Genomic DNA, 129508 nt, shown 5'->3' on the forward strand with positions numbered 1-129508 from the left:
CACTCAATCACGTCCTATCGCATCCAGACAGTGCTTACCGCATAGACGCACTCACAACTTGCAACACAACAAGCCGCTAAAATGGATTCTTTATATTTTTTCGTGCTTTAATCATTTTGTGTTCCACATGTTGAAAGTCGCCGACCATATAAAGACTCAGACGACTACGTTGCAACAAAAAAGACAGATAGTAAATGTTTACATACATATCTAGAGAATATATAAGATATCAAAGTGTATATGTCAGCACAGTATGGTATTTACCCCACTCATTGTCCTTCACTGCATTTTTTTACTCCCCGATTTGTTATTTGCTTTATTCCAGTTTTGTTTTCTCCTTATTATCTCTTATGGTAAGTAAGCCATTAGCGGTGTAATTGACTTAGTTGTGTGCCTTCTTTTTTTCAACTAGTTCATATAACATTTGTACAACCTAATGGCATCATTTGAAAGGATTATACTCTTTTGTTGATAAGAAGGCTAACAACTCGCGCTAAGAAGTTTAGTAGTCGGCTTATGTGGATATTTACTACACTTGAAAATTCGCAATTACATCCACTTACCAGCGGTATGTGCTTGCATAGAATGGCGGTTATACTGCATAATAAATGCATAAACCCTACTTAAGTAGACTCTATCAACTTTGTTTCCGCCGTTTTCCAATAGGTGTCTCTAGGGTCAAGCACTGGTCGATTAAATCGTTTTATATCGAACTTGGACATTTGTATCAGCATTAACCCAACAGAATATTTGTAGAGATCTGTTTGCATCCCAAACTTATTCTCAACTGAAAATGTCACTTTTTGAGCCGAATTCTCTACATTTGCGGGAAATTTTGTTTTTCTTTTTTAATTCCAAGAAAAGTGTGCCTGAGGCTCATCGAATGCTTTCGGATACGTACGTTGATGCTGTCCGAAGTGAAAGAACATGTCGCGAATGGTTTCAACGTTTTAAGAATGGTGATTATGAAGTCGAAGACCGGCATGGTAGTGGAAGGGAGAAGATTTTCGAAGATGCTGAATTGGAAGCATTACTCGACCAAGATACGTTTCAAACACAAGAGGAATTGGCCGAATCGTTACAAGTAACACAGCAAGCCGTATCAAAACGCCTCAAAGACATGGGGATGATTCAGATACAAGGAAACTGGGTTCCTTACGACTTGAAACCAAGAGATGTCGTACGGCGCTGTTTTGCATGCTCAGCTGCTTCAAAGGCACAACCGAAAGGGATCTTTACATCGCATTGTAACTGGCGACAAAAAATGGATCCACTACGATAATCCTAAGTGAAGAAAGCCATGGGAAAAGCTTTGACATGTCTCCACATCGACGGCAAAAACGAACTTTCACGGCGCCAAGGTCATGCTCTGCATTTGGTTGGACCAGCTGGGGGTGATATATTATGAGCTGCTAAAGCCAAGTGAAACCATCACAGGATTTCGATATCGAACGCAATTGATGCGTTTGAGCCGAGCACTAAAAGAAAAACGGCCACAGTACGAGGAAAGACACGATAAAGTCATTATCCAACATGACAATGCTCGGTGGTCAAAAAATATTTGGAGACGCTGAAATGGGAGATCTTACCCCACCCGCCGTGTTCTCCAGACGTTACTCCATCTGACTATCACTAGTTCCGATCGATGGCACACGGTCTAGCTAATGAGCACTTCTGTTCTTATGAAGATGAAAAAAATTGGATTGATACTTGGATCGACTCGAAATATGAGGAGTTCTTTCGTCACGGAATACGCATGCTGCCAGAAAGATGGTCAAAAGTAGTAGCTAGCGACGACCAATATTTTTAAAAACATTTTTGTAACCGTTTTTATACAATAAAGCCTTAAATTTACAAAAAAAAAAAACGGCGAAAGCAAAGTTGTAGACCAATATTTTTTATATTTTCTTCCTTCTTTTGAAACATGGATACGTAGGATTTGCATTGAATACAAGGTGTTCGCTTGAAAACGTAGATATCGATAATGTGCCTTTAAAAACTCCAACCAATAATCACCAAATCACCTTGCACTCATCGTTTCATATCGTTTTTTGAATGAATATGCCACACTCATAGTATGGTTTCGATTGGCTCAGTTGTTCTCACGTCAATCGAATCTACGTAAGCGGAACGGTTTCGAATTTTCATCTGCTTTATAACTCTGCAGTATTCTGCTCTTCATTTAAGGTATGTTTTCTGCAGCCATAACCATATACAGGTGCCACAAGCGCTCCATGTCTAAGTGACCTTCTTCACAATATTATTTTCAATGAAGTAAGAGCCAAAGCAGCTGTTGACTTCAACTTAAAATTTCTTTCTATATTCATGGGAACAAACATTGATTATATCAATGTTTAATCAAAGTAGGGGTGTTCAGTCAATTGCTCTTACAGCTTTATTTTACTGAAACTAATATCACTATCTTCCAAGTTATCTCCGTTAAAAACAAAAATCTACCTGCAGTCAAGTGATTTCCATGGTTCCATGAATAAGCAACCGAAAAACCTTACTTAGTTTACCTTTTGCCAACCCAAAGAAAACAAAAAAGGACTTTGAAAAATAACGATTGAAATTAAACTTATGAATGGATTTGCATAACAAATTCTTATAAGTCTTCCCCTCAACACATAGTACATACGTTGCTCACTTGTGTGTGTTTCAGAAAAGGTTAAAAATAAATAAATAGATTGACATGACAACAGACAAATTTCAACGAAACGACAAATGATAGTGAAACCACTTTAAATGATGAGTCCAATTGATGGGAAAGGTGTAAAGAAGCCGAAGGTTTGTATGTTTGTGTGTGCCGGTGGGGAGAAGCGTCCCTTTAAGGTAACGTGGAGTGCCTATAAATTATGCAACAGAAAAGGTATTCTGAGAAAACTAACAAAGGCATAATGGAATATATTTGTAGGCACTTTTGTAGGCAGAGAAGCATACTTGAGGGCGCACACCGGTGAATATAAATTAAATTATGCAACTAATTTGCTAAACTATTCATTACCTTACTGATTTGCGGAGAGGAAATTTAATCTGGAGCTTAATGTGTCTGAACACACAAACATATGTATGGATATATAACTGTTCTTAGAGAAATGGCGTTACTTGACATTCTGTTTTATAAAGGGTTTTTCATTAAAAGCGCTACAACATATGATGCTAAAATTTAATAGTACAATATGGAATTCGAAGATACCGTTGTATATATATTTTTAAACGAGTTGCCATCTGTTATAATATAATAATTTAAAAATGTGAGCATATGTAAATTTTGTATGTCCAAAAGTATTAAATACTAGAAAAGTTTTGAATGAATTCCAATTTTACAGAGTTGCCAACGCTTTTTCCTTTAGTTTCTAAACAATTATTATTTCATATTAAAAACAGTAAAAAATGACAATTTATGTTGAACAATTAAATTAATATTTTAAACGATTTTTGAAACATTTGAGACCAGAAAAACTGTTCGTCTGAAAGATTTCCATATTTGTATATATATTTATACAAATAAAATTATTAAATATTTGAAGCGTGGACGATGTCGACATCACTAGACGGCACTAGAAGTCTTCAAGTGAAATGTTAGAAAGACCAGGTAGAAAGCGATCTTATTTCTCTTTGCATTTCCAATTGGCGTCAAACAGCAAGAAGAAGAAATTAATGGAGCTCTGTTATTATTTCAGCTATAATTGCATAAATGTTCCTATATTTGTATGTTAAATATTTAATTAATAATCCAACATAGATTGTTTGATATTTTAGTTCTTTGGTTGCTTAAGTAATTAGCCAAATTATATTTAACTTGATTATACGTTTTATTATATTATTTATATAGTATTAGATGCAAGCTATAATTGAGCTGCCACATTTAATGAGTATTGGAGGTATGAATATAATGTACGAAATATATTATTTCGAATTACTGATCAATTTTTATTAGATATATATTAGTAATATCTAAAATTTGAATACAATCGTCCAAATTCTTATTAGTTATAGACTTTGAAGAAGCTACAGGCCTGCCAAAACATCCCCGAAGGCCACCATTCATATTAATAATTCATAGCAATTCAAGCAATGTCTCTAATGCTGCTTTCGTCAACTACAGTCTCCGAAGAAAAATACCTTTTTCCATGAATTTTTTTAGAAAAAATTATTGCTGTAGGTTTATTTTACTTATTATTATATGTAAGTACAACATTTGAAGGATACTTAAAAAAAATGTATCGAAAAATAGCGAGGAATAACGGATTTATCCTCGATCTCTGCAGGCACCTCGAAAAAAAGTTTTTGGGCGGTGACCAGCCTACAGCATCACTGGATCATCCGAAACCAAAAAATCAAAATGCTTTCTTTTGTTTATTAGTTTATCTTTCAATTGACGTCGAGTTTTTTAATTTTTCAATTTTCAAGCCAAAATGACGATTTTAGACGAAAAAATCGACCTATTTGTTATTGTAAAATTGTTAGTAATTAAAATTTTTGGAAAACGACGTCATTCGAGAGCTATATATATGTAGAATATTTGTTCAAAATTTCAAAACGATCGATGCAGTAGTTTTTTCTGTAGGCTGGTCACCGACTTTAAAAATGACATATTTGGGAAAATCGATTCAAATTTTCACTCAGCGCAGGTAGCTGGAGGTACCGTTATTCAACCTGCTGTAACTGCGTTAGTTTTTCTCCGAATGACCTAAAACTTTAACACAATATTCTTGAGATGTTGATGGTAGAGAAAAAAAATAAAAACAAAAATAAAAAAGTTGTCACACCTTACCCCCCCTTAAAATTGTAATAAAACTGCGCTACGCACATCAAAGGTGAATGACTTCGTCACAAGTGATTACATATTGGCCGCTACAAAAACAAAAACCTGAATAAACTCCCAACCCGTGGAGGTATTCCCATACAAGAGAGGAGAGAGAGAGCGATGGGAAGCTGTCTCTAACAGTCGATGCAGCGCATAAATACTGCATCAGGCCCTCTAAGTCCTGTTAATTACAACCAATCAATAATAACTGTCGCGGAGCAAAAACTTCTGAAAGCATTATTAACCGGTAATTCCAAACTTGGAATTTCTGCCGGCGCTGCTGGTGATAGTCACGTATTCATTTAGTTCATTTAAGGGTTTATTAGCTTCAAAATACAAAGACAGTCGGGCCTTGATTATCCGTGATCCGGTTAACCCGTAACCCCGATTCTGGTCCCAACCATCACGGATAATCGAGGACCGACTGTAGTATAAATCTGGGAAACTAAGATCCCGCTAATTAGAGGATCAGTAAAGCCTGCAGGTGATAAAATTATTAATATTGATACCTATCGAATGTTAACAAGAAGACATATTTTTCCTCTATAATTCCTCTCTAATTGGAGCGCAAGCTAACCAAATTATTTGTCAATAATTACTTTTCTGCACTCACTAATAACTCCTAATGTCTTTACTACATGTGTGGGTATCTGCTTTAATACATTTCATTCCTCTTTCCATTTCTTCTTTCAAGTTCTTTGCATTTTTTAATGATGTATAGAAGCATTTACCTTGTAAACGCTTCTAAATTAGCTGGAAACGTGCGTCATTGTAATGCCTCCGGAACACGCTCTTTGCTTCAGCTTCATTAACGCAGCAATTTACAAGCACATTGGCACGAGTATTTATGTACCTAAAACCCTAAACACATATATCCATATCCAGTAGGAAATGCAAGATGGAGATTTGGCTCTAAGTTGAAACCTTGCCACATTTTCCTAGTGGGAGGTAATGGTATGAACATACTCAATACACTCTAATTGGTACCAAAGCGTGCTGTGGGCATGGCAAGCGCGACATTGCGGAGAATTGTTGAAATTCTGTAGGTAATCAGCGAACAGACGCAACTGACCGACGGACAAACAAGCAAATAAGCAGTAGTTACAACAGCAACTTACTAAACAAGCAGCGAACATACAACAACATACAGCAAATATCACCAACCAGCAATAAGAACAACTAGTAGTCAACAACTGAGCTGCTGAGCAATGCAATGCACAATCAAATCGCATAAATCGTTTCGCGCTGCAAATATTCGCTGATTCTCGAACTTGGAAGCGGAACGACAGGGCATTGGCAGATTGGCTGGCGGAAAGCGCCGATCGTTGGTCCTTGGCATGCACCCATGCTCATGTTGTTATGCGTTAGATACACTCCGAGCGCATGCATTCACGCTCGCAACATGTGCGATTACATGCAATCTTGTCTCGCATTTGCGTTATTTATGCGAAGCAAACGCATTCCATGGGGCAAATAGCGCAGGGCAACGACAAAAAACGCACGAAGCGCTGCGGCAGACGTGAGTTATATAAAACACGAATGCGCTCACATATACGCATAATACTGCTCGTGCCAACATAATTGCGTGTCGATTGTCGCAGGGAACGAGGACGCACTGCTTGGATTGCGGCGACTCGCATACCTCACAAGCACTTCAAGTAACCTGCTCCACATAGTTAGCGGATTCAAATTACCTTCGCATTGTTCCAGAAAATGTTGCCAGCCGCCTCCGTTTGTTGCTCGCAACGCCAACGCAACTTAATAGTCGCCGCGCGACCGCCTACCGCTCGCGTACCTCGCTGGAATGTGGAGCCTACCACCGGTGTTAAGCAGAGAGCACAATGTGCGCCTGGTGTACAACAATTACGAAATGAAGCAACATAAATGTAGCAATAAGACAAGAGCTTGTGCTTAAAACGGCATGTCATCTAGTGAATACTAAACAACTGCTCCTTTGTGCCGTTTTAACTTAATTGTATGTATTTAAAATATTTCTAGAATTGCCTCGAGGGCAGTTGAGAATGGCGTCCACGAAGTATGCTCTACGCTTGTTAAGGTCTATTTTTATTTGGAGTTAAAATGCATAGCATTAAACCCCATGCTGGGTCCAACTGTGGCAAAATATATCAAAGGTTTTCACAGCAGTCGCATTCCTGGCATGCAACTTCAAAAACTCTTTGTGTGGAGAAATATGGAAATAGTGTAAAACCTGCAATACGGGGATATGATTACTGCACTATAGTGGGATCCACGTAATCAAAACGGATCCTGACTTTAATAATAATAAAAGTTTTCATTCCAATAGCTGGACACATTCAATGTTTGAGCTGAATGATAGTGATATCAGAACTATTTAACGAGAGCATAGTCTCCTTATCAATTGACTTATCAAGACGCTCTTGATCAGGGATAAGTAAAAAAAAAAGTCCAAGATGTTCCTAGTCCTAAAGACTACCTTTTTCTAAAAATTACCTTTTTCTAGTTATTGGAGGTAAGGTTTTTCAATAAGAGCCCTACAAAAGTTTTTTAAACGAAATAAAAACGTTTTGGGATATCAATGAAATTCTTTATTCCTGTGTAAGTACATTCGATGCCATTATGTATGGAACTGGATTTCTTTTGGATGGCCACCACGGGCACGCTTGCAGACGCTGTACCCAATTTTCGTAAGATAACACGTTCCCCAAACTTGGTTTTCAATAAATCGATTGTGGCATTCTCTGTGTGGCTTGTGACGATGTCCTGTTGGAACCAGATATTGTCTAATTCGTGCCAAAAATATTCAGTTATCATTGAGCGATCAGACAGGACGATTATGACGACCAAAAATTGGACGTAGCGGTCTTAAAGTTGAGGCCACTGACTCCGAATTTCGGTAGTAAATTTTAATAATTTCGACTCTGTGTTTGTTCGTATATCTTTCAATGATAAAATAGCAAACCTTACTAAAGAGAAATGGCAAAAGAGCGGGAAAAAAATATGGCGTCGTGGTGCAGTCCCTATCGGTCTTCTTTTGTAGTGTCCCTTTGGAAAACCCCTTTATAACCAGTCATTGCTCACTGGTTTATGCATGATATCATAAATAAGGCTTAAAATATTGTGGAAATTATTTGGAAGAAGACGATGCAGAATCAGCTCTGCACTTCATTTATAACTGTACCGCATTTATGAGAAAGCCAACATTAATTTCCAGGAGGTTTTGGCATCTCGAACCCTACCTAACATAACCCTAATAATACTAGAAGCACTACTGAACTAGTGTCCTTAGATCTATTCTACTCCAATCTACAATTTTAAGTTGCTCAAGTAATTATGTAATTGTAAATTATAACACATTAAGATTGCTACTGATGAATATTCTTGTAGATGAGTATTTTTTTCCTTAAAGTGAAAGAGACAGTGAAAGTTGGGTCCTCTCCTATAAATGAGAAAAGGAAACTGCGATATTTAGTTAGGCACATTTAGTATCCAAAATTATAAAAGGTACATATACAATGCTCCTACCGCTATAGGGAATCCGACCCAAATTATATTAATAATTATAATTTTGATACGCAGATATAATCTCAGGCGGTTTTTTGTTTATTTATTTTATTAGAACATACAATTTATTCCATAAACAAAATTTCACAAAATAAATATTTTCGTCTATCTTACGATTTTCGGTTATTCCTCGCACTTACTTTCCATTTTTATCACTTCTATGCCATCAAAAATAAATTCATCTTATAATGTGAAATTTTTATAAATACACGCGGCGGTAATTTCGCTCATGAATCGTCCATCGACAGGTCCTAACATCAGTAAGCGTGACAAGCTCTCCTGTGTTATGAATTTATGCGGTTACGAAAATTTCACAGGAAGCACAACTTTGAACTGTGAGGCGAAAACATACTGTGCATAGGAAACATAAACGTCATTTTATGACTTCAAATTTCAGTCATTATTAACAGTTTCCTCAATTTTATTTTTACTTAAAGTTGTATGAAAAGCAAAACATTAAAATATGAGGAAAATAAAAATGAAAAATTGCACATCAGATAAAAAGGTATGAAATGACGGTGAAATACACGAATGTGAACGCAGATATATATACATATACATACAGTGGAACTTCTCTAACTCGAATCACCATAATCCACAAAAAAACTTCGAGTTATAGAATTTTCATTAAAACTGTAAATTCTCAAAAAGCTGTAAAATTTAGATTTATACACAGTTTTAGTTATTTACATCGCATAGAGTTTTATGTTCATACGATAGAACATGTATTTTGTAATTTTGTTTGTTGTATTTGGCTATTGTTTGGCTCTTGACGTCTATATACCATGCCTTTGTTAGATGATTTATGCAATCCATATCCAACCCATTATATTTTTTGTTCGCCTCCGTACGATATAGAGGGACTCTTTTAAAATTCTACCTCGATAGTAAAATTTTAAATTTTGTATTATGGCCTGACCAAAAAGTTCGATTTATGGAAGGAAATTTGTATGAAATTTGACTTCTATTGCCAATTGAAGGGTTCGAATTATAGAAATTCGAGTTAGGAAAGGAAATTTGTATGAAATTTTGCTTCTAAACGCTATTGCACATTCAAGTGTTCGAGTTATGGAGATCTTCGAGTTATAGAAGTTCGAGTTATGGAAGTTCCACTGTGTATGTAAATATATTGGTGGATGAAGAGTAGAGTAGTTTTATAGTCTTGTTTATGCATACGAAATCGCATCCAAAATTTATGTGCGAAATGATTTTATGGCGGTCTCCTAGCGCCGCATATGACCTAAGCCCTGCTTTGGAATGCGAGACGGCACTTGTCAGAGTATAGCAGAGCAGTTGTATGTATGCATGTAATTTATACGCTTAAGTCCCTTTTGATACAGCGCTGCCCCAATTTCCATACACCAACTGCCCTTGATCACCTGCCAAATTGCCAAGGGGATGGCGGTGGTTTGTTGCGGCACCTAAAACATAACGTTGAGGCTTTTATTATAAATAAAACTGTCATACATTTTAAATTGCAGCTCACACGTGTGTTGTTGTTTATGAAGTGGCGCGTGTTGTGTAATAATAAATAAGCTCTGGTGAAACTGGACATTTGGAGCTTTTCGAAAAAATTTAATAAAAATATGAAATAAATTACGAAGGACAAAAGCACACTGAAATTAAAAAAAAAAACGTAGCAGAGAATATAACTGAAATTTATGGCTTACTTACTTAAAACCCTCCACATTTGCAGATTTAAACAAATTAAATTAGGCTAGGTTACGCAACTAATTCCAGAGTGAAAGGTTGCCGGAAACCCACTTGGACAAGGATTTCTTAGTACTTTGTGGTAATAACAACTGTAAAACATGAAAAAATTACGAAAATAATGTATAATTCTGTTACTATAGTCTATCGTAGAAAGTCTTACAAGTCTTTTGAATACACACAAAAAGTAATACATCAGCTATCAGACAAATAAAAATCTAATTTTAAAAATCTACACAGAAGTCATCCAGATCGAAACTGTGAGATGACAAATGGCGAACGACTCCCGGCCGAGAACGCCGTCCTAAAACAACCCAAGAAAATTCAACTGCTTTAAAGAACACTTTAAGCAATAGTTGCTGGATCTTAGAACATCTTCATACATAGCTGTGACTCATATTTTTATAATGAATAAGGAATCTACGATAAAACCACAGGAAAAAATGAGATGTGAGGTAGCAGGCTTCTCTTAAACAAATGATGCCCAAGTTGAAGAATATCTAAGCAATATCTGTCAAGAAAAAGTTTCGCATTTAACAAACCGATCGGATTGCGTTCAGATTATACTTGCCAAGTACAAGTATAATGGTCACTGGTCTGGTCACTTCAAATTTGTAATACTTAGAGATGTAATAACATACTTTACAGTTTTAAGTTCCATATAACTAAGCGTATTTTCCTTCAGTGTACAGTGCAAATAAATACTGTAATATGTTACTTACGCCAGGAAAAAATACAAACAAACTCGCACGACTCCAACACCTTCAATAGCGACTAACTTCGCACCATATATATATATGTATTTACTAATGTAACTACATCCTTCCCACTATTACATATACATCCACACAAATAAGAGTATATACTGAGTTATAAATAGAGGCACATTTAAGTGTATCTTCTAAGCCGTTCTCTGTCAGTTTTGGTCTCCTGGAGGGATAATAAATTTTTGTTGCAAAAAGCACACTGACACTTTACTACCTCTCTCTGTTATGGCACTGTGGGTGGTAAGCTGTGGCTTTCTGTGACCACTCTGTGAGCTATTATGATTAAAATACTCCGCAAGAGAGTGGATAGAGAAGCTCTCAAGAATTTAATATTTAACTTACGCAGTTAAATGAAAATTCGGAGAATTTTGCTAATTTGAATGCGAATGCAAAACCGTAAAGCCACCTGTGGTTTGTGTTGAGATTAAATGAAGATTCCTGAATGCCTCAATCTCATGCATACACTTAGTTGCTTTGTGAATTATATAAACGCGTATTTATAATGAATGACATGATGGAGTTTTAAAACGAAATAAAGTCAAGGAATGAAAATAATTTACAGTGGTCAGCAGAAATAGTATGTATTTCAGTTTAATTTGTGGATCAATGAATGGATCCAACTCGATATTATGCCCTTGTGTCAGCGTTTCTTCCAATCGACGAAAGAGTTCTCAAACTCGATTTTTTGGGATAGGTTTTGACTCACCTATGAAGCGGTGGCTTAGGTATCAAGGATCTCCCTGGCAACAGTAGAGAAACAGTTGACCAAATTGCAGCGGTTTGACTGTGTATGCATCTCTGGTGCTATGCGAACTTGTCCGACCGTAGCAATAGAGGCAACTATGAACCTGACCTGACCCCACTTCACATTCTGGTAGGCACTACGGCCAACAGGACTTTACTGACCCTGACGAGACCAGGGCTAGAAAACAGCAGGATGGTAAACGCCCGACTATTGAGGATACACAGGGGAACTTCCAATGGCTCTCCATCCAAGGGAAGGTATTACCAAAAAGGTGCACATTGAAAGACGATTCAAAAGAACTCTGAGCAATAAAAAGGAATGGGAGGATTGATCCTTTAAGGAAGTTATAAGAAGAAGTACCCAGCAATGGTACACAGACGGGTCTAAGACAGCAGATGGAATAGGTTCCGAGCTAACGGGACCACACCTTAAGCTGTCTGTGACGCATTGAACAGGAACTATCACGATACACGGATAGCTAACAACAGTGATGGCCAGGCGACTCTCCAGGCATTATCTTCCTCTAAAATAGATTCGGGGTTGGTTCTAGACTGCATCGGTTTGCAGCAACAACAGTATAGCCTTGTTTTGGATACCAGAACACAAAGGGGTACAGGGCAACGAACTTGCGACCAACTAGCAAAAAAGGCCGCGGTAGCTAGGCCGGTAGAGCCGGAGCCCTCCATTACTATTGGTCGGCATGTTCTCAGAAATCAACGACTAGAAGATGAATTAGCAAGTATGAACCGCTACTGGCTGCACTTGCAGGGACTTCGCCACTCCAAATTGTTTCTGGTGGGGTACAGCCGGAATAAACCCAAGAAACAAAATTAGACAACTAGTGGCACTTTACACTGGCCTCAGGACACTAAGGCGTAATCTAAACAAACTCAGACTCTGCTCGTTGGATCAGTGCAGGTTCTGTGATCTAGTAGCGGGACACCTGAGAATCTACTCTTTGACTTCCCGGCGATTGCGAGGAAAAGGTGTCAAGTAATGGGGTCTCTTTATCCCCAAAATGAAAGTATCGCGTCCATCAGCCCTGAGGTTTAAGTCACGTGATAACAGGAGAGGGCATTATAGACCTTAGGTCACAGTGCGTTCCTCAACTTTTAATCTAGGGAAAGGGAAACATTTGGATGTTTATTTCACCAAACCGTACATTTGCTTACTTTTATATTTTCCGTATTGTAAGATCTAGCTTACGTCATTATCCTTGAACTTTTCATTGAAATAGATGAGCATTTGAGATTAATTTTATGCAACATTTCACGAACTTTCTGTATGCCAACTCATTGAAGAATTTTCAACTAGCACTTCACCTTGAAACAAAAACCATTTACTCTAAGCTTGACAGCAAACAGTTAGCATGATATACAAATTTTATGCTCGACGCCTTGTGACGCTTAAAAATGATAAACAACAAAGTGCCACGAAGATATTTTTGCATAATCCGCAAAAGTATTTCTCCAAATTACACTTTTCAAATTATTCGCACCGCTCTCCCTCCGCGCGCGTTCGTAAAATGAAATGGCAAAACTGCAAAGTAGAACTTAATTTCAGCCGCTAGGAATATCTCCGAAAAATAAAATGTTATAATCCAAAGGGACAAAAAGTGCGAAAAGGAGAGTGACGGGGGGAGGTGGAAGTGCAAACCCAAAATAGCGCACGATGCCTGTCATAGCTCTTGTCATTCATTAATGGATTGAACGCGTCAATGCGGTCGGGCTGGAAAAGGTAAACAAAAAGTGGTCGAGGCATGGCCACAAGCAACATGCTTTTATCGTCATTTCCTTACTGTAACCGGTTAAGTAGTTGTTGTTCTTGTAGCTTTTTGCATTCACTTGATGCACCACTGCGTTATCCTTATTATCCTTGCGACAGCTGACAATGAGCGGCAACGCTGAGGACAAAGATGGCCCAAATGAGCTTCAAGTCAAGGCGGTAGATCGACTACTGTTTGAAAGGAGTACGAAATATTATTCTTCTAATCACAGTTTAAAATATTACCCTGATTTTTATTCTTATATTATTTTTATATATAAAGTTCATTCACGGATATAGAATTGAAACTATTTCGCTTGTTTTTGTAGCTGAAGAACGCATTTCCGAAATAATTTTGACCTGTCGTGGGAACGCTTCGTTCCTTTCTAATTTGATTTTAGTCAAGCGTAGTATTATGTTTATAGCAAATTTCACAATTCTTTTATAATAATTACTATTACAAATTACGCTAAATTTATTCTTATTATATTATTCAAAACGTAATCAATAAATAAAAATATACCGCATACTACCGAAAAAAATTAATAAACTAATTATTTAAATATAAACGAAAATAAATGATGGCTCCTCTTTAAATAAAGTATAAACAAATCCAATCGTAGCAAATAAACTTACAACATTACGTTACGTCTACTGTGGAAAAATATTTTATTTCTTCTAGTCACCCCATTTTGTTCCATTCCATATCGTACCGCAAATATCAACAAATTGCAAAACAGATGACATCAGTGTTTTGACATTTGTTACAGCAGAAAATTGTTGTTGTTTGACACATAAGTTTTTGTATTTTGTGCAAATTGAAAAATTTTGCGCTGCGTTTTTAAAGTGTTTTACACGCTACGAAATATAAAAATCACGGATTTGTTAGCTAAACAACACAGCAGTGCCTACAATAATGGCGGATCCAAAGTTCGAGAACTTGCCGGGAATTGTAAGTGTACACACACAGCGCGACCATAATTGGAAATTCAATAAACCTGACTCACTTTAGAGTACCGCACCTTGTACAAATGTATATTAATTTTCTTCTTTTTTAAGGCTTATGACCAACCCGATGTGTACGAAACCCCCGACAATGGCGAGCCTGACACATCAGATTACTATGAAGAAGAGCCGGACAATGACTCTATCGAGCGTATGCACATCTCAACGCGCGATGCATACAATCGCTTCCGTGGCGCTTCGCTTGATGGTAGCGTAGACTTTTCCGATCGCATTGGTCGGCGTCTGTGCAAAGGCTACGATGCGCGCTCTGGTGAATATGAGCTAGTTGGTTTGGGCGAAAAGGAGACCCCGGTGCAGAAATGTCGACGTTTACAATGCGAAATGAACGAGTTGATGGATGAGGTGGCAGCGTTGCAAGTAGATCGCAAAATCGCCGACGAAGAAAAACAATCGTACGATGCCGTAGCCACTGTTATTGCAACGGCGAAGAAAGTATTGGACTCTTTACGTTTGGAGCAAGTTTTGGGCAAAGAGCAAGCACCGTCGTCAGCTGACAAGGAAGTTAAGCAATTGATTGGTGGGTATAAATACAATTAAATAACTTTTTAAGATTCCATTATTATTAATTTAAATTATGTTATATAGGTCAAGTGGAGGAATTCAAAAAATCGGGACTGCTAACAGCCATACCAACACCTGGCACTGACTTGGCTGCTTCAGCACGCATCGCTAAGCTGGAGCATCGTTTGCATCAACTAGAGCAAGCTATTGGTGCACAACCAGAGAAACTCAGCCGTCTTACCGCCGTTACGAACACCGCAAATGTATTAGAGGCAGTACATCAACTCAGCACAAAGGCAGCACTGTTACAACCCGATAAATTGGATCACATCGAAACGCGTCTCACTACACTCACAGGTAAAATGGATGCAATTGCCGAAAAATCGAGTGGTTCCGCGGATGATGCGAAACGTGATCAAAAGGTTACGGAACTCTATGAGCTTGCGAAACGTACGGAACCGGTGGCTGAAATATTGCCTGACATAATTGAACGTATGCAAGCGCTGGAATCTCTACACAAATATGGTGAGTTTGTGTTTATGATTTTGAAGTGTTATTTGTAATTAATACATTTATTTTTATTTTTTTATAATAGCAATGAATTTTGCTAAAATCATTGCCGAAATTGAGGAGAAACAAACTACTATTGCAACTAGCTTGGTAAGCAACAAAGAACTGCTGCATTCGGTGCAAGAAACATTTGCACAAAATCTGGAAACCATGAACAAGGAGGTCGCCAAAGTGGAGGAGCGCGTGCAGGCGATTGCGGGCAAAAAATAAAAAATATATAAGAGTTGCACACTCATTGTACTCACAGAAGCAGCTGCTTATGTCTAAATTAAATAAATAATTTAATTCGTTTACTCATTCTCAAGAACGCAAGTATTGTAATCGTCTTTTTAAGTTAAACATTAACTGTGAACACTTTGGTTGATATTAAATCAGCAAAAAACATTTTTATGTCCAATAAAAGTTAATGTGCTTTGAAAAAAATTGAAAAATAAACTTTTTGTATTGCAGTTTTAAAAAGTTTGGTTAGGAGTGTATGAACTGGATGTTTTATTCAAGAAATATTAATTAGTTTTTCAGTATTGCAAAATTCACTAAATTTTAGTCTCACATATTAAAGGACTCAAAGAAAAATATGTCCATCAAATATATTTTGAATTTGATTTACAATCAACACAAGGATTTATGTATAATGTCACGCAATACTTGAATAACATTATGCATATTTTACATTATTTCGGTTGAGATTTAGCGTTCTTCCAGCCTGTTTTCTTGCTCGGTGCAGCTCTCGTCGGCCCCGTACATATGGTACAGATATTTATGTCGAATATAATGATATAAGTCCTTTAGGAGTATAGAGAGACTTACCATATGTATTTAAACAAAAACTGTCGTAGATTTCCTGTTAGACGGATATTGTATGTTGGAATAATAATGCGCGTCAGCCGGAGCTTCTCTATTTGAGACGTTCAAATAAGCACAACACAATAAGCAATTGAAGATGGTTTCTAACGCACTTTACTTGCGTTAGTGTAAAACGAAGATTTTATATATTGTACACAGGTAATTAACATTGAATTTAAATAAATTATGCACTTATTAAAACAATTAAAAGCACTAAAACTGAACACAAGAAATTTTCGTACATTTCGAATGGGGAACAAACTGAAATAGAACTAATCTGACATTTCATGCTGTTTCCGTTATTTTGCACATCCGTTTGCGAATAATATTACAAACAGCAACAGTGAAAAAGCAACATTTAAAAGAAAAATATTAATTTGCTGAAATGGTAGTAGCCGGATGAAAATAATTGTCATTTAATAACTAATTATATGTAAAATATGTGTTTGTGGTTGAAATGCAATACAAGACAGTGTAAACTAGAATAAAATTAAAACATTTCGTCAATAAAAGATTTATTTAATAAATGATTTGATAGTGTCAGTTGCTAGTGTTAAAGCTGGAAGTGCTGGTAGAGCTAGTAGTTGTGCCTGAAAGTGTGAAAGAGCCACTATTCAATAAATGCAGCAATAATACAATCTAGGGTAAGTTATACAAATTATTAAACCGCATTCCTTACCATTTTCATTTCTAATTTGCATTATTGACAATTAAAAGATCCCTTTGGTTATTTTACAATTTTTATTTAAAGCCTTTTTATTTATATTATTCATAATCATAATCATAATAGTAATAATAATCATAATATAATAATAATAATAAGTAATAATAGTGATACGCTCACGTCGTATAATATCTTGAGATAGTACACATTTAGCTTTGAATAAATTTCCATACATTTTTTCGCCTTTAATTTCAATTTATTATATATACTCTTACTTTCATTTCACTTTTCCAGCTTTATGTATACATATTTGCATTTCGGTTTGCTGCGCTGCTTGCCACAGTGTGTCTCTATATATTAATTATTGATCTCAACTTTTTCAAATTTTATTTTTTAAATCCTTTAAATATAATGCTTCATCATTTTCCTCATTTTACTATACTTATATGTAGATATTTTTTGTGTTTATATGTATGTCTTTTATGTTTTTATGTATATCATGAGTGGTGTTTATATGTTGGTATTGTATGTCTGTATTTTATGTATGGTGTGCTGTTGTATGTATGTTTTATGTGAGTTTTTTGCTATGCTGGTCATGTTTTTATTGGTTATATTTGTATGTATGTATATATATTTATTTAATATTATTAAATATACTTTTTCTGTTTTTGTTGTTGTTCTTTTTTCTGCTACAAAGCACCTAAATGCCTGTTAAATTGCCCACAATGCATTTTTCACTTTTTGTATAATTTTATTTCATTTAATTTTTTTTTTCAGAGTATAAGACATTTATTTAAATAACTTATTGTTGCCTCTTACTATTTGTTACATAAGTAAGTGTGTATATATTTTTCTCAGTGTATATATCGGTTCGAAAGTGTTGTACAATTTATTTTATATTTTGTTTTATTTTTATAATATCAATAACTGCTTAATTTGTAGTTTTGTTTTGATTTTTTATTAATTATTTAATTATTACTTTTTTTTTAATTCTCACATGCAACTTTGAAGTTCCGTACTTTTAATACTTTCATTAAATAATAATTACTCTTTTTATATTTAAACAACAAATAAATAATAAATAAATAAATGTTAATTTAACAAATTTAAACTTAGCGCTTTCACCATGCACACATTGCCAGAACAAAGCACAAGCTACGCTTAAAAATTTTGAAATTTTACTAAAGAAAATTATTCATAAAAATGTTAAACAATAATTTTATTATTTCAGACTGTAAACTCACTTACTTCACCTTGCGCTTAACATTTATTCACCGTTAGTGAACAACGAAAGCGCGCCATTAAAAGCTTTCACTGTGCTTAATCACAACTCAATTGTTAACTCCACCAACTACACTAAGCTCGTTCATATGGAGCTTTTTCGGCGTGCTACACTCTTTGCTCTACTAAAAGTGTGCGCTTTAAAGCTTTCGAAATTAAAAGTTGTTAAAAACTGCGATTTTAATTAACTAAATTAATTTTTTACATTAATATTGTATATAAAATATATACAGTTACGTATATGAGGAAAATCACACGATTTATAAAAATTATGAATCTCAAAAATATTAATACTTATTTTAAGAACATGAAAGCTTATTAATTGGCTTGAAATTCAATTATTTCTGTAACTGATCTGTAAATTTAAGAATATTTAAAAAACTTTACGCTCAAATCGCTAATAACTGTTTTTTTAACTAAAACTAAGCAAAATTGAGCTTTTAAGAAAATTAAAGATATTTAGCTTTTTTGCAATTTTATAAGCGATAATGCATGAATTTGATGTGTGAATTAAAGTTTTTTGAAAATTGTATAGAAAGCTTTGAAAGCTCAAAAACATATTATCAATCTAAACCATTCTTTAAAGCACAAAATTCAACAAAACCCAGCTATTGAGCTTAAAAAGTAAGCCGTTAAGCTTTAATAAAACTTTGAAAGCTCAAAGAAATATTTGCAATCTAAGTCAAACATTGAAATTTAAAATACAACAAATACAAGCTTTTCACATTAAAAAGCTTTGGTTAAGCACAAATGTTTTCAAAAGCTTTTTCGAAGTGAAACATATTGAATTTATGTTTAAGTGCTTGATTCATCTCTAGATCATACAATGTAACGATTTTACGCCGTTTCCGCTTTTGCCCAAATTACGCAGAGTTTTCGTAGTCATATCTGTGTTGTTGTATTTTCAACTTATCAAAACGTATTATTTACTAAAATAATTTTTATTTAATTTTATGAGCATTTAGTAACAATTTTCAAGTTTGTCTTTGAAATGGAGGGATGTGGTTAATGACATACGATATTTTGAAGACATCTTACAACTAACTTCACTGCACTTTTGAAGAGTTTGTGTTGATTTAGTTTTTGAAATTTGAGAAGGTAAGAAAGCTTTAGAAAATAACATTTTTATTGAGAATCCCCAATCTCTTGTATGAGAAAAGCTTTAATAAATGTGTATTCAGAAAACCTCTACTCGCAGCTATATTCGAAACATGAAATGTTTTAAAATTTTAATTTTTTCTTTTTAAATTTTAATTTTATTTAACGCTTCTTAGTTGGGCTTTGAGTACATTGTGTAAATTAATTTTTGTGTTCAGTGAATAAATTTTCCAAATATTTCTCGCATTTGATAACACTATTCAGCATTTACTTCATGAAACATGTTTTATATTTGTTGGTTTAATAACTAATTTTTGGTTTTTTAATTTTTTTGCTGTATACATACATACATATTCATATTTCATTAAAAATTATTGTTTTTTTTGTTTTTAAATAATATTTTTCATATATTTTTAATACTTTTGTTTTAAATAATATGCTATTTTTTGTTAAGTATAAGTGTTTTTTTAAATAATAAATATTTTAATTAATATTTTTTTTAATAACTTATGTAATTTAGCATAAATATTTTGGTTTTAAATATTTTTTTATTAATATTATTTTTATATATTTCCGCACTTTTTGTTACAATTGTAATTATATATTAATTTTAAATAATTTATTTTTTTTTCAGTTTTAAGTTTTGTTTTCTTATTTTCTTGCCTTACTGTATTCACGTGGAATCCATATTAGTGCATTTATAGCGCCTAGTAGGTCAATTGTTTTACATATTACATAGAATTTATTGTGTTTTTTTTTGCTAAATACATCAATTACATTTGCTTTTTATACATTTAATTTTTTGTTTTCAAAAGTACAGTGAAATATTTCAAATAAAAATTAAAAATAAATAAAAAATAAAAATTAATAAATAAAAAAAATATACAAAAATATTAAAACAGTAAAAATACTGATCACACTGTTGCAGCTAACCTCAATACGGTGTTTGAACCGAAAAAATAAATTCGGAAAAATTGTTAAAAAATATTTTTTTTGAGGTTAGTTCGAGTTTTTAGCTAAAAAATGTTAAAAATTTTGTTTTTATGAAAGCATGCTAGCTTTACCATTATGTTCAGCAACAGTATAACCAAAAATTAAATTGTTTTAAATATTGTAAATAACAAAAACAAAAATTAAATTGCCTACATCTGTATACATTCTCATACAACTGTGTGCATATACCTGCTCACGTCAATCCTTTTGCTTTGCTAATTAAACTAGCGTTATTTCAACTACGTCGTACATACATATGCTTTATAAATATGACTGTTGTCTTTATTTTGCTCTTTACAATACTTTTTTTCTTTTTCCATTATGAACTACATTTACACATTAAAAGCTGTATATTAGTGGAGCGAAAATGAATTGCTATTTTAAAATATTTTAAAATTAATTAATTTTTAATGCATAATTTCTAAAAACTTTTGAACATACAATTTAATGTACATGCATTATAAAATGCTAGATTTTGTTGTTTATTTTTTATTGCATTAATTTGCTGATTTTGCAAAAATTAAACTATTTACAGGAAAAATAAATATAAAACTTAAAAATAAAAATACAAAACTTACACTTACACTTGTCTACAATTAAAATAATTAAATTAAATATTTAAATAAATAAATAACAGTTATAATAAATTACAATTTGTTCATGTTGCTTAGTATGCTTTTATATAATTTTTGTTACATTTTTTTCTGATAACAGTGAAGCGTATTTTTTGTTTTTTAGTTCGCAATTTTTGCTTTTTTCTTACACTAATTAATTAATTTTTTTTGCACACAATTAGAGTGAATGAGTAAATATTTTATTTAATATATATATATTTTTGTTTTTAAATATACTTTTATTTAATACAATATATATTTTTATGCATTTTTATATTTTGAGAAAATGAGAAAATTCACTACAAAAAAATATCGAATTTTACAAATACAATAAATACAACAACTAAAACGCACGCTACTAGCATACAAACAGCGCTACAACTCCCACGTTTACTACAACACAACTGCTTTGCCAGTCCGCTCGAAAAGTAGTAGAGAAACGAAAGTTCAAAAAAATTACTGCCTAACGGTTTTCGCACGACGGAATCCTCTGCGGCTTGGACCAAATGTTTCTGTCAATATTTTGCATAAATACTCAACGCTTTGCTTCGCTCTCAGCTTACTTGCATTTTTTCACTAATTCATTGTATGTGTGTGTTTGCGCTCAGTGTTTTTCATAACGGCTTAAGTTCCTTTTCACTATTTTTGTTTTTTAGCTAACTTTCCTGTATTCATTATTATCATTTACTGCTCGCCTGCATTCATTAATACCATATATGAACCTGTCATATATGCATTTTATGTGTGTATGAGTGTGTGTGTGTACATATGCATACATATAACTGCTTATATGCATGTATGTATGTGTAGATATATAATTTTCTTAATATTTATAACTAAATAATACATAATTATTTCTTATTTTTGTTGTAATCTCAATTAGTTTTGTTTTTGTTGTTTGCATATACTGTTCAGAAACACTCTGCCCTTAAAACACTAATACGGATTCCATCGTAATTGTATCTCATTTGTTGTTTGTCTGTGCATTTGACGCCGTTGTGGCTTGAATTTGTGATGCGGTTTGCGATGCCGACTCCAATGTGCGACGTGCCAGTCTTGACCTGAAGAGGAGTAAAAAACAATTAATTCAATATTTGATTATAAAACATAAAATAAAATGAATAAGAACGAACAAAATATATAAAAAAAGACACGTATATAGCATACTTTCAGGTGTTTCGACCTTCCTGTGACCATAATTCGTTGATTTTAAATAATTTTTCTCAACTTCTTGAGAAAGCAAACTAAGGAATGGCAAAAATGTTTCAAAACTCAGTTTAAGAAAATGTATAAAAATATTTAGCGTATCCACAGGCGCTTGGATTTCTAGCTGCACTAGATTTTCAATTTCTTTGCATGTTTACGATAGAACTAAACATTACTCCTAAAAAAAATTCTAGAAATTATAAAAAAATATGTAATTTAATTGGAAAAATTGAAAAAAATTTAGTTTGAAATAATTTTAAAAAGGTTAGCATAACGGTAGGTGCTTGGTGTATAACGAACTATGTATGCCTCTGAATAAGTTATTTATATTTTGTGCACCATTTTTTTTGCATTTATTAAGATTAAAATTTAATCTTTCACCGACCATCATCATCAACATAACCTCCTACACTGATGATTGCATGACAATAAAATCGGGCACTGGAATTGATGACATGTTAGCTTCATCATCATCGCTTCTTCTTTTCTATGAGTCTGGCACTCTCTCCTGCTAAATCCACTTTCCCAGTTGGATGAAGCAGTACAGGCTAAACCTTAACATTCACGGTGATATTCTAATACCGATCGTGAGTAACCCCAAAATTTTGGGCGATTAGGGAAAGTACAACTGGAGAAAGGACCTCTTGATATCTCCTAAAGCAAATCTACACAACGATAGCTTTAGCTACCTGTAAAGGAGCCTAACGAAGGGCTCACGAAGCAGTTTCATTTGCTGGAAGCGCAACCGCTGCCTAGTTGCATCAAGAGGTCACTCTTACAATACGCCGATGACATAACGCAATACGCCGACCAGACTGCGGACGCAAACAGCTTCAGACAGGTTAAACTCCTATTTATCCTGACTGAACCTGGACATACAAAATATATGTCTTGTATTCAATGCGTCCCTTCATGATACTAGTCACCTATTTGCATGACCAACGAACCCGACTCATCACTCAACACCCCTCTTTCTTTGGTCCAACCCTGTCGTAACAGCACATTTCAGGGGTCTACCGTTAGATAACCAACCTGGGCCTACCGTTAGATAGAAAGTTGACAACTAGACTTATTCTTTCCGTTTCAGCAGGGCTGGATAATCGTTAAAACAACCACAACCAACATTACTCAGTTTTGTCTAGACTAATGTAGCAGATAAGCCTAGACTTCGAATGATCTAAGTAAATATATAGTAACTGTAATAGTAATACTATTTCTCGAGAGAGGGAGAGACAAAGAATAGAAGAGAGTAAAATAGTTCGAGATATTTGATTCATAACCGTACACTGATTTTCGGGTGTGCTTACAGAGTGGCCTTAAAACCTTCCATCAGGAGGTAAGAAACTACAATTACATAAATTTTAACCAATTTGCGAGAAATATTGTACGAGAAAATAGGGGTAAAGTTAACAAGCGGTATTCAACAGTGCAGATTTTGAAGATGTCATGAATAGGTTCTTGTTCAATGCATAACCGAACAAAAAACTTTAAGGAAGCTGTCCCAGCCTTTTCAAGTTTAACATTGCTTCCAAAGGGTAACCGTCATTAAAAAAATATGAGGGACTGAAAATAAAAATAATAATTTCTTCAAAGTATACTCACTTTATCTGTCCAGCCAATAGCGGATTTATGGCGTATAGCCAATCGTGTACCTCCTTATCACCCAAGGTTTGAAGCAGATAACCACGATGTTTAGTGACAACACTGCAAAACAAGAAACAGTTCAGTTAGAACATGAATATTAGAAGAACGGCATAACAGAAAAAAGAAAAATCCAAAAAAATATATATATTTATATATTTATTTTTCTTTACCTAAATGTGTTAGGTATCTTAACCATCGCAGCCTGATCTTCACTGCACTCAACCTGTGCGGTCGCTAAGTTCAATACTGCACGCTCCACTGGGTCCTTCTCGGACTTGTAGATGAAAACATAAGGGCGACGCACAATCTAGTGGAGACAATAATAATTTATTAAAAGTGAAATCAGCGCTTTGTCTTTTCAACTTACCACCCAGCGCTTCTTCCAGCCGGAACCGCCATGTTCCAATACATTCAGCACACCCTTGCGCGCCACCACAGCGCTAACCCTAATCTCCTCCAACTCGGGAACGTACAAGCGAAGTGGTAATGCCGGTTGTGTAGCGGGTGCTGGCGCCTCCCAACCATTGGGCGCATCAGCGCGATCGGGCGAACATAACCTGTAAAAGTTGAAACAAATTAGAAATTATGGAGAGTTTAGACATAGCTCTGGTGTGAAGTACGAAAAACGGTGAAGTGAGAAGCGTACATTGAGAATTTGAAAAGGGTGAATGAAAAATGCGTTTAAATTTACAAAAGTACAAATGGAACATTGATATACTTATACAAAGGCAATAACGTAGGTGAGAGAGAAGGACAATGTGTGGAGTGTATGAGAGGTGAGTTTATGAAAATTGTAGTCAAATTGTGTGATAGTAAAAGTACTAAATGTTTATGTGTGAGTAACTGATCACAATGATCCGCTAATTGACTAATGTGTTAGTAAAGCAAATGTGTTAAGCTCTAAGTTCGAGATTCGGTGGCGTATTTTCAAACAATTGCATATTTTTTGATCGCAAAATTGTTATATGAATGGAAATATTTCAAAAATTTATAATTTCAACGTTACTATGCAAAACTTCTTAATTCAGCGATATTCAGCTAATTCAGCATATCTCTTTTAGCTATAAAGAAGAGCCTTTGTGTAAAATCTGCACAGATTTCTATCTTTTAAGTCAATTCAGCGTCTGTTTTGACTGTTCGATGTCTTAAATTATTCTCAGATGCTTTAACGTATTTTCAGTTTAATTCAGCGCATTGAAAACTTATTGAGTTATACTTGGCAAATGTTAACTTGATCTACAGCCATTTTTGTTCAATTCAATACACTGAGCAGCACATTCAGCTACTCGAAACTGTATGGTTTATGCCTTTTTCAGTAATGAATAGACAATAAGAACCTTTTTTCAAATCTAGCGGCTATACTTATTCGCTAAAGCTGGTATTCAGCTAATTCAGCGCTATAAAATTTGAGAATGTAGTAAAATTTTGTTACACAAAGTAATTAAGTTTTGTTAATTCAGCTCCATTTATTTTTGCTGAATAGACATTCCGTACCTTAATTTTGCAAACTTGCATAGTTTATGCAATTTGTTTGAAAAAAACGTCCCCTTTTGTGAGTAAAAGCTTTAACCGTAATTGTTAGAATAAAAAAAATACGAAATTTTAAAAGCAAAGCAACGAAAAATTTCGTACAAAATTCAAATTTGAAATCAATAAGAAAATTACCTTCTTCTAATTTTTGGTGTTGTTCTAATATGTTGAAATTTGTTTTGAGTTTTACCAAATCAAGAGATTTATACACAAATATAAAAAAGAAAAAGAACACAAAAGCAGAGTAAAAATTTAGGTATCAGATACATATTTTTGTTTAAATATTTTCGGTAAAAGTTTTGTTTGTAAAACAGAGGAGTAAAATCGTTTTCTTTTCTCAAGTAGAAAACTAAACATTTCCAACTAAAGAAGTGGGCAATCGAAAATTTATGCCGGGTGTTAGCAAACCCTAACTCAAAATCAGATTACTTACTCGATAGAGTTGCTGGAGATGCAGCTAACGGTCATGTCAGCGCAGCCCTCATCACTCGGCGATACATCCGACTGTGTGGTTGACTCTGCTGTGGGATCTGTTGCTTTGTTGTAGGTGCCTGTGGTGAGGGAAAACACACATTAATACATATTTATATAGACACCCTCACTGTACCGCTTACCCTGCACCAACTTCAAGCACTTCTGCATCAACTCTTGCTCTCTCTGATTGTACTCCCGCTCGGGCACAATCTGTTGTGGATCCTTGACGGGCGTCTGTGGAGATGGTGGTATGACCATATGTACGGGTGATGTGGCCGCACGCGCTGCCAAATTGCAGACGTCCTTCTCGGTCTTTGTTGTTGGATTTGGATTTGTGTCCATGCCGAGACGTTCGCGCAACAACAACAAATGGCGTACACGTCCCACCTCCTCGAGGCGCGTCAACTTCTCCAGCTCCCATTGATGATCGAAAATGAGCGAATCGCCACGTGGCCGCCAGCCGGAAAGATTCTCCTCGCCACGCACATAAGTCGAACTGGTGTCAAGTACGCGTCGCTGTCGGCGTTGCACACCTTTGTTTCCGCAGAACGTGAGAAGGAGAAAGAGGGAAAAGCGTATTAGTTGTGAGCTTTTTATGAGCTCGTAGCGAAAGCGGAACTTTTGAAGCTTCTCAACAATTTTTGTAATATATAATTTGAAATAATGATCGATTTCGTATTTGCATAATTAGCTGCTTCAAGCATTAAATGGTAAAAACAACGCTTTCGAACGGCAAATAACAAACAACCAACACTACGTTAAGAATTTCTACCTGGACTACCTGCTTCAGAGGCTCTACGCAATGACAATTCATAAACGCCAGACAAACGATTAGCTTCGGGATTGCGATACTGTCCGGAGAAGAGATGTTTCAACGAACGTGGTCCGGTGCGTGCATCACGTCCGTAAATGACCATACTGAGGTCTTTGGTGATTATAGCAGGGCGTGCACAGTTCTCGAGCTGTAAAATGTATTGCATAAATATTTGAATTACTTTTTTCATATTCAGCGCTTATTCAGCACATTAAGGTTAAACTTTTTAAAGCATACATTTATAAGCGAAAGTTGAAACTACATATTAAGCGAACTGGTATTATATATAGACACATTAGAAGCAATTCCGCGCATTAATTTATTATTCAGCGCTTACTAAGTGGTTGAAACATTAATTTGTCTTCCTGTTTCAAATATACATTGTTTTAATTTAACTAACGTTAATACTGTTTTAATTCATTCAGCGGAAATTCAGTATTCAGAATAACAAAATACTATTCAGCGAAATTTGTAATTTCTCTGAAACACTTTCAAAACACTTTAAGCAATTGAATATATTACTATATAATTATTTAGTTCATTCAGCGCACATTCAGCAAAGAAATATATAATATCTCTTTAATATAGGCTGCATAAACTCATTCAGCATTAATTCAGCAAAACAATATCTTCATCCCCACAACTTACCTCCAAATAAGCACTCAAAGTAATGTAAATTGTCTCGCCAGCCTGTGTAACGCGATTCAGCAATGTAGAATTGTGTAAGCTCGAATCCCAAGCGGCTTCGAAACGATAGAACGAACGGTCATCACCGGGTACATCGACTGTTTCGCCGGGGAATAAGCCCAATGACAAAACACACGAGTCTTCATCCAAATCATCTGAAGATTCGGGTGTATTGCGTATACGTCCCACAACAAGTTCACGTATATCGCGCCATTTCACTTCGGCTGTCGGTTCGTGTACGATAGTCATACGTATGCGACGTTGTATGCCCTGATGGAGCATGAATAGACCACGGCATGGAAGATCGTCGCTGTGCTCAACCACCTGTGGCGAAGAAAAACAAATTGAAGGTGTGTAAATATATGTATGAGAGTCTCTGAAAGTGATTTCACCCACCGATGGCACATATTCGCCGTTCGGAGCCAATTCGCATATCTCAAACCAAACCAAGACATCATGTTTTGCCAAAACTGTCGACGTCGATGGGCATGGTAGTGGGCCGAATTTGGGGCTGCGCACCGGTTGGCTAATGGGAATGCTTGGTGGAAGCATACGGCGTGGTGGTGGTCGTGAAACAAATTCCTGCTTGGCATCCTTATGCAAAGGATGTGTTTGGTAATGTCCGAAGATCTTAAACATGATCGGTTGGGTTTTCAAATACTCAATGAAAGATTTGGTAACGGGTACAGTTATCTGGTAGTAAAATGAGAGAATATTAATTGAACTGTTCAACAGAAAAAGCACTCAAAGCGCTAACATTTTGCACGTGGTAGAAGCCAAGTGGTGCGCCCGAAGCTGAGTTCTTGACTGGTTCGGTGGAGAAGGCCTCCTCATGACGATGCAAGAAGCTGAGGGTTGCAATAAAAATATAATATAGCTCACTTGCAATAATTTCAATGCGACTTACTTGAACTGACAGAAAATGTCAGCGTATTCAGCGCCAATTCCTGTAGCCTGTAGCACGGTAACACGGAATGTGAATTCTTTGCCAATCTGCAAGTGTTCACCAGGCTCTTCATTAGCCTCTTGACACTCAGAGGCAGAGTTTGAATCAATGCCACGTCCAGAATCAGCATCCTCAAGTTCTAGTGAATAGAGAAAAGCAAATATTAGATTTCCATTTAGCAAAGTCAAGCACCAAAACGATATATTTTTCAGCGCATACACATACCTTCAAGCTTGCTATCTAAACCGCCGTTATCGATATAACGCTGCACATCATCCTTCTCATTCAAAGCGCGATACTTCGGCTTGGCATCATCTTCGTTGAAAACTAAGCGTGCCGATTGCTTGACGCCATTATTGAAGTCAATGGACTCCTCATCCTGCAAATGAGCGGTTGAGAGAGAATAAGAGTTGAAGAGCATTAATGAATAATTTTCTGTTTACGCACCAAAACTGGTTGCACTGCCACGCGCAAGTAGCCACGCACATCGCCACGTTCATTGACAATAGCCACCTTATGTACCAAGGGTACCGGATATAGCAGATTACTCAGATAGATGAACGAACGTCCGACCATGCGGAACCAAGGGAAACGATCGTAGAAGGGATCACCGCCAGTCAGGCTCTCCACATTGTAATCGGGTGAAGTGGGGCTAAGTTCAGCCTCGTTGTGATACATTTCGCGCATTAACTCCAAGCGTTGTCTATGAACGAAAGCGGGAAGTGGCAATATAACGTGTGATTAGTGTTGAATATGGTATAATTTAGAGATATAAAGTTGTTAAGCTGGTGCAATTCAGGCGCAAAAGAGTAAAATTTAAACTAAAGTTCAAAATGTATGCAAATTAAATGAAACAACATTTAAGACCATATTGTTAATGAGTTGCTGAGTATGAAGTCATGCAATTCTAATTTAAACTCATTTTGGTAAATAAAATTTAATTGCATCTGTTATTAAAAATTTTTGATTGAATTTGTTTGAAAACTTCTTTGACTGAGTTTTCATGAAAAATTCGCTTCATTTTAACTGTTCTACTATTATTTACACTGAGTTGAACTTGTGGAACACCTCAAATTGTATGGAAAACTAGTTAATTGATATTCAGCAGCTCATATTATGACATTCCTCAAAGGCACATTTATCTTTTATACACAACAGAAAGGCATAACTACGAAAATTAAAAAAAAAATCAATAAAATATGTATTTTTGAGAAATAAGCTGTTTATTCAAAGAAAAAATAAAATATACTTAAAATAAGCATAAAACCATGCAATAAGTTAGTACAGACATTACATTTACCTAGAAATATGTTATTTTTTCAGGCAAACAGATTTCTTAATTGAGCTCGTGATTACATTTTTTTGAAGAAATTTTTCTCGCAATATTATAAGTAGTCAAGAGAAGTTTACCGAGTTCGTAAAAAATCTACTTGTTATTTTGAGAGCTTTATATGGTAATTAAGAAGTAGCAATCTATTAGTTTCTTTCGTGATGTATCGAGAATTTCTAAGTCAACAGTTCCAACTACTAAAGACTCTTATTGTTTTAAGTGATATAGTATTTGAATGGAATAATTCAACGGTATAAATATATCGTAAATGGAATATTTTCCTTTTCAAAGTTTAAACAGCAGATCTTAAAGAACCAGTATTATGTGGAACTAGTATAATAAAGGGTTTTTTCAAAAGGGACGCTAGAAATGTAGACCGAATGGGACAGTAAACAACATCAATTTTTTGCCGCTCTTTTGACATTTATCTTCAGTAAAGAAAGATATACGATCCAACAACGAGTCAAATTTATAAAAATTTACTACCAAAATTTGGAGTCAGTGGCCTCAACTTTAAAAACGCTACGTCCAATTTATTGTCGTCATAAACGACCTGTCAGATCAACAATTGAGCATCTATTGGAAAAATTTGGAGCCACAGGCCAGTACAAAATGTTCAATATGTCAGTGAGACAAAGAAGTGCCCGTAGTGTCGAGAATATTGCAGCCACTAGCGCATCAATTGATGACTAGGATGACCAAAACCAGTATCTCGTCGTTCTCAAGCGTTGAGCATCACTGTGACGTCGCTGTGGCGAGTTTTGCAACAAGATCTACGGCTACATCCTTACATTATCAAATTGATAAAAACTAAAGCCGCTTGACCACCAGGATCGTCGTATGTTCGTGAACTGGGTTGGACAACAACTTGAAAATGATCCGGATCTTTATCGAAAAATCATCTTAAGCGATGAGGCTCATTTCTGGCTGATTGGATTCGTCAATAAGCAAAAAAGATGCGGTTTGGTGCGGTTCATGAGCCAGCCGTACTTCTTCCATGATGATCAATACCGGCACGTTACTGTGAATGGGAATCGCGACGGCTCAATGAGAACAATATGTGGTTCAAAAGAGCGGCGTCACAATCCAGACAGCGAATGATTAATTGAAAACCAAGTTTGGTGTAACGTGTCATCTCACAAAATGGTCCAGTCAATTGGCCACCTCGGTCGTGCGATTTGACGCTGTTAGACTACTTCGTACGAATATCGAACGTGAAATTGCAGCAGTATCGGCCAATTTATGCTTGAAAACCGTCGAAAATTGGATACAGCATCTGGACTACTGCCAGCGCGCCCGTGGTGGCCATGCAAAAGAAATCGAGTTCCATATTATGTATGGCATCGAATGTACTTTCACAGGAATAAAAAAATGCATTGATATCCCAAACTTTTGTAGCGCTCTTATTGAAAAATCCTTAAAAACATTCTTAGTTTGGAGATTATAGAGAAATGCTACTATTTCAATTAATATGCCAAAGAATAACGTTAATCTACAATTACAGAACTTTATGACGATAATTTCCTCTTTATATGACAGTCGAACTGTATTTAATACAGTGTTGAACTTGTGGAACACTTTTACTAATAATAAAAAAGGGAGCTTAAATGTGACAACACGAGACTGTTCAACATATTTAATAACTGTTAATTACGATCTGGGACTCGTATAACTTAAAAACTGGCACAAACCGAACTACGAAGAGTTTCGAACTTCGTAAAAACAAAAAGAGAGCACAACATTTAAAATGTTTAACTTAAAATCTCTTAATTTTTAGATACACATTAGCATAAACAAAAATGGACAAAAAAAAATACAAATAGCAAAAGACAAGCTTGCGCTTTTCAAATATACAAAATTTAAAAAATAAAGACCTCGTTGTAGCGAAAATGAAAGCAGACCTAGATGGCATTAAGTTAGCCAATGAGAGACGAGACGGTGAACCGCCAGCACCGATTTTCTTCGGACTCGTACGAATCGCTGACGCGAGGCTATCGCTTAAAGGCGCCAACAATGACGAAGACGACATCGACGACGACGACGATGATGTAGTGTTAGCGTGATTTTGTATTTGTAATTGGGACTGTGGGTATGTATGAGTGTTATCGGAATTATTTGGTGGGGGATATGCGCCGTTATAGGAAGTAACTGTTGTTGCTGTATACGGTATCAAGCCATCATAATGCAGCGCGTCGCTTGTTAGCATGGCGCTATCGCCACACAATGAGGTTGTGTCGTAAAGCATGGATGATGGTGGACTCTCCACATTGTAGATTTGACGCATCAGCTCCAAGCGATAACTGATGGGTTGGTGTTTGAATTTTTGTTTTAGTATTTTTTTGGTTAAATTTTTGGACAGTTGGGTATGTGTTCGTTTTGGTAGGCGTACATGTGAGGTTAGGGCGAGCAGTTTGGAATATTAAAAACAAAAATGAAAAAAATACATAAAAATTTGTTAGTAAAGCCTAGGCTATGTATGTATGTTACTAAAAATACTGGTTTAATGTAGGTTATGAATGAATATGAATGAAAAATGTTATGTTAGTAAGTGACATGAGTGTGTTCGTATGCTGTGCGCAGCGCTTATGATGGTACGGTCGTAAATATTTCAGTAAAAACTACGAAATTTCGTTTACTTTTTAGTTTTAAAGCTTTTAAATATTCAGTAGCAATAATTTTTTTACGTTACTTGCAACAGAACAACCACCATGCACGTTCCAGAAATTATAATTGAATTAAAAATTTATTTTTTACTTTGCATTTAACAGAAAATGTTTGTATCAAAAGAAATGTACTGCATTTACCGCTGCAGTAACTCATTTCAAATGCCTTTGAGGAGCTAAATTTACTAAAATAAATTTTCCTAATAGAAACAGTGTTGTATTTTTATTCCCAAAAAATTAATAAACAATTTTAAGACCCAAAACAATGTTTGCGATTTTGAGAACATAAATTTTATGTGTGAAGAACATAGAACTACTCTCAAACTCCTTTCAAAAAAAAAAATTAAATCGAAAATAAATACTCTGCTGAAAACTTACCGCAATTTCTCCAAGGACCAATAGTGTGTGGCACCGTTTTTGGTGTCGGTCACCTCTACAGCCACAATGGTTTTCGAAACTGGTGGCGCACCAAATTCATCCTCGCTTTGCAAGGGCGTAGCGGCTGAGGCCAGCTCAGGTGGTAGTGGTGAGTAGAGTGTGTCGGTGAGTAGTGTGAATTGAAATTGCACCTATTAAAGAAGAATTTAAAAAATTACAATTTATTTGTTAAAAAATTAGCAAGCTCAAACACACCTTCTTCTTCAACTCTACAGAGATGGCATTTGCCTCTTTCAAGAATATGGCATTGCCCCAGAGATCATCACGCAGTGAAGTGAATTGATGGTAACGCCATTTACGGAATGCCCAGGCAGCTAAGCCGGCTTCTCGTGCATTCCAGCATGATTCGTAGAGTGGATTGGCTGTAAAGATTAGAAGAAAATAGTTTTGTAGTCACTATGCAGAGGTATCAAGAGACTATTGTTCAATTTGCAAATATACAACTCATAAAATCAGAAAATTTAACAGATGTTAAATAGACGAGATTTCAAATATGTTTCTAAAACAAAAAAAAACTTATTTTATTAATTTAAAACTATTTTTATTGCTTTTATACTTTTCGAAACACATCCACAAACAAAAATTAAAATCTAACGAAAAATGTTAAAAGTGTTGGCATCACTTGCATAGTATTGATATGAGTGATACTCAAACTGCTATTAAACAACAAAAGCACTATTACAACAGTGTCAGTTAAACTGTAAAAACTTTAAATGTGTGTGAAAGAGAAAGAGTTAGCCACGCTGACACACACTGAACACGCGCATATGGTTGGAGATTTTGTATCGGCCCTGTGGCGCAATGGATAACGCGTCTGACTACGGATCAGAAGATTCCAGGTTCGACTCCTGGCAGGGTCGCGAACAAATTTTTTTTCTTTAAAATTATAATAACACATATTTTATTTATGCCTACTTACTGTATAAATCCTCTTCCTGATGGAAATCTTCTGGTGAATAGCTGCTGTACATCGACATAGTCATCGATTGTTCTTCGACTTGTTTTTGCAGCGCATCAATGCGCGCTTCATAATTCTACAATAAAACAAAATATAATAAAGTTTATGAAGTATCCACCAATGCTTTCCACTCACCTTCCGCTGTTCCTCGAACTGCTGATCGGCCTGCATCTTCTCGCGCTTATACTGCTCCTCCAAGTTATCCAAACGCTTCTGCATTTCGGCCTTCAAATCTATGCCCTGCTTCTCCAACAGCTCACATTGTGCGAAATTCCAGTCCACCTGCTGTGTGTCGCACTTCTCCGTCTCATTCTCATTCTCGTTTTCTGTATTCTCTGTGATCTTATCGCGCAACTCACGCGCCTGCTCGGGATTGGTGAAGCGAAATACATGATTTTTACCCAGTATAACACGCGAACCGGTCTTCAACACCTCGGGTTCGACTAATTTGCGGCCATTCAAATAGACCAAAGCATCTTTGTGCGGTATAAGTGTAACGGTACTGCTACGATTTTCGAAAGTACAGTGCTCTTTCAAAATATGCGAACCCGACAATTGTATATCTTGTGGCACGTTGGCCTCGTGTGTGCCCAAACGTGTAATGCCGTCTTTAATGTAGTAGAGTAGACATTCCGATAAGTTGGGATCTTCATTTAGATTGACCAAATGTGGTGTCTTCTTTGGTGAAAATACACCAACAGTGTCGCCATCCTCCTTTACGGCTACACCCATTTCAGCAAACACCGCCTCGCGTTGTAAGCGTATCTCTTCGGTGCGTTTAAGTTTTTCCTCCCAAGTCTCGTTGAGTTCTAGTGGAAAGGAAAGTGATTAGACATACTACATACTTTTGAGTGGAGTATTGTAAAGAATATCTGAACGATACTTCAAAAGTGGTATAGATTTGAGGACATTATTTGATTAGAAAAAAGGGTAGTTGAAGTGTTGGACTCAAGCTGAGCCAAGATGGATAAAGTTCTATTAGCGAGCACTAAGATGGACCAAGGTGTCTCCGTTAAGGCTATGGTATAAATAAATGAATTTGTCAGGCCAGCTTATCTTAGATTAAAGATTTTATAGATGTATCAACGAATTTGTGGTAAACTCTTCCGAACATCCATAATGAGTGAAGAACTCTTTTGATGAGAGTTATTATTTAAAAATTCTTTAAAAATAAGGCTCAACTAGCGCCCACTAACAATTTCTGGAAAGTATGTGACCTCGTTATGACGGTAGTCGGATCTACTCTAAATATTATGGATCGAAGCGAAGTCAGACGAACAGTATCTTCGAAGAATGATCTGAATTAAATACTGATTAAACTAAAATGAGAAGCTCCGAAAGATACTCTTAATTAACAATTGATGAAACTAATTTGAGAATTTCTTGTTTTTATATATTAGATTGGGTATTTAATGGAATATTGGTTGATGGAAATCCACAAAGGGTCATAAGTAAGAGCTCAAGAGAATTCTGAATTAATTTATAGATTGTTCGTTGTTAAAGCTTTCGGAAAGCAAGATGAAATTTGACAACAGTGTGTGCAGAATTAATGCTTTGACCTGAAAAATTCTCCGAAAAAGCTTACAAGGATTTTCTGATGCTTTATGCTCTAAATGAGCTCTCACGCTTTCAAACAAAAGAGTTTATTTCGCTTATTTTCGCTCTCTATCTCTTATTCTTTACTTCACTTACCTGCAATCAATTTTTCGCTGGCCTGCAGCTGATCAACTGCCATTTCAGTAGTCGAACCATTGCGATTGCGTGTCTTTGTTGGCGACTTTATTGGTCCACTGCCCGATTTGGTCATTTCATCTTCTGTACAATGAGAAAAGATATTAGATACGTGCGTTTAGTTTTATTTGTTTTTTGGACATTGATAAGCGCATATACATATATATTTACATAAAGAGTAGTTATGTATTGAGAAGCGTGCAAAGCGAGAGGATAGTTCAAGTTTATATGACAAGATTTGTTTATTTATGTGTTTTTTGGAGCTATGTACAAATGTTGACGTGTATTTCTGTATGCGATGCTACTAAAAACATATTTGTTCTTTGATTAAAAAAAGTAATGGAAATGTGTTTTTTTTTTATTTATTTCCGGTTTAGTTATTAAAGTGGCGGAAGCGCAAAATAATTTCGATAAAAATGCGTTGAAAACAGTTATTTATATATTTATATATATGTTATTTTAAATAAACACATACTTATTTATGTCAGACGAGTACTGTATATATAATATATTGCACGCACAATTTGTATATAATTGTATTAGAATATAACCATACACTGGCGGTCATAAAAGTGAGCACCAGGTTTTCAAAGAGAGGGAGGAGAGAAACTATAATGCCTAAAATTTTATTTTATTTTTGAAATTTTTAAATTTAACGTAAAGTTAAAATGTTGCCAACCTATTCCAAAACAAATGTTTAAAAAATCCATAACAATATGGACGTCGAAATATAGTGGTTAAAAAAGGTAGTCTAAAATACTACCTGTTTCTAAATTTTATTAAAAATCAAAATGATAAAATAAATAGAATATTACAGATTTGCTAGCAAACAAACTAAAACGCTTAAGGTCTTTTGCCGGGGATTATTTTCGAAACGAATTGCAACTTTTTTGAAATATATAAGTAAACAAGTTAAATAATAATGGGTGATCTAAGTAGAGGTATTTTTTCAATAGCCTCTTTTTGACAGATCACGTTGTATTGTTATTTTTGTTCAGTTTGTTTAGCATTTCAGCATGGAATGACTTACGCTTGAAAAACGTTTACAAATTATTCAACTTTTTTATGAAAATTCACGTTTTGTGATTCGAGCGCTACACTCAACTTATGGTCAATATAATCGGCCCACTGAGTGTACTATTCGCAATACCATCACCGGTGGATAATATTCGACAGAATAAACCACGTCAAACACGTAGTGAAGAAAATATAGCAGACGTAGCTGAGAGTGTACACGAAGACCGTTGAGAGTCAATTCGGTCCTGTTCGCAGCAACTAGTACTGACGTATGGAGCGACTTATCACATTTTACGACGAGATCTTAAATTGAAAGTACACAGTTTGTACAAGAACTGAAGTCGTTCGCTCTATGTGCTCTTGAAAAATTCCAAGGGTATGTAAACAAGCATGATTGACGCATTTGGGACGAAGAGCAACATGAAGAGATTCAAGAGATTCACACCGTTAGACTTTTTCCTGCGGGGATATGTAAAGTCTAAAGTCAATGCGGACAATCCAGTTTCGATTTAGGCCTTGAAGCAAAACCTGATGCGCTTCATTCGCCAGTTACCAGTCGTAACTGAGAAAAAATAAATGCCAAAGAATGTTATTTCGAATGATAATCAATATTCCTCATTAAATTAGAATTTACTGTGTTTTTTTCTTTAAAAAAATAGGGAATCTCGAAATGGAGCACCTTTTATAAAGAAAAAGTGCGGTATCAAACAAATTATTCAATCATTTGGGTGTTTACTGTCGAATATAATAGAACGAAGAGTTGCCACTTTCGTGAAAATCTTGATTAAACCAATTTGGCCTTTATATTCGGCATAAAGTCCACAAGAATATCGAAAATCATTATAAATAGTATATGGAAGTTGGTTAATTCCTCGATCGATTTCAACTATTTTGCAACACTATCTCCAAAATTTTGCTAAGATATCTCTAATTTTAAAGGTACGATATAAAGTCCACCAACATTTTGAAATCCCTAATATTAGGTATATGGAAGCTGGGGGAAGTTATTACCCGACTTCACAAATTTTTGACACAGCGGCCGTATTATTAGAAAAAGATTATGTATGATTTCTATAAAATATCAGACAGATTTACCAAAGTAAAAATTATCGAAAATGGTAAAAAATTATCCATAGCCACTGAGATCCTAATGTTAGGTAACTGAGTCCTTGAATATATTCTAAAGTAAACGAATCAGATTAAATTTAAAATTGTGAAATGAGATATAATTTCGGACCCTTATTGCCATATTTTCGCATAAAAGTATGGTATCAACATTTTTCTGACCACCAGTGTATTTAAGTATAAATTCATATATCTGTGTAAGTAATCGAAATTATTACAAAACTGAGCATTGATATGCAAAAGAAGCATGGCAAAAGTACGAGTGTAGTTGAGAGTACAAGTACAGGTACACACACACACACAGACAATTATATTGCTATATATTAATATCAAAAAAAATATATATCAGATATTTTTAATTATATAAATCGGCGTAGTTTACGTATTAGTAAGCGTGAAAATTGCACAACAAATCCATAAAAATTTTAAATCTTATTATTAACATTCGCTTCAAAAACGCACACACACATACACACTTGTATTGGTAAACGCAAAAGCGGTGGCATTTATTGGGTATTAATTAGCATTTAAGCAGTTTTGAGGTTAGTTTTTTAACTGAGCAAGTATAAAATGGCTTGTTTATGTTGTTGTACATTAAATAACGCACTTTTGTACTAAAAGCGTGCGTTGCGCAATATTTATATATTTACTTCTGTTGGTGTATGTGCGTGCGTGTGTAAGCTTTTTTTACATTTTCACTTAGACGAGTATTTATTTTTGGACACATATACATATGCACAATTAATGCTGTGGTTGCGGTTGCATAATAATTGCACTTAATTTGCGAATATTATTATTTTCAATTTATTTATTTTTTTATTTTTGTTGGTATAAAATTGCAAAGCCGTGGCGTAATTTGTTTAAGTATATTGCGAATTTTTGTTGTTGGCATACTTTTTTGTTTGTTTTTAGCATTTCTACTTACTATTCGAGTCGCGCTTCTCACAAACCACTTTACCATCGGGCCCTAAATGAGAATATGTATAGACTATATAGGCACGTGTTGATTGAATTTAATTTTGTTAATGTTTGAAATTAATTATAAATCAGCGTAAAGTTGATTATGTACATAAAATTTCAATTGAAATATGAAAATGAATTATGTGCTCTATTTCTGGTGAATTTTTATTTTTGGAAAACTTTTGCTCGTATCAATTTTAATGACAGTCGATTTATTAATTTATTTACTTTTTTTTGTGAAAGTAAAATATTTGATTACAATTTTAATTAATTTCTTTTAATAATTAATTTTTTGGTATTATTTTTCAATTAGTATTGCCTACTTTTTGGCGTGGGTTAGTATTCGAATTACGGAAAGTTAGTGCGCTGCTAATTTAACTCAATTTTTACATTATTATTTTTCGTAAATAAATATTAGAAAAATATTAAAACTGCAGCTGAACTGCACGTCACACCTACCTTCTTGCACTTCGATGCCCTCGGCCTTCAAGAGATCGCGCAGCTTCTGTATCTCCTCCTTGAGCTCACGTATAAGTTTGGCATTGGCATCCTCGTTGACGATGGCCTTGCATACGATCTGTTTGGCGCGATCGGCGTAACTAAAGAAAAATTAAAAAATATGAAATTTTGAGAAAATAATTTTTTTATTAAAACAATTTTTTTTTTTTTAATTTTGTTTTTTTTTTTTTGTTTATGAAAAATATTTGATTTTTAGTGAAATATTTGTCGTAACTATTTATTATTTTTCAGATACTCACCGCAATGTACTCAATGTTTCATCATAGTTAATGTCTGCTGGTGAGATAGCAGCAATCATAGCGGTTTTAGAGTTGCCTCCCAAGTTCTCGCGCAGCAACCAGGTTAATACAGAGTCGCGATAAGGTATAAAATCGGCTTTCTTTGATTTCTTGTTCTTAGAAGCCTAGAATGCGATTGTAATACAGAAGGTTAAAATGAAATCACAAAAACTAAGAAAGGCTAGACATTTCATGAGTTAAATGATTAAACGAATTTTTATGATTTTAAAATGATGATTGAAAAATAAAATTTTAAAATTATTGTTATTTGAAAATTTTAATAATTTAATTTTTTTAATATTATTAAAATAATTTATATGCTTTTTTATACATAATATGTTTCATATTTTTTTTATTTTTCTAATTTTTTATAATATATTATTTAATATTAAATACAAAAACTAAAATTTTCTCCAAACTAACTTCTCAAAACACACGTCCAATTTTTTCAGTGCAATATTCATTACTTTGTCTTAATAAAAATTAATACTTACAGACTGTTTTTTATTTAATGTGAAATTGTTACAAAATTTTGAAAATTCACAATTGTTTTCAGTGTACGAATTTCCAATATTAATTATTCAAGTTTTTTTTTTTCGTTTTGTGCGAAATTGTTCAGCATTGGATGAATGAGAGATAAACAAGAGCAAAAAGGCATGTGAATAGTAAAAGCTTCAAAGTTCGCTGCTTTTAAAATACATAAACCAATAATTATCTTCTTTCATTTCAATTATGACTTACAATTTCAGCCAAGGCCGAGATGACTTTGCCGAGCGTGGTCAATGATTTATTGATGTTAGCACCCTCCTTCAAACGTGTGCCTTTGGCGCCAGTCGAGTCAGCGCGTTCCGAACCAGCCAAATCAACCAAGCTAATTTTCGAAACCTTCTCGGTGGTCAGATCGGTCATATTGTCGTGACGACGTTGGGTAAAGAATATGGTGAAAACGGCATGTGAGCGAGAACTGGTCTCATTCATGTTGGTAGCGGCCACAGTACTAATGAGAGAGGAGAGAGAATATAAAAAAAGTTGTTACACAATGTTTAATGGCATTAATTTCGGAACTTGATTAATATCAAATAAGTTGTTAGATCTCAATATCATATAGTAATAGCAACCTAGATAGCATAATAAGTAAAGCTTCTTAGTATATTCTGTTATTTCTTTTAAACATTTCTTTCTTTAATTACTTAATTTAGTCGCTCTCAATTCGCTTAATGAAATTTGAATTTATATAAATTCTGATATTTTTGAATATTAAGTTAATCGAGTATCAATTAATTTCATTTTGAGGCATTAAATAATAATATTAAATTATAATATATAAATCACATAAAATTTTAATAATTTAAGCAGAAAACAAAGCAACCTAATTGAATTAATTTAATAATTATATAGAAATATGGAAATGGAAAGGAACTCAATTAATTTTCTTAGTCTAATTATTATAAGAATATTATTTCAATGTTTCTTTCAATTTTCTTAAACAAATTTAATTATTTTTACTTCAACTATATTGTTATATTTACACTTTAAATAAATTGGAATTAAATTAAACACTTCTTTATTTGTAGCTAGATCAACTCTAACTTAACTTAAATTGCACTAATTTAACTGTAATTAAGTGAAATTATGTAATAAATTCAATGAAATTATATTTATTCACTTATTTAACTAATTTGAACTCAATTTAGACATTTGAACTCAATTTAATTAAAAACAAGTAAGGAAAGGCTAAGTTCGCGTGCAACCGAACATTTTATACTCTCGCAATTTATTGAAGAAATTTTAATAAGATAACACCCAAATTTACCTATATTCGGCACAAAGTTTAATAGAATAACGAAAATCGTCCTAAATAGGGCTGAGGTAATTCCTGAACCGATTTCATTCATTTTCACCAGCTAGGTACACTATATCCAAAACTATCCACGCACTTAATTTCGCAAAGATATAGTATCTCACATATTAACCAATACATATATGTAGATTAAAGCCCACCGTATTTTTGAAAAAACTATAATTAGGTACGTGGGAGCTAGGAGATGTTATTATCCGATTTTAATAATTTTTGGAACAGAGACACACTATTAGAAGAAAACAATTTACTCTGAATTACATTAAATTATCTAAGAAATTTACTAATATTTTCGGTTAAAATTTACCCTTAGACGCTGAGTTCAACACCCGATATCTGGGGTCTTAAAAAGTTATAGTCCGTTTTCGACAATTTTTTCTCAAGTGAAGCCAGAGATGATATGTACTATTTGTGTAAAGTTTTATTCCGCTATCTTCATTGGTTCCTTATGTATGCATTATAAAGTGAAGGAATCAGATGGAATTCAAAATTGAGTTATATGGGAAGTTGTCGTGCTTATGAACCGATTTCATCCATTTTTCACATGTGTCATCAGGGTGTCAAGAAAATATTGTATACCGAATTTCATTGAAATCGGTCGAGTAGTTCCTGAGATATGGTTTTTGACCCATAAGTGGGAGATGCCACGCCCATTTTTCATTTTGTAAAAAAATCTGAGTGCAGCTTCCTTCTGCTATTTCTTATGTAAAATTTAATGTTTCTGACGTTTCTCTTTAGTGAGTTAACCCACTTTTAGTCATTTTCAACCTAACCTTTGTATGGGAGGTGGGCGTGGTTATTATCCGATTTCTTTAATTTTTGGACTGTATAAGGAAACGGCTGAAAAACACGACTGCAGAAAGTTTGGTTTATATGGCTTTATTGGTTTGCGAGTTATATACAAAAAATTTGAGGGCGGGGTCACGCCCACTTTTCCAAAAGAATTACATCCAAATATGCCCCTGCCTAATACGATCCTATGCTCCAAATTTTATTTTCATAACTTTATTTATGGCTTAGTTATGACACTTTATAAGTTTTTGGTTTTCGCCATTTTGTGGGCGTGGCAATGGTCCGATCTTGCCCATTTTCGAAAGCAACCTCCTCAGGGTGCCAAGGAATACGTGTTCCAAGTTTCGTTAAGATATCTCAATTTTTACTCAAGTTATCCGTTGCACGGACTGACGGACGGACGGACGGACAGACAGACAGACATTCGGATTTTGACTCGTCTCGTCACCCTGATCATTTTGATATATATAACCCTATATCTAACTCGATTAGTTTTATGACTTACAAACAACCGTTAGGTGAACAAAACTATAATACTCTCTTTAGCAACTTTTGTTGCGAGAGTATAAAAAACTAGCTCAAATTGTATTAAATTAGCTCTAATTAAATGAAATTAAGTTATTCATTGAATGAATTTATATTTAGGTATTTAATTATTGATTAGCTTTGAATTTGTTTAACCTCATGACTACCCAATAAGTTTTCTGTAAAGCATTTTATTGAATTAAAATCAAACAGCTTAATTTACACAACTAGTCAATTTTTCAATGTCTGCTAAGAATAATTTTTATTATATTTATTAATTTAGTAATTTATGTATCACTTATCTATCTTATTTCATTAAATCTTCCTTAAATATGTGCATTTTTTAATGATATTAAATTATTGTATTAAAGAGAGTATTAAACAAATTAAGCGAAATTAAAGTGAATTAGTCGCAATGGTAACACGTAAATCTAAATAAGTTTTCTAATAGCCTTTGCGCACAGCCAACTTAATTATATACATTAAGAATATAATTGAGAAACCAGTCTATGCCTTTCGCACAGCCGGCTACTCAATTAACGATCAGCTGTTATACATTTCTGATTATGCTGTTCATAAGAAGTTGATAATTTTCATCAGCTGATTGTTTTTATCAATAAACACAACCAATTTTAAAGCGTATACAACTACGCGCAGCACAACATTCAAGTTTCACCTCGATTTGTATTCGATTATAAATTAATGTAGTAAAATAATATTTTGCTTTAGTATAGTAAATAGATTTAAAACAGCGTTTCAATTAAGGAAAGGTCGGATGATTAAGCAATTAACTCATGTGCGTAGAGACTATAAGGTATTAGTACTCGATTCAAATTAAAGTAATCTATATTTCGTTAAATTAACTTAAACTAATTTAAACTAAGTAATTTTTGTATACTAAATTAAGTTTAGTTGCATTATTATTTAAACTAATATAGTGTAACATCAATTAAAGAAAATGGATTAAATTGTCTCTTAATTTATTCAATTAAGAAATCTTCTCAATTACTAATTAAATCAGCAACTCAACTATCAATACCTCAACATGATTAATCTATTTAATTATTTTGATTATTCACATAAATAAGTTACTGTTGCACAATAAAATTCTAATTGAATTTATAAAAATAGAAAATTTAATCTAATTTCTTTAACAACATTTGCTTACCGCGCTTTATTGCCCTCATCGATGAGATCGTGTATGTCCTGATAGTCGGTAACGGCCAACTTGGATAAATCCTCCACGTATGGACCGAGCAATGGATGCTCACGTACGCGCAAGTTGCCTTTGTTCTTCGGATTTAATAAATCGCGTACACGTTCGCAATAGATTTCCATATATGAAACCTCAACCTGAATGCGCCACGCAAAGTAATCAAAGAAATGAAGATAAATATAAGAGAGGCGCAACAACAGCGGGGGATGTAATAGAAAATTGTAATAAATGAGGGCGTATTCATCAGTATGCCAAGCGCACAATATCAGATATGTTAACATGAGTGTTGCAAGTATTCGCAATATTGCAGAGACGCTTTGTAGTGTCGCCTTACTTTGCATGCATAAACTATTCGCATAAATCCCTTTCACATACGCTGGCATACACTCACAGTGGCATACAGTGATGTGTAGATACATGCACTTAACTCCACTGAGACAACTGTCAGCACTTGCATTCTAAAGAGACAACACATCACATTCAATTGCACAGCCTCCGCTTCCTTCTTCACACTCTCGTCCACACTATTTATTTGTAATTTGTCTTCTTTCATTTCACTTCACTTCACATCACAACACAACACATTTCACCTCACTGTACTTTATTACTTTTCGCTTCACAACATTGCTTTGCTCCTCAAGGCTTTGCAGCGTCGCCCTCAACTTACCGAATACTTGAGTTCACTTGTTTCCGTGTCGTGTATACGATTGAAGAGATCCTTACAAATCATCGGTATGATGCCCTCTTGATGCTCCTCCTGTTTGCCCATCATTGTGTATGATTTGCCTGCACCGGTTTGACCGTAGGCGAATATGCACACATTGTAGCCGTCGAAGGAGTGCTGCAACATCTCCTCGCCGATGTCCTTGTAGACCATCTCTTGGGTGGAGAATTCGGCATCGCGTGGCTGTTGCAAAATGGTTTTGGAAAAGAAAAGAAAAAAATAATGCAATTAAAAAGTGTTTTTATTTAATTAATTATGTATTAATTATGTAATAGTATGCAAGTGTCAATTGCATTTGTTTTGGATCGTTCATTTGTTTTGTTTGTAATGTCTTTCAGTGGTACTTACATCGTGTGACCAATAGGAATAATCGAAATTGAAGCTTTTGATGGCTTCGCTGCTGTTTATTGGTACTTTGGGATTTGTGATGGCTGAAAAGAAATTAGAAAACAAAAAAATAATATAATAATGTATGGAAGTATAATAATTATAATGCAGTTATATAGAAAAAATTAAATATATAAAAACTTTATATGCGAAACTATGTCTCAAGATTTTCTAAAATATTATTGAAGTTTAACTGGGCTCAAAAATATATTTTTTCATCGGGAAATATATGTTTGTTTTTAGGGATATATGATTTACGATGTACAGTCTTCCCTCCCTTTATTAAAACTAATGAGATCTTCTTATTAACTGAAATCATCATATTCGTTCTTTGGGGACTAAAAAGGAAGGACCGATTACACAGTCGCCTCATGCCAGAGACAGTATTTGAGCAAAAGATAAAGTAAAATTACGTTCCATGAGAGCTAGAGGTGGTTGGGGTCGGATTGTTGCCATTTTTTGATTTGTGGATTCATAATTTATTATTAAATTGATTTATAACAAGGAATAATATAAAAGTTCTAGACTTCAATAAATATATTTTCATAAGGAAAAGTTGCTCGAAGTCGTATTACAACTGAACAAAAATTAGCAGCTTATAATCAATAATCACACAAGACTAATTATGTATAGGCTCTGAGGAGATAGCCAGTTTTGCCAATAGAAATAATGGACCTTGAAAGACATGTTTCTTAAAAGTCCTTTTTTAACCATACAGCTATAAGAGAACTCTGATAGGTTACTACAGCACGTACAAAAAATATACCTATTAAGAAGTATGAAGAACATCTTTATATTCTTCATCAGAAAGTAATGATATAGAAAACAAAATAATGTCGATAAAATGAGACTCGAGAGCTTTGCTTCGCCTTTAACAAAGACAGAATTGCTAAGTACTATACTTTATCACTTTCCGGTATTAAATCTCACATCTATTGAATAATTTTTGGAATCATAATACTTTAGACTAACGTGAAACCAGATTCCTACTTCTTTCAGTGCTTAATAGTTTTTTTATTTGCATTATATTAGAAGAAGAAGAGAATACTAATGTATTTCACTATCTCAAACTAAATTATTATATATTGATTATACTCACCGGTGGTTGCACCGCTCATTTGTATTATACATTTTGATTCTCGACCAATTTCACGCGAATTGAAGGGTCGCACTCGAACCGCCACCTTAACGGACGACATGTTGGCGGTGAGAGAGGCCCAAAGGCCTTAATAACACACTAGAAGCTGAAAGTAAATAAAGAGATAAAAAATTGTAAGTAATTACAATTAATTACATTATTCTTTTATTTTATAGAGGAATTTTATATTATTTTTTATACATTTTATTGTAAAAGTAGAGGAATGAAAATGAATAACATTGATCATTGTACGTATATAATATAAGAGTGTTGACGAACTTATCTTTCATTGACGCATCTGGAAAAGGAACAGCATAATATATTGGATTTGAGCACTATTCGAAACAATATATTTTATTTTATTTTAGCAAAGCTCTAGCAAAATCTAAAAAAAAAATAATATTCATATGGCGTAACGAGTACGTTAATTAACAAAATTTTCTGCATTTGAAGTGCAACAAATATATCCCTTGAATCCAGAAAATGGTTAGATGATTTGATTCACACCATTTCAATACTGAAGATATCATTAAAGTCCCGATTTCCTTGGTTTTGGAAATTGTAGACCTCAATAAAGATAATTGGCCTAATTATTGATTCTCAAATTCGATTTCGATACTAGGATTTCCGATCCAAAAATTTCATGCAATCATTGGTTCCGTCGATAAACTGTTACCACAAAGTGAAAGTAAAACTGATTTGCCGACAAATTTGACAAGTTTGATAATATTTAAAATGGAAACAATTGCTTTACATATAAGTGATATTTAAGCGCTGAAAATTTTATATTAATTCTTTTAAAGTGCAGTACTCATCAGTATTTACATATTAGTATTAGTTTCCATTACCTGGTCTGGTCCATTATTATTTGTCCTTGATTGGAGACCCTACAGCGTTAAACTTTTGTGAAATGTCTTCCCAAAAATTATTATACTCCATTTATTTAAAAAATTCCACAAGCCACTCACCAACAGATAGATTTCGAAAAAAATTTCGATTTTGGAGATTCCATGATTTCGAAATTGGCGACATCCATGAGCCACGGAAAGTATTTTCAAGTCCATAAGTGAGTTTACTTCGATTGAAAATTTTATTTTCGATATGGTTTCAGTGATTTCAGCGCAATATTTTTCGATCTAAGCGAATTTTTTTTCGATCGAATTAATTAAGCTCAATATATTTTGAAAAGAAGAAATTGGTCTAAGACGGATTAAAACTTGAATGAACTCTACTAGATCTACATCAAGAATCACACATGACAAAAACCAAAGTTGAACCATTAGAAGTATATGTATGTATGTACAATATCTACTTAGTGTTCTACTCAAGGAAATATAGAAGTATACATACATAGTACAACAAACTAAAATATTGTAATAAGCAGCACCATTGGGTACATAAAGTAGCCAATTAATTCCGCTGCGACAAAATTCATTGCTGGAATGAGAAAACGATTAGCATTAATAAAATTCGCTATTTTAGTGACGTTAAAGTGAGCACACGCGACGCATCTTTTTCGCTACCACTGTTTTCATTTATGCCACAAGCATGCGACACATACAAAAGCAGAGCAAAGAGAGTTAGAGTAGTATGGGTAGGCAAAGCGTTGCAAAGTTGCGGAAAAGAAATTCGTAACAATTCGCGCGTAATTACCACATTAATTTGTTTATTACGCTGAGTACCTGCGCATTAGAACACGCACACAAGCGCAGCGAAAAGTTAATATGTGTGAGAGCTTAAGTGGAAATTTCTATGTATGTGTCTCTTTATTTGTATGCGTAAAAGGAAAAAAGTCAGAAAAGTCGTCACAAAGTTGCCGAGTTTTACTTTAATGAATGCCAACCAACACAAAGCACAGCTATATATACACACAAATGCACATCTGTGGCAACACTGGCGCATTAACGCTTACGTAAATCCGCTCACAAATTATCAAAGCAACCTTTATGCTTACACATTTGTTTCACGCGGACAGAAAAGCTTGAGCTTTACCCCAGCTGCGCGCTCTTCAAGTGTGTGTTGGGTCGCCATGGCGTATGAGTAACAATGAAAGCGTAGGAGCGTAATGGCAACAACTTGTATATACATACGTACCTGTATGTGTGTTTAGAGTGCGCGTTGCCGCAACCACTTATTATTTACATTTAAATTTCATTTTTTGTAATTTTCAACAACAAAGCGCAACACAACAACAACAGCAACATGCGGAAAGAAAGCCACGCAAAAGTTGTTGACTCGCTTTTAACAGAATTTTCGTTTTTGTTCTCGCTGTTGTTGCAAGTCGTCTTTTGTGTGTTGACGACATTTTGTTGGGGTTGTTTTCTTCGCTTCAAAATTGTAATTCCAGCAAATTTTTAATTAAATTGTTGGTGCGGTGCGCGGTCGTCAACTCCTGTGGAGTTTCGCAGAACGCTTTATATGCGCGTTGTTCGTAATTTAAAATGCTTTGAGTGAGGTCATAACTTTGAAGTTAGCAGCTGGCTCACTCAATGTTGTGTTAGTGTTAATAATATGTATGTATGTGCAATATTGAAATGAAACATTTAAATGCATAAAGGATCAAATTTCCCACCGTGTCGTTGTCATTTACAGCATTTAAATTCATAGTTTCACAGTAATTTATATGGTATTACTGAAAGGGGTTTGTTGAAGTCACAGAAAATGTTTTGGAAGCAAAACTAATAATTTTCCAACTTTCAAAAATTACCGGGATAAATATAATATTTATGGTATAAAATGTTTAACTGAAGGTATAGAAGTCTAGAAAATCTGAATTCTGGTTTTCGTAGAATATACGCCAATTTCTGGTAAGTTAAATATTCGTATAATGAGTTAAATGCTGTTTAAGGTTAATTGAATAGCATGGAAGGTAGTGGTGCTCAGAAAAGCAGCTCTTACATTTATTTGTAAAACATATCGCTATTAAATATATCTAATAACATAACAGACTTCCTTTTTCCAGAGCTTAGCAAGTATCGAATCGAACAAACAACTGGTATAAATGAAATAGACTGGTATAATCTTTGAGAAGGTCGTAAAATACCATATAGCATTGAGCACCCTAAAAAACTATTTAGGAAATATAAAACGAAACAAATAGACACATTATTTACTCTTTTGATCCTTAATAATATATTTCGTCTCATAGTATAAATAAATTTTACAGCACAACATTCGGCTGGGTTATTGAACCAAACCCCTTTTTCCAAGAGCTTTTGTAATAAATAAGTAGCCTCCATAATCGTAATATTTTCGTTCGGAATTAGTAATTGAGCTTATTGCAAACGTAATTAATTATAATACATTATGTAAGTCTTTAGGTCTCTAATTTCAGAGATATCTACCTGTGTTCAGTCAATCTTCTGTGATAAATGCAGATAGGAGTCAAAGATGGATATTCAAAAAAAACAAAGTAAATAAAAATATGCGAGGTCTGTTCAAAAAATTAGGTTAATTTTATTTATTAATAAATTTGTACATTGTCCCCTTCAATATACTTGTGTACTGGAAGCAGTTCTGATATACATTTTTGGTATGCCCTTGAGCTCTCTCAGCGATTTCGAAGTCCATTGGGACGATTGGACTTTGATTTCGATATCTTAACCATATACCCACGATTCGTTACCAGTTATGACCCTAGATCTATCTCCCGATGACGTCTTTCCACAATTCCTCAGCGATGCTCATGCGAGGGTTTTTTTAAATCAAAATTCAGCAATTTTGAACGAACTTTACTGCCACACTGCAACTTCTCTAATAGTGATTCGACTATTCTCTATAACAATTTTCTTCGCTTTCTCAATATTTTGTTGATGTGCTGAGGCCTCCAGCACACGTAGCCCGCGAAATTTGAAAATACACACTATTTTTGTAACAGATCTCGTATGATTTGTGTCATGATTATTGCAATCTAAGATATGTTGAGGTGTAAATATCGGGCACTTCGATAAATTTATATAAATATAGAGATTTTCAGGAAGTATAAGCCAGTTTTTCATCGAAATAAGATGAAAAACATCTCGTTCATTAAAAAGCGTCATAAGCGACTAAGAAATTGGCATTTTCGTGATTTTCAAAGTTAAACCTCGTCGATGTTGAAGCAAAAGACAGGTGGTTCAAGACTTAATATCACTGAAGAAAACAAGAATGATGGATACATGCAAAATTATGACGAGAAAGCAACGCCCAAAGATTGCGAGCAGAGAAATGACGAATCGAAGAGAGTTAATATGACTATACTAGTTAGAAACAAAAACAGCTAATGGAAAAAAAAAAATTTTATGTATATTCAAAAAACCGTAGAAGGAAGAAGAAGAAATATAATTAATAAAACTGAGACAATTTAGCTTTCTAACAACAATAGCAAATCTTCACAATTCATAACAGAGCCTTTTCCAACTTCAATAGTAGAAGTCGCAAATAAACAAACTTACCAACCCCAAAACCGGGAATGACTCACTTTGTGGCAACCAAAAACAATGAAAAGAAAACAGCAAAAATTACGCGATTTTCTTTCCTATTTCCACTAGTTCATCGGTAGGAGTTTTACGGTTAAAACAGCAACTATTTCATTCTGCCGTTTTACAACTTAATGCCAACATTGGTTAGCTCATACCAGTGGCTTTCGTGTTATTCATGCGCTTTTCTCAGTTAACTCGGTAGCCAAGTTTTACTGTTATTATGCCAATTTTTTTTTGCTTTTTCTACCATTTTTATGAACGCATGAGGCGGGACAGTATTTTATGGCCAAGAGACTCGACAGCGCCACATGCGACTGCCGCCAACGGTAAACACACACACACACATTTAAAGGGCACGCTCATTTTTAACTTCCTCATTTCCCGTTATATACATAGCGGCAACCACAGCGACTGTCATAAATTTAAAACAAACACATAACATAACAAATATTATTTAATGTTTGCTCTTGTTGTTGGTAGTTGACTGCCGTCATATGGCGTCCGCCATTTTCTTTGGGCTCCAATTGCCGCCCGTTGGCTTAACGTCTGCTCTTGACTGTTGGATGCCCTTTCTTGCTGACTGATGACTCATGTAAATTGGCAATAAATGCGACAATTTTCTTTGGAGTTTTCTCTTGTTCTTCTTCTTCATCATCTTCGGCTGCTTTATGAGCGCTTTTTGCTCTTGAATGGCAAACAACAATATTTGTAATTAAATTTCCGTTTTATATTTTGTAGTAAATGTGGTTAACGGAAAACTTTATAGTGGGTAGGCGAATGTGTATAAAAATAAATCTCAGAGAATGGGGAAGTCAGGAAGTTAACTGAATTTTAAGTAAATGGAATGGTAATCAACTTTTAGGGGACATCGTGACTTTGTGTGTGTTGTAGAATTGGTAGAGTGTCTAAAATTAAATAAAATTTAGTGGTACGGGTTCAATGACCCTGAAAAAAATGGATTTTAAAAGCTACTTAAGCAAATGTAAATGTGTTTAATAATCGAAATTTTCAATTGAATTGCGCCTATAAGCAAACAATGATATTTTTAGCTTAAATACGCCTTATTTTTTGCTTGAAATTTGTTCCTTTTATAATCGTTTAGCCTATGCATTTTCAATTCTTAAAAGTTTTATGGAAATAAATTTTTTGTCACGATTATTCGAAGAAACAGTGCTTGGAACCAAAGAATAAACGCCACAGAGTCCGTAATTTTTTACCAGATTCTATTTAGATTTAATCTCTCAAGGCACTTTTACTGTTCCAAGTTATTCTAAACTGAACTTGAGAGTCTCATTTTCGCTCTTCTTTCGACTTGGTGGCTTTATACACCATTAATACCATGGAGCATTATCAAAAGCTCAATCCTGAGAGCCTGAGAGCAACTTTTTGAGTTCTTCGATATTGAAAACTCGACTTTTTTGCTGCTTAACTCAATATTGGTTAATGAAGTAGGAAAATCGGAATAAATCCAAAAACAACATAATCGATATAATTCCCTAATCCTCTGTAAAGATTATAGATCTTAGTAGAAAATGAAAGGATTTGCTGTATTGCCATTTTTGTTCTGCAGTAAAGTAAATATCCGTTAGATGGCGCTAAGATCTAGTTATTTCGAAGACACAAGAAAGACCTCACATCGACTTAGAAAGTTTGGCAGTTAATTTGAAGAATATTTAGTTCGAAAGGTCGTGCGACCTTGGTCGGTTCCAAATTAGGTTCAAAAAATAACTCAATCAAATATGCACCGATAAATTAAGTAGAAGAATAGATTCTGTGTACTATGTGCGGGAATATAAAAATAGCAGAAGAATTTTAGAAAAATAATAATCTCCATTTAGAGATTTATTTGGTATTAATCAGCATATGAAGTCTCACTCATACCCATAATCGATTCATACTCATTAATCATAAAGTAAATGGAAGAGGGATATCCTTTTAAATCTACAATTCAAGCTGTTCTTAGAATTATTAGGTTCTTTTGGAAGAGACTATCCTATTTTGATAATATATAATGAATTTATGCTGCAGCAAATTATGTACGGTAAAAAATCGTTGACGAAAGAATAAGGAGAATTAAAAGCGTCTGTTAGAGGCTAAGTATCGCTAATGAATAACTAACTTAGTATAACGAATAAGAATTAGCTAAATTAAAATATTTCCACTTTATTTTAATTTTCGATTCACTTGTAGACAAGTTGGTGACCATAGATCCGGCGGAGGTCTTTATAAGCTACTAATTTCATCTCATGTTAGAAACGAGATAGATTATTGTTAGAGAAGATAAATTATTTGTAATAGAACTAACCTCAAAAACTTATTTTTTCCCTAACAGTACTGAAAGCTGAGGTAAATTTTTCATCAGTTGAATTATCTATGCTCCTCACACTCTCACCGTTATCTGTAACATCGAATGATAGTGAACTTTTGATAATAATATTTTTGTAAGAAAGATGCTGAAGCAGAGATCTTGAGGTCATTTTATAAAGGCTTAAAACTGCTATTTCTAATTATAATACAAAAAATAATTTTTGAATCAATAACAAAACAAAACACTTTCTTCACTTTAATAAATACACTTCGATTATTACTATCACTTTCGAACAAATCGCAATGAAATTCTTTCACTTAGTTAAATGTGCCAACTAAACTAAAAAAAAGTGAATTTATCTTTTATCTGACATTTCTATTGTACGCGCATTCCGTTATTCAATATTTGAGAAGGCAACTTCAGCACAATCGAAGAAAGAACAATAGAGCATTCTTTCACTGATTAGAAAGCGGTTTTCAGCACAAAAGTTACAACAACACAACAAGTACACAAAGCGAAATTGTTCAGTAGACTGCAAGTGTGAGTGTATTTTGACATTTGTGTGTGCGAGGAAAGAAAGAGCCACACTCTTGTATGTCTTCATATAACACTCGGAGCATGCTAACAATATAGAATATAGAGTTGAGTATAGCGATAAAAGTGGTCGAAAGGCAAAAAGGAGGTGGTAAGACAACATAAGACATGCTCATATATATGTAAATACATACAAATATATATAGTTGTATCCATGTATGCTTGAGTATTGGTGTGAATAGTCAAATACAACTATATTATCATTCCAGTGCAGTAGCGCCAACGCGCCACTCTCATATTGTATAATGTCAATGGGAACACAGCAAAAACAATAGTTTTCAGCGCTAACAACCACCGGCAGTCGATGAAGAGCGATAAAACTACTGCCAAAGTGAGTGGCAAGTATTGTATATAAACACTAACGGTATTCGTAATGATATATGTATGTAGGTATATGTGTATGTGTCAAGATTTCGTATGACTCATGGTAGCGTAATGAAGGGAATCCCTTCAAGGCGCACACCCTCATCCATGAATACATTGCTTCGTAGTACAATATAAAATAGTAAATGACGGAATGCGATTTTCTTATGTGAAAAGAAAATTTTTAAAATAATTTATTGAAACGAAATTTTAGTAAAACACAGTTAAAGAAATATATATAATGACTTCAATGTAGCTCTTCTCTGCTCGTTATATTTAATCTATGTTTTCCTGTCAAAAATAGTTATGTGTTCGAATCGCTACCCGCAAGGTTTAGTGAGTTGTTTATATAGATATCTACATAATACACTTATGAGAATAAAAATGAAGAATAAACTCTTGGTATACAAAATTGCCTATTGAATATCTAAATTGTAAGCTCCAAATTTGCATATTGTGCTGATTTGTGTATATTAGCTGAAGATAGCGACTTACTAAACCTCAGAGAATACATGGATATTACAGAATTCAGAACAGAAATTGAATTGCTATGCATACCTCAATCAACTATATTTTCAGCTGAGCACTGAGTTTTTTCCCTCAGCGCTACCTCGTTATTGGACAGTTATTTAGAAATAAATCTTGCCATGCTATAAATGTGAGTTAGATTTATGATTGCCAATGTCAAACCATTTTATTCTGGAATGGGGCTTCAAAGGCTTTAATGAAATAAAACTTGTGTAAAAAATTTATATATTCTCAAAAAAATTTCTTCAAGAGGGATGAAAACCATTTTGATAAAAATGTTACAGTTAAAACTTCGTTACTAAAGCTTTGAAATGTTAAAGTTCGAATTTCACGCTTAAAACAGATAAGTCGAAATAATCGGAACGGACACGGAATGATTTGGACAAAACAGTTCTCATTTCATTTCAGGAAAAGTTTTATGCTGCTGCACAAAATAAATATAACAGTGTTACACCCCTATTGAGAGTGTCGATTGGCAGTAGATAATCGACTACTGAGCCATTATCAATACCTAAAACGCATATATATATATATATATATATATATATAAATCTAAATGGATCCACATTCTTACCTCATACAAGTTTAAACGCTATTCCTCTATGCTCGAAGACTACTTTGTCTCTAAAGTGTTCCCAAAATCTCAGAACAAATCCGCTTTTATGGAGCGGGTGTATAGTTTATACTTTGATAACAAAGGAATCTTCCTCAAATCTCATTTACAAAACCGACGTGACATAAAAACGACTATCAAAGAATTGACACATATCATGAAAAACAAGTTCAGTTTATAGAGGAACCTTGAAAGTAAAATTGGCCAGTGACTTTGGGTCGCAAAACAGTACACATATCATATTATATCCGCCAATTCTAACAAAATCTATGAGCTGTTCGAGAGATGGTTTAAAACTCTAAGATTCCTCTCGTAAAATGTTAATATGCTCTCCATAAATAAGAGCAGAGTCTTGACCAAACATCTAAAAGAGCCACAACAGCAAAGACAACTCAAATTTATATCTGAAATCTGGAAAGGTTTCTGGTTTCTATAATGAAGATAAACGATATGCAAAGTGCAGTGTTTATTATTGTAAATATTATATATATCTCAAAGCCAGTAATTTGTTATTTTTTAAGCGACATAGTTTCTCCATCATTATCACGTTTTCCTTGAAATAATATCACAAAATATAACTTAGAATTTTGTTATTCTTGATAATAAAACTTTACCTTTAAAACTTTTTATTCCTCTCCGTTATGCTGCTTCAAAACAGCATGCAAAATTAATCCAAGTGAGTAGCTGTTACAAATTTCATATTTTTTTGCACTTTTCCTTTAAAAACTTATTTCGTTTTTCAATTGAAATAATTTATGCTCGAAGTTTTCGTTTTTATGTTCGTAGTAGTTTAAACAGTTGCTTAATGCAGTCGTGCGTTTCACGAGCTAACCAAATTCACAGAGCTAAAAAATGTTAAAGAAAACAAATTAATATTTCTTGTACGAAAAAGAAATATTAGAAAACTATTGAAGTTTTTAAAAAATATTTTGCACATTTCACATATGAAAGTTCGAGTTTCGAAAATAACTTTCTATATTTTTGGAACTAATTCTTCTCGCGTTATGTAAAATATATAATATTTTCACATTTAGATGATGTTGTTGATGTCTATATTATATTAGACAAACTTTTATTACTTTTTATTGGCAATTTTTCAATTAAAAAATCACATTTTTCAAATTCAAATTCTTGTGTATTATATACAAACTTTTATTCATAATTTTTTTCACATATATGTAATCGCTTTTCACTTTGCGTCAACCGCAAGCACTGACCGTAAGCATGAAACCGTTACAAAGATTTGTCACTAAAACGCTCGTCAAATAACAAACTAACCGAAGCATAAGTACTCCTTTCGGTTTTGTTCGTAAGCGCTGATTGGAATATGACTTCGGCACAAAATCGGATTCAGTAAGCATTGGAAAGTGTATTAAAAAATCATGAGAGAAAATTATATGAGATAAACTAAACACGGAGAAAAATAGAGAGTGTTGAATGAGAGACAATTTCAATGTGAGAGAAAAAGTGAGAGAGTTGCAATCAAGCAGGAAAGCAAATTAGGGTAGTAAGTTTATAAAACGAGAGAGAGTACATTTGAGAGCGCGCACATAATACTCAAAACAAAAGAGTGTCAAGCTGCCAAAGCGAGTACACACTATAATCACAACACTTAAAACACTTTTGTATCACACCAAAAACACTGTTAAAAATGCGTGAAATGCGCAAAATATTTTTTCTTTTAGTTTATTTGGAACTTTTTATTTTAAATATTAAAATATTTTTTTTTAGGTTATAAATATATTTATTGTTATTAATGTTAGGTTGATTTAAAGTATGTATTTTTTGACATTAGTTGACGTGTAACAAGGTGAGCGCATGCATATTTCGATGTACCAGATGAGCGACGGAAAAATCAAACGAATAAATTATAATGTAAAAACGAAAGTAAATTTGAAAGAAAAAATTTTAATTATCCAATGAATGTCTTCATCTATGACGACAGCCTATGAGCCTAGGAACATTAACAGCTTAAAAAAGATAAATAAATTCTTGATCTTGAGAGGATTCTTAGAGTACACTATTGGATTACAAGAGGAAGAGTTCTTCAATTAAGGCTTGAAAGCCAAATAGTAGCGGTACAATGACATTGCTTTATTCTGATTTCAATTATAATACATTCACAAGTCCGTTTAAATAAATTAAAATTGTGACCTCGTGTCTCAGCCTCCCTCAATGGTCTTTAACACGCTAAGCTGTCAAGGACCAACAAATAAAATCTGTCACGTATTTTATAAGGTTTGTTATAACAAGTAATATAACTGTGCTCCTACGAGCCTAATATATTGACATTTACGGTATTTTGCACACTGAAAACTATATAAAAGTCATTAAATTTAAAATAATGTAGCATACCTTTAGGCGCATAGTCTAAATAAACCATAATTTTATTATGACACACAATGGCATAGTATTTTGAACATTTCTACATTTACTACAAAGCGATTACTGAAAAATGATTTTTTATTTTTCATACCTCCTATGTATGTGTGTCTACGTAGACACGTGTGTATATGTAGCTCAACTTTGTTTGCATTGTCATGACCTTTACTAATAAATTTTCATTCTGGTAGTTTATATGTGCAGTTGCTTGGAGTGTAAGTTAATGGCGTACCAAATAAGAGAGGATAGTGAGTGTGGGCGCCTAAAAGTAGGCAATGAATTTTGACTCAATTGTATTTGAGCCGTAAGTTAATGTATTGAGGTGAGGAAAATATTGTGTTCCAAAGTGAGTAACTAATTTTTGTTTAAATTGAGCATGCGAACGCCTAAAATTATGCAGAGTATTTGGAATGTGTGTGGAGCAGCTGAAAATTACACAAAGTATGTGTACTAGAGTATATAACAAATATATATATTTTCAGACTATTTGAGTTTTTCTTTTTTTCTAAGTCGTGTAAAATTGTGGAAAATTACTATATGCGCGCCTAGAGGTATGCAAAGTATTTTTTTTATAATATGTATAAAAACTTGAAGGCTTTTAATTTCGTTGAAAGAAAGTATTAGAACGTATTATGTGAATAAGTAGACACTCAGCTGCTGAGAAAATTTATTTTAGTTGTTAAGCGCCTGTATGTATGCAAGGAAATTTTCATTTCTAGCTACAAATACATACAAATGTAGTTATTTCAAACTGAAAAGTGACTATTTGTATTCAAAATAAATTTTTTTCAAGCAATTGAGAATAAATAAAACATTTTTCAATAAAAATCAAAAATTAAAATGAAAACATCAAAATAATATGAAAAACTAATATGTATATGAAAAGTTTCGATTTGCAAAATGATGACTAATTTTCATAAGTACAAATTTGGACTATTTCATTTTCGCTTTTACCAATTGCCAAACTGAAGACAACAAGTATTATACGTAAAAACTTAATAGAAACAATTTTGCGCAGGTCACTTTTAGGCGTTTTTGTGTAATTTTTTCAGTATATTTTGCATTTATTGTTTTATCCAGCTATTCTTGTTGTTGTTGTTGCACATTATCGAAATGTAAAATTTCCAAAAGCGATTCCTTGGTCGCTGTCGCAGTCAATATTAGAAATACCAGTATCGATGTTAGAAATAGCGAGAATAGCAGTAAATAGCCAAAGGCGCACATTGAAGTGTTGCGGGAGGGGCGAAGCAGTTATTTTGTGTGCAGGGCATGGCCAACGCACGCACCAGTCACACGCACACGCACAAACGCTACGGCAACTATAGAAAAGCAGCACAGTCAGCCCGTCAACCAGCCAGTAAAGGCCAACATACACAGTATAGATGGATGAAAATTTTTCAGCTGTTGGTATAACAGTTATTCAGAATACACATTTTTTTCAAGCACACACAGTCACCAGCGTTTAATTACGTTTTTAACACTTTTAAATACTTCAAATAAATATTTCTTCTCACTTTTTCTTGTATTTCGCTTGTATTTTTTTGTATTCAGCGCTTTCTTTTCTTGCTTTTCTGGTGTGAATTTAAAAATTTCTGTACAAAATCGATAGTAGCGAGCACTTTTGTTCAGTCTGCGCGTGAACGTAACAAACCAACCTGACACGAGCTGCGAGTAACCGAGTACTACGACGCTTAAGGGTAAGCCAGACGTTAGTAACCTGAAACTCGTTGCTCGCATGAGTCAAACAGCAACGACGATGATGGCAACAACAACGTTGATTACGATGACGACGTTATCGACTGTTGTTGGGGGTGATGGGAGTTCACGAAGGCAATAGTGGTATACAGTGGAGCAAATTGTAATGGAGAAACAAAGTATTAAATTTTAGTAAAAGTTCAACCAAAATTTTAAATTTTCAAAGTTCGAATTTCGAAAATTGAAAATTTTTAAATTTCAAAATGTTGGAAAATAGCATAAAAGTGATGTCTTAAACTTATATCCCTTCGATCTCGACATTTTTAAAGTTCGAATTTCGAAAATTGAAAATTTCTAAATTTCAAAGTGTTGGAAAATAGCACAAGCGAAGTCTTAAAACAAGCCTATATATCCTTTCGATCTCGAAATTATTAAAGTTCGAATTTCGAAATTTCTCTTATACCCCTTAGATCTCGAAATATACATTTTGAAACTAATTCGTTCAAAACTCTTAAAAATTTCGAATTTTTTTGCTTATAATCCATTATATCAACCGCAGTTAGTGAGCCTATGACCCCAGATCGCCAGTTGGTTGCCAAGCTGTTTATTAGATTATACTCAATATTACATAATGTTGGTTTCAAGATCTGCTTTGATCACAATTTTCAAATTTTTTTTAGGCTAAAATGTGTGAGATTGTTACGAGTCTTTTGACTTTGTGGTATAGTACCCAAAATCTGTAATGAGTTGAGAGTCTATTTGTAAATATTTTATACTAGTTATACTAGAATATTTTGTAATCTTCTTCTTTTTTAAACATGTTTTAGGGTTTCTAAAGTTCTGGAACACTGTGCAAACGTGCTATCATACCGTCATAAATCAAAATAAAAAACTTAAAAAAAAGAAACGAAAAGAGCTCTTCGTCTGACGCATGCGCCTTTTGGGAATTGAACTTACGCTCTTCAAATAAGTATTACATTACCAACTAATGAGAGTGTGGGAAAAGTGAGTATGCCAACTTAAATTATTCATAAGCACTTACAAAAACTCTACTCAAAGGAGACGAGGCATTCGAAAAAAGGGAAAAGAAGGAGTAAATTATTGTATATTAAAAACTATATATTAGTTAAATGAATAGCAAATCATGATAAATTATGTAAAATCTAAACTTGAAATTTCAAAAAATTTTTGGTTTGTAAAAGTTCTAACAACATTCTTCAAGTAAAGAGTTTTAAAATTGTAATATTTTGTAAACAAATTCGAAATATGTTGTTTTCCAAAACTTAAATAAAAAACATAAATTATTAAATATAACACTTTTTTCGAAATTTATATTTTGGATTTCGAAAATTTTAGATTTCAAAATTTTTAGAACGAAAAGAAAATAAATTGCTATAAGTTTTCAAAATTTTCAGAATATTAATATTTAAATTTAAATACTAATATTTGGATAAAAATCTTCCTAAAATGTATGTAAAATTATATTTGAGTGATAATAATTTTCGAAAATTTAATATTTCGAATTTCAATTTTTTTTTTTAAATTAATTACTTAAAATAATACATATCAAAAATTTGCATACAAATGTTTTTTTTAACAAAACGAATTATAGAAATATTCGAATAAATATTTTTTGAAATTTTTTTCGAATTTCGAGGCCAAATTTTTTTCAACTAATTACTTTAAAAATGTCTAGTTCTTAATTATAACTACACTACAATTTCAAAAATTTTATATTTCGAATTTCGAAAATTTTCGAAATTTTTGTTTTTAAAAAATTTACTAACAAATGCAATTTTTAAACACAACGAGGTTTAGAAATTTTCGAATAAAAATTTAGAACATATTTTTAAGAAATTATTTCGAAATATGAAAATTTTTTAAAGGAGTAAATATATGAATTTAGTGTTGAATAAAAATAACTTCACAACATTTTTGAAAATTTAATATTTCGAATTTCGAAACATTTTTTTTTTTTGGTTTTTAATTTACTAACAAATGTGTTTTTTTATACAAAACGAATTATAAGTTCGAATAAATATTTTTGACTATTTTTCTACAAATTGTTTCGAAAATACTTTTAGGTAGTAAAGGAATATTTTAATATTTGATTAAAACAAAAAAATCTTTTAATTTTTTACAAAAAAAATTAAAAAATAAATCCCACCCTTTCACTTTTAAAACATTTATCATGTCACATAAACGCTTTTAATGCTTAATGTTGCTTGTCAACTTAGCACTAAAACACAAACAACAACAACCATTGCATTAAATTATATCAATAAAATTCAATATATTTTGGCAGCTGTTGTGGTTGCCAGCAACAACTACTGTTTGAATGCTTGAAAATGTCCTTTAATATTGCTGCCAAAAGCAATCATTTTCACTCACACACACATACAAGCACACGTGTGGGCGCCTATAAATATGCGAGATGTTTTAGTTTATCAACAGCACTCGGCTGTCAGCGCCTATGGCCATCATTTGTCGCACTACACTACGCGTCATCTGACTCGTCATCAACATCACTGTCAGCAACAACAGGAACAACAGCAACAATAGCAATAATCATTTTTGTGTTTCTATCAAATGTGTGTGTGTGTGTTTGAACAACACTTAGCGCTGTGCGCTATCAAACTGGCTGACGTAAAATGAAATTTTTATTGATTTCGATATTTGTATGCGTGTGTGTCTCTGTGTCTGTGTGGGTTGGTAATTGGCGCTGCTGCTTATGTGAATGTGTGTGTATGAGTGGCGCTTCAATGAGTTTTCTCTTGATTTCATCGGCTATGACAAGCCATTTTGCCATTTTTCGCCTCAAGAAATAGACACTGAGTCGGCGTAACTTTTCATTCCCCCGACTTTGTCGATTCCTGCTCATTCTTTAAATTTCCGCAACACTTCTCAACTTTGTTATTTTCATATTTCGCTAGTTTTTATGCGCAAATATTTGTGAGTATATAATTTGCTGTTTGTATTTCGTCACCTGAAATGCAAAATAACGTAACATCACTTTTCGTAAGTTTACAGGAGAAGCAAAAAACCGTATAAAAAGAAAACCACTTGCGATATTGAAACAAAATTTTCAAATCTGAATTAACATAACACTATAAGTATATTTTAGGAAAAAAATAAAAAAAAAATTCTGCTAATTTTATAGTAGGTGTCTTACGTTATTTTGAATTTTCATTTCTGAATCAAAATAACGTATGATCAATCTAAATTTGTATAAAAATTTAAAATTGGAATATTAATACTTTTTTTTTATTTTAAATAAAAACAGGTGCAAGTTTTCCATATTTCATGTTATTTTTATTATTAATATGTACATAAGTACTAAAAAAAATTAAAATATTTCAAGGCAAAATGAGAACAATGTTTAATAATTGTTTATTAAACAATTAATTATTCAAAAGGTATATTATCATAAAAGTAATGACAGTCTGCTGGAATCAAAGCCTTTAGGTCCTGCAGATGTTGCCATTTCTTCTTGGATATCGTTAACCTTTGCGGGTGCAAAAGATTAGGCTGCTGAATTTCAAAATTTCTGGTAGTCCTTTTTGGAAGAAGCTGATACTCGTCCTTAAAACAGGTTTTGTAATATATGGATCCCGTTGTATCATATGCCAAAGCACGAATCATATTTACTGTAGGATCTCCAACTTTATTACCTGAGAGAACAAATATATAATAAAATAAAATAATTTACTTATTTTAAAAATCCATAAATATTTTAAATAAGTAAATAAAAATAGAATAGAAAGCTGAGCATAAAACTTGTCAAAGTTTTGTGCATGTACGTATGTAAATAGATGTAAAATTGTTTACCTGGTCGAATAGATGAATACCGCTTTGGAAGATTTTCATAATCCAGGAAATAACTGTGTTGTAGGTGATGAACCACTAGTGGATATGGATTTTTTCGTGCGTCTTTCATTAGTTGAACTAGTTGGGAGGGCAAATTAATTTGTTTATTATTCATTTTGCGTTGTATTAATGAGTGAGTAGAGTCACATTCCATTTGTGTATGCCCTACGACTAAATACTTATGCTCAATGGTAATGTGGTTTACTACACAAAACGATATTAAGGCATTGGATAATACTGCATTCCGATTTTGATAAAAGCAACCATCAGAATATATAATAAAGTGATGGATGTTTGGGGTATTAAGTATTTCTTTCTTTATGTGCTTTATTACAATTGTTGCGAAAGTCGAAGCAACAAGACTGCCTTCAGTTTCATCCCAGACATAGTTGTCAGATTTATGAGTAATAACGATATATATAGTAAAATTATGAACTTGAAGTTTCATTTTGTAATAAGATGCATTTGCCTTTGACTGCGGAATAAGCTTTACCGCTTGCATGTCCATACATAATAAAGAGCATAAGCCCGCTTTAGCACTTTCAATGTCATTATTTTTTTCTTCTCTCATTTCCCTTATATCTTTTCTGTGGACATCATATTGTTCCACTGAGATATTTTTTGATTCGAAAGATATGCAAGTGTTACACATATCATTTCTTGGTTTAAAAATCGATAAATTATTTGTATTTAAAAATTTCATAAAATTTGGGAAGGATATAGGAGCGATATCATTTGCATTATGCGATTTACAGTCTCGAGAATAAACTTCATACACATTTGCATACGATTTAAATTCTGATTGAAAATACAATTTATTTGTATACTGACGTCGGTAATGGGATTCTAGTTTCGGAATGTCTTCCAACCATTTAATTAAATAATTTAATCTATCTTGATAGGTTTTTTCCCGTATTGTGTTTCTTCGATTTTCCACTTGCAAATTTTTTTTTTATTTTCAGGACCCAATTGAGTGCTATAAAGTTCACTGGAACTCAACCAACTTCTTACCATAGTTTCCGAAATACCAAGGGTTGACAAAAACATTTTACTGCACACTTGATGACGTACTCTTTTATGATGCAAAAAATAGGATTTTGAATATGAACGTCGGGAATTTTCCACATAAATCCGCTTTTTAGCATGAACTTCAATACTGCTAGTTACATAAACTTTCTTTTGGTCCCATGACATTTGCCAAAAATTTTCAAATATCTCCTTCCGCACATTTTCTGAATAAAGAGAACAATGCCGAGTTGAACTTTGTACACAATAATTAGATGTGCATGCTGCTTTTATTTCTCGTGGTTTCCTTTCGCAAATATTTCCTTTTGATAAGCCGTCATATTGTTTACCATACATTCGATTTTTTATATTTTCTTCCCTTTTGTTAATTTTTTTACAACCTTGCACATTTTCTTTATTATTTTCAGCATCTTTAATTATGGAACACATCTTATTATTTCACAACACTTTTCTTGTTTTACCTGTTTTATAACTTTCAGTATAAAAACGATTTAAATTATATCACCAAAGCACATTAAACATAACTAATAGAAACAAACATAACAATAAATCAAGGCTAACTCCGTTATAAAAAAAAAAAAAAATACTCTGTTATTTTTACATTAGTGATGATACGTTATTTTGTTTAAGGAAAGCATGCACTTGTTGATACGTTTTTTTTTGAATTTTTAATATAACTTGGGTATTTTGGGTCGCAGAAGCCTAAAATTGTTGACACTTATGTAATATGATGTGTTGAATCGTAATTAATAAAAAACCCAATTTCGAATTTTTTGATGATACGTTATTTTGCATTTCAGGTGACGATTTGCTCGTCTTCCATCATCATCTTTTAATGCTTTGTCATGGCAAATATTTTTATTGGTCTACTGACATTGAGGTTATGTTTGCTCCCACGACACATATGGCGCTAGTTTGCCAAACTTGTTCAGTCAAGCAAATTGCCGTATAAAAGAGTATTAAGTTAATGTTTTCCCACTCCTCCTTAGCATACAATTTGAAAGTTTTGTACGCAAATCTGTGTAGATTTCGTTAATACGCGTGGCATTTACAACCAAAGTTTGGCGACATAAAAGTTCATAATATGCGATATTTGTTCTATAACAGGAAATATCATTATATTGGTACTAAAAAGTTATCCAAACCTCTAGGTGAGCATATTTTTCATTATTTCTTTACGTGACCTTGAAACACCATTCCATAGTATAGAAGGAAAAATGAGGTTAAGTTCGATTATTTTGTACAAAGGTCTCTAAATCGAAAAAGAAGTAACGAAGACAACAGTCTTGTTGTTGGTGTAGCGGCAGAAAAAATTTTGTCGATAGCATCTTTATATTTTGAATAAGCTATTAAAGCTTAGCTTTTCCTTAGACATCCTATAGCATAAAAATGGGTGAAATAGGATTATAAAGACGCCCAACTTCCATTCATATATTGTTGTGGCTAATATTTTACCGAAAATATAGGTAAATCTCTCAGATATTCTAAAGAAATTCAAAGGCGATGTTTCCATAGAATATTGTGCTTCTATGTCAAAATTGGGTATTGGGTCAATACTTCCTCTAGGCTCCTTATACCTGATAAACGGATTTTCAAACTTCCGGTGGATAAAATGTACGTATAAACGTGGTTATAATGCAGCTTGGTTGCAAAAAAAAGTTAAAATCGGTCCAGGAATTACTTCAGCCCCGATAGATCGTTATTCTAGTGGGCTTTATATCTAATATATGCGTCGATGTGTTTGTGTTAAACATTAAATAAATAAATTGCGAGATTATAAGATGTTCGGTTACATCCGAACTCAGCCCTTCCGTACTTGTACTTATGAACATTTAAAACAATATATAGATATCATCTTCTTTATATGGAAACATTATTCCTGGAAGCTTGATGCACTGCAAAATGCGCTTTGTGCGAACTTTTGTTCCCATAGTCTTGCAATTAATACGTTCCAAAAAGAAAAATAATGAAGCTCGAACACACTTCGAAGAACCGTGGCAATTAACAGGAAAACAGCTCATATTTTCTGTTCTTTGGATACAATGCAATTCCAATTATAATCTTAAAGATAAACTTAAATAGGGATTATTAGTTGAGTCAAAAGAACGGATTGATTCAAATTAAAAAAAAAAATAATAATAAAAAAAATAGTTTTTAGTGAAATTCAACATCACTATAGCTGCCCATCTATCGGCCTTGTAGTCCATACCCACTTTTTTAAATTAAAATTAGAAGAAGAGACAAGGCATAAATACTCCCTTTAAAGGAGTTGACTTGACTTTCGAGTCCATTCACTTATCTCCCATCTCATTGGGTATTGTGATGAATCAAGATGGTTTTAAGATTATATTTGTTGAATTAATCAACATCAAACTAAACTTGCTGGGTCTCTGCTTAAAAAACATACAAAAATGCATGCAATTTGTCTAAGTTAATTGTTGCCAGTTCAAGCGGATTACTATCTTTAGTTGACTCTCTCAGTAAGAGTTTACAGGAAGACTACGGAACACTAATGAGATACATACATTTTCGGAGACAGAGATTTTTTTCGTCTGTATACTGCATGTATCAGTCTCTAGAATATGAAAATCCATATGATTGACACATATTTTGAGGAGAACGTAAAAAATTTATACAAATTGACGGGTGAGTTTTAATGTAGAATTTGTAGAAGAAGATATTAAATTGTGTTCGAAAAAGGTTAGGGATACGCTCAGAAGCTTAGTTGTTCAAATATATATGAGCAAATGAAATTTCAGATCATAGTAGAAGAAGGTATTAAATTGTGTTCGAAAAAGGTTAGGGATACGCTCAGAAGCTTAGTTGTTCAAATATATATGAGCAAATGAAATTTCAGATCATAGTAGCATGCTTTACTTTCTGCAAGTTAAAATGTTGCAAGAGCAAGTTAAAGTATTCTCGCAACAAAAACAAAAAACTCATCTCATTATAACTTAGTAGCAGTATGGAAGGCTTCAAATCGACATTTCAATTGCCTGAGCGCTTTATCCTTCATATTAGCCCACGTAACTTTTCTATACAATTTAATTCCCCCACAAGCGCAGCCGCCACGGCGTATGAGTGTTGGCAACCGCAACGAAATCCATTAAAACTATCTCCTGTTTATTGGCACATGCTGAGACAACACGAACGAATTTTTAATGCTATCCACAGCAGCTGCAATTCACCTCACATCTTAGATTCGTAGAATTATTTGTTCAGCTCACGCACACACATACTGAAGATTGCCTCAACTAATATATACATACTTACGTGTATGCGGTGTGTGTGAGTAGAATTCGATTCAACAAATATTGCAATGCAAGCATGCACAGCTTGAGTATTTGAGCGTGTGTGGGTATGTTTGCACATAAACCGATTGAATAGGCAGTCATGCAAGTACTATATTCTGTAAGCGTACAAACAAATGAAAATATTGGCTCAAGTAGGCGTGCGTGTGTACTCGAGCTTAATTGTTCTAGGATGCGTCATGCAAACGCTAAAGAGCGCTCAGTATGGAGTTGGCAGCTGAGTTAAAGAAATCTGGTATAGGCATATGCGCACACACTCAAGAGTTTCTGTAATTTAGGGTCTTCAAATATGCTCATAAAGAACAAAATCTTGTATTGATTATTAAAATTAGTATTAAATATTACATCGCTTTAGAAATCCAAGTCTATGAGAAATCACCATCAGTTTAACGTATATCATTCCCACATCTCGGTCTCGATCGTAAACGCAAGTAGGTTGTCATCGGAAAAGCTGGACAAAATACTGGTCGCAGGGTATTAAGGAAAAATTGGATATCTTAAAACAGATAAAGAATATGGTATTCTGGGGCACTTCCAGACTCTGAGCTAGTATAATACTGGGTAACGATAGGGATTTCATTTGAATCATGCGGAGATCCGTTGGTTACAGAAAATATACATATATAATATACTAGCAAACCGCTCCGGCTTTGCACGGGTTTAAACAAACATTTCAAAAGTTATGAGTTTTTGCACACTCTCCCATACATTAGTATGTACTTTCCCGTTTCTTGCGCGGGTTCATTTAAAAAAGTAAAATGAGTAAAATTCGAACATGAAATTATATTTTATTTGCAATGAGCTAAAACTTGATTACGACCTCTAGCCTTTGGCGTCCGTTGTCTTTCTCTCTGATTATGAAGGCGTTGGGAATGCTCAGAGCTCGACGCCCTAGTGCGATCTTGTATATTCGAATATTCGACTCTCAAGCGCGTACTTGGGAGGTTTTGAAATTTTGTTCAGCGAGCGCACGTTACTCGACTCACTGGCATGCGACTGCGTTGCGAAGAGAAGGACTTGCAAGGTGGTTTTCAGTTTCAGATTAAGATTCTCCATCACGGAGTCTTTTTGATACCCTCACCTGGGAACTATTTCCAGAAAGTTAAGATTCTAGCAATAAATATAGCCTATGTTAGGGTGAAGGTGGCTTTCAAATGGTGAAAGAATTTTTGAAATCGGCACAGTAGTTTTTGAGTTTATTCATTACAAACATACATACAAATCTTTCCTCTATATACTAGTAATAAAGATATGCTATGTCGAGGTCTATTCTGGATAAGTAATAGTTTAATCTACTGCAATACCCAGAACGAAGTTGGGCAAGTGTCATATCAGATCAACAACGGTTCGTTCAGTGCGTACAGTTCTTGTTTGAAGTAGTAATCTAGAACTTTTAACTAATACACAACTCTAGATATACTAACTGCGTTGTGACTAAATACACATGCTATCTAAATTTGAGTTTTATCCGATCTCTGCGTTATGTGGAACCAACATTCATAGGTGGGGTTTAAATATTCTCTAAACCAAAGTACGACCAAATACGATGAACCCAATAGACGTCAAAAACATCAAAAACAAATCTACAAAATGTTTATAGAAGATTGTGAAATGGGTGACAAAATTACAAGATTTCGAATTGCTTCCAAATCCACCACGAGAATCCAAAAATTACCCCCACACACTTTTTCCTATTTTCTTGGTTAAAAAACCGCATATGCTCCCATCATGTACTTACTAAATTTAAATTTAATTTATTTTCTATATTACATTTCTATTTTACAAGGACTACTAGAAATTTTCGCGATTAAAAATTGTGCAATTAATCTTAAGAGAAATATTATTAAAAGCTGAAATTTTGGTAAATAAAAAATTTCAATAACTGCATACTCATATCTCATTCCTGATTAATAAGAATTTAAGATGACAGACGAATTTCGAAAATATATAATGAATTTTATGCTAATCCCACAAAGGGTTGACATTTTTAAAATTTAGAAGCTGCGAGACATATCGTCCTTTATCAGCGCTCAATTATGCAAAAACACGAGCATAATCAATTCTTCTTAGATCATTGCAACAAACCAACTACAAAAACAAAAAAGGCACTATAAAGCTCATCATTGAGAAGAAAGTTATGGTTACTCTATTGTTGTTGTAATATATAAATAAATATATATATATATATCTACATCATGGCATTAAGTACACTCTCGTTCGAACACCAAAGCATAACGGCAACGAAATTTTTGCGCAGCGTGTGTCAGTTCATATTAGCGAATTCTTGCGATTTCACGACGTAACTACCAGACAGTGATTAAACTGTCAAATGAGTTGGAAGCGCAGCACAACAAAAACAACACCATAGACAATAAATAACAACAAATAAGACACACAAATACGCACACAAAATATACATGAATTTGAAAGACTCGCCAAGGACAACGGAGACTGGCGATATACCGTTCGCTGTCAATGACACACACGCTGAGCTTGTATATAGCTTTAAAAGTGACAACAATAACACCAACAATAAGAAAATTGCAAAAGGACAATAACTTAAAATTGCCAAAAGGTAGTACAACAACAACACATACATATATGGACATGTTTGTTGTTGCATGCTTTGTTAGCGCACACGCGCCAACAAATACAGCCACACATTCATCATATAACGGTGTACGCAGCATGGTTACGAAACAAAAACACATAAACATAGAGAGAGTTTAAAAACCCCACACAAAGCTTCGGCTGGTTTACCTCATCAATGAACGCTTTGCAATTTGTCTTCGCTGCTGACTCGGCTTTAAGGTCAACTGACTTTTACAAAGGTGAAAGACTTTCAATCTTTTTTGGGGGTAAAGAGATAATTGATAGCTTTGCAGCTTCTAACTTCAGGATAAGTAAAAAAAAGTAAAAATTTAGCTGAAGGTGAGCTTGTGTGGGTCGAAAGCTCTTGCGGGATGCTTTGCTCGGCAGGAATTAAAGTAAGCAAAACTACAATAATAAAACTGTAGGGACCAAGATTTTTACGGGTGTGCACTGCAGAGGACCTGACTGTGATCGAAACTCCTTCCGTCCAACATAAAACAAAGCTTTTTCGAACAGCTCCTTTACAACCACTGACTGGCCTCTAAATGCAACACTGAAATATCTTATCAGTTCTTCTATTATTCCTGCGAATACGGCTAAAATCTTTACTGCTCATTTATCAGATGAAGTCAATTTGAAAGGAATATTTAGGGAGAGTGTAAGCTCGGCTAAATTACTAACAAGGCTTGCAAAAAACGCGAACTTTTATCTATTCTTATGATAATTCTATTTTATGTGCACTTTGGAAATTATACTATGATGCAGTGAATTCCGTAATAGACAGTTCTCATTGTTAATGAGAGTATAAGGTGATGCCTAACTGTTCACTTTAGTTCCTGGACTGAACAAATATATGTACAACACTAAATAAAAAAATTATTTAACTAGAACACCTTGGATCTGTCACATTCATCTATCTAGGTGGACTAACTAGATTCTATCTAAATCAGGTAAGCCAATTTGTGATGGGTTTAAGGCCTTTTGAGGTCTAACTTTAGGGTTATTCTGGAATCACAAAGTACTTTGGAGTACACAAATAATCAAGGCGACTAAATTAAACGTTACAGAATAGAAAAATATATGGATTAAAAGGTGCCAAAAGGACTGGCAATCGGTAGTTTCTCCCAAAACTATTTGAATATAGTTTAATGACCCCACGAAATAACTTCATAAGCTATTAATGGAACTGACTTTTTACTACACGATAAACTTGCAATAGGTTCCTGGACACAGTGATATTCCAGGTAACTGTGAAGCAGATGAACTAGCCAGATTATGCTCAACCTTACAATTGGATTCCAGTAAAGGTATATACATGCCGTTGGCCACTTGTAGACACTTAATTAATAAGCAGGTCATAGATTGGACTGAATCCCGGTAGAAAGAATCTATTGCTTAACTAGTAGGCAAACGGTCTTGGTCTAATTGAAATAAAGGCTGTACTTGCCTACTGAAATTTACAATGAAGGGCATAAGAACTCTAGTAGGAGACATGCCGACAGACTGGAGTTACCGAACAATGACTAGAAGAAGAAGAGACTTTTGAGCATCTTCTATGTGAATGCAAAGCATTGTACAGGAAAAGAATGGCAACAATTGGACACGATTTTCTCGACGATATCTCGGAGGTTGCCCATTAAACTTGTTGTGTTGTTCAACTTCATAAAAGCCACAGATTGGTTCAAAGTGGACATTGTAGTGTAAGGGAATTCTGGTCCCGGTGGATTCACAATGGGCCTCCTAAAGGCCTAGATGCGTCATCTGACATCCATTTTACCTGCCTACCTACCTACCATTTGGCAAAGTCATATGCTTTCAATATATTAACTATATTTTTTCGCTTGAATAAAAATTTTGGGAAAATCATCGAAGCTTGGTTAGTAAGAGCTCTTTCTTTTAAGCGCGCATTGAGCCTCAAAAGGTGCACGGTGCATGTTTTAGGCTTTAAAAATACATTGATTGTCAGCTTCTACCCATTACTATGTTTGAGGTACTCCACACTCGCATTTCAGCTCACAGATGACCTGTAGGTTCGCACTAATATAATTAACACAACAGCTGTTGACTCAAGCAATTAATTTAAGGTAAAGAATCAAATTAATCTCAAATACTTATGTGTATTAATTAGATATACAACGAGTATATATACGAAGTAAGCAACATTTATTACTGAAAATTTTATGCTTAAAAACTTCAGCATGTCTTCCATGAATTTCAAAGTTGAAAAGTTTACTAGCGCTTCTCATTCCAGATAATTTCGGCAGTCACTTTGGTTAGGTACAATGTTTCAGATGTCCATAAATGGCGTTTAGCCGTTGCTGCGAAGCAATTATTGTCAAATTTATTGAATTTATTCGACTGACTTAATTAAAAAGTCATCCGACGAGTTACTGACGCTTCATACATACGATACATATATTTACGCACTAAAGAGAGGTATTTTCATATATTTTTCTTTTCATGGGAAGTCGCTGAACGACCTTTACCTTTCAAAAAGTCCAATAATACGAAAGCTCGGCACAACAACACCACCAAAAAATTGCACATACTAAATAAATAGCCTTGTGCTCTAAGCGCGCACAAAGAGAATCACTATGTGGAATTGAACTCAGGCGGCAAGGCTGAAACCAGTGACGAGTAAGCGCAGCTGTTTGGTGCCGAAACAAAGCAAGGTTTGATGAATTCTGTTGTGGGCGCAAATCTAATGAGCGCAAATACGAGATGCGAGCACCAGCTGCAATTTAAATATCTACATAAATGGTTCTTTTAGTAGCCTGCGGCCACAGTTGTCGTGTTAAAAGTGAGCCGTCAGAGTGAGCTGACACGCACCACCTTCAGGGGTCCAATAAACAATTAAACAGCGGGTGAGGCATTTCACTGGTATTTTTGGTGCGTTGTGTACCGCTGCGCCTCAGACAAGCAATTGAACTCACTCACATGCGACACGTGCCCCAAATTAAATCGCACACAAATGTAATTGAAAATGTTTGCTCTCTTGCTTTTGGACCCAAAGGGCAACAGCACAAATAAATTGAAATTAAATGAAGCAGCGTGCAAAAGAATTGGTAAGGCGCAAATGTGGAAGGGGGAGTGTGGTTGAGTAAAGTATCAAGAGAGTAAAGACTGTGCAAATAATAATGTTTCGAAGAAATAAATATATGTGCTGAAGTTGTAAAATGAGTTAGGAGGCATCAAAAGAAGTGTTTCGTAGAAATCTTTGTGAAAGGGAAGTCAAAATAACAAGACAATAATATAATGAAATATTTGTGTTGTAAGCGTAAGAAATATGTGGCGCGTACTCTCCTGTTTGATATCCAGTTTCTGTTTTTATTTTTGATGTGTGTCTTGAATGGTATTCGACACAGATAAGATTAGATTCGACAGATTTGAGTAGAAACATCATTCCAAGTGTAGTGGAGAAATCATTGGGTCAGAAGCGAACGATATGTGGAAATGAACACTTTTGCAAGTTGTTTGGTCCAATTTTTGTCCTTCACACTGCCGGCTACTCGATAATCGAAAGAGCTGTTATAAATTTTTGCTTCTGCTTTTCATAAGAAGTTAGAAGATGCAGAAACATGAGATTTTTATTTTGTAAGGTAAATCGATCTAAATCAGCGCTTTAATCGAGCAAAGATAGTTTAATTGATCAATTAGCTCCTGTGCGAAAAGGCCATTAGAAAGGAAAAGCTGATATAACTGAAACTCTAAACTAATTTGTTGACACAGATTAGACTATACGATAAACACATAAAATATGAGTCGATATTGATTTAAGTGTGTCTAAGGACTGTTAATTCGCTAGTCACCCCAAAAAACTTTTTGAACACTCTTTAATGACCGCTCGAAGTAACTTAATGAAGTCGGTTGGGTTGTCTCGTCATTAATTAAGAACAACTATAAAGTGCATAATTATCACTGAAGAAAACTGTTTTAGATCGGAAGATTGTAGGATAATTGGATCCATGAGTTGGATGTAAATGCAGACCGGCTCTTTAAAATGTAAAGATATTATTCAGATCATATTCCTAGACAGATTAAAATAGTATTTCTTATTATTGAAGTTTATTGAAATTTAAATGTGAAAGCATTCTTTAACGAGCTTGAAAACATTGAGAGTAAGCTTTGAGAATTGAATATACAATAGTGAAGTGCAATATCAAATTCAATTTACTCTTCTAATTCAATAATTAATTAAATGTCTACATACCAGCAACTAACTAATTGCTTCATTAGAGATCAATTAACAATCAGGCGATATAAAAACTCTAGATTCTGTCAAATATGTTTAAAAATGGGAGGGAAATCTATGTTTTATGAGAATAAAATATCTTCAATAGAAGTATGAAGTAGTAAAAACAAATTGTTTCAGCTAAATTGAGCTAAACAGGGTCATAGTCCACTTCAACTCGATTTGTATTCGATTAAAAATCAATGTAGGGTAATAATATATTCCTTTGATATGGTAAGTCGATCTAATTAAGTTCTTTAATCGAGCAAAAGCCGCTTAATTGATCAATTAACTCCTGTGCGAAAAAAACCATTAATTGAAGTGCTGGAATGTCGTACGGAGAGACTATTTTACCGATACCTTTTCAGAATACGTTATGTTTTAGAACTCAAATTGGCATAGGAGACTGTAGTTCTGAATTATTTATGTCAATCATCATCGATTTCATACCATGCATGTCTGTGGGAATGATGAAGTTATAATATTAATATTTTAACTAAATACACAATTTAGAAAATTCGAAAGGTTCGAGAGGATTTGGCTAAGAAAGACTTTCAGAGTCGTTGTTTGAGATGGAAAAGTAAAATCTAACAAGAGGGTATATGACATGTGTAACAAAGACCTGAACCGCTTTCTTCTCTGTCATTTCCGAAATTGCATTGTTTGAAAAATCATGTATTAAATTGAGTTACGGGTGGATCTAGCCTTCAGCGATTTATACAAAAACTACTAAAATCATGAGCTGAAAATAGCTAAATTTTAACTCTCTAAAGCCCACCAGTCGAAATTTTTGGTATTTTTTCAAAATTTTTTAAAACTGTGCACTTTTTTTTTTGTTTTTACAACCAAAAATACAAAAATATGTGTTACACTGCGCTGTTAAAGTACGACAGCAAAAGTATGCTTCTAGAAACTGAATTCTTTACTAAGATAATCTGCTCAGCTGATCTCAAAGTAATTTAAAGAAAACAGTCCCTTTTCGATACGCGCCGATTTTTCATAAACATATCTAAGCAAACGTACATATATACTGTGCAAATACTATGTATTACTTCGTGTGACAGCTCATGTGGGGTAGCGAGCCACAGCAAAAAGTGTGAATGAATTTGCGCATCGATTGTGGCCCTTTGGGGGAATAAAAACAAGACCAAAGGCAACTCGGGGCTAAAACAACTATGAATGGTGTAAAATATGGTTGAAGTCAAAAAGCGAACGCATATAGTACGCAACGAGGCGCAAATATTTGCAGACACACACAAACGTTGTACGGCAACAACAAACAAACGCCTCAAAGCAAGCAAACGCCAACCGCCAAAGGAATATATTTAGTCATTGTGGAAAAAAATAGTGCACACGTTTACATAGAAATATACGCAACATGTAATAAATATTTATTTAGTTGGTGCGCATTTTGCATGTGTGTGTATGTGTGTGACTGAAGCCTCCACTGCCGCTGTCCTTCTAACCCCATTGGATTTGCAGTCACTCATGAATGAGTCATACAAATTTTTTCCTTAGTCGTACCAAATGCCGTCACAGCATTTTTTGAGGGGTGGGCAGTTGTGATTTGCCTTCTTTTGATATTTAAACGCGATATGGATGCCATATATGTATATATTTGTATTAATATATTACAATTATTAAATATTTATTGTTTGGGTTCGATTTATTTTTATTTACCTTAAAGGAGAAAATCTCAAATCCAAAGTTTAGTTTTAGTTTTAGTTACCAGTAAAAGCTGTTTCCCAATTGTGCGCCTGAAAATATGCAAAGAATAACAGAATTAAAAATCTTAAACAATATTATTTTTCAAATATAAGTAGATTTTCCTTGTAATTTAGTATACACTTAATGAATTTGCCATCTCAAAAAGGATTGAATCCATTAGTCATCTCTCAAAATAATTTCAGAGGTAAATATCTCTACAAAAATTACATCTCAAAATTTTCTAAGAGAATATAGACTATTATACTGAGCGTATTAATTTTAATCCTTTTTCGTCAAAAAATATTAGTTTTGAGGAGACAAAAATATTATAAGATTCAATTATCATGAAAATATAGCTCTGTGCAATATATTTCGGGAGATTCCTAAAATTATGATACTAGACTACTTCTCAACGGACTAAAATCTCCTATGAATGAAAACAGTTGGATGGATTCAGAAATGAATTTATGGCAATGTTGTTAAGGAGGTTCCCCAACTAAATATATTTATATTTCTGGGACCGCAAAAAGCACTGAGGAAATACTATGGAAGGAGTAAATTTCAAAAGTGAATGTTTTGGGGGAAAATCTTGCAAATAAAACAGGTGAGGGAAAGAGATCTAACATGTTATATTTCTAACCTGACTTATTTTTTGTCTGGTAAAAATAATTTATACGATTTCGCGATTATAAATTATAGATCCACAAAAAAATAATGTTTTTATTTTCGAAATGATTCCACCATATCCCTCAATTTCGATTAAGTTAAGCACACCACTACTTTGCTTCGCATTTTTCTATTCATTTATTACAAATCACTACAAATTACTGGCGCCATTAAATTGCACACGGCAAACAGGACCAACGATTTCGGCAGCAATTTACTTCGCATACAGCAATTCAGCACGAGTGCTTAGAGAAATTGGGGCCACGCATTGTACAATTAAAATATACAAGCACGTATTATTGTGTTGCTGTTTTTTTATGTTTGTACTTGCTTATACTAAATAAAATAAAATGTATGTTATGGGGTTGCCACCTGTTTGGAACTTTTATAGACAAATATACTTTTAAATAAATAGTATTGGTCTAAAACGTTGCTTCCACCGTTTTCTTTGTAAATTTGAGGTTCTTTTCATTTAGGACAGCCTCACCGTACGTATCCGAAAGCATTCGATGAGCCTCAGCCGCACTTTTCTTGGAATTAAAAAAGAAAAGCAAAATTTCCCGCAAATGTTGAGAGTTCGGCTCAAAAAGTGACATTTTCAGTTGAGAATAATTTTGGGATGCAAACAGATCTCTACAAAATTTTGTTCGGTTAATGTTGACACAAATGTCCAAGATCGATATAAAACGATTTAATCGACCAGTGCTTGACCCTAGAGACAATCCCACAAATGTCGAAAATTCGGCTCAAAAAGTGACATTTTCAGTTGAGAATAAGTTTGAGATGCAAACAGATCTCTACAAAATTTAGTTCGGTTAATGTTGACACAAATGTCCAAGATCGATATAAAACGATTTAATCGACCAGTGCTTGACCCTAGAGACATCTATTGGAAAACGGCCGAAGCAAAATTGTAGACCTAATATAATATTATAACAACAACTGATTTCAATATTTAAATTACTCAATGTAATTAACGCAAAGCTGAGACAAAAAATGTAAAAGTTGCCATCTGTTTGAAATTTTTTAATAAACAAATATACTTTTAAATAAATATAACATTATAAAATAACCGATATCAATAATTACTCAATAAAATTAATAGCTTAAGAAAAAAATGATAAATGTTGCCACCTGTTTGAAATTTTTAAATTAAAAATTTTATAAATATACGAATTTGTTGAAAATTTCAAAGAAAACTTGAAATAAAATAAACAAAAAGAAAATATTTTAAGGTAGCGTTGCCACCTGTTATAAAAATAATTCAATAAAATTTATTTCATAGAAATATTCATGCAACTTTATATATGTATGTATATCCATCGCAATTTAGTTAGAATATACCTCTGGCAATACTATATGGCACCACCACACCCACGCTAATCACATACACACACAACCACAATAGAAAGGTAGTAGCTCGGGTCAATTGCATTTCATTCTGCGTTCATTAAAGCGGCACTTCAATAAATTGTCGTTAAGCGAATGAAAGCAACTAAGAGGGGAAAAAACAACAACAACAGTAATAATAATGAAAAAATCGCACTCAAATCATTAAAATTTAGCGACGAAAATGGCTGCTGGCGAATATAGCGGAAATTTTATTTAAATGCATAAATTTGCATAGAGCAAATGCGGGCTGGGCGAGAGGCTGTGGGTGAGAGGGAAGAAGTTGAATTGTGTTGAGAGTAAATGGCAGCAATGCATTAGCGCATGAAGTATGAATGGAAGCATGAAAATAGTGCGCAAATAAAATTTTGGTGTGCGAAATTCGCCCTGGGCGAAGTTAGCAACGCTAGCGCTGTGCTCTCGTATGGCGTTCAAGGACAAGTGTGCGCATCAAACATCAGCGGTATGGGTGTGGAATTGAACTTGCTGCCGCCGGCAAATCGTTCGCCATTCTACAATAACTGTCAGAGCTTTGAGTATTTTCAAACGCTTTCGACGCCAGCATAATGGTGAATTTCAATTAGAATTTTTGTGGAGTATTTTAATTTTGTATTATTAAAAATAAACGGCAGCTGTTATTGGTTTGGGGTTGTATGTTTTCATTTTCATTTCACAGCGGTTGCTTTAAGTGCCTGAAATAAAAGATGATACTATAAAAATATTTGTTCGTCAATTTATCGCCATTTTTGGTATTTGTCCTAATGTGTGCTTCATGTTGTAGCATTCTAACAATTTTAGGATACAAATCGATTTTTTTGTAGCGGAAATTTCAATAGTGCCAAGAAACACAATTCAAATTTCAATAACCTTAAGAACCCCAAAGCCCTAGCGTCCCCTTCAGGGACCCCCAAAAATAGTACTTCCTTAAAGACCTAACATAAGTTGGGATTGCCTTTTGACATTGATTACTAATCGTTGGATGCACAAAGTCAAAATTTAGATATGCCTTAGTTCCCTAAAATAGTTAAACCTAAGTCCTTCGAATACGTAAAATTCAAGAAAGAAGTATGACCCTACTCAGATATATGAGATCCAACAGTTATTGAATTAAATAAATTTATTTGTTTGTAATATTTAGAACAAACAATGGAAAGCAAACACCTTCACAGAATTTTGTTCTCCTAACATTTTTCTTCTTTTATCATCTATACGTTAGGTCCATTTACTACACAACGAATCATGTGGAAATTACAGTTTCTCGAAAGAAAATTATAGATCTAGAGAACTATTCAAATAGGGGAAATCATTGTTGATGTTGCTGTAGTTAATTCTCTAAACATAACATAAATAGATCCGTTACGAGAACTCAGCGGTTCTGAAAACATTCTTCTTCATTCTTAATACAAAACTCGAATCTTTAATTCAAAAGAAATATCTAGGATCAATTAGCTTGAATCGTCGCCTACACATACAATGTTTAATAGTAAATTTTCTGCTAAAATGTGCCAATTTATTACCTCGCAGAACTGGCATCGGATAAGGCATCAAAGTCAAAAAGTAGTAATGAGTGTGAACATGCGACAATAGTTAATTAACTAAGTATCTTATGGGTCTTGATATCTCTAAGTTCATTCTGAAAGCAATTCATTGCTGAAATGTAAAAAAAGCTTAACTTATAAAGGAATTTAACGGTCGTCGTCCCATTTGAGTTTAAGAAAGAAAGAACTACTCTCTTCCTACAAAACATGTATCGCTTTTATTTCTTGTAACTCAACCGGAAGAAAAAAGGGTCATTCTAAATGTTTAGGTTATACTCGTATTAATTACAACCGTGTAAACCCGATGGCTGCATTACTCCGTCACATTAAGATTACCGACCGAGCTTTGGTGATCTAACCTCGAAACAGTCAAGCTTTCTTACAATATCTCTGTTTCACCTACATATTTTTAGTTAAATTGAATGGCCTTTTAATTGGATCAAACGATATGAGGAAGAAACCATCGTTCAACAGATTTGAAAGAAAATATAGTTTTCACTACTCGCTTCGGATTTATAGTTCGTCTATTCACTTCGAGCTTCATCGATACTAGATGGCATAAACAAGGAAAAATTGTGTTTAAATTTAATGAGTCATTGGCAACTGAAAGTTGTAAAATATTTAAAAAGCTCTTAACTTTGTAGTTAACAAATTTTAAATATATCTAAGGGTCTGAGAAAACGCCTAGTATGAAGTTACCGTGAAATGTTTGTTAGATAATTGGTAGAAGTTATAACATGAAGAGTGTAGGACACTTCAAAAAAACCAACACATTGTTGTAACACGCTTTGAAAGCTCTTTGCAACTGTAGAAGCTCTCCAACTACAAAAGACCATGAAACTACTAACAGAGAATATCAAATATCTCTTTTCAGATTCAGAACTGATTAAAATACTAGCAAAGAATCAGCTGGGGAGTCTAAAGCTTTTCGAAAGCTTTAACATAATCAACTATTATCAGTTATGAATGAAAGAAGTAAGGTATTGTGATGCAAGAAATCGAAAAATATTTACTCTCAATATTATTTTTGAGTTATTAACGATTTGTATGCTTTTAAGCTGTAGTACATAAACTTTTTCAGCTAAAGTAAGAAACAATATTAGAATGTATTGCGTTTTAATTGAAAATACATAAAATAAATGTGAAATTTATGTACACGCACACTCAGGCATAAGCTACCAAACTGAGCTTTAACGCACACATACACACCTAACTTTAATAACAACGTTGATAGCACTAACAACAGTAAACATAACCATAATAAAGATGGCGACGTTCGTCATCATTAAAATTCATATGCAGTCATATTAAATTTCTATTATGTGAACTGCGAAATTTGTATGTTTGTATTAATTGTTAGTGCGTATGAAAGTGTATGTGTACTCTACTGCCATTAAGACTCCAAAAATACCTAAGACACCCCTCTACTTCCCTCACTCACCCAACCATATGCCACTTGTAGACTATATTTAAAACGGTAATATGTACCCGCAGGATATTGATTGCATGTGTATGTGTGTGTGTGTATGTGTTGCTGATATATTGCAACGACAGCCTGGCATACCATATTGCGTGCGTGAAAGTGGATTTGCGTGTTGGTTTTGGCGAAAATGTTGTATTTAGCTGTTTTCAGAATATAAAAATCGTAAATATTGCGTATTACGAGTATACTCACTACTAGCAGGAGTTGTTGTTCGGAAGAAGAAGCAGTTGAGAGGAGAGAGGTTTGTTGAATGGTATATGGTAAATAAATGAATGTGGTGGTATTGATTTTATAAATAATTGTAATTAGTAAGAATTAGGGGGTGAGGTTAAGATGCATAAGGGGGATTTAATAAAAAATAAAATTGAAGTAAAGAAAACTCCTATTATAAAATAATTTAAATTACTATTTTTAATTTTAATATTTATTTAGAAAATTTAATTTTTATTATAAACAATTTTTTTGAAATATAAAAAAAAACCATTTTTTTTTTTAAATTAAAAAAAAATATTTTATTTAAAAAAAATTTAAATTTAAAACTTTTTATTTTTATTAAAAACTAATTTTTTGAAAAACCTTAAAAATAATATTTTTTTATTTGTAAAAAAATTAGCAAACTTTTATTGAGGAAAAATATTTTTATTTTGACTTTTTTAATCTACAGTGGAACTTCCATAACTCAAACTTCCTTAACTCGAAGTTCTCCATAACTAACTCTTGAATGGGCAATAGAAGTCAAATTTCATACAAATCTCCTTCCATAAATTGAACTTTTCGACCAGGGCATAATACATAATTAAACTGTGGGTAAATATATACTTTTTATACCTGTTTGAAAAATTGTATGTTTTAATGAAAATTTCTATAACTCGAAGTCTCTCTAACTCGAAGCTATTTTGTGTATTATGGCGATTCGTGTTAGAGAAGTTCCACTGTAGTTATAAACATATACATATGTACGCATATAAGCGACTCAAGCTAAAAAAAGAACCTTGTACTCGGTTACGAACTCTCCTTTCAGCAAAATAAAACTAATCAAGACGAATAATTTCTATTATTTCATAAAAAATGTGATGTCATTTAATATCTTTCGCAGTTAATTTTCCGCAACAGACGTCCTCTACAAAAACATATGCACCTGCGCAGCAATAAATTCATGTACATATGTAAATTCATATAAATTTTCGTATGTATGTATGTATCTGCAATAATAATTTGCTGCTTGAAAAGAAATAAAATCGACGGAAGTCGGAAAAACCATAAAATTTATTATTACCGTCATGTTATGCCCTTTACGACATTAGAACGGAATAAAAGTTTATTAATAAATATCGAATTTATTAATAAATGTCACAACTGCTGCCACAGAAGACAATAGATTCTGAAGAAAAGTGTTTATTTAACCTTGCTCAGAACTATATTCTTTTATAAAGCAGTCTGTCGATAAATAGGTTACGTTAGGTTAGAGTGGCTGATCTCCTGTGCCACAAGAGATCCCACTTGGACAGCTAACGCCAGTCCTTTGCGATACGGCAAACTCCTAAAAATGAATGAAGTAACGACAAAGCGCTTTGAGCCTTTCGCGAATTTTTGCAGGCAGAAGCGTACGGAGGAAGTGCATCTGAGTAATCTATCAGATGCTGCCTTTATGGCAGCCACCTCCGCTTGAAAAACACTGCAGTAATTTGGCAGCCTCAAGCTTTACTTCACGCCAAGCTCCTTGCAGAGGACTTCTCCTCCAACATTCCCTTTGAACTTGGATCCATCCGTGAAAAAGGTTGCCGCGCCTCTTCTCCACCAAATTCGACCTGCCCACCGCGGGGATTAGGCTCGAAAAAAGAGTACTGAATTTAATATATTATATCTACAACTTTCTTAATAATATAAACTTGATGAGAAGTATTGTGCGAACTACAGATTCGAATGAAATATCCTTATTTTAGAAATAAGAAGAAAAGTTTTTGTGAAGATAGTTTTTTTTTAACATTGAATTAATATACAAAGCCAGCTAAAGAAGTTACGAATACTTACTCTCTTCATATTCTCCATGGAGTCATGAATATATGTATATTTAGTGCCTCTAAATTTGAATGATCAATACATATTGAGATTTTGGTCTTTCAGAAGAGAGTGCGTCATTTTTGTCTGTGTTCTCAGAAATTAATTTACGATCAGAAACTCTCCTCACTCTCAGTTCTACAAAAAAAATTAAGAGAGATGTTCAGAGTGCCATCGAAATACAATAAGTAATGTTAATATCTCAACTGGAAAATCAAAGCGTTTGCTACAAAACTATCATATTTTTTTATCAATTATAGTATTTTAATTTATAAAAAATACTTCTAGGTATTTTTAGCTTACATTTTTTTTCAACTGCTTAAAATGTTAGAGTTTTATTATGAATCCAGCCAAACACTTTTTAATTTTGAGCACAAATGAACAGTTACTTATATGCGAAAACGGATTTTGGAACCATTTCCATGATTAAATCCAGTAAATTTTTTCAGATCATTTTTTCACTTTGCACGAAGGCCTCGAAAACAGCATTAGTTGGATAAAATCCATCAAATTCCTTTATTTCCACTGAGACCCTTTCCATCTACCAAGGCGAGCACAAGATGTAACGAATCATTGGTTTCACAAGTCTTAATAAAAATATGTAATATTAGGTTGTAAAATCTTCCGCTTTTTTTCTTTTGAATGTATATAGCGCTACAGAGCTCATATCTGGCAATACCATACATATTTGAAAGGTCTTGACCATAACCTATTGACGACGCTATGCATGATTAATTTGGATATTGCGTTCAATAGTTATAGACGTGTAAACATGGAGTTCACTAACGCCGAAATTCGCGCTATTTTAAAGTTATCCTTCGTTAAAGGCAAACCCGAAAACGTTCCGTGAGATTAATGGTGTTTTGGGGGATGATTCGAACTGCGGAGGAATGGTTTCGACGATTCAGAGCGGGTAAAAACGACACCATGGACCGGCAGAAGACCTGTGACGACGAATACCGATCAAATCATGGAAAACATCGTATTAGACCGGCATGTGGCATGTCGTGACATCGCTCAGGAGATGGGAGTTAGTCACCAAATCCTTTGAAACCATCTGCAGAAGACTGGATACACAAAAAAAGTTGATGTTTGGGTGCCGCATGATTTGACGCAAAAAACCTTCTGGACCGAATCAAAGCCTGCCATATGCTGCTGAAACGGAACGAACTCGACCCATTTTTGAAGCGAATGGTGACTGGCGACGAAAAATTGATCACATACGACGATCGTGGTCGACGGCCGGTGGGATTTACAGCCAGGAAGGTTTTGCTGTGTGTTTGGTGGGATTGGAAGGGAATCATTTACTATGAGCTGCTCCAATATGGCCAGATGCTTAATTCTACCATCTATTGCGAACAACTGGAGTGCTTGAAGAAAGCGATCGACCAGAAGCGCCCAGAATTGGCCAATAGGAAGAGTGTAGTATTTCAACAGGACAACGCCAGACCACACACCTCGTTGATGACTCGTCAGAAGCTATGGGAGCTCGGATGGGAGGTTTCATCGCATCCACTATACAGCCCGGACAGAGCGCCAAGTGATTACCACCTGTTCCTGTCCATGGCGAACGCCCTTGGTGGTGTAAAGTTGAACTCAAAAGAGGCTTGTGAAAAGTGGCTGTCCGAGTTCTGCACAAATAAGGAGGAGCTTCTACGAAGGGGTATTATGAAGTTGTCGTCTAAATGGAAACAGATTATCGAGCGAAGCGGCGCATATTTGAACTAAATCCGATCACTGTAACACTTTTTATAAACCATTGAATAAAGAGCTAAAAAGGAGGAAGGGAGCTATTTCCAACATTATATATAACTGAAAAATTAAAATTGCATTGCTTTTAACAAGTCAAAATATTTCCAAAACAGCTTATGTCACGTATGGCATAAAAATCCACCAGCAGCAGGCACAGAAATGAAGGACCAGCAGGTGCAATACTAATTATATAAATGTGCGCGTATGCCCGCTTTCATATTAAAATTAACAAATGCTATAACAAGCAATGGTGATAAATCTTCCGTTGCAAAGCGGAAAATCTTGCAAATAGGATGACACATAAAGCAACAACAACAAAGAACAACACAAATAGCATACGCAAATAAATAATAAGGACACACACGTGCGCAACAAAGTCATGGAGGATACATACATATGTAGATATATAAAGGCGTGCCATACGCACTCGAAACACACTTCGCGCTTGAGGTATAATTTTTAAAATACAAAATCCACTTTGTCGTATAAGTAATTTTATTTTTATAACAAAGCGGCTGTGGCACATTGCGTTGTGCCTTTTGTGCTACATTGACGTTTGCGGATATAAACATATATGCTTTTTTCAACATTTAAAGGATGGCTATACATATAGTATGCTGATTTCTACTTATAAGTCATATATATTTGTATGTATATGTGACTTGAGCCTAAAACTCTCTTATTTATAGATATACATATACATATATATATATATATATTTGTGTATGGTCTTGAATGGATGACTCATGTGGCGCATTACAGCTGCAACAACAAACATTTTAGTATTATTTGTGGCAGGATATTCGAAACCTGAGCGCATAATCTTGACTATATTCCAATACAACGCAGTGAGAGCGCATTAGAGAGCAGTTTCGGTGAGTGTAAGAGTTGCTCTCTCTCTCACTCTCAACAAAATTTACTTCCATCAAGTACCATTTCAACATCACAGTTCACCGTTGAGCACAACAGTTGTCCGTTGTCCTTTAACAAACAGACTACATAGTAAGTCAGAAAAATGTTACTCATACGCCCTGTCGGCCGCTGAAAAGCACTCACTTGTAGCCACTCATGCAGTCACTCATTAAATAGCCGACGCAATTCGAAAATCATGCAAATTAAACAAGTGGAAAGGCGTAGCAGGCGCCTCACATCACATTCCAGTATTTGTCGTGAAATAAACGAAGTGACTCGAATGTCACACGAGCATACTACGAGTGTTGTAGTCGTGTGGTCGAACGCTCTGCAATATTTCTGGCACATTTGTTGCTGCTTTTGTGCGATGATTCATCCTTTGACGACACACACATTTAGACATACATATCGGCAGACATATACATATATACACATATGAAGAATATGTAAGTATTATCAAGAACATATATGAAAATATATATATACATACATATGTATGAATCTTCTCTTCTAAGGAAGTGAAATGATGTGACGGCAACAAAAGCCGATATTTCTTTGTATTTCTCTCTGTACTTGTAGATTTGCTTATGCGCCTAAAAGGCTGCAATGAGGCGGAATGCTAGCAAAGGCAATGTGTATATGCTATATGTCAGTCAGTGTAGCGAGACTAAAAGTTAAGAGTGCCATGAATATTTTATACGGTTTAAACAGTGTGCCACAGTTGCTCTTCTAATAACTAGGGGTAATACAGGGTGGTCAGATAAGTATAATGAGTGTACAAGTTTAATTTATAATTAATTATTCGATTTTATGGTCTGTGTTCAGGTGGTCTGTCTAACATTTGACCATATCTTCTGATCAAATTACTTTGGAGCCTAGATACAACCCCGAAACTGCTTTGTATGGATTCGGAAATAGGCCTAAAAATATTTCTATAATTTTAGATTGCTTCTATCGAAAAGCGAACTAGCATTAATCAAGTGGTAATCACCGCTACCGGGTAAGAAGAGCTAGTATTGCAGTAGAGCCCTATCAGTCCACGGTAAGGTCAAGTGACTCCTTCTTTTTGGGTTTTATACTTAGAGTAGAGTCACAAAATTCATCGGTAAGATCGGATTCACTAGAATATTAGTTAAAATTCAAAATTTAACTGGTCTTCAATTGCTATTTACTCTAGTTTCCCAGATATTCTTGGAGCGGTAACCTTCTACATTCAAATACATGATGTTGATTTGGAAAGTCTGATTTACTTATAGATTAGTTTACTTATAGATTAATTTAAGCCCCGTTCGTTGTTAGTATGTAGATACGTTCGTCTCTACCTCATTGAACAATCCGTTCTTGAAGAGGAGAAATCTATCTAGTGGTTGCTTCTTGATTTGACTCCAACTTATTTAGACCTTAAATATTTCGTTGTCTAAATTTCTTCTCAAAGTTAGAGCGGTTCGGCCTTGTCTTCCGCTACCTTGTGGATTTCAGTCGATCGCGTTCCGGGTGACTGTATCTGGATTTCGTCTCAAAACATGCTCGAGCTCCTTTTTAGAATATTGGAACATAGAAGAAATGCTCACCTGTAATATGTTTACGCTATGGATATTAATAGGATTGTTGTTAGAACTCTTCATGAGCAGCGGGGCCTCGAAGGGCAGATTAGCGGAAGCCAATGTTGTAATAGTAATCTATAAGGTTCACATAAATAGCTATATGTAGATCCAACGCTCCAAGACGTTACTACGAGAGCTTTTTTTAAGCACAAATGCCGTCAGTAATATGTTAATAAATGATAATAGAAAGTATCTAAAAATATATTTTCCTGGACTAACATTTTTTTATTACTATTCGTCACCTTTGACCCTCTGTACTGCCTCCATATATTTAAAAGTGCTATATATGTCAGTAATCATGGATATGTATATTTTCGAACGAATAGTTTGTTAGGAATGCTATTATTATTATTATTCGTGTTTGTTTTCCATCTGTTTTCCTGTGTATTTGTGTGTGCATGTGGTAGTTTTAATTCAACTTTTGGTGCCAAGAAGTCGCTGATAGCTCACTACCATTTTCCAACTACATACAAATTACAAATAAGTTGAAAACACCACATTGTATGTTTGCAAACTAACATGTGTACTTGTATGTGCTATAACACAATAGACTTATTACATACAAATCATTTTAGACAGATTCGGCCTGCCTTGAAAGTTCTTTACATTTCCTTTTGCACACTTGCAGTTGCTACAATTTGTGTACGAGTACATAGTTTATTTATTCATTCAATTCCTTTCGATTTATTTATAATATGCAATTCAGAGGAGGATGAACAATATGGTATATAAATCTATGGAAATATATTTGCTTGTATGAAAAATGCATACATATCAACATGAGAGGATTTACTTATTTTCAAAATGCAATGGAACTAAAGAAAAAGAAGACTCAAAAAAGTAATTTTGGTGTCTATGTATATAGCTTTACCTTGAATCATAAACTCGAGTTAAAAGCTTCGTGTTAATTTTTCTCCAGAGGTTTCCAAGAAACTCATTTGGTATCAGTATCTTAAATGTGTACCATAAACTCGAGTTTGAGATTTCATGTAAGTGTTGGATTGTTTAAGGAATTCTGAATTTGTTATGCTTGAAAAATAAAGTGATCAATAAAAGCGAGTTAATGGTGTAATAGCCTTTTCGCACAGGAGTTAATTTATCAATTAACTGACCTTTGCTCGATTAAAGCTCTGATTGAGCTCGATTTACCATACAAAAGAAAAGTCTTATTTTACTCCATTAATTTATAGTCGAATAATCTCCGTCAGGATCGGGAAGGACCTCTCCGTGCCGTTCGATACCAGACGAGGTTTCAGACAAGGCGACTCACTCTCGTGTGATATCTTTAACCAGATGCTGGAGAAAATAATACTAGCTGCAGAGCTAAATAGAGAAGGTACAATCTTCTATAAGAGTGTAAAGCTATTGACGTACGCCGATGATATCGATATCATTGGAAACAAAAACCGCGCCGTTAGTTCTGCTTTTTCCAGACTAGATAAAGAAGCGAAGCGTATGGGTCTGGTGGTGAATGAGGACAAGACGAAATATCTCCTGTCATCAAACAAACAGTCAGCGCACTCGCGTCTTGGCTCCCACGTCACTGTTGACAGTCATAACTTTGAAGTTGTAGATAATTTCGTCAACCTGGGAACCAGCATTAACAGCAATAACAATGTCAGCCTGGAAATCCAACGCAGAATCACTCTTGCCAACAGGTGCTACTATGGACTAAGTAGGCAATTGAAAAGTAAAGTCCTCTCTCGACGAACAAAAACCAAACTCTACAAGTCTCTCATCATTCCCGTCCTAATTTACGGTACAGAAGCGTGGACGATGTCAACATCCAATGAGACGGCACTAGGAGTTTTCGAGAGAAAGGTTTTGCGGAAGATGTATGGTCCCTTAAACATTGGCAACGGCGAATACCGCAGACGATGGAACGATGAGCTGTATGTGTTATTCGACGACATAGACATAGTCCAGCGAATAAAAAGACAGCGGCTACGCTGGCTAGGCCATGTTGTTCGAATGGATGTAAGTGCTCCAGCTCTGTAAGTATTCGATGCAGTACCTGCTGGTGGAAGCCGAGGTAGGGGGAGACCTCCACTCCGATGGAAGGACCATGTGAAGAGGGACCTGGCTTCGCTTGGTATAACCAATTGGCGCCAAACTGCCAGAAGGAGGGATACGTGGCGCGCTGTTGAGGACTCGGCTATAACCGCGTAAGCGGTGTCTACGCCAGTCAAGAAGAAGAAGAATTTATAATCGAATACAAATCGATTTGAGGGTTGTTGTCCGCGCTGGAAAGTCGGTTGTAGTTATTGATAAAATATCATGATAATATAGCAATTAGCTTATGAAACTTTCCAGATTCTTATGATCATCAAAAACATATATATAAGAACTGATCGTTAATCGAGTCACCGGCTGTGCGAAGTGCAAAAACTGGTTTTTCAATTATAATCTTAATGTATTAAATTAATTTGGCTGTGTGAAAAAACTATAAGGTCGACACGATGTTATTGGCATTCTTAAATTTCATTTATTTATTATTTCATTTTCTCAAGTCTTTCAAGTGTACTCTCATCGATTGAGATCAAAGCTAGACTTTTTTATAAAGTATTCTTTACTAAAAATTATCAAGTCTTTCATCAGAATATAAGCTATTATCACTCCTCTTACAACGATTTAATGTTAATTTGGGTATTGATGCTGTTTGCTTAGCTTCCAGATTTCGAACCGCCGTATGTTTCTTCGCGGAAACTGATTACTCTAACAGAGAGATTGAGGTAGAGAGAATATAATAAATATATGTATATAATATTTAGACAAGAGAGCAGTTCATTGAGCTTTTGAGGATATAAGACTATTTTTCGGTACTAATATTCGATTACTACCATTCATCTTCTTGAGAAATTAAATGAATTACAAAACAGGTCGTGGGTTTTTGAAGCATTAGTAAAGTAAGAATCATCTTTTCATACCCTTTTATAGTTTCCTAATTGCATTAAATATTAGTATTCCACTTAGACTAGGATAACATAGCTTATTCTTTATTAGATAGTACTTAGGTAAATGTCAGATACAAAACGCAGCTACCAACCAGTTTTTATAGTCTAACCCAGAGTTATATAATCTACATTGACCCACTCTTTCGCTGATCTTCTTCTGATTTCATTCGATGGTATCGTTTTTCTTATTTTTCTTAATAATAGACGAGTTTTCTTTAACTAATATTAATAACTTCATAAAGGAACAACTAGAATTTGTATCACATCCGAACAGATTTCGATACTACTCTTTGCAGTCTTTTCAGTATTAAGTTTTTTAAAAATTACAAAAAATATGTCATTCCGTAACATTAAACTTCAAGATCTCCTAATAATATCTTGTTCTCTTTTGTCTAACTAGTAATTATATGTACTTTGAACCGGTTTCTCATAGAACTCCATGAGATCACCTTATGTTTTAATATTTTTTTGATGAAACTAGCGGATCAATATAGCGGTGCTAATACGATTTGGATAACCAACCCAAGTTGACGAAACAGACTTTGTTGTAAACTCAAAAATGACAGTTCATTTCCTTAACCGCCTACATTTCACTTCAAGGCCACTCAGTATTATCTTGCCTTCTTTAATATCGAATATTTCTCTTTTCATTTTGTTTATTCCATTTTTAAGATTTCTTTTTCAATTATTTGTTTTGTTGCTTCTCCATGAGCAGTGAACATTAGATTTCCATATTGAAAATTATGAAAACACACAATATTTCTTACATGAGTGCCTGCATGTCTATATAATATACAGTTTCATGCTGAGCTTTTGTAATTTTTTCACTTTATTACCAGCGCGTACTGGCCCACACACCCACCAAGGACTGTTTGATGAGTAATGCACCGTACACAGCGGAGAAGAAGTCAAAGTAGAGGCAAAAGAAAGCCTATACACACGCTTCGTTGCATCCGAAAGCAGCGACGACCTCAAGTCAGCTAACAAAATAAACTATTACCACGAACCACAGCAACAGCAAAAAAACAACAACAACTGAATAGAAATATGAAAACATCAACCAAGCAGTAAATGAAGTTCTTGCAACACAGGTGACAAAGTGAGTGTGGCAGTGTTGGGTAGCGCAATATAATTGGTATACACGGTGAGCCTCTCAAGGAGCCCAAGCGTCGGAGTAACCAAGCAGCCATATAGGGCTTCAGGCAATTTAAACAAGCTGTACAACAACAGCAAAGTCACTACTAGTTTGACTCATAAAAAGAATTGTTCAGAAGGCTTGACGCAATTTTGTAGCCTGCTTGGCTCGTACTTGTGCTCCCACATAGTCGTTGGCCTTAGTTGTCAGTTAGTTGCTTAGTTACTTCTTTTTAATTTATTTGCATCACTGCCTCGATTGAGTTTGTGTTCACTTTTATCATCATTTGCGCTGCTTCCCGGCGGTAATAAGCAGTTATTACATCGCCAAGGTCCTTCCGCATCACAAAGAATACAATAAAAAATATGTTTTTTTTTTGCTCATCTCTTGCTTGGTTCATTACAATCCTTTTGTGGGTTTTCATTTTCATTAAAGCTGTAAAGAATTCACATAAACTTAGAGAGTGCCGAATCGAACAAACAACTGCTATAAATCAAACAGAAAGTGAAGTGATTCTTTCATTTTAATAAGGTGTCCAAATACTCTCTTGTAGCGAATTCTATTGAATAACTTTGTTGGTGTTTCCATTTGTCAAATATTCGACAAGGAATCAGGGTTCCTACATATCTAGAGATCTTAGAAGTGAAGTAAATCGAATATGGGTAATATTTAGCAGCATAGTATTTGCTTATTTGCCCGGATCCGTAATATTAATTAAGAATTGGGTGGAGAATAGAAAATGAGAAAAGAGAAGGTATATTACTTGAGTACTAAAAATTATTTAAACTAGTATTATGATCGTCTTTATCTAGAATCAAGTTCCCATGGAAAAACAAAAATAGATGTTTTCAATCAGAAATCATTAAAGATTTCAGAACCTTCTTGATACTGAGATCGTGGAATTGAAAACAGTTTTTATCCGCTATTAATATTCTGTGCTTGACAATAGTCATATGCTCAAATGAGAGTATCTTGAAGTAAGATTTCGCTCTCAAGTGTTCTCAATGAAAACATCATTTTACCGATGAAAAAAGAAACGGATTGACCAAGTTAGGCTTTTTTATATATGTATGTGTTCTGGTGATTAAGCACTTATTGACTTATTCATAAAGAGCCAGAGTTTTTAAATTAAAAGTGAAGTTATAATTATTCAGTTGCATACCAGTGCCCAGTTCTTGATAAGTAATAATCAAGAAATAGATAGGCACAAACACTAAAATTGTTGGAGATACATTTAGAACTCTTAGTTTTAAAAGTTTTCTCGAGTTTTTAATCACTTAAGCACTATTTCCTAATTATATCGTGTGTATGACTATGGTCTTCTATAAGTCCTCTCTCACCGAACCCAAACCAAACCATCAAACTCTACAAGTCGTTCATTATTCCCGTCCTGCTTTATAGTGTAGAAGTGTGAACGATGTTGACATCCTATGTAAGGAGTTTTCGAGAGAAAATTGGCATATGTAGTCCAGTGAATATAAAAACAGAGGCAATGATGGCTTGGACATGTTGTCCAAATGGACGAAAGCACACCAGCTTTGAAAGTGTTCGATGCAGTACCCGTCGGTAGAAGCAGAGGAAGATTGAGCCGTTTATCAGACCACCACAGGTCTTGCCGCTGGTGCAAAAAGAAGATTTTTGAAGTTTTTAGTATTTTTCAATAGAGCTTTCAAATTTAATAAAAAATTCCAAACAGGTGACATTCTTACTAAAAAAATGTTGTTTCAAGCTGCTGCAACCTTTTTAGTTTGTATTATTTATAACTCAAATCCTAAGCCTTATATTTTTTTATGATCCAATTTATATTCACTAAGTTCCTAAACAAGCCTAACCTCAAAAAAAGCAAGCATCAATGTGACCTAGTAACCACGCTTATCTCTATCATGCAGATGGAATACCCGAGAAACTGGCAAGTATATGATGCATATGAACTAATCTCATTTCCGCAGCGTTACAAATAATAACTGTAAGTACGTCTGTCATATGTAGGCGCTTCAAATAGCCTCATTTCCTCATTTTAATACCCAATGGGGTCTCATAATGCTTAGTCGTGCTATTTAATTTCTAGCGACTCAAGCAAGCAAAATGGAAAATCACAAACAAACAACAAGAATGGAAAGACTCACAAGGCAGAATATACATATTTCCACTTCCGCGGTCACATTGATGTTGTACACAAATAACGGGATATAAAAAAGATGAAAAAACTGTTGTTTGTGCTCATATGCGGCATTTGGTCGGACGCTTTGGGGCTTGAAATTAGCGCAGCAGATTGTATATCATTTTTGAACTTGCATATACATTATATAATTCTACATATGTATGGTATATATTTACATAGGTTGCAAAAAATGCGCATTAATCTGTTATTGTCTTGTTGGCTGGTATTTTCCATAATCTCCGTAAAATATTAGTGGTTCGTGTATGAGCTCAAGGAGTGGGCGATGTCTGTATATAAATCATGTATTAAGAGCGAAATTTATGATATGTCTAATGCAGCATGAAATGGTAAAGCTGAATAAAGGAAGAATTAAAACAAAAAACATTAGAAAAATACATAAGACGAAATAGAAAGAGAGGTCAGTCCTTAAAAATTTTACGAATATCTGAAGCTATTAAGTAGAGAGTTTAATACAAGCCTATAAATCCATTATTTTATAAAACCACTGGTTAAACTATACAAATGTATGCAAATTTTCTCTTTAGAGATCAGAAGCAAAGTAACTGTTTGGGTACACCTATGTAAAGTTATCCAAAAGGGTGGAAATGTATGGATTCATAGACTTTATTGGGAACTCACTGAATATCATTTGTGTTACCAGTCATACAGAGTTTGTTTTAAAACAAAATGCGGAGGAATAGGTCTTATCTAATCAAAAGCTGCTGAAAGAAAATGAACAATGACACTTTCGTGTAGTGTGAATGTGGGTGAAGAGACTAAAAGCATTTATTTTTAGTAAATATCAAATACACTTACTCGCAGAGATGTCATCTTCGGAAACAAATTAAGTTGGGGCCGTTGGAATATAGCAATGCGCTAATAGCCTTTTCACACAGCTAAATTAATTGATCAATTAAAAATTTAATTAATAAACCAGTTTTTGCCCTTCGCACTGCCGGCTACTCCATAATCAATTAGCAGTTTTACATTTCTGTTTTTCCTTTCATAAGATGTTGGTAAGTTTCATCAACCGATTGGTATTTTATTATTTATTTCCATGGACGGTGGTCCTCGACTAAATTCAACCCTGACTTCCTAACACCTCCGATTTTCTTCTTGGGAATGATTAGGGACTATTTCAGGACCATTTTGCAAAAAAAATTTAAATCGTAGAGTGAGCACTTTTTTTAAATGCACTTTTTTTATTTCTCTTATAATTACTTTGTGCTAAATTCGTTTTTAACCCTCCGTTCATTTAATTTGTTGATACAATACTTTTCTTTTGAGAATATATGACATAAAATAAAACAAAAGATGTACATTTTACTCTAAAAACATTTTATTAATTCATAAAAAATAATGCATAAAGATACAATCACGAAACATTTGTATAAGAAGCAATCATTTTAAAGATGCTGAGAATTATATTCGCAGACAGCGCGTAATAGTCTTTCAATGTAATTATGATTTTTTTGTGAAACTTTATATTTAGCCCATGTAACTGAAAAATCATAGTGTACAGCTTCCATAGCTTGTTCACTATAAAAACCTAAACCCTTTTGATGTTTCAAGCAGAATTAATTGTTTTACATGATAGAACACTGCATGAACTTTAGGGGTCACTGAAATGTTTAAATTTAAATACTTTTCTTTAAACTCATCGATATAATCGGTGAATTTTGTATCCAAATTTACCGTGAAACAGGCTTTAACTACCATATTAAAGCTTTGAAAAGCATCAACATATTTTAAACAGCCTAAGCTATAGATTGAACGCAATAAATCAACTTTATTCAGTAATAACTTACAACTATTTCCCTTGAAAGAAGGGCTGCCATATGTCATTTCACGTTGAACGCTGCAATTTTCTGCCCATTTGTTAGCCTCTTCTTCAAATTCCTCTAACATGTGGGAAAACATTGTGTTCACGACTCCAAGTAGTAAATGCAATTCCGGAGGAGGAACCAAATCTAAAATAAGTTGATCGCTGCTTGTTTGGATAATAGGTGGGTGTATACAATTTTTGTATGTTTTTGCATCAGATTTCTTACTCCCAGCATCATACCAGTCCATATAATTTTTTAGTCCACTACCAATAGTTCGAAGCTCGTCATCATCATGGAGATTATTTTTGTCTGCATAACACCAACAACATGGACATAAACATGAATGGGACATAATACCAACAATAATGTTTGCGAGTTTTAAATCAGTAGCAATTGTTCCTTCAAACTCATTAATCCCTAATGCTGCCCACAACTGTGACACATTCACATAATTTTCTTGAGCATAGGGAGCCAGAGCAAGAATAAACAGTTTTTTAACACTCGAGTTTTTCGATTTTTTGGCTTCTATACCACCACTATACAATTGACGACTACACTTTTTTTCACTTTCAATAAAATGATAATCTGAGTCTGACTGTACACTGAGACAAACTTTTAAAAACCCGCCTCCTCCATCTATACCGAATTTCAAATGTTCACTATCAATGTTGCGTGATTCCATTATGTACTTAATTAATCCATGTAGATCGGTACAATAAACTACTAACTCGGGAACATCAGATGCAACATTTTTTTTACATTGATAAAATCAAAAGTCTTATATTGAAAAAAAGTGTCCAAGGTATGATTGCTTTCGAGTAATTTTCTTTTTAAGTGCGGCTCTATAATTTTAGAATATAATGTGCGAATTGCAGTCGCAATCCCAGTAGTAACCTTGTAACTTAAATTGAACTGAGTTAGGATATTTTGAAAATCTTTTATTTTTAATAATGTTTCTTTCGATTTTTTGGGGTTGCCGATCGTAACTTTCAGGAAATTTCCCCCTTTTGATTGCGATAACTTTGTTGAGCTGTCATCTTTCTCTTTAATAACATTTTTAATTAAGCCAGATGTTAACTGTTCCTTCGTTTTTAAATCAAACGTGTTTGTAATACTCTGTAAATTATCAACAATTTTTGAGGTTTTACAAATGTGACTTTCACCTTTCTGGACAAGAGAAAAACAGTTATAACAGCGTTTAGTAACTTCACAGTTTTTGGACTTAATCGTCTTCGAATTACACTTACGATTAGTCGAGAAAACATTTTTTGGAATAAGTTTTTTCATTTAATTCGATCTTGCTAATTCCCAAAAATAACAGTCGCATTCAACAGATTCATTTAATCTTGTTTGTTTTTTTAAACGAAATTGTGAGAAGTCTATTTGTAAAATTCGGTTCCTGTCAATATCAGAATATAAATTTTTTTTGCACGAAGGACACACTACTTTTGGAAGACATTCATTTTGCTCGTCATAACTTTGAAAAAAGTTAATAATTTTTGTTTTCAATGCAGATTGTATATTAATCATAGTCTTATTTTTAGTACAACACAACAAACAAATAATATAACGATTTTCTTCGTGTGTACGGGCATGATTCTTAATAATTGTTGGTTTACTGTGCGACATGACACTCAAATAAGATAATTAAAACTGGATTTACTAACAACTTTAATTTATATTTTAATCCGTACATTCGTGTAAACTTTAGTTTTTGAGGTTTTGTTTATTAACGATGCATCGAAACTAACGTCACTCTAATGCTACGTTTATGTAAAAAACATTTTGAAGTTAGATCTGTTTGTTCATTACATGTATTGCAAATATTTCGTGATGAATAAGTGCGTGTACCTCTATAAAATATTTTTAATCAATTAATACAATTGACAAATTAATTTTTTTTGCAAAATGGTCCTGAAATAGTCCCTAATCATTCCCAAGAAGAAAATCGGAGGTGTTAGGAAGTCAGGGTTGAATTTAGTCGAGGACCACCGTGTCCAGCAGCGACATCTACCATCGTGAATAAAATTAAAAATACGGTCTTTGTCGAAGGGTTGCATTTCATTTTCAAGTCGATTAAAATTCATTTATAAATTAATATAAAAAAATGAGATTTTTATATTGTGTGGTAAATCGATTTAAATCAGCGTTTTAATCGAGCAGAGGCCGGTTAATTGATCAATTAGCTACTGTGCGAAAAGGCTATAAGCAAACGATGGAATTCCGTCACGTAGTCAAGGAGAAGTAGTCATCCTTTAGGACGCTTGACGCGAATTTCAAAAGGTTATGTGGTTTCACTAAAGATACAATGCAGGACATGCACACAAGAGACACTCCATTGTTACTCTGGGATCTTGCTTGGGCGCGCTCCGCCACAAGACTGTGACCAGTGAATATGCCGACCATGTTCCTACATTTCCGTCTAACGAGCGTCAGTAGGAATTTTGCGTATTTCTGATCTACCGCTTTACACATAACTTTTGTGGTTTTGTATCCCGGTAGATGTAGATTAACCAGGAAATATTTTATGGGATTTCAAGAAGTTGACTCGATGGTGAGTGATTTTTCTTCTATTAAAGGCATAAACAAGATTTGAATCAAATGAAAAACTCCATTCTCAAAGCGCTCGTTTAAAAAGTTATACATGGGAATTCAACATTAATTATTTCAAACCTTTAGAACGCGACAATTCTAGTAAGACCAAGATACAGACCCTTTAGAAGATAGTGCTCGACGAAACACATATTATATTAGAAGCATAAAGCCAATAAAAAAATACTATATTGTGAAATGAAACGAAAATCCGTGAATTAAGCGCCCCATTATTTTAGAATAATTGTCCAGTTATATTGAGTTGTTGAAATTTTTGTTCTAATACAACCTTGAATTTACTGTTTTTTACCTTAAAAGATTAGTGTGAATACCGACTATAAAAACGAGAAATATTTGCTTGCGATTGATATGGTGTTTTTCATTGGCAATTACTCACAGCTTGCAATCAGTTGCATGTGGTAAATAAACAACTGTAAATACGCGTTCAATAAAGCAATTCAAGTATGCAGTTGCATAGTCTGAAAAAAGGTTTAAACAGTGAGTAAAAATAAAATATTTGTGTTGAAAACGACTGCAGTTAAAATGTGAAAAATGCAAGTTAACATGAGCGTATAAAAACCAAATGTAAACAAACAAACTACCAACATGTAACAACATATATGTACATATATGTATGTATGCGTGTATTATTTTTTGTTGTAGACTGCAGGCGACCGCAATATTTCGTGTGTGCACGTCCCCAAACGCATTGCAATTAACCGCAACAGAAAAAGGAAAAACATAAAACAAAAGAAAAAAGAAAAAATTGGTAAATAGTAACAATCAGAGTAGGAAGAAAACTACAATTACCTGTACAGGGTGTGCCGCCATCTTTCATGTCGGTTTGTAAACATTGAATAACTTTGAGATATGTTAACCGATTGAGTTGGTCAGAGATTTTTTAGAAACCTCAATTCTCACCATTAACTGCTTCACAGCGAAAGTAAGAATTAGTTTACCAGTTGCGTCCAACCTATTTTATATTTATATTATCTGGCGTCATTGACAAGCTAAATCGCTTTATTTCGGAAACTTAGAATCCATTTGAGTGGCACAATACAACATTGCAGGACTTTGAAGTAAGTTGAGTCCTCATTTATGTTCAAAACACCATTTTTTTAACGAAACTGCCCATGGAAATCGATATCGGTTACTGGTTTCAACAAGTTTTCAGTTTTCGGACCCAGACCTCCGATGTCAAAATTAACTTTTGACATTGACTTTTCTTAAATCAATCATACTAAGGTATATAGAGAGGATCAAAACATTCAAACGGAAGACCTTTCTACATATCGAATTAAATGATGTGGCACCCTACATAAGAAATAATATCTTGTATTTTTTCATCGTTTTATGTTGTATCAGTATATACCGACAGGTTGAACTCCGTGAAGTTGTCCTCATACTTCCTTTAACTTCTCATATCAAATTTTTACACTGCTTACTATAAATAGATCAACAACAGGTTTTTATTATATTGACAATCACGATTGGGAAACTTAAAGATCCAATCCCAGGAGGCAGTTATAAAATTGAATAACTGCCATCTAATTGTCAAGATTTTAAAGAAATTCCGAAAACGTTGAACATTGTAGTTCGTCTATTCATTCGAAAACTAGACTTTTTTACAAAAAAAAATACATCGTCCTAAATACTCACAGAACAGTCTTAAGTCAAGTCTTAAAAGAAGTTCTGTCTCGCCTGGATACTATCTGGTAACAGAATTGAATCCTCAAGGTCATGCTTAAAGACATCAGGTCTACAATGAAATGCTAGAGTGGCTGATTTAAATTTTTGTCTATTCAACGAATCCATCAAAGGATCAGTATCACGCATTGTAATCTCCAAAGTTCTCGGAACGATTAAAAACTCGCTTGTGGAAATTAAGAACAGTTTTGGTAAACCTTGTATATAAATAATAATTGTACGAATTTACAAGAAGAAGATAATAAGCTTAACAATTACTTCCAGCTTTTAGCCTTTAAGGTTATGTTAAAATATTTTGTAAGCCACATTTTAGGTTACATTAAATTCCACACATTGTTCTGACGTAAGAATCTGATCGAAACTAGTTCTATTTAGAAAATTGTATTGTAAATATCGATGATAGATTATTATATATCACTACTTGACCTTTATAAGGTATTTTTAAGTAATATCAGTTTTTATAGCTTCGTCTTAACCCCGAACACTTACCGAACTCAAAGAAATCAAAATATTTCATAAGTTTAGTCATTGTCATTCGAAGATAATAATCGAAAAGACGATTAATTGGTAGTATCATTTATAGATAAAATAATAATCGATTAATTGGTAATATCATTTATCGAAAAAAATAATAATCGATTATTGATCTACAACTTTGCTTCCGCCGTTTTTTTGTAAATAATGTTATTCAAAATATTGGCCGTCGCTTGCTACTACTTTTGACCATCTTTCTGGCAGTTTCCTTGTTTCTGAATCATCCCCATGGCTTTGAGGCGTTTTGATACGGCTTGCTGTGTCACTTGCAACGATTTGGCCAATTCCTCTTGGGTTTGAAACGCATCTGGTCGAGTAATGCTTCCAATTCAGCATCTTCGAAAATCTTCTCCCTTCCACCACCATGGAATTCATTTGAATCGACAATGCATTTTCAGATTCTATTGTTAATGTGCCCATAACAGCCTTCTGGTACAGCCAAATAGATTTAGTACTATTTAGTTAATATTATAATTAAGAAACAAGTTTTTCTCTTTCGCACAGCCGGCTACTCGATTAACGATCAGCTGTTGTTGAAACGCATCTGGTCGAGTAATGCTTCCAATTCAACATCTTCTAAAATCTTCTCCCTTCCACCACCATGCCGGTCTTCGACTTCATAATCACCATTCTTAAAACGTTGGAACCATTCCCGACATGTTCTTTCACTTAGGATGAGCCTCAGCCACACTTTTCTTGGAATTAAAAAAGAAAAGCAAAATTTCCCGCAAATGTAGAGAATTGGGGTCAAAAAGTGACATTTTCAGTTGAGAATAAGTTTGGGATGCAAACAGATCTCTACAAATATTTTGTTGGGTTAATGTTGACACAAATGTCCAAGATCGATATAAAACGATTTAATCGACCAGTGCTTGACCCAGAGACATCTATTGGAAAACGGCAGAAACAAAGTTGTGGACCTAATAATTGATAATATTATTAATCGAAAAAATAATAATAATCAATTAGTTGTCAATATTATTCATCGAAAAAATAATCGATTAATTACCATTTATTAAAAAGATAACAATCGATTAATTTGTGGTTTCATTTATCGTTAGTAAGGAATTGTAAAAAATGCAAAAAGAAACGTAATTGTATATAATCACTTCACGGTGGAGCGCACCCTGTCATTATTGGTAAACAAGTACAACTTGTAAAGAGTTTCAGCTCCAATAGTCAGACGGTTGCAACCGCAAACTAACAAAGCACTTGCAGCAACAACACCAAAAAAAGAAGTGCTATCGAAAACTGCATGCAATGCCAAAGATATATGTGGTTATACTGTAGAGGAAAAACGTAGAAACTGCACATTAAGCAAAAAGTTGTTAAGGAGAAGGCAAATTGTCGGCAAAGAAAGGGTGAACGGAGGAGGCAGTAGGAAACAAGACTCCCCGCACACACGATGAACTCGTAGAAGTGCTCTTAAGCTATATTGCTTACATATTCGAGTAAAGTGCGTGAATAGCTAGCTGCCTGTATGTGTAAGTACCGTTAGTGCAGTTTTGTAAAAAAAACAGTAAACCCATTGTTAAGTGCGCACAAGTGCAATAAATCATTGAACGAAGTCTGCGTTACAACTATGTACCATATGCGCGTACTACAGGGAAAATAGCAAAAAATTGTTAAACAAAAAGAATTACAACAACACTCGATTATTGCACTAGTGTTTGTTGTAATTTGTGGAATAAATTTTTAATGACCATGCATTAAGCTTCGGTGTTTTGTGGTCAGAAGAGAAACTTTCTTACAACTCATGCAAAGGGTTACAAGAGGGGAGAGCGGAGCAATTGGAGTATGAATATTGGGAGAAAAGTGCTCCCGGTAGGTAGTCTATTTTTTCATAAGTGTCAAATTGAGCAACTTACAGATGCAACCCTCAATTGAACGGCTAACCACAAATGAAATCAACCGGGACTAAAATTGCTACCCAAGGAAGAAATTAGAGAGTTAAATATATTTAAAAGTACAACAATTGTACAACAACGAAGAGAAGTAAAGTGGCGACTGCCGAGACTGTATGCTAATTGTCTCCGAACTCGTGAGATTTATTGAAAGATTCCACATTTCACAGAAACGAATCCAATTTTTTAAAGAACTCATTTGAATCGACAATGCATTTTCAGATTTTATTGTTAATGTGCCCATAACAGCCTTCTGGTACAGCCAAATAGATTTAGTACTATTTATATATATATATATTTGGCGTAGGAACCGCTTTAAGCGATTATAGCCGAATCCACCAGAGCGCGCCACTCATTCCTCCTTTTTGCTTTTTGGCGCCAACTGGAAACACCAAGTGAAGCCAGGTCACTTTCCACTTGATCCTTCCATCGGAGTGGAGGTCGTCCTCTTCCGCGGCTTCCTCCAGCGGGTACTGTATCGAATACTTTCAGAGCTGGAGTGTTTTCTTCCATCCGTACAACATGACCTAGCCAGCGTAGCCGCTGTCTTTTTATTCGCTGAACTATGTCAATGTCGTCGTATAAATCGTACAGCTCATCGTTCCATCGTCTGCGGTATTCGCCGTTGCCAATGTTTAGAGGACCATAAATCTTGCGCAAAACCTTTCTCTCGAAAACCCCAAGAGTCGTCTCATCGGATGTTGTCATCGTCCACGCTTCAGCGCCATACATCAGGACGGGTATAATGAGCGACTTATAGAGTTTGATTTTGGTTCGTCGAGAGAGGACTTTACTTTTCAATTGCCTACTCAGTCCAAAGTAGCACCTGTTGGCAAGAGTGATTCTGCGTTGGATTTCAAGGCTGACATTGTTGGTGTTGTTAATGCTGGTTCCCAGATAAACGAAATTATCTACAACTTCAAAGTTATGACTGTCAACAGTGACGTGGGAGCCAAGACGCGAGTGCGCTGACTGTTTGTTTGATGACAGGAGATATTTCGTCTTGTCCTCATTCACCACCAGACCCATACGCTTCGCTTCTTTATCCAGTCTGGAAAACGCAGAACAAACGGCGCGGTTGTTGCTTCCGATGATATCAATATCATCGGCATACAGCTCCTGGACACTCTTGTAGAAGATTGTACCCTCTCTATTTAGCTCTGCAGCTCGTATTATTTTTTCCAGCAATAGATTGAAGAAGTCGCACGATAGTGAGTCACCCTGTCTGAAGCCTCGTTTGGTATCGAACGGCTCGGAGAGGTCCTTCCCGATCCTGACGGAGCTTTTGGTGTTGCTCAACGTCAGCTTACATAGCCGTATTAGTTTTGCAGGGATACCAAATTCATTTACTATACTATTTAGTTAATATTATAATTGAGAAACAAGTTTTTCTCTTTCGCACAGCCGGCTACTCGATTAACGATCAGCTGTTGTACTATATTGTTGTTCACAAGAAGTTGATAAGTTTCAATACCCACAATCAGATTTATCGCGTGGACAACAACTCATACAGAGTTGCATTCCAGTTCCAACTCGATTTGTATTGATTAAGAATTATGTATGTAAATATGATTTTTCTTTAGTATAGTGAATCGATGGAAATCAGCGCTTTAATCGAGTAAAGGCCGCCGGCTCCTGAGCGAAGAGCATATATCAGGCCATCATTTCTGATGGAATAATTAGAAGAAGCCTTCCAAGCATACGATATCATTGAGCGAATACTGCATGTTAGCTCTTGTTAACTCGTTTTGACTGGTGAACAAAGGCTTAGTTCGGGCATTTACTAAAGCTTCCGCGGATTTGTGTTTAGTGGAATATGGGGATAACAACAATTTTCTGTACTTGTGATTCTTCGTAACCGTTTTCACGGGGATCTGATCTGACCTGATTTAACGTCGCTTAGGAGATCTTCGACTATCTTTTGAGAGATCCGCTCCCTCTCTTGTTTTGTACTCTCTTTTATGCACAACGCGTGGGATCTATCTAAATACCTACCAAACAATAGGTAAAAACTTCCTGAAATTTTCATGATATCAAGAGAAAGGTACCAAAGAAACAATGGAGTATCTCTTGTGTACATTGTCAAGGCAACGGGTTCAGCATTTTAATATTTCGTAAAAAATTATTATGAAGATGGTGATACAAAGATCCAATGAACAATTTTGAATAAAAAACGGTGAAATATCACTGAAAATTCACTTGAGGAACAGCAAAGGATGAATATAAGTGAAGTACCCTCAGTTAGTGAAAGCTCTCAGTGAAGAAAAGCAATTAATTTTACGACAATTGTTGCATACTTTTAGGGTAAGCATGATAATTTTCCTCTTCTTGCATAAACGAAAAAATTTCTAAACTTAAAATAAAAACATTTAACTGTAAAAGCACCAAATCCTTCGATTACAATGTTGATTAATGATTTATTTCATACTGCGCAAAGAGTCTACACTGTATAGGTGTTACAGCGCCTGGAAATATGTGACAGCAAAATCATAACAACAACATAATATAGCGCAAAAATAAAGAGCTGACCTCAAAAGAACGGCCACCAGCTGGCGGCGGCTGCTTGTTCCACTTTGCATTGACAAAATTTGCTGAAATTAAATATAAAAATACAAAAAAGTTCCTGGAAAACAAACGCGAAATTAAGAAAGAATGAAAAAATAAAGAAAGGGAGAGAGAGGGAGCGGTGCAAAATGGAGCAGAAAATAAATGGCAAAAACAAATATGCACTGAAAAAAGGACACACACACTTTGTTTACGCCAACCAGTGTGACAGCCTCATTTTGCAAGCTGCCCACAGGCGCGAATGAAGCAGTTACGACAGAAAGACGGTAACAACAACAATAAGAGCAACAGCTGCTGACTGCTCATGCTGCTACAAATAGTGGTGCAATCCATGCTTGTTGCTGTTGTTGTATTTGTTGTTTATATTCTTGTTGTAAATGTTGTTGTTGCTATTTGTTCCTGCAACCGCCTCTGCTCGTGTTCCGCATACAAATGTGGATGCTTGTGGTGTGCTAAATGGAAAATAGCTGCAAAATTTTGCAATGACAAGCGCATTTGACGTCACAGAAGACAAGGCACACCAGCCGACACACACACACCACACACTTGCAGCGCGTTTCTTATACGAACGGGTGTTCACACATAGAGATATCCGCGCGTGTAAATAACGCCGACTACAGCAGTGACAGCCACTTCAGCCCGAAGCAAGTCGAGGGTTGCTAGCGATGAGCACCCCCAAAAGAGGGTGGGGCGACAACTGCATAGATTATGAGGGCGCAAAAATGTAAAAAAAGTTAGCGCTGGATAAGGAAGGAAGGAGCACGGCATATAAATTAAGATAAATTGCCGACAAAGTTCAATATTTGTAGAAGGCACGCATGCAGAAGCCAAAACCACGACACTATCAACCCCCTGTGCGTCACTAATATGACCCGCTAGCCAAGCGTAGCAGACGCGTCAAACAAGTTAGTCTAAGTAAGTGATGAGACGAGCCGCCGAAAGACAGTTTGGGTGGGGAGTAAAGTCAACAATCGGAAATATTATCGTATCAATTACTTTCAGTAACCAAGTTGAGTACACAGCAACAAGGCTAAGAAAGCGATTTCGTAGAATTATAGCAAATATTGAGTGCTAAAGGCTTTGCTAATAAGATGTCAAAAAGAAAAGAGAATAGGAATAGATGAAATATAAATGAAATAGAATAAAATGTTCTTTTTTTCAATCCTAAATGCTTTTATTCGATTCAAATCCAGCAAATTAAAGCATACTTCCCGGCGATGCTTACTTTGGAGTGCTACTCTTACGGATAATACTCTTACTTGGATATGGAGAAGATATTAAAAGAGATTATTGTTGAACTACTATTTCACAAAAAGACCAATAAATTTCGAAACGAACAAGTGGGAGAGACAAAATATTCAATCAAGAATTTTGGTAAGTCTTTGAGGGACATTTAGCAAAGAGGAGAGAAAGAACATATATCCATTTACATTCTTAGTTTTAGAATTTGGAAAAAATACAGAGCGCAAGCGAAGATCCGAAAGATAAGGAAATTTATCTACTGATTATGATTCTTAATTTATTCACGATATTAATTTAATATATTTTAAAGTCTTACATAGAACTTCTTGGTGTGGAGCAACCGGAATATCACATCAATTCTAATTAATATTTCAAAAGCATGGGCTTCATTCCGACTTCCATTATCCTCTTCATCCTAGTAAAGTAAGGTGGTCAGTGCTGTCCGATAGCAGCTCCGTAAAGATTAATTGTTTCATGCTCATAAGAAGAATTGTTTCATTACCAATCGATCGATGCAAAAATTTAAATTTAAGCATATAAAAAAATGTTTTTCTCTGACGGTTGTCATTTATTGATGGTCTAGTAACATAAACAGCTTACAGCCTTCTTAAAATTTTTGGAATATTTATAGACAAATATCTAGTATAGAGTTCATAATGTATGAACAGAATAAATTTTTATCGAACCCCATCGAGAGTTTCTATAATGAAATGATATGATTTGAAGGGTTCCTAACTGGAAAATCATCAATATTCATCAAAAAAGTCGAACTATCTATACTATAAAGTTTTATTAAGTACAATATCTGGCGTATGTGTAACGTCTACCTTGGAACCAGCATCAACAACACCGACAATGTCAGCATCGAAATCCAAGGCAGAATCACTCTTGCAAAACCTGCTACTTTGGACTGAGTATGCAATTGAAAAAAAAAAAAACCAAATCAAACTTTATAAGTCGCTTATTATTCTCGTCCTGAAGCGTTGGCGATGTCAACATCCGATGAGGCGACACTAGAAGTTTTCGAAAAAGGAAATTAATTGAAAATGTATGGTTCTTTGAACATCGGCAGTCGACGACATTGACATAGTTCAGCAAATAAAATTTCAGCGGCTACGCTGGCTAGATCATGTTGTCCGAATGGACGAAAACACTCCTGCTTTGAAAGTGTTCGATTTAGTACCGGTCGAAGGAGGAAGAGAAAGAGCCAGAAAGATCAGGTGAAGAGAGACCTGGTTTCGCTTGGTATTTTCAGTTGTTGCCAAATTGCTAAAAAAAGAGACTAATAACGCGCTATTATTGGTTCGGCTAATAATAATTATCGCATAACCTTTAGTATTCTAAACTCCTATGAAAATTTCAGATCAGACTTATCAAATTAGGAGGAGTTACCGTGAGGACTGTATATATTTTGTAGGATAGATTTGATAAGATGTATAGTAGATATTAGAAAAATGAAGATTGAGCCTCTTATTCTTTGCAAAAACAATCAACAAAACACAGAAATCATTACAAAGGTAACACTATTTGCAATTCATTCCAATAATCACATAAACCAAACACTTAGCTATAAAGCAATAAATCGAATAAACGTATGTCCCTTCTCGCACACCTCTTGTACCCTTTTCATTACACATACATCATGCCAGCAATTCTCATTAAACAAATCCCCGAAGACCTCAGCACCCACCATCCACCTAGTGAGACTACTAGAGACACTTGTTTGTATTACATGTGCAACAACAAAAACGTCACAATGTGGCAATAAAACAATTCATCTTCGACTTTGATTGGCAGCTACAACCCCTTAAAGGTGCAGGCATACGCAGACATTGCCTTATACGCACGTGCCGTTGCAACGTAAGTAACCACATACGAATATATGTATATGCACCTATGTATATGTGTGTGCCCAATATAATGCAATTTATACAGTTAAACTAATAACATAACACGCACACACACATTCACACATAAGTTACATGGCAACAAAAATTCATTCTCATATCAACTGCGCACTTTGCACTTATCGTGGTAACCACTTGCGAAACAAGCTTCACTTCCGTTGTAAGTTTTCACGTAACCCCACATGGTTGCATTTCACAGTGCAACCTTTGAATTTCCGCCTTCAACCAACGAAACTATTATTTTACTAAATACAATGCTGCGTAACTTTAACAAGCGTCCCTAACTCCATCGCTCTTTCGCCCATTTATCGTTCTCCCCTCCTTTTTGTCGTGTTTTCCGGCTGCCTTTGACAGCTTATTACATTCTGTGTCGCTTGATAATCTCTTTTAATATTTGCTCATATTTACGTAGTTGCATTCCGGCTCTGCTCGTAATAACGCTCTTAACAATGTCAAGCTCAGTGAGATTCGATTAAAGATGTATATGAACGGCATAACGGGATTTGCTAACGGTTGTGTTACGAACTTTTTCCCATATGCTAACACATACGAGTGCTTTCAATGCCAGTAAAACTCCTACGTCGACTATGATGAGTATGTACTTTTTATTATGATTGCGGTTTAGTATGAGTACGTGGGGGTTTAAGAGGATTTTTCTGTGGATCAGCTTAACGTTGTATCGCAATGCTTCTAAAATTATCGAAACCGTTAAAAAGCTCATGTAGATTATCCTAAGATACAAAAGGTCCTTCATTACGTAATAACTTGATAGCATATTTCATTTGTCCTTTAGCGTCCTTCACCCTGGAGAAAAAATAGTTTTTGTAGATTTAGTAGGGTCCGGTGTAGAGTTCCGTCAATTCCGAACACAGTTATTAAACGAATTGTTTAATGTTAATCACCGAATGAAGTGCGATAAAACCGAAAGACCGGCTATAGCAAAGGTCTTATAAGTTGCTTTATCCGCATAATCTATATTATAAGTCGTGAAATTAGAAGACCAAAAATTGCCTATACAAGGTGTGTGCAAAAAATAGCGGGAATCTTACAATTTAAAATTTCACGGGTTTGGAGAGTCCAATAGTCAACATTTGAGATGCATTCATTGCTTACTTTGTCTTTCGTTTGCTAAAAGCTCACACTTCGTTGCTTGTTCGTGAATTCTTGGTCAAAAATAATACTGTAACGCTGCCTCAGCCTCCATATTCACCAGACACGGTTCGGTGTCACTTTTTCCTATTTCCAAAAATTAAATAGCTTTGAAGGGCTGTCGCTTTACTAACATACGAGAAATCGCTGGAAGAGCTAATGGCTTAAAGTGTTTCGACGATTGGAAGAAGCGCTGGCATAAGTACATAATATCCAATGGGGACTATTTTAAAGCCGACAACATTACTGTTAACGAATGAATAAATATGTTTTTCAAAAACGAAACGAACGAAACATTCGCAGAAAATATTCGATTGGAACTATTTAACGATCAGTTAATGGATTCACACTTTTTCAGCCTCATCATCTTCGATATGGAACCTTAAACAGCCTAAAACTCTTTCGACAAGAAAGAAAAATATGCTTAAGAGAGCAAATATTTAATTTTGGATTGTAAATTCGACAAACTTAAATATGTTCCGAACACAAATTTACAACAAAAACTGGGGCACAGCTGTTCGAGGATAAGGTTAAGGTAAGCAGGATTATTACGGAACAATGGAAACCGAAGAACTATTTTTTCTGATACAAAAGCTTTTTAATCGAAATCAAATTGGCATTTATAAGGAAAGCAAGATTTGCAACTACTCACTATCCATAAATAACCTTGACTTGTTATTCATATATAAGTCCAACAACATTAGCGATTTATAATACATGTCATAATTAATTATCACAAAAAATAAATGTGTGAAAGTTTGAAGGTGATTTTGTTGACTAGTAGTCGGAGGTGTGATGCATAAGCTAGAAAGGGAAATAATGCGAATTAAAAGTCTCACGGTTAAGGTTAAGTGACAGCATGGTCTCAATGTCAACACTTTGCAGCGTATTCATACGTAAATATATGTGTAAGAACGTTTGTAGACCTACATATAGTACATCAAAAAGCATTATATCGACGTAGATATTTATATACATACATATATGGTAGCATATTGAATATATTAGAATCTAATGCGCAGTTGTCGAGGAATCACTGCAACATACAGGTACACTTTGTTGGAAAAGTAGTAGCAGACAAAGTTGCAACAATACACAGTTTCAATGTGGCAAGCAACTTAATTAAGCTAACTGAATGTAACTAAACGCAGCCAACCAATCTCGCACACAAACTATATACTAATAATATTATTTCTTTACTTTGCTATTGTAGAAATATAATATTATATGTAAACTTCTCGAGAGCAAGAAAGTGAGTGTGTTGGCTTTAAAAAGTGGATTGACAGCAACAAAATTAAGATTAAGGTCCTCTAGAATAACAAGAATCAGATATAGTATATGGGGGATGGGATAATACCTGGACTGGTTTCAACTTTTCTTGCCACCAAGCTACTCTATATCCAAAACTATACGATCACTTAATTTTGCTAAGGTATCTCACATCTTAATATCAGGTATATGGACGCTATACGAAGACTATTTTTTCCCATTTTTGGTACAGAGAGGGCAACATCTTTTCTGAATTTCTGGCATTTGGAATATCTGAGAGATTTACCTATATTTTCGGTAAAAAAATTGGACACAAGCACTGAGGTCCTCATGTTGGTCACGCCCTATTTCCCAGAAACAGCATATCATCTAATTTTTGTATACCTTTATTTATAGCTAGTTAGAGTTTATACTTTTACTTTTACTTTATAGTTTTCGGTTATCGCCATTTTGCGGGCGTGGCAAAGGTGCTTTTTCGTCCATCTGCAATACCAACCCCACTTGGAGGGTTTTCTACAACCAACTTCCGGAAAACAAAATCGAATTTCGCTATGCTGTTACCCTACCCTGTTGTTTGTCCGATTAGAACTCTGATCGCCTACTGCCTGTAGCTCGATTTCTAAGCACAACTCCTGTACGTTTCCTTTCCTCACCAGTACCGGCATTCAGTATTCTTACTTTTCTTAAAATTGAGATTTAATATGGTTGCCTGGTAATTGCCTTGTTTACCTTTTTCCGTATCTATTTAACGTTTTGGGAGTGTGTGAGACATGACTGTTCTATCCAAACTATTAAATTTTCACACTCAAAAGTTTCTCAAATTTTGACTGCACTTCTTGTTGCTCACCAGCAATTCTTAGCACTCAACTCCTCAGTACTCGATAAAAAAAATCGTTCCAAAATTATGGCACTACCATAGGAGGTGCTCTAAAAATTAGTATAAAGAAAAGCAAGAAGAACTCATTTTACAGAGACCAATAAAGTTGGGACACTTAGCTGATACACATTGTCCTTTAGAGTACACTTTCATGTTCAGCTTTAACTAGTTTACTTTTTTCCAAACTATTTACAGCACAAATCTGTTCAAGCATTCAATCAATCATTTCTGAAAGCACAAACACGACCTTGCCAACTCACTCAAGCACTGAAAGCTTCATTAAATTCCTGTTTCGTTGAGTTGCAAACGCTGTACGCGTATAGTACACACCATATAATTTGACAAGCCATATGTTGCAATACAGTAAGCAAAGAAGCAATGTCAATAATGGAGCGACAGCAGACAAATAAGCATAAAAGGCTGTGGAGACGGATGGATGGAGCACATGCCAGCTTCACTAAAGTGTGTGTCGCTGCCATCCATTTGGTACATTTGTAAATATGCGTGCGATTGCATAAGCATATTGGCAAACGCTGTAACACTATTTTTAGCTACCGCCCACTTGAACACAAAACCCTTATTGCAGCGAAAGTGAGAGAATGGCAGTCGAGGAATGCATCCAGCGAAAGTAAACACTGACGATGTGGCTGACAGTGCTGAATGTAAAAATACGACAATGTGGCACTCAGCTTATCAGGAATAGGAAAAATGTGACGTGCGGGTATGAAAGTACCTGCCTCATAGGAATGTGCTCAGAGCACTTGGAGAAGAATTTTTCCACTACAATTCCATACATAGTTTGCTTTCTAGAAAAGAAGCTATGCCATGAACTGCGGCCCACACAAGTACACATTTAATACTGTCTGAGATAGGAGGCACGATTGTAAAATGCCCGAACTGATAAGTCTGAAACAAAGTTTAAATTTGTTGTAGCCTACGCAATTGTCTTCTACTAGTAACCATAGTTGACGCAAGCTATCTCCTTTTATTAGTGCCTAGGTAAACACCGTGAATGAGTGCTCTTCTTATCCATAACAATTGTGCTATCTTAAGCCGCTTAGTAGCCTGCACTCAACACTGTTGTGCTGTATACATTTCCCTTCGTCGCCTCTTTTAACATCGTTATCATTTGATACTAGTCTTTTCTGCACCGCCGTAGACACAGTCGAAAGTGGCTAAAATTACTGTAGTTCTTTTACGATGAACACAATTATTGCCGGTTACTACCCCAACACGGGTATATTGTCAACCAAATCAAAGCTGAGTCAGCTAACTGACCGCCTTCTACATCAATGGTACGCCAACAAATTGTTGTTCGCAATCTTCTACAGTTGTTGTATTGTGGAGACTGTTGACTGCAGTGCGTTTGATATTTGATACGATTGCCGGTTTGAAATGGATTTTTTCTTTTTATTTCTTTATGTTCATTTTACTTACACCCCTTTTCTCTTTTATTCATACATATTTGTAATTTCTTTAATTTCTTTGCTTTCTTATGAAAGGTCGGAAATGGAAAATTTTCGTTTTTCCATCGACATCTTTTTGTTGCTTTTGTAATCTTACAAAGCAACATACTTTGCAGTGTAGGAGGTTTTTATAATTCAACGATTTTGACATTTCAAATACTTTTGCCATTTTTTGCACTCATATTTTCGCACATAGCCTGTGTAAAAATAACATTTAATTAAACTTTCATGCAGCGTAGATCAAAGCGCATAGCACAACAGCTAGCTGTCAGCGAAATTAATCGAAAATCGCAATAACACACAGTTTGCACGCTCAATATTCGCAAAAATATATTTTTTAATAATTCAATTATTGAATCATGGAGCTGATCAAAGAGAAATTAAATTGAGTGTCACATGATTTTTGAAAATTGAAATTTATGTAGAGGTAAAAGAGCGAGCAAATAAACATACATACATATGTATAAATATGAAATATGTATATATTTTGCTAAAAATTTAAAAAAATATATATACATATATAACAAGTAAGGAAGGACTAAGTGTGTAACCGAACATTTTTCAATCTCGCAATTTATTTGTCCTGTTGGTATATATGTTCGGCATAAAGAATGAGCGAAAATTATTATACATAGTATATGAGAGATGGGGTAATTCCTGGATTATATCCAAGATTTTATGTTGACTTAATTTTGCTAAGATATCTCGAATATTAACAAATATATCTTAGCAGAATATGGTCGGAAGAAAGCATGCCTGACGATTGGAATATCAGTGTGCTCTGCCCAATCCATAAAAAGGGAGATCCCACAATCTGTGCCAATTACCGCGGGATAAACCTCCTAAATATCGCCTACAAGGTTCTATCGAGCGTACTTTGTGAAAGTTAACAAACTGATTGGACCTTATCAGTGTGGATTTAGACCTGGAAAATAAACAATTGACGAGACATTCACCATGCGCCAAATCTTGGAGAAGACCCGTGAAAAGAGGATCGACACACACCACCTTTTTAGATTTTAAAGCTGCTTTCGACAGCACGAAAAGGAGCTGCCTTTACGCCGCGATGTCTGAATTTGGTATCCCCGCAAAACTAATACGGCTGTGTAAATTGACGTTGAGCAACACCAAAAGCTCCGTCATGATTGGGAAGGACCTCTCCGAGCCGTTCGATACCAAACGAGGTTTCAGACAAGGTGACTCACTATCGTGCGACTTCTTTAACTTGATGCTGGAAAAAATTATAAGAGCTGCTGAGCTAAATAGAGGAGGTACAATCTTCTACAAGAGTGTACAGCTACTGGCGTACGCCGATCGATATCATTGGAAACAACACCCGCGCCGTTAGTTATGCTTTCTCCAGACTGGATAAGGAAGCGAAGCGTATGGGTCTAGTGGTGAACGAGGACAAGGCGAAATTCTCCTGTCATCAAACAAAAAGTCAGAGCATTCGCGTCTTGGCTCCCACGTCACTGTTGACAGTCATAACCTCGAAGTCGTATACCTGGGAACCAGCATCAACAACACCAACAATGTCAGCCTCGAAATCTAGAGCAGAATCCCTCTTGCCAACAAAAGTAAAGTCTTCTCTTAACATCAAGCACTGAGGTCCTCATGTTCGATATCTGGGGCTTTGAAAAGTTATAGTCTAATTTTGGCGATTATTAGATGGCGTTGTCACATTGTAGCAAACAAATGTAGCTTTAATGCAAATTCTTGTTCTTGGACTTCAAAAATGTGGTATAATGTAAGGAAAGTAGGCGTGATTCTGAACCGATTTTCAAATTTGGTTGATTTTGGTCGAGTAGTTTATGAAGGATGGAATCATGAGTAGAAGTTGACGTAAGTGAGGAAAGTTCCTGACTGGTTTGCATGTGTCTCAAGCAGCTCACGACTCCCGGTCGTATCCTCTGGGTAGTGAGGTAAAGTGAGAAGGCGAATCCAGCTTATGCGGTTGTGCGTAGGGTTTGGGACCCACCACGTAAAAAAACCTCCCCAATGAAAAAAAATCACCAGCCTCTATTTAAGGCCATGTACCTGGAATGCAGGTTGATGTTCTCGTTAGAGTAAAGGCTAACAAAAAAACTCGACTATAACCGCGTAAGCGGTGCCTACGCCAATTAAGGAATAAGCTGGGCCACATCCACTTTCTCAAAACAAAATCATACAAATATATATGCTTAGCGTGAACTTCTATATCAAAATTTGCTTTCAGAACTTTCTTAATGGTTAGTTATAGCATTCGGTTAACGTCTATATGTGTGCGTGGCAGTGGTCTGATTTCGCCCATCTATAATAACAACTTTCATGTGGTACCAAACGGGTACAAAGTTTCATTAAGATGTCTCAATGTATATTCAATTTATAGCTTGCTTGAACGGACGGACTTCAACTCTATTCGTCATTCTGATCACTTTGGTATATATAACGCCTTTAGTTTAAAGACTTTGCATACACTTATGCAATGATTATCTTTCTATTTACAAAGGATATACCCCTCATATCCCTACCTCACAATTATCCCTTAAACTATGCTTATTGTTCAATCACTAAACTCATCAATCAATAAATCACCTAGAGCCAATAATTCACTGATTCACCGACCACACGCTGTTCATACTTCACGAGAGATATATATATTTATATAACATTGCATATATAACTTTGTACGAAGATTGCGATTTGCAATTATCTCTCGCAAATTGGCGAACAACGCCAGCTGTTTAAGTACCTACTCATCGAAACTGCTTAAGTGCTAAAGCAAATAACACTAATATGTATTTATATCATAAGATACTGAATTTATCGCTTTGATATGTTGCTTGCTAAATATTAAAATATTGTTGACAAAATAATAGATAAATGGACAGTAGAAATAGTAAAAAGAAGTATGTTAGATAAGCGTGCCAATTTGCATACATATTTGAGTTCTAAAAGCGGTGAATTGAACAAACAAGTTATGTAAACTGGTATAATCAAGTAGAGACCGCAATGAGACAGATATCAAACTAAAGAGTACATGACACTACAAAAAATCAACTGGTATAAGTTATGTAAACTGGTATAATCAAGTAGATACCGCAATGAGACAGATATCAAACTAGAGAGTACAGGACACTACAAAAAATCAACTGGTATAATCAAGTAGAGACCGCAATGAGACAGATATCAAGCTAGAGAGTACAGGACACTACAAAATATCAACTGGTATAAGTCATATAAACAGGTATAATCAAATAGAGACCGCAATGAGACAGATATCAAGCTAGAGAGTACATTACACTACAAAATATCAACTGGTATAAGTCATATAAACTGGTATAATCAAATAGAGACCGCAATGGGACAGATATCAAGCTAAAGAGTACAGGACGCTACAAAAAATCAACTTGTATAAATCATATAAACTGGTATAATCACATATATACCGCAATGAGACAGATAGCAAATGAATGAGCACAGCAGTCTACAAACAAACAACTCGTATAAGTTATATAAACTGGTATAATCAAGTATAGACCGCAATGAGACAGATAGCAAGTGAATGAGCACAGCGGACTACAAACAAACTACTCGTATAAGTTATATAAGCCGGTATAATCAAGTAGAGGCCGCAATGAGACAGATAGCAAGCGAATGAGCCTCCAAATTGACAGTCCTTGAGCGAAAAAAAACACCGGATCCGCACCGATTACATAGGACCGACTGTCACGGAAACAGAACTGTTATTCCTATTGTTATTATAGTGGATATCTAAACCCTATTTGAAGTGTAACGTCATTAAGAACATGTAACGGAAGGTCCTGAAAACTAGCGGTTTTAACGGGATCGCACCAAAAGTGGAGGTGAGTTAGATATGTGGGTTTGTTTGGAAATGTTAAAAGGTGTTCAGGGTCTTAAGGGTACACATTAAATGATTTTTCTTCCTCTTCCGCATTGATTAAATTCTATTTAAACTTGTGTGATGCCGCACAGCAGTGCATTTTGTGATAAACCAATTAAGTGTTTAATTTTTGTTCCGATATAGTACCAAATTAGTAGTGAAGCAATATAAACACCAGAAAAAACAACAATTCCAATACACAAGTAAATTTACACGCACACAAATAAATGCAGAGGTAATCGTCCCTTTTCCTTTCGTGCCTGAATGAATCATGTGGATTGTGGGTTGTGGATGGTAAACAGCTGTAATACACACCAATGCAATACATATGACAGTTTTCATAAAATGTATGTGTGTATGTATATGTATCATTTACAGCAACCAGAAACCACCTTGCGGAAAATTGATTTTTCACCGATTCTTCAGACATAACTTTCCATCAAAAACACATTTAAATAAATATAACACAGATTAATTCCCCAACAATGCACTTACCGAAAATACAGCAATTGATTGTGTCTACCACAAGTCAAGTTTCGACTTTCCGCAGTAATTATAAATTAACTATGATTAGCACTGCACTACAGTTTCAAATGATTTTTGAGCAAGCACTTGGAGTTTAATTATTTGATTTACACTTTCTGCGTTTATCAAGCATTACATACTTCACTATATTTCTGTTCGTCTTTCGCAATGTTTCTCAACTTATTTTATATTATGCGCTGTTAATTACTTTTTTTATAATGAAAATGATTATTTTTCACAAAACGTTTGCTTGCGTTGCGTAGCCGGAGTGGACGGTCAGATGAGAAAACTTCGTCTGATTTGAACGACGACAGGAAAATTCACTTATTCATCGTCCGTGGAAATCGTCCAGTCGAAAGTCTGATAGAAAACGTTTTTGTTGTTTTATTGCATGCGCCTGCGAAACGCACCACAACTTTTCGCTGTCACTAGCGCGCAAGTACCTGCTTCGTTTGCGCCTCCTCGAATTTTCCAATTGGACAAATGTGCCCCTTTTCTAAAAATGTAGCAAGAATGTTTTTTTCTTCAACGACCAGCTGATAGGAAAATTCTGCCGATACTTTTGTAGTTTTGTTTTAATTCTTGTGATTCATCATAAACGATTTCGGGTGACAGATGCGAATGAGCGTAAGAGAAAGAATGTCAGAAGTAAAAAGTCTAGAAAGAAAAATTGAAACAATGTTGCCAGCCTGTCGTTTGAGATTTTTATTTTTATGAGATTTAGGCAAAAAAATTAATATAAAGTTAAAATTTTTAATTAACTTCAAAGATGTAGTTTTAATAAAGTGCTTATGTTCATTTTATTTACGATTTTAAAAAATAGCATTTAACCTATATGTTTTACAATATGTAAATATGTATATACAGGACAGCTCTCGATCTTCATATATTTCTATATGCAGTTTGATAAATTTAAAGAAAGTTTAAAATACAAACTGAGCTTTAATAACACTGTTCCGCAAGGAATGATTAACAAATTAAGTACACTTCATTATCTACGTTTGTATGTATTCGGATATTTATTTATTCATATTTTCTAAATGGGTAGATCTATTTTGCGGCACACTAATATTAGATATTAACAGTGCAGAAACTAAAAAAAGCGTTTGACAGTGAGTATGTTCCGAACTAATCAATTCTCTTCACAACTGCTTTGGGACACTTATTTTATAAGTAATTTGCCACAAAACATTTAAAGCTTAAACGACAAAACCATTGACAGTATACACATATAAACGCTTGTGATAACTAAACATATTTCATTACTCTCTACTTCTTGGCAGCAGCAGCAAAACGATTGGAGATATCCTTCCAGTTGGCAATATCCCAGATAGCTTCAACGTATGATGGGCGCACATTTTTGTATTGCAAGTAATAGGCATGTTCCCAGACATCAATACCGAAGAGGGGCACCAGACCTGCAAAATACAATTATATATTTTAGGTAAAATATAATACATGCATAGTTTCGTGCATACCTGTGCTAGCCTCTAATGGATCCTGGTTGGGCAAAGCAGCCAATTGCAGTTGGTTTGTTTTCTTGTTATAACCCAACCAACCCCAGCCTGAACCTTGCACGGCAATAGTTAATGTTGACAACTCCTTCTTCATTGCTTCCAAGCTGCCGAATTGTGCTTCAATGGCACACTTCAAATCATTGGATGGTTGTGACTTTTCGGGCGACAAGTTATGCCAGAAAATCGAGTGATTAATGTGACCGCCACCATTGAAACGCAATGCGGGAGCAAGTGAAATGATTTTGGTGACATCTTTCTTCTGTTGTGCCTCGGCAAGTTGCTCCTCGGCAGCGTTCAAATTGTTCACATAAGTTTGGTGATGTTTCTGATGGTGCAATTCCATAATTTCACGGCAAATGATTGGCTCCAAAGCTGCATAATCGTAGGGCAACTTGGGCAAATCATGCTTGCAGCGCACAGCAGTTCTGTGTGGGCAAAGAAATATTAATTATGAAATGTTTAGTAGTTTTTCTTATATTCTGCCGGTTTTATGTAATCAATAACTTATATGAAACCCTTTAGGGCAGCAGAACTTGCAGAGCAAATATATTGTTGACACTTAATACTTACTTTGCGGCGTTTGATACGGTACGTGTTAACGAAAACATTTTGAACTATTTGCCAAAGCGCAAAAACTGTAAAGAGAATTTAATTTAATTACAGAAATAAAACATTTTCCGCAATTTTACACTACCTTTCCAGATGTGAAATGTTGTGAGCTGTCAAATGAGAAGTACCGCTACGAAAATGAGAAAAGAGGGATCGTGATAAAACAACAATGACATTTGGCTGTGGCATTGCCAACAGCATAACAGATTCTTTCCAATACGGATGTGGAAGTGTATAGAATGAAACGGAACCGTTTTTGAGTCATAAATTTTCTTTATTGTTTAAATATTATTTTCCATTAGGTTTATTTTAAAAAAAGTGAATTTAATTGAAATTAAAGTGTTGCAGAAGTGTTTGCAATATAAATTGTGTTTATTGCAAAGTTTTTAAGTATTATTCTATGGCTGCTTGTTGACGTCGCTTTCTTGAAGCGGTGGAGAATGAGGATATACAAAAATATATGTACATTCATGCATATATTTATGTACGTGTTTATTAAAATGTGAGTATAATGAAATAATAATTGTTCAGTCAATAAAAGCTATTTACTTTTAGATTTCCTATTACTTCTTCTTCTTCTTCTTGACTGGCGTAGACACCGCTTACGCGGTTATAGCCGAGTCCAAAACAGCACGCCACGTATCCCTCCTTCTGGCAGTTTGGCGCCAATTGGTTATACCAAGCGAAGCCAGGTCCCTCTCCACCTGGTCCTTCCATCGGAGTGGAGGTCTCCCTCTTCCTCGGCTTCCACCAGCGGGTCCTGCATCGAATACTTTCAGAGCTGGAGCACTTTCATCCATTCGAACAACATGACCTAGCCAGCGTAGCCGCTGTTTTTTTATTCAACTATGTCTATGTCGTCGAACAACACATACAGCTCATAGTTCCATCGTCTGCGGTATTCGCCGTTGCCAATTCTTAAGGGACCATATATCTTCCGCAAAACCTTTTTCTCGAAAACTCCTAGTGCCGTCTCATCGGATGTTGACATCGTCCACGCTTCTGCACCGTAAAGTAGGACGGGAATGATGAGAGACTTGTAGAGTTTGGTTTTTGTTCGTCGAGAGAGGACTTTACTTTTCAATTGCCTACTTAGTCCATAGTAGCACCTGTTGGCAAGAGTGATTCTGCGTTGGATTTCCAGGCTGACATTGTTATTGCTGTTAATGCTGGTTCCCAGGTAGACGAAATTATCTACAACTTCAAAGTTATGACTGTCAACAGTGACGTGGGAGCCAAGACGCGAATGCGCTGACTGTTTGTTTGACGACAGGAGATATTTCGTCTTGTCCTCGTTCACCACCAGACCCATACGCTTCGCTTCCTTATCCAGTCTGGAGAAAGCAGAACTAACGGCGCGGGTGTGGTTTCCAATGATATCGATGTCATCGGCGTACGCCAGTAGCTGTACACTCTTGTAGAAGATTGTACCTTCTCTATTTAGCTCTGCAGCTCTTATAATTTTCTCCAGCATCAAGTTAAAGAAGTCGCACGATAGTGAGTCACCTTGTCTGAAATCTCGTCTGGTATCGAACGGCTCGGAGAGGTCCTTCCCGATCCTGACGGAGCTTTTGGTGTTGCTCAACGTCAGCTTACACAGCCGTATTAGTTTTGCGGGGATACCAAATTCAGACATCACGGCATAAAGGCAACTCCTTTTTGTGCTGTCGAAAGCAGCTTTAAAATCGACAAAAAGGTGATGTGTGTCGATCCTATTTTCACGGGTCTTTTCCAGGATTTGGCGCATGGTGAATATCTGGTCGGTTGTTGATTTTCCAGGTCTAAAGCCACACTGATAAGGTCCAATCAGTTTGTTGACGGTGGGCTTTAGTCTTTCACACAATACGCTCGACAGAACCTTATACGCGATGTTGAGGAGGCTTATCCCACGGTAATTGGCGCAAATTGTGGGGTCTCCCTTTTTGTGTATTGGGCAGAGTACACTGAGATTCCAATCGTCAGGCATGCTTTCTTCCGACCATATTCTGCAAAGAAGCTGATGCAAGCACCTTATCAGCTCTTCGCCGCCGAATTTGAATAGCTCGGCCGGTAATCCATCGGCCCCCGCCGCCTTATTGTTCTTCTAGCGGGTAATTGCTATTCGAATTTCTTCACGGTCGGGCAATAGAACATCTGCTCCATCGTCGTCGATTGGTGAATCGGGTTTGCCACCTCCTGTTCTTGTACTTTCACTGCCATTCAGCAGGCTAGAGAAGTGTTCCCTCCACAAACTCAGTATACTCTGGTCATCAATAACTAGATCACCTCTGGGGGTCCTACAGAAGTGTGCTCCGGTCTTGAAACCTTCAGTTAGTCGCCGGATCTTTTCGTAAAATTTTCGAGCATTACCCCTGTCGGCCAGCTTATCAAGCTCTTCATACTCACGCATTTCGGCCTCTTTCGTTTTTTGTCTGCAAATGCGTCTCGCTTCCCTCTACAGCTCTCGGTTTTACATTACAAATATATAAATAGCATACTTTTTCTCTTACCGAGAAAACTACTACGATAAAAGATTCTTATAATTTTTTTCAATTTAGCAGACTAAATATTTTTTTAATTGAACACTTTGGAATATATGCTTTTTAAATCGGATGAGTGTAATCGAAAAGCGTGATTCTTGATATAAGATCTTAAATGCACAGTGATGACCCATACCAAGGGACTGAGTCCTCTCTTGATTAAAAGTAAATGTTTTTTTGATTTGACCATCATCCAAACTTCCAAGACCTGAGATGTTACTCTAGTATGCATTGTTTTAAACAGACAATAAAGAAGCTAAACTCTTCTTCTAAGTTTAGGATTGCCGGATCGCCGTCTGAGCGAGCCAACTCGTCCGCTCCAATAGACATGTAGCTATTTTAAAACAATTAATTGCTCAAGTAAATACAAGTGTGTGTCTTTAGTTAACAAGCCGCCAATCATATATACATACATACATACACATTTTCAGTAATATATCTATGCCAAGTGTCAATCCCTTCTAAAGTGTAATTTTTGGCGCCTGCAATGACACTCAGCCGCTTGTTATGATGTTCATCTGTTACAACCTTGCGATGATATACAAATATATATACGTTCTTGGGTATATACGTAATTGTAAAGAAATATAAACAAATATCAGCATACTCATAATCAGTTTGAACACATGTTTTATAGTCACTGCACGTTAGCTTTTAAACGCTTTAGCAGGTTGAGTTAGTAAAAGGTAAATAAGCGAAGGAGTGAGCGGTTCACGGTTGGTGGTTGGCGGCAATCGCCACAATAAATAAGTTGATAATGAACATGAATAAAACTCATCGCAGGCTGTGTCTACCAATTATGTTGCGCACAACAGAAACAGCAACAACAAAAACAACAAGTGCAACGAGAGCGCAGCTAACAACAGACCCTTGACTGCAATTACTGTGTTTATATATAATGTTTGGTATGTATGTATGTATGTATGTAAGCTTGTTAGCCTGCTTGTTATGCTTGCAATTCTTTTTTTGGCATTTTGCTATGCCACATACACATGCACACATACATATATACATACTTATGCACATAATTTGGTGAATGCACTTGTGTAGGCATTAAAAATAAATTATAAATAAATACAAATCTAATTTGTGTTCTCTTCAGTATATAGCGGCACAACAATGGCTCCAACCAAATAGAGAATGGCTTTGATTACATTAATATTAATGATCAAGGTTGCGTGCTGCTGGTCAGTAGCTCAAACACGTCTCATTCCAAATTGATTATGATTGTTTGATTACTAACAATTTGCGAATGACTTATGTTGCTAATTAGTGTTTATTGCACAACTCCCCATTATTATTGATATCAGAAATACTTACGCTAAAATTTGTATTAAAAAGTTAGGTTATGTAACAGTAGCTGACAGACATAAACTAGCTTTTAATCCGATTGTTATAATAGTACTGAAAAAAATTACAGGTGAAGGAAGTCGAGATAATAGGAATCTCATATCCATAAACTAGAATTGATTCGGACATTAAAATTTGTATCTAATTTAAAGGTTTGTTTTAAATTGAACATTAAGCGAATATAAATGTAAAGTTGATTCCTCTGCCTTCTCGAATAGCATCTAAGTGACCAAGATCTGCTAAATACAAACATTAAAAATTAAAACTGTGAATTATTGGACCCAAATAGCTCCGAAAGTATATTAATTCGTGGCTTTAAACAAGCTAAGATTGAGTACATCGGATAGATCTTCACTGAAGATAATTCTCCAAAACGTTATAGATGTCTTCAATACGGATCAGTTAAATACTGAGATACTTGAAGTGTTTAAAGTTAGGTGGTGTATTCCCATAACATGTAACTGAAACTATTCTGGTTTTTAATTAGCTATCACCCATTTATCGGAGTGTTTCCTCTCTGCAGACAACCTCAAAAGATTCTATACTAGTTTTTTAATAGATATTGCTACATGGAGAACAAGGAATCATATCAGTTGAATTTGAATTTCTGGAAAACAATTCAGAACGTTCTTTGTAAACAGTTCTTAGGGCAGTCTATTCGTTTCTGCAGTGATAATACAGATGGAATAATTCATATTAAGAATAACTGTCAACCAACATTATTCTCATTAACTCTCATTTTGGCTCTAAAATCGAGCTAAGATGCCAAACACTTCTAAAAGGTACTTTAGCCTATCATAAGTATGGAAACATGCTTTTAGAGCAGACCCATTTCGGTTTGTTGTGATAAACCGAAAAAAGTTCTATAAAACTAAAAAAAAAAATTTTTTAAGGCGCAGCTTATATTTGGTTAAACAATATCCAATTCAAATATCAGGGCAGGATAATAACATTATATGTCAAAATTCTGGATTTAAACTTCTCAAAGGGGATTTTATTCTTATGCAGACAAGCAAATTTAGGATTTCCCATCATTTAGTATGATCAGTATTTTCCATACAATATATTAGATTATTTTCTAAAAATATAACTTTGCAACATAACTTACGTAAAGAGAGATCCATTTCGAGGTTCACTACTTTTCTAAAGAAAATTCAAATTTAGTGATATCAATCGATCGGTCCACAACGTGAAATTATCTGCTCACCGAAGATAAATGAAACCAAATGTCGCCGAGATCAGAGCTTCAATTTAAAGCATCAAAAAGTCGGTTATCATGGCGTGATAACAGTTCGAGTTGCTCCGTCAATGAAATGTAAAACCATACTGAACAGAAATAACCTGACATCTTGACGCGACCCACGCGTGATCTGTCAAAAAAAGGCTATTGAGAAACGTTCCTCTACTTCGATCAGCCGATATAAGATCACGGTATCAGGATAGCTGTGTTAAGTCAGTGATTGTTGGAGCTTAAGACCCGACGGGAACCTTAAACTCTTTCATTACATAAAGCTTTCCTCTGTGACTGGCAGACGTAGCTAACTTTGGGGTTTTGATGCTCGAATTCCAATTTTGTACGATTTTTTATATCTTTTTTCTTATTATTTTTTGTTTTCATTCGTTTAAGTATTGGCACCCTCAAAGTTATGTACATGCATTTGCGGGCGTTGCTAGACAAGGTCATTTACCGTCCCTTTTACATACATATATCGTAATTATCTCTTGCTGATTGATATTTATGCAACACCGACTGCCATGTTAATGGAATTTTTACCCAAAATTAAAAAAGATAAAAAAGTAGAAAATTGCAATAACTGAATTTGGCAGTGATGCCACATGTGTGCGCACATAACTATTCACACATTCACTTTACCCATTTTTCCGAAATTTGTATATTAAGAAATATGTAGTAACTAATACGAAAAAATAATAACAAAAAAACTGAAAAAATCTTAATAATTGCTAATGAACGATATTTTGTAACTGTAATCACATAATCCATCATTTCCGTGATTTTCGAATTTAATCGAAAATTATTTTATGAAAAGCAAAAAATCACACGTTTATCAAAAATGTGTTTTTAAGTTTCTTATTATATGCACATACGTCGCATGTGTGTGTGTTTGTGTGTGAATAATGCACATCTGCGTGCCGATTTGTTTTGTTTTTACAAGCTGCGATCGCCAACTGCTGATTAATACTCATATCGCAAGCGTTCGTGGCGAATTGGTTTATTTGATCGCTTGTAAATTTGCGCACATTAACAGCCAATTTGTGAGAGGGACGCAACGCAGGCCCAGCATTGTACCCGACATTCAACCCACATATATTACAGACTTACATATCCATACATATGGATGTATGTATGTATGTATTTGGTTGTAGTAATTTGTTAAATTGCCCATCAATTCATTTGGGTTCGAGTGTACGAGTAAACTTTTAACACGTGAAGCGATAAAAGTGCAGCGATAGTGAATGGTCGCAGAAGACGTGCACGCCAAATGTGCTTAAAAATGGGTAAGGGGGTATTAATGTCGTGCGAACTCGAAGTTTTTTTGGGATTTTCAAAAAGTTAATAAAAATTATCGAGACATCTCTTTAGAGGTAGAAGGTTATTCCTATTAGCATGGTGCTATTGGCGTGTAAAATCTCAAGAATCAAAAATTTTATTTTTTCTAAATCTTTATAGTACTTTTATTAGAATTAGAAAATATTGAAAAGCTAACAGTTTTTTATGCATTTTTCTGGGTATTAATAGGAGAAAACCTTTATTAGAAACATTTCGGAAATATTTCAGATTGTTTTCGGTATTGATTTTAAATTTTGAAACCCTTTCCGGATTTTATTTCGCTTGTACTACGATTATTTCATTTAATTTAATACTGTTTTGAGATGATTTCCAGAATGTGTTTTAACCTTTTCGCTGTTTCTTGACTATTTGGAGACTTAAAGTATCGATTTAGAAGATCTTTTCGTCATCATTTCTATATATTATTTCATGTAGGAAAACTTTGAGACTATAATCAGCTAATTTCTATGTTCCCTCCCCTAATTCAGTATACTACCGTTAGATCACCTCTGGGGGTCCTACAAGAGAATACTCCGGTCTTGAAACCTTTTGTTATTGCCGGAACTTTTCGATGATATTCTGAAATTTTAGAAAATCAAAAGTTTCGATTTCAGCTTTATGTAAGGAGCATACTGACAACTATCTTATTTCGATTCCCTGCGATCCCATCACGAATCTCAGATTGAGTGTGCCACAAGGACCTATTCGCCTCAGCCCTTAATCCGTCTATCGCATCACAAGTTTCGAGCTGCTTGAGCCATAAGTGAATGGCTGTAAGGTTCCTCACTTACATAAACTTCCACACATGACCCCATCCCCCATAGCATAAAACATTCCCTAAATATTTTAGGCAAATGTAGCCGCGTTGACAGTTCTTAACCGGATAGAAATACGGGCACATTCTCATTACATACAAACAACTATTGTGGGTATTGTGAACTTAAATGATCGGATCGGGTTGACCGAATTTGATCTTAGACTCCTCAGATCTTGTAGATCATGCAATTTTGTACTCGTGTACTTAGTTATCATTATGATTTTAACTTCCGTGACCCAAGGTGTATCTCTATAATCCTTGATTTATTACTAAATTGAAAAGGTGGCAATACCAGCCTTGAGTTCACAAGATCAGTTCTAAAAGTCTTAAGCTCACAATTCATGTACTGGAGATTAGTTAATGGAATATGAATATCGAGTTACTTTGTGAATGTCGGAAGATAGGGGTTTCAACTGGTACATGTGTTATGTTTAAGAATCTTACCAGCTGCCAGTTGTAGAAATTTCTTGGAAATCGACGAGCTCAAATCATTTCATTATGCTAATGTTAATGTATAAAAAAATTTGTTACCCTGAGTTATAAATCTAAGTGAGCGCTTGTGGCGCTTGGGTATAAAAGACCGTTTGCGCATGCGCACGAACTCCGACTGCATGTGTGAATACATAAAGTAAGTACAGTTACATGCAACTAAAAACAAACCAAATTTGTGTTGTCTTCTTGACTCAAGGTGAATTTGAATATTGTTTGCATACATATTTCGGCCCTCTCGCCTTGTCATTGTCACACATGAATGGTTGATCACACTTGGGAAATATAAATAAAAAAGTTTTTGCAACAAAGTCTCAATTCCATTGTTTTCGTTGATAAAGCGAACGAAGCTTTTGTTACTATGAGTTCAAAACTATTTAAGGAGAATCATTTAGAGAGTACATACATATGTATATATATTCATACTCCACTTCTCTGAGCCCACTCGTGCAATTGTTTGCGGCGCATGCGCACATTTGTTCGCAGTCTTCAAAACGTTTTGCCGCGCCATTCAAATTGGAACTAAATCGTAACAAAACAATTAATCATGCGCCAATCGATCTTGTCCATTGTGGAACGGCTCAAAGCATATTAACTTGGGTGTTAAAATAACCATTTTCTACACACACACACAAGTGAATAACTGTAAATGTGCTCTAAAGTAAGTAGTAGTCGCATATAAATCTAAAGTTTAGTGAGCCATTATCCGTTGTTGGCGATTACGTCATGCGCTCCCATGTTGCATCTTCTTTGATTGCTGCATTTGTCACAGTGCGCAGTCGCGCGACGGTGCCGAAGTTTGTGTGCATGTAAGGCAGCGGACGGATGGGCTGACAGGCGCCGGCGGCGGGTGGTGACTTAGTTAGTATGTTAGTCGGTGTGCAAGTCACTCAGTCAGTGTGGCAGTGCAACATGGTTTTCATGACAGACACTTTATTGCCGCACATTTGAAAGCAAATCGGCCGCTTTTTCGAAAGCAGATCAGTGCTGAAATACACCATTATGCCTAATATAAAAAAATATATTATACATATATCTTTATAGGTATGTAAAATTTCATTTAATTCATTTCAATTTCGTAGCTCTTTTTTTTTTTTTATTTTGTTCGCAATTAAGCGTGTCTGTTCATCTAAAATTCGTGATATAATAAATGAGAAGCTCGTTGATTCGTTTCAGCGACAATCACATTTCAGCCAGCATCTTTGACTTAAATGTGCCACAAAATGTTGCATCGATTTACATGCTTGCTGTTATACACATATTTCATGTAGTAATAAGTTGCTGATGCACGATATATTATATTTGAATAATTTCGATCTAGAGTTGCGGTTGCTTTCTAATAGATGTTTTATAGATATTGTAGCGACAGGTATTCAGTATTAAGGACTTCAGTCCGAAATGTAAATTACTACAAGCCAAAAAGCCCTACCAATTACACTATGAATTCTTCTTATTCTAATTTATACACAGGGATCCTTTTCCCAATCATTGGAGATATCTTTTCTGGAGTAAAACTTAATTAACAAGGATGTCCTTCGACGAGGTAGACACAAAATCCTTCCCAATTACTAAAAAAAATAGATCAAATCAATCATAATTAATAATGAGTTAATGGGATAACTAATGGTGTATCTTTCATTTTATCAAAAACTCTCTAGCATTATTAGAGCAACAAAGTCAATTTCATATAATTCTAATATCGAGACTGCTACTCATTTTAGAAAGTTTGCGTCAAATTTATTTTCTTACTAAAGCTCACATATCTTTTCAATACAGCAATCCGACTGACATATTTTCCTAGCCTTACCGCAGATTTCAGATTTTTTTTTAGGAAAGGATCCTCATATAGGTTCGTCCTATAGACCAATTTCACAACTTCCACAAATATAAAAACTTTTTGAAAATTTAAATTTTCAAAAATTAAAATCTATAATCGATGAAAAGTAGTTAATCCCAACGCATCAGTTCAGTTTCAGAAACAAGCTTTGAACAATAGAAGAAATTCAGGGAAGAAGGGAAACGTGTGCTCAACGGTATTTCTTGATGTTGCGCAGGCGTTCGATAAGGTCTGGCACGATGGCCTTATGCAAAAACTAAAATTTTATCTTCCGATTGAGTATTGTGCTCTTCGAGAATCGTATATCACCTTGAGGTTTTACCATGTAAAACAGGGGAATGAATTCTCCAAACAAAAAGCAATGGAAATGAAATTTCCTCAGGGACTAATTGGACTAGAATAAAACTAAACGGTGGCAAGTCGGTTCACGGAATTTTATAAAAAAGAATCACTCATGAACCTACAAGTATTATTGGTGCCTATATATATTCAATTATCTAGACATTGCGCTCGATGCTATATTACATATGAAAATAAAAAGGATTGTACTTAATCTGAAATTATCAAAAATGAAGTGGCTAATTGTTCGAAGGTCAAACCTGTACATTATGATAATGGAATAATTTATGAATTATAAGATATGGACCGTATTCTACACACAAAAAATTATATAATCTCCCTTCTTATAGTTGTCCAAATGACATTTTTCTGCTTCTAAACGAAGACGTCACCCAGAAATCGACACCCCCGCTGCGATTTTTACCTTGGAAGACTACCTCGACTAGAACATTTAAAAGTATGGAACTTCAACAGTACACACAGTAAACATGTGTTCATTTCAAATAATAAATCATCACTACAGTTTTGTTGTTGTTACTATATTTACTTAGTAACTGTTGCGATCGTGATTAAACGCGTGACGCGCAGAGTGATAAATCCGCAACCAAAGCGACGCAGGCGCAAAGTCAAGACAACTTAAAATAGTCAAAACGTCAAATGTTAAAGCGGCAGAAGAGCATCAACGAACTAGTGTAACTGTTCGTAGTCAGTCGTATAACTTAATTATTTCAAAATATTGCCACATGACGTTAAGCAATTCTTCATGCAGCAAATGGAGGGACAGACAGCCGGATAGAG

At 34.7% G+C, this 129508-nt stretch overlaps 4 protein-coding genes and 1 non-coding gene across 13 annotated transcripts; 2 read left to right on the top strand and 3 right to left on the bottom strand.

Moving 5' to 3' along the window:
* The first annotated feature begins 14088 nt into the window (after positions 1–14088).
* On the top strand, positions 14089–15824 carry Dmn_0 (dynactin subunit 2). Its single transcript, XM_011185848.3, has 4 exons — positions 14089–14291; positions 14399–14882; positions 14951–15391; positions 15462–15824. The coding sequence occupies exons 1-4, from the start codon at positions 14256–14258 to the stop codon at positions 15644–15646; spliced, it is 1146 nt and encodes a 381-aa protein (XP_011184150.2). The 5' UTR covers positions 14089–14255; the 3' UTR covers positions 15647–15824.
* A 1177-nt stretch (positions 15825–17001) lies between these two features.
* Positions 17002–117274, bottom strand: LOC105213275 (kinesin-like protein unc-104). 9 transcript variants are annotated; one of them, XM_054232987.1, is made up of 30 exons: positions 116635–117274; positions 75540–75616; positions 55370–55600; positions 45851–45995; positions 44713–44795; positions 44308–44547; positions 43593–43777; positions 39991–40246; positions 39211–39374; positions 38912–39051; positions 38418–38459; positions 35312–35434; positions 33755–34428; positions 33581–33695; positions 32857–33023; positions 32602–32792; positions 28678–28933; positions 28456–28609; positions 28192–28369; positions 28042–28132; positions 27681–27977; positions 27246–27608; positions 26565–26745; positions 25924–26316; positions 25743–25860; positions 25445–25468; positions 24147–24336; positions 23950–24086; positions 23738–23839; positions 17002–21990 (listed from the first exon to the last, which is right to left on the bottom strand). In XM_054232987.1, exons 4-30 carry the CDS (start codon positions 45948–45950, stop codon positions 21894–21896), a joined length of 5061 nt encoding a protein of 1686 aa, XP_054088962.1. In that variant the 5' UTR covers positions 45951–45995; positions 55370–55600; positions 75540–75616; positions 116635–117274; the 3' UTR covers positions 17002–21893. The 9 variants fall into 9 exon arrangements, with proteins under 9 accessions (XP_054088962.1, XP_054088957.1, XP_054088958.1 ...); XM_054232982.1 differs by having other exon boundaries at positions 26556–26745; positions 116635–117273; XM_054232983.1 differs by lacking the exon at positions 55370–55600 and having other exon boundaries at positions 26556–26745; positions 116635–117273.
* On the top strand, positions 33449–33521 carry Trnar-acg (transfer RNA arginine (anticodon ACG)). Its single transcript has one exon. It is a non-coding gene; the product is annotated as a tRNA-Arg (tRNA).
* LOC128922465 (uncharacterized) lies at positions 62201–63106 on the bottom strand. Its single transcript, XM_054232991.1, has 2 exons — positions 62661–63106; positions 62201–62503 (listed from the first exon to the last, which is right to left on the bottom strand). The coding sequence occupies exons 1-2, from the start codon at positions 62851–62853 to the stop codon at positions 62238–62240; spliced, it is 459 nt and encodes a 152-aa protein (XP_054088966.1). The 5' UTR covers positions 62854–63106; the 3' UTR covers positions 62201–62237.
* Positions 117275–117655: 381 nt separating the features above from the next.
* On the bottom strand, positions 117656–118966 carry Sod2_1 (superoxide dismutase [Mn], mitochondrial). Its single transcript, XM_011185849.3, has 4 exons — positions 118876–118966; positions 118752–118816; positions 118143–118606; positions 117656–118082 (listed from the first exon to the last, which is right to left on the bottom strand). The coding sequence occupies exons 2-4, from the start codon at positions 118787–118789 to the stop codon at positions 117934–117936; spliced, it is 651 nt and encodes a 216-aa protein (XP_011184151.1). The 5' UTR covers positions 118790–118816; positions 118876–118966; the 3' UTR covers positions 117656–117933.
* Between the last annotated feature and the right edge of the window lie 10542 nt (positions 118967–129508).

This window comes from Zeugodacus cucurbitae, chromosome 6 (assembly GCF_028554725.1).
Source record: "Zeugodacus cucurbitae isolate PBARC_wt_2022May chromosome 6, idZeuCucr1.2, whole genome shotgun sequence".
NCBI lineage: Eukaryota > Metazoa > Arthropoda > Insecta > Diptera > Tephritidae > Zeugodacus > Zeugodacus cucurbitae.

Excerpts from the sequence above, each read along its gene's own strand:
- Dmn_0 (XM_011185848.3), top strand. The coding sequence starts at position 14,256 with ATGGCGGATCCAAAGTTCGAGAACTTGCCGGGAATT. Across the intron at positions 14,292-14,398 it reads TCGAGAACTTGCCGGGAATT|GCTTATGACCAACCCGATGT; the intron begins GTAAGTGTACAC and ends TTCTTTTTTAAG. Across the intron at positions 14,883-14,950 it reads GGAAGTTAAGCAATTGATTG|GTCAAGTGGAGGAATTCAAA; the intron begins GTGGGTATAAAT and ends TATGTTATATAG.
- LOC105213275 (XM_054232983.1), bottom strand. The coding sequence starts at position 45,950 with ATGTCGTCCGTTAAGGTGGCGGTTCGAGTGCGACCCTTCAATTCGCGT. Across the intron at positions 39,052-39,210 it reads GAAACATTGAGTACATTGCG|TTACGCCGATCGCGCCAAAC; the intron begins GTGAGTATCTGA and ends ATTTTTCTTTAG. Across the intron at positions 25,469-25,742 it reads ATCTCCAGCAACTCTATCGA|AACAACACCAAAAATTAGAA; the intron begins GTAAGTAATCTG and ends TCAACATATTAG.
- LOC128922465 (XM_054232991.1), bottom strand. The coding sequence starts at position 62,853 with ATGGAATGTGACTCTACTCACTCATTAATACAACGCAAAATGAATAAT. Across the intron at positions 62,504-62,660 it reads GTATTCATCTATTCGACCAG|GTAATAAAGTTGGAGATCCT; the intron begins GTAAACAATTTT and ends TTGTTCTCTCAG.
- Sod2_1 (XM_011185849.3), bottom strand. The coding sequence starts at position 118,789 with ATGTTTTCGTTAACACGTACCGTATCAAACGCCGCAAA. Across the intron at positions 118,607-118,751 it reads ACCGTATCAAACGCCGCAAA|AACTGCTGTGCGCTGCAAGC; the intron begins GTAAGTATTAAG and ends TTGCCCACACAG. Across the intron at positions 118,083-118,142 it reads TCCATTAGAGGCTAGCACAG|GTCTGGTGCCCCTCTTCGGT; the intron begins GTATGCACGAAA and ends TGTATTTTGCAG.